Source organism: Ammospiza caudacuta, chromosome 38 (assembly GCF_027887145.1).
Source record: "Ammospiza caudacuta isolate bAmmCau1 chromosome 38, bAmmCau1.pri, whole genome shotgun sequence".
In the NCBI taxonomy this organism is placed as follows: Eukaryota; Metazoa; Chordata; class Aves; order Passeriformes; family Passerellidae; genus Ammospiza; species Ammospiza caudacuta.
The window spans coordinates 343938-460258 of record NC_080630.1 but is presented as its reverse complement, the minus strand read 5'-3'; the positions used below and the strand labels follow the sequence as shown (position 1 = coordinate 460258).

At 49.8% G+C, this 116321-nt stretch overlaps 7 protein-coding genes across 9 annotated transcripts in view; 4 read left to right on the top strand and 3 right to left on the bottom strand.

Moving 5' to 3' along the window:
* Nucleotides 1-9276, top strand: part of TOMM40 (translocase of outer mitochondrial membrane 40) — a 22033-nt gene extending 12757 nt beyond the window's left edge. Inside the window, exons 8-10 of the mRNA XM_058823107.1 lie at nt 4633-4709; nt 6686-6788; nt 9040-9276. Coding sequence (XP_058679090.1) covers nt 4633-4709; nt 6686-6788; nt 9040-9179 — 320 coding nt within the window. The 3' untranslated portion in view covers nt 9180-9276. The remainder of the gene's footprint in view (nt 1-4632; nt 4710-6685; nt 6789-9039) is intronic.
* A 22198-nt stretch (nt 9277-31474) lies between these two features.
* LIPE (lipase E, hormone sensitive type) lies at nt 31475-60857 on the bottom strand. The gene is made up of 14 exons (XM_058823105.1): nt 60775-60857; nt 56284-56698; nt 54257-54804; nt 53817-54153; nt 53685-53768; nt 50291-50381; nt 49309-49454; nt 45354-45539; nt 42418-42721; nt 39465-39692; nt 36111-36245; nt 35144-35370; nt 33061-33385; nt 31475-31479 (listed from the first exon to the last, which is right to left on the bottom strand). Exons 1-14 carry the CDS (start codon nt 60855-60857, stop codon nt 31475-31477), a joined length of 3114 nt encoding a protein of 1037 aa, XP_058679088.1.
* Nucleotides 60858-61558: 701 nt separating this feature from the next.
* Nucleotides 61559-76134, bottom strand: PSMC4 (proteasome 26S subunit, ATPase 4). Of its 2 annotated transcripts, XM_058823145.1 has the most exons (11): nt 76091-76134; nt 74247-74345; nt 72793-72979; nt 71197-71343; nt 69897-70006; nt 67807-67900; nt 66158-66325; nt 65062-65138; nt 63969-64137; nt 63226-63281; nt 61559-61750 (listed from the first exon to the last, which is right to left on the bottom strand). In XM_058823145.1, exons 1-11 carry the CDS (start codon nt 76124-76126, stop codon nt 61637-61639), a joined length of 1257 nt encoding a protein of 418 aa, XP_058679128.1. In that variant the 5' UTR covers nt 76127-76134; the 3' UTR covers nt 61559-61636. The 2 variants fall into 2 exon arrangements, with proteins under 2 accessions (XP_058679128.1, XP_058679129.1); XM_058823146.1 differs by lacking the exons at nt 72793-72979; nt 74247-74345; nt 76091-76134 and adding an exon at nt 72489-72562.
* A 999-nt stretch (nt 76135-77133) lies between these two features.
* On the bottom strand, nt 77134-89327 carry BCL3 (BCL3 transcription coactivator). Its single transcript, XM_058823144.1, has 9 exons — nt 89061-89327; nt 87657-87816; nt 84297-84405; nt 82174-82411; nt 81281-81369; nt 80198-80275; nt 78929-79096; nt 78067-78142; nt 77134-77438 (listed from the first exon to the last, which is right to left on the bottom strand). The coding sequence occupies exons 1-9, from the start codon at nt 89272-89274 to the stop codon at nt 77200-77202; spliced, it is 1371 nt and encodes a 456-aa protein (XP_058679127.1). The 5' UTR covers nt 89275-89327; the 3' UTR covers nt 77134-77199.
* Nucleotides 89328-92076: 2749 nt separating this feature from the next.
* Nucleotides 92077-101463, top strand: SCN1B (sodium voltage-gated channel beta subunit 1). Its single transcript, XM_058823150.1, has 5 exons — nt 92077-92624; nt 94858-95024; nt 95740-95980; nt 97015-97150; nt 99747-101463. Exons 1-5 carry the CDS (start codon nt 92531-92533, stop codon nt 99811-99813), a joined length of 705 nt encoding a protein of 234 aa, XP_058679133.1. The 5' UTR covers nt 92077-92530; the 3' UTR covers nt 99814-101463.
* A 1621-nt stretch (nt 101464-103084) lies between these two features.
* Nucleotides 103085-106816, top strand: LOC131570760 (uncharacterized). The gene is made up of 3 exons (XM_058823155.1): nt 103085-103264; nt 104624-104798; nt 105639-106816. The coding sequence occupies exons 2-3, from the start codon at nt 104634-104636 to the stop codon at nt 105789-105791; spliced, it is 318 nt and encodes a 105-aa protein (XP_058679138.1). The 5' UTR covers nt 103085-103264; nt 104624-104633; the 3' UTR covers nt 105792-106816.
* A 1013-nt stretch (nt 106817-107829) lies between these two features.
* On the top strand, nt 107830-113237 carry LOC131570759 (uncharacterized). Of its 2 annotated transcripts, none has more exons than XM_058823154.1 (6): nt 107830-108096; nt 109037-109150; nt 110059-110115; nt 110841-110963; nt 112883-112996; nt 113137-113237. In XM_058823154.1, exons 1-6 carry the CDS (start codon nt 107953-107955, stop codon nt 113212-113214), a joined length of 630 nt encoding a protein of 209 aa, XP_058679137.1. In that variant the 5' UTR covers nt 107830-107952; the 3' UTR covers nt 113215-113237. The 2 variants fall into 2 exon arrangements, with proteins under 2 accessions (XP_058679137.1, XP_058679136.1); XM_058823153.1 differs by having other exon boundaries at nt 107830-108117.
* The last annotated feature ends 3084 nt before the right edge of the window (nt 113238-116321 follow it).

Here is a 116321-nt window from a genome sequence, read left to right as displayed (position 1 = left end):
GGATTTTTTGGGAGGATTTTTGGTGATTTTTAGGGGATTTTTGGCTGATTTTAGGGTATTTTTGGGGGGATTTTAGGGGATTTTTGGGTGATTTTAGGGGATTTTCGGGGGAAATTTTGGTGATTTTTGGGTGATTTTACGGGATGTTTCAGGGGATTTTTTGGGAGGATTTTTGGGTGATTTTAGGGGATTTTTTGGGGACTTACATGGACAGCAGCAGCAGCCTGAAGGCGCAGGTGCTGCACCAGCTCAGCGCTCCAAGCTCGCATTCCAGGTACCGCGGGCCTGCATCTGCAAAATTCTGGGAATTTCGGGGATTCCGGGGATTTTTGGGGATTTTTTGGGGGGATTTTTGGGGGGAACTTTCAGTGATTTTAGGGGATTGTTGGTGATTTTAGGGGATTTTTTGGGGGATTTTTGGTGATTTTTAGGGGATTTTTTGGCTGATTTTAGGGGATTAAGGGGATTTTAGGGGATTTTTTGGGAGATTTTTTGGGGATTTTTTTGGGGCATTTTTGGCTGATTTTAGGGGATTTTTTGGGGCATTTTTGGGGGGATTTTTGGAGGATTTTTAGGGGATTTTTGGGGGGATTTTTGGTGATTTTTAGGGGATTTTTGTGGGATTTTTGGGGGGGATTTTTGGCTGATTTTGGGGGGGATTTTCAGTGATTTTTAGGGGATTTTTGGTGATTTTTGGGTGATTTTAGGGGATTTTTTTGGTGATTTTTGGCTGACTTCAGGGGATTTTTTTTGCCCAAACTGAGGATATTTTTCCCAAACGCCCGGATTTCTCCCCAGACGCAGCAGTCCAAGTTTGTGAACTGGCAGGTGGATGGGGAATATCGGGGCGGCGACTTCACGGCAGCGCTGACCCTGGGCAACCCCGACATCCTCATGGGCTCAGGTGAGACCCCAGAAAGCCCCAAAATCACCCCAAAAATGGCCCGAAAAATCCCCCTCAAAATATCCAAAAAATGGCCCCAAAAATCCCAAAACATCTCCCCAAAAATGGCCCCAAAATCCCAAAAAATCTCACCAAAAATGGCCCAAAAATCCCCCAAAAAATCACCCCAAAAATGGCCCAAAAATCCCCCCCAAAAACCCCCCCAAAAATGGCCCAAAAATCCCCAAAAATCTCCCCAAAAATGGCCCCAAAATCCCAAAAAATCACCCCAAAAATGGCCCAAAAATCCCCCCAAAAATGGCCCAAAAATCCCCCCAAAAAATCACCCCATAAATGGCCCCAAATCCAATGAAATCCACCCAAAAATGGCCCTAAAAAACACCCCAAAAATGGCCCCAAAATCCAATGAAATCCCCCTGAAGAATCTCCCCAGAAAATCCCCAAAATGGCCCCAAAATCCCAAAAAATCACCCCAAGAAATGGCCCCAAAATCCCCCCAAAAATGCCCAAAAAATCAAGTTTTCCCTAATTTTCGGAAATTTTTTCCCAAATTTCCCCATTTTTTCCCGATTTCTTCCCAATTTTTCCCCTGAATTTCCTCCACAATTTCCCCAGGTTTTTTTGCCCAAGTTTTTCTGCTTTTCTCCTGATTTTCCCATATTTTTCCCCCTCAAATCCCCCCAACTTTTTTCCCTGATATCTCCCAAAACTTCCTGATTTCCCCCTGATTTTTTCCTTATTTTCCCCCCAATTTCTCAGGGTTTTCCCTGAAATTTCCTCAGCTATTTTTCCCCAAATTCCCCAATTTTTACCCCCTTTTTTTTTTATTGTTTTCTCCCCAAATTTTGCCATTTTTTCCCCCACTTTTTTTAAAATTTTTTAAAAATTTTTTTTAAATTTTTTTTAATTTTTTTTTTTTTTTTTTTTTTTTTTTTTTTAATTTCCCGGACTTTCCGGAACGTTCCAGGGATCGTGGTGTGCCACTACCTGCAGTCGGTGACGCCGCGGGTGGCGCTGGGCGCGGAGCTCGTTTACCACCGGCGCCCCGGCGAGGAGGGGGCCGTGCTCTCCTTGGCCGGCCGCTACTCAGGTGAGGGCCAAAAACCGTCCCGGGGCACCCCAAATCCCGAGAGAGAACCCCAAAAATCCCAAAATGGGAACCGCGAAATCCTGAGAAAAAACCTCAAAAAATTCTGAGAGAGAACCCCAAAAAATCCCAAAATGGGAAGCCCAGAATCCTCAGAGAGAACCCCAAAAATCCCAAAATGGGAAGCCCAAAAAATTCTGAGAGAGAACCCCAAAAAATCCCAAAATGGGAACCGCGAAATCCTGAGAGAGAAACCCAAAAAATCCTGAGAGAGAACCCCAAAAAATCCCAAAATGGGAACCGCGAAATCCTGAGAAAAAACCTCAAAAAATCCTGAGAGAGAACCCCAAAATCCTGAGAGAGAAACCCCAAAATCCTGAGAGAGAAAGCCCAAAAAATCCCCAAATTGAGAACCCAAATAATCCTGAGAAATATCCTCAAAATCCTGAGAGAGAACCCCAAAAAATCCCCAAAATGAGAACCCCAAAATCCCTGAGAAAGCCCAAAAATCCCCAAAATGAGAACCCCAAAATCCTGAGAGAGAAACCCCAAAATCCTGAGAGAGAACCACAAAAAATCCCCAAATGAGAACCCCAAAAATCCTGAGAGAAACCCCGAAAAATCTCCAAATGAGAACCCCAAAATCCTGAGAGAGAAACCCAAAAAATCCTGAGAGAGAACCACAAAAAATCCCCAAATGAGAACCCCAAAAATCCTGAGAGAAACCCCGAAAAATCTCCAAATGAGAACCCCAAAATCCTGAGAGAGAAACCCAAAAAATCCTGAGAGAGAAACCCCGAAAAATCCCCAAATGAGAACCCCAAAAATCCTGAAACGACACCCCAAAATCCTGAGAGAGAAAGCCCAAAATCCTGAGAGAGAAACCCAAAAAATCCCAAAATGGGAACCACAAAATCCTGAGAGAGAAACCCAAAAATCCCAAAATGAGAACCCCAAAATCCTGAGAGAGAAACCCCAAAAAATCCTGAGAGAGAACCCCAAAATGAGAACCCCAAAATCCTGAGAGAGAACCCCAAAAAATTCTGAGAGAGAAAGCCCAAAATCCTGAGAAAAAAACCCAGAAAATCCCAAAATGAGAGCCCCGAAATCCTGAGGGAGAACCCCCAAAATCCTGACAGAGCCCCAAAAATCCTGAAACGACACCCCAAAATCCTGAGAGAGAACCCCAAAGTCCTGAGAGAGAACCCCAAAAAATCCCAAAAGCAGAACCCCAAAAATCCTGCGAGAGAAACCCCAAAATCCTGAGAAAGTCCAAAAAAATCCTGAGGGAGGAACCCCAAAATCCTGAGAGAGAACCCCAAAAAATCCTGAGAGAGAAAGCCCAAAAAATCCCAAAATCAGAACCCCAAAATCCTGAGAGAGAACCCCAAAAAATCCTGAAAGCCCAGAAATCCTGAAATGACACCCCAAAATCCTGCAGGTGAGACCCCAAAAATCACAGGTGAGACCCCAAAATCCCTGGGAGAGAACCCCAAAACCACAGGTGGGACCCCAAAAATCACAGGTGGGACCCCAAACCTTCAGGTGGGACCCCAAAACCACAGGTGGGACCCCAAACCTTCAGGTGGGACCCCACAAACCACAGGTGGGACCCCAAAACCCCAGGGAGATACCCCACAAATCACAGGTGGGACCCCCAAACCTTCAGGTGAGACCCCAAGAACCCCAGGTGGGACCCCAAGAACCACAGGTGGGACCCCCAAACCTTCAGGTGAGACCCCAAGAACCACAGGTGGGACCCCAAAAATCACAGGTGGGACCCCAAAATCCCAGGGAGATACCCCACAAACCACAGGTGGGACCCCAAACCTTCAGGTGGGACCCCAAACCTTCAGGTGGGACCCCAAGAACCACAGGTGGGACCCCAAAAATCACAGGTGGGACCCCAAGAACCACAGGTGGGACCCCAAACCCTTCAGGTGGGACCCCAAGAACCACAGGTGGGACCCCAAAATCCCAGGGAGATACCCCACAAACCACAGGTGGGACCCCCAAACCTTCAGGTGGGACCCCACAAACCACAGGTGGGACCCCAAAATCCCTGGGAGAGAACCCCAAAACCACAGGTGGGACCCCAAACCTTCAGGTGGGACCCCACAAACCACAGGTGGGACCCCAAAATCCCAGGGAGATACCCCACAAACCACAGGTGGGACCCCCAAACCTTCAGGTGGGACCCCAAGAACCCCAGGTGGGACCCCAAGAACCACAGGTGGGACCCCCAAACCTTCAGGTGGGACCCCAAAAATCACAGGTGGGACCCCAAAACCTTCTGGTGGGACCCCAAGAACCACAGGTGAGACCCCAAACTTTCAGGTGGGACCCCACAAACCACAGGTGGGACCCCAAAACCCCAGGGAGATACCCCACAAACCACAGGTGGGACCCCACAAACCACAGGTGGGACCCCAAAATCCCAGGGAGATACCCCACAAACCACAGGTGGGACCCCACAAACCACAGGTGGGACCCCAAACCTTCAGGTGGGACCCCAAGAACCACAGGTGGGACCCCAAAAATCACAGGTGGGACCCCAAGAACCACAGGTGGGACCCCAAGAACCACAGGTGAGACCCCAAAACCCCAGACCCGGCTGGGTGACCCCGAGTTCCGCCCGCAGCTCCGGCGTGGATCGGGACGGTGACGCTGGGCCAGGCCGGGGCTCACCTGACCTATTACCACAGAGCCAGCGAGCAGGTACCCCCAAATGCACCTGGGGCACCCCAAATTCACCCGGGGGACCACAAATACACCTGGGGAACCCCAAATCCACCTGGGACACCCCAAATCCACCTGGGGAACCCCAAATCCACCTGGGACACCCCAAATCCACCTGGGGAACCCCAAATCCACCTGGGACACCCCAAATCCACCTGGGGGACCCCAAATACACCCGGGGAACACCCGGGCAACCCCAAATCCACCTGGGGAACCCCAAATCCACCTGGGGAACACCAAATACACCTGGGGGACCCCAAAATGTACCTGGGGCACCCCAAAATCCACCCGGGGAACCCCAAAATGCACCTGGGGAACACCTGGGGAACCCCAAAATGCACCTGGGGGACAGTTGGGGAACCCCAAAATCCACCTAGGACACCCCAAATACACCTGGGAGGGGCCTTGAAACACCTGGGGAGCCCCAAACACACCTGGGGGGGGTCTTGAAACACCTGGGGGGGGGGGGTCTTGAAACACCTGGGGGGGGGTCTTGAAACACCTGGGGAGCCCCAAACACACCTGGGGGGGAGCCTTGAAACTCTTGGGGGGGATCTTGAAACACCTGGGGGCTTTCTGGAAACACCTGGGGGGGGGGCCTTGAAACACCTGGGGGGGCCTTGAAACACCTGGGGAGCCCCAAACACACCTGGGGGGGGAGCCTTGAAACTCTTGGGGGGGTCTTGAAACACCTGGGGGGGGGGAGCCTGAAACATCTGGAGGGGGGCCTTGAAACATCTGGGGAGCCTCAAATACACCTGGGGGGGGCCTTGAAACATCTGGAGGGGGGGGGGCCTTGAAACACACCTGGGGGGGGGGTCTTGAAACACTTGGGGGGGGGTTCTGGAAATACCTGGGGGGAGCCTTGAAACATCTGGGGAGACCCAAACGCACCTGGGGGGGGGAGCCTTGAAACTCTTGGGGGGGTCTTGAAACAATTGGGGGGGCCTTGAAACATCTGGGGGGGGTCTTGAAACACCTGGGGGAGTCTTGAAACATCTGGGGGAGTCTTGAAACATCTGGGGAGCCCCAAACACACCTGGGGGGGGCCTTGAAACACCTGGGGGGGCCTTGAAACATCTGGAGGGGGGGGGCCTTGAAACACACCTGGGGGGGGGGTCTTGAAACACTTGGGGGGGGGGGTTCTGGAAATACCTGGGGGGAGCCTTGAAACATCTGGGGAGACCCAAACACACCTGGGGGGGGAGCCTTGAAACTCTTGGGGGGGGGGGGTCTTGAAACAATTGGGGGGGCCTTGAAACATCTGGGGGGGGTCTTGAAACACCTGGGGGAGTCTTGAAACATCTGGGGGAGTCTTGAAACATCTGGGGAGCCCCAAACACACCTGGGGGGGGCCTTGAAACACCTGGGGGGGCCTTGAAACATCTGGAGGGGGGGGGCCTTGAAACACACCTGGGGGGGGGGTCTTGAAACACTTGGGGGGGGGGTTCTGGAAATACCTGGGGGGGGAGCCTTGAAACTCTTGGGGGGGGGGGGGGTCTTGAAACAATTGGGGGGGCCTTGAAACAATTGGGGGGGGGGTCTTGAAACATCTGGGGAGCCCCAAACACCTGGGGGGGGGCCTTGAAACAATTGGGGGGGGGCCTTGAAACACTTGGGGGGGGGGCCTTGAAACACCTGGGGGGGGGGCCTTGAAACACTTGGGGGGGGCCCAAAATGGGGAGTCCCAAAATGGCAGAAAAAAGCCCCAAATTCGGGGGTGGTGGAAAACTGGGGAGGGGTCTCGGGGCAGGTGAGACCCCCCAGGTGTGTCCAGGTGTGTGTGGGTGTGGGGGGGGGGGTGTTCCAAAATGGGGGAAAAAAAACCCCAAAAAATAGGAAAAGTGGTGGGAAAAGAGGGAAAACTAGGGAAATGTGGTGCAAAATGCCCCAATGGGGGCCGTGGGGATTTGGGGAGGGGTCTCGGGGCAGGTGAGACCCCCGGCTGCGCTCAGCTGCAGGTGGGGGTGGAGTTTGAGGCCAGCACGAGGCTGCAGGACTCGAGCGTCGCCTTCGGGTACCAGCTGGAGCTGCCCCGCGGGAACCTCCTGTTCCGAGGTGAGGAAGGGCCAAAATGGCCCCAAACGGAGCCAGAAACGGGCCAGAAATGGGGAAAGAGCCCTGGAAGTGGGGGGAAAAAGGGGGGAAATAATGGGGGAAAAATCCCGGAAAAGGGGGGAAATAATGGCGGAAAAATCCCTGAAAATGGGGGAAATGATGGGGAAAAAATCCCCAAAAAAGGGGGGAAAAGGGGGAAAAAATCCCTGGAAAAGGGGGGAAATAATGGGGAAAAATCCCAAAAAATGGGGGAAATAATGGGGGAAAGATCCCTGAAAATGGGGGGAAAAAGGGGGAAATAATGGGGAAAAAATCCCTGAAAAGGGGGGAAATAATGGGGAAAAGATCCCCAAAAATTTGGGGAAAAGGGGGGAAATAATGGGAAAAAAATCCCCAAAAATGGGGGGAAAAGGGGGAAATAATGGGGAAAAGAGCCCTGAAAATGGGGGGAAAAGGGCGGAAATAATGGGGGAAAAATCCCTGAAAAGGGGGGAAATAATGGGGAAAAGATCCCTGAAAATGGGGGGAAATAATGGGGGAAAAATCCCTGAAAATGGGGGGAAAAGGGGGGAAATAATGGGGGAAAAATCCCTGAAAATGGGGACAAAAAAGGGGAAAATAATGGGGGAAGATCCCTGAAAAAGGGGGGAAATAATGGAGAAAGAATGGGGAAAAGATCCCTGAAAATGGGGGGGGAAAGGGGGAAATAATGGGGGAAAAATCCCCAAAAATGGGGGCAAAAAGGGGGGAAATAATGGAGGAAAAATCCCCGAAAATGGGGGAAATAATGGGGAAAAAAATCCCTGAAAATGGGGGGAAAAGGGGGAAATAATGGGGAAAAGAGCCCTGAAAATGGGGGGAAAAGGGGGGAAATAATGGGGGAAAAAATCCCCGAAAAGGGGGGAAATAATGGGGAAAAAAATCCCTGAAAATGGGGGGAAATAATGGGGAAAAATCCCTGAAAATGGGGGGAAAAGGGGGGAAATAATGGGGGAAAAATCCCCAAAAATGGGGGGGAAAAGGGGGGAAATAATGGGGGAAAAATCCCTGAAAATGGGGGGAAAAGGGGGGAAATAATGGCGGAAAAATCCCCAAAAATGGGGGGGAAAAGGGGGGAAATAATGGGGGAAAAATCCCTGAAAATGGGGGGAAAAGGGGGGAAATAATGGCGGAAAAATCCCCAAAAATGGGGGGGAAAAGGGGGGAAATAATGGGGGAAAAATCCCTGAAAATGGGGGGAAAAGGGGGGAAATAATGGGGAAAAGATCCCCAAAAATGAGGAAGACATAGGGGGGAGAATTGCGCAAAAATGGGGGAATGGGGAAAATAATTGCCAGAAATTTGGGAAATAAATGCCAAAAATTTGGGGAAAAAATGCCAAAAATTTGGGAAAAAAATCTGTAAAATTTGGGCAAAAAATCACAAAAAATTTGGGGAAAATTTGGGAAAATCCCCAGAAAATTGGGGAAAATGCCCAAAAATTTGGAAAAAACCCCCACAAAATTTGGGAAAAAATAATCCGTAAAATTTGGGAAAAAAAATCCCCCAAATTTGGGGGAAAAAAATCCACAAGATTTGGGAAAAAAATCACCAAAATTTGGGGAAAATTTGGGAAAAGTCCCAGAAAAATTGGGAAAAATCCCAAAAATTTGGAAAAAAACCCCACAAAATTTGGGGAAAAAAATCCGTAAAATTTGGGAAAAAATCCCCAAAATTTGGTAAAAATAATCCGTAAAATTTGGGAAAAAAATCACCAAAATTTTGGGAAAATTCACAGAAAAATTGGGAAAAACCCCAAAATTTGGGGAAAAAAAACCCTTTAAAATTGGGGAAAAAAATCCCCAAAGTTTGGGGATAAAAAAATCCACAAAATTTGGGAAAAAATCCCCAAAATTTGGGGAAAAAATCCCCAAAATTTATGAAAATTCCTGGAAAAATTGGGAAAAATCCCAAAAATTTGGGAAAAAAATCCTTTAAAATTTGGGAAAAAAAATCCCCAAAAATTTGGGAAACAAAATCCACAAAATTTAGGGAAAAAAATCCCCAGAATTTATGAAAATTCCTGGAAAAATTGGGGAAAAATGCCCAAAAATTTTGAAAAAAAAAAAAGCCAAAAAATTGGGGAAAAAATCCCCATAATTTGGGAAAATTTTTGGGAAAATTTTTGGGAAAATTTTTGGGAAAATTTTTGGGAAAATTGGGGCAGATGTGGGAATTGTGGGGTTGTTGTCCAACGCTGCGTCCCCTGCAGGCTCCCTGGACAGCTCGTGGCAGGTGGGGGCGGTGCTGGAGAAGAAGCTGCCGCCCCTCCCCCTCACGCTGGCCCTGGGAGCCTTCATCAACCACAGGAAGGAGAAATTCCACTGCGGCTTCGGCCTCACCATCGGCTGAGCATCATCATCCTCATCGTCATCGTCGTCATCGTCCCCACCTTCATCTTCATCGTCCTCGTTATCCTCATCTTCATCCTGGGCTTCGTTATTGTCATGGATATCCCGACCATCATCATCCTCATCGACCACAGGAAGGAGAAATTCCACTGCGGCTTCGGCCTCACCATCGGCTGAGCTTCATCATCCTCATCGTCATCATCCTCACCTTCATCATCGTCATCTTCGCCATCCTCGTTATCCTCATCTTCATCCTGGGCTTCGTTATTGTCATGGATATCCCGACCATCATCATCCTCATCAACCACAGGAAGGAGAAATTCCACTGCGGCTTCGGCCTCACCATCGGCTGAGCATCATCATCCTCATCATCATCCCGACCTTCATCTTCATCATCCTGACCATCCTCATCATCATCCCGAGCTTCATCTTCCTCCCGGGCTTCATAATCCTCGTTATTGTCATGGATATCCCGACCATCATCATCCTCATCGAGCACAGGAAGGAGAAATTCCACTGCGGCTTCGGCCTCACCATCGGCTGAGCATCATCATCCTCATCGTCATCGTCCTCACCTTCATCATCATCATCCTCATCATCATCCTGAGCTTCATCTTCATCCCGGGCTTCGTAATCCTCGTTATTGTCATGGATATCCCGACCATCATCATCCTCATCAAGCACAGGAAGGGGAAATTCCGCTGAGCCTTCGGCCTCACCATCGGCTGAGCATCATCATCCTCATCGTCATCATCCTCACCTTCATCTTCATCATCCTCGTTATCCTCATCTTCATCCTGGGCTTCGTTATTGTCATGGATATCCCGACCATCATCATCCTCATCAACCACAGGAAGGAGAAATTCCACTGAGCCTTCGGCCTCACCATCGGCTGAGCTTCATCTTCATCATCGTCATCGTCCTCACCTTCATCTTCATCATCTTCATCATCGTCCTGGGCTTCATCTTCATCCTGGGCTTCGTTCTTGTCGTCCACCATCATCATCCTCATCCTCACCTTCGTCATCTTCATCACCCTCGTCATCGTCCTGAGCCTTCATCACCCTCGTCATCGTCCTGAGCCTTCATCATCCTCGTCGTCGTCCTGACCTTCATCATCCTCATCGTCCTCATCATCGTCATCCATCACCATCATCATCCTCGTCATCCTGAGCCTTCATCATCCTCATCGTCGTCCTGACCTTCATCCTCATCATCCTGGCCTTCATCTTCATCATCCTCGTCGTCCCGTCCTTCATCACCTTCATCTTCATCAGCCACAGGAAGGGAGTTCACCGTCATCTTCATCACCGTCATCTTCATCATCCTCGCCTTCATTCACCTTCACCTTCATCGTCGTCTTCATCTTCATCATCCTCGCCGCGCAACGAGAGCGAGAGGCCTTCGTCGTCATCGTCATCATCGTCGTCATCGTCGTCATCGTCCTCATCGTCCTCATCGTCGTCATCGTCATCCTCCTCTTCCCGAGCCTTCGGCCTCGTCGGGTTGGGTTTCCTCCCTGGGGGGGGGGGAGAGGGACCCTCATCATCCTCGCTGTGAAATGAGGGGCCTTCATCCTCCTCCTCCTCCTCCTCCTCCTCCTCGTGAGCCTTCGGCCTCATCGGATTCGGGTTTTTCCCCCCCCTCCTCCTCCTCCTCCTGAGCCTTCAGCCTCACCACATTTGGGTTTTTCTCCCTCCTCCTCCTCTTCCTCCTCGTGAGCCTTCAGCCTCATTGGGTTCAGATTTTTCCTCCTCCTCCTCCTCGTGAGCCTTCGGCCTCATCGGATTCGGGTTTTTCCCCCTCCTCCTCCTCCTCCTCCTCCTCTTCTTCCTCCTGAGCCTTCGGCCTCACTGGGTTTGGACTTTTCCCCCTCCTCCTCCTCCTCGTGAGCCTTCGGCCTCATCGGATTCGGGTTTTTCCCCCTCCTCCTCCTCCTCCTCCTCCTGCTCCTCCTCCTCCCCCTCGTGAGCCTTCGGCCTCATCAAGTTTGGATTTTTCCTCCTCTTCCTCCTCGTGAGCCTTCGGCCTCATTGGGTTCAGATTTTTCCTCCTCCTCCTCCTCCTGAGCCTTCGGCCTCATGGGGTTCGATTTTTTTTTTCCCTCCTCCTCCTCCTCCTCCCCTCCCCCCCAGCTGCCGGCAGCCCCTCCCCCACCCCCCAAAATCCCCCAAACGGCCCCAAAATCGCCGCCCCTCCCCCCTCCCCCCCCAACCCCCCCGATCCGCCCCGGGGTGGGGGAGGGGCGCCCCCAGACCCCTCCCCCACCCCCCAAATCCCGGAAGGACCCCCCAAAAAAAACCCCAAAATTTGGGGGGGGTTTGACCCCAAAAAGCCCCAAAATTTCAAAATTTTGCCTCCAAAAAAAAAAAAATCCCAAAATTTGGAATTTTCTGTCCCGAAAATCCCCAAATTTTTCAGGGTTTGGCCCCAAAAATTTGGGGAAAATTTGAAAAAAAAAAAACCCAAAAGTTGGGAAAATTTGGGGATTTTCGGCCCCCAAAAAAATCCCAAAATTTGGAGGTTTTGCCCCAAAAATTTGGGGAAATAAAACCTCAAAATTTTGGGGATTCTGCCTCCAAAAAATCCCAAATTTGGGGGTTTTGCGCCTAAAAAAATCCCTAAAATTGCGAAAATTTGAGAGTTCCTCCTAAGAAATCCCCAAGTTTGAAGATTTTGCCCCCAAAAAACGGAAAATTTGGGAAAATTTGGAGATTGTGCTGCCAAAAATTGGGGAAAATTTGGGGTTCCTGCACTAAAAAACCCCAAAAATTGGGAAAATTTGGGGGTTCCTCCTGAAAAAAATCCCCAAATTTGAGGATTTTGGCCTAAAAAATCCCCAAATTTGGGGAAATTGGTGGAAATTTGGGGGTTTTGGCCCAAAAAGCCCCAAAATCGGGGAAATTCGGGGCCCCTCCCCCAATAAAGGAAATGCTCCGGAATTTTGGGGTTTGGTGCCTTTTTTGGGGGAAAAATGGGAAATTTGGGAAAAATGGGAAATTTTGGGGTGAAAAATGGGAATTTTGGGAAAAATGGGAAATTTTGGGGTGAAAAATGGGAAATTTTTTGAGGAAAACGGAAATTTTGGGGGGGAAAAAGGAATTTGGGGGAAAAAGTTGGAAATTTTGGGGTGAAAAAATTGGAAATTTTGGGGGGGAAAAGGGAATTTGGGGGAAAATGGGAAATTTTGTGGGGAAAAATTGGAATTTTGGGAGGAAAATGGGAAATTTTGGCGGGAAATTGGGGAAAAATGGGAAATTTTGGGGGGAAAAAATTGGAAATTTTGGGGTGAAAATGGGAATTGGGGGAAAAAATGGGAAATTTTGGGGTGAAAAAATGGAAGATTTTGGGGTAAAAAAGGGAAATTTTGGGGGAAAAAATTGGAAATTTTGGGGTGAAAATGGGAATTGGGGGGAAAAATGGGAAATTTTGGGGTGAAAAATGGGAATTTTGGGGTGAAAAATGGGAAATTTTTTGGGGAAAATGGGAAATTTTGGCAGAAATTGGGAAATTTTTTGGGGGAAAATGGGAAATTTTGGGGGGGAAAATGGGAAATTTTTTGGGGAAAATGGGAATTTGGGGGGAAAATGGCAAATTTTGGTGGGGTAAAAAAAGGGAAATTTTGGGGGGGGAAAATGGGAAATTTTGGTGGGAAAATGGGAATTTGGGGGAAAAATGGGAAATTTTGGGGTGAAAGTGGGAAATTTTGTGGGGAAAAAATTGGAATTTTTGGGGTTAAAAATGGGAATTTGGGGAAAAAATGGGAAACTTTGGGGTGAAAAATGGGAATGTTGGGAAAAAATGGGAAATTTTGGGGGGGAAAAATGGGAATTTTGGGGTAAAAAAAGGGAAATTTTTTGGGGAAAAATGGGACATTTTGGCGGAAAAATGTGAATTTTGGCGGAAAATGGGAAATTTTGGTGGGAAAATGGGAATTGGGGGGAAAATTGGAAATTTTAGGGGGTAAAAAAAGGGAAATTTTGGGGGGAAAATGGGAAATTTTGGGGTGAAAAATGGGAAATTTTGGGGTAAAAAAAGGGAAATTTTTGGGGGGGAAAATGGGAAAATTTGTGGGGAAAAATGGGAAATTTTGGGGTGAAAAATGGGAATTTGGGGAAAAAATGGCAAATTTTGGTGGGAAAATGGGAAATTTTGGGGGGCAAAATGGGAAATTTTGGGGTGAAAAAATGGGAGATTTTGGGGTAAAAAAAGGGAAATTTTGGGGTGAAAAATGGGAATTGGGGGGGAAATTTTTCCCCATTTTTTTTTTCTTTTTTTTTTTTCCCATTTTTTTTTTTTACTTTTTCCCCCGCAATTTTTAATTTTTTTTTTTTTTTTTTTTAATTTTTACCCCAATTTTTTTTTTTTTTTTCGTTTTTTCCCTGAATTTTTCCCTCCCCCCCCCGCCCGCCCCTCCCCCCCTTTGGGCCTTTGCCCCTCCCCCACCCTCGGCCACGTCGGGTCCCAAGTCCGGGGGGGGGAGGGGGAGGGGCAAAGGTCCCAAAGGGGGGGGAGGGGCGGGGCGGGCGCGGCCCCTCCCCCACCCCCTTAACCCCCAAAAGCCGGGGGAGATTTGGGCAAAATTTGGGGAAAATTGGTGAAAATTTGGGGAAAAATTGGGGAAAATTTGGTGGAAAATCGGCGAAAAATTGGAGAAAAATTTTTAAAAATGGGGGGGAAAAATTGGGGAAAAATTTTAAAAAATTGGGGGAAAAATTTTTTAAAATGGGGTGGAAAATTGGGGAAAAATTTTTAAAAGTTGGGGGGAAAAATTTTTAAAAATGGGGTGAAAAATTGGGGAAAAATTAAAAAAAAAATAAGGTGAAAAATTGGAGAAAATTTTTTTTAAAATTGGGGTGAAAAATTGGGGAAAAATTTTAAAAAATTGGGGTGAAAATTGGGGTAAAAATTGGAGAAAAATTTTAAAAATGGGGTTAAAAATTGGGGTGAGAAATTGGGGAAATTTTTTTAAAAATTGGGGTGAAAAGTTGGAGAAAAGTTTTTAAAAAGTGGGGGAAAAATTGGGGAAAAATTTTTAAAAATGGGGTGAAAAATTTTCAATAATTTGGGGGGAAATTTCCAATAATTTTTGGGGGAAATTTCCAATAATTTTGGGGGGAATTTCCAATAATTTTGAGGGGAATTTTCAATCATTTTTGGGGAAATTTCCAATCATTTTAGGGGGAAATTTTCAATAATTTTGGGTGGAATTTTCAATCATTTTGAGGGTAATTTTCAATTATTTTGGGGAAAATTTTCAATAATTTTGAGGGGAATTTTCAATCATTTTGGGGAAATTTCCAATCATTTTAGGGGGAAGTTTTCAATAATTTTGAGGAAAATTTTCAATACTTTTTGGGGAAATTTTCAATTATTTAGAGGAAATTTTTCAATCATTTTTGGGGAAATTTTTCAATAATTTTGGGAGGAATTTCCAATAATTTTTAGGGGGGAACTTCCAATCATTTTGGGGGGAAATTTTCAATCATTTTGAGGAAAATTTCCAATATTTTTGGGGAAATTTCCAATCATTTTAGGGGGGAATTTTTCAATAATTTTGAGGGAAAATTTTCAATAATTTTGGGGGAAATTTCCAATCATTTTGAGGAAAATTTCCAATATTTTTGGGGAAATTTCCAATCATTTTGGGAAAATTTCCAATCATTTTTTGGGGGGAATTTTTCAATAATTTTGAGGGAAAATTTTCAATAATTTTGGGGGAAATTTCCAATCATTTTGAGGAAAATTTCCAATATTTTTGGGGAAATTTCCAATCATTTTGGGAAAATTTCCAATCATTTTTGGGGGGAATTTTTCAATAATTTTGAGGGAAAATTTTCAATAATTTTGGGGGAAATTTCCAATCATTTTGAGGAAAATTTCCAATATTTTTGGGGAAATTTCCAATCATTTTTGGGGGGAATTTCCAATCATTTTGAGGGAAAATTTCCAATCATTTTGAGGCAAATTTCCAATCATTTTGGGGGAAATTTTGGGGTTTTTTTTTGGAGTTTCCCCTCCCCCTCCCCCCCCCCGGTTTTGGCGGGAAGGGGTGGGGGAGGGGCGGGGTGGGGGCGGGGCCGGGTGGGGGAGGGGCGGCTCGAAGGTCGCGCTGGCCCCGCCCCCGCCCCGCCCCCACCCGGGGCTACTTAGGGGGGTCCCCGAGGGGGGGGAGGGGAAGGGACCGAGGGGAGCCCGAAGGTGAGGGGGGAGGGGAGGGGAGGGGGGGGGAGGGGAGGCCTCGGCCACGTCTGGGGACAATTTCAGCGTTTGGGGACAATTCGGGGACAATTCGGGGACGTCGGGGGCGGTTCTGGGGACATTTGGGGGGATTGGGACAATTTTGGGACAATTTGGGACAATTTCAGCGTTTTGGGACAATTCGGGGACGTCGGGGGCGATTTTTGGGGACAATTCTGGGAACAATTTTGGAATTTTGGGGACGATTTGGGGACATTTGGGGCGGTTCTGGGGACATTTGGGGGGGATTGGGACAATTTTGGGGACATTTTGGGACAATTTGGGGCCAATCCTGGGAGTTTGGGGACGATTTGGAGACATTTGGGGCGGTTTTGGGGACATTTGGGGGGATTGGGACAATTTTGGGGACATTTTAGGGACATTTGGGGAGGATTGGGACAATTTTGGGACAATTTGGGACAATTTCAGCGTTTTGGGGACAATTCGGGGACGTCGGGGGCGATTTTTGGGGACAATTCTGGGAACAATTTTGGAATTTTGGGGACGATTTGGGGACATTTGGGGCGGTTTTGGGGACATTTGGGGGGGATTGGGACAATTTTGGGACAATTTGGGGCCAATTCTGGGAGTTTGGGGACATTTGGGGACATTTGGGGCGGTTTTGGGGACATTTGGGGGGGATTGGGACAATTTTGGGACAATTTGGGACAATTTCAGCGTTTTGGGGACAATTCGGGGACGTCGGGGGCGATTTCTGGGGACAATTCTGGGAACAATTTTGGAATTTTGGGTACATTTGGGGCGGATTTGGGGACATTTGGGGGGGATTGGGACAATTTTGGGGACATTTTGGGACAATTTGGGGCCAATCCTGGGAGTTTGGGGACGATTTGGGGACATTTGGGGCGGTTTTGGGGACATTTGGGGGGGATTGGGACAATTTTGGGACAATTTGGGACAATTTCAGAGTTTTGGGACAATTCGGGGACGTCGGGGGCGATTTTTGGGGACAATTCTGGGAACAATTTTGGAATTTTGGGGACGATTTGGGGACATTTGGGGCGGTTCTGGGGACATTTGGGGGGGATTGGGACAATTTTGGGACAATTTGGGGCCAATTCTGGGAGTTTGGGGACATTTGGGGACATTTGGGGCGGTTTTGGGGACATTTGGGGGGGATTGGGACAATTTTGGGACAATTTGGGACAATTTCAGCGTTTTGGGGACAATTCGGGGACGTCGGGGGCGATTTCTGGGGACAATTCTGGGAACAATTTTGGAATTTTGGGTACATTTGGGGCGGATTTGGGGACATTTGGGGGGGATTGGGACAATTTTGGGGTCATTTTGGGACAATTTGGGGCCAATCCTGGGAGTTTGGGGACGATTTGGAGACATTTGGGGCGGTTTTGGGGACATTTGGGGGGGATTGGGACAATTTTGGGACAATTTGGGACAATTTCAGCGTTTTGGGACAATTCGGGGACGTCGGGGGCGATTTTTGGGGACAATTCTGGGAACAATTTTGGAATTTTGGGGACGATTTGGGGACATTTGGGGCGGTTTTGGGGACATTTGGGGGGGATTGGGACAATTTTGGGACAATTTGGGACAATTTCAGCGTTTTGGGACAATTCGGGGACGTCGGGGGCGATTTTTGGGGACAATTCTGGGAACAATTTTGGAATTTTGGGGACGATTTGGGGACATTTGGGGCGGTTCTGGGGACATTTGGGGGGGATTGGGACAATTTTGGGACAATTTGGGGCCAATCCTGGGAGTTTGGGGACATTTGGGGACATTTGGGGCGGTTTTGGGGACATTTGGGGGGGATTGGGACAATTTTGGGGACATTTTAGGGACATTTGAGGGGGATCGGGACAATTTGGGGTCATTTGGAGACAATTTTGGGAAAATTTCGGGACAATTTGGGGCCAATCCTGGGAGTTTGGGGATGATTGGGGACATTTGGGGCCTTTTTGGGGACATTTTGGGGGGATTGGGACAATTTTGGGGACATTTTGGGACAATTTGGGGGGATCGGAACAATTTGGGGCCAATCCTGGGAGTTTGGGGACAATTTGGGGACATTTGGGGGGGATTGGGACAATTTTGGGGTCATTTGGGGACAATTTTGGGGCATTGGGACAATTTTGGGGACATTTTAGGGACATTTGGGGGGGATTGGGACAATTTTGGGGACAATTTTGGGACAATTTCAGAATTTTGGGACAATTTGGGGCCAATCCTGGGAGTTTGGGGACATTTGGGGCGTTTTTGGGGACATTTTTGGGGGATTGGGACAATTTTGGGGACATTTGGGGCGGTTTTGGGAGTTTGGGGACATTTGGCGACAATTTCGGGACAATTTTGGGGACAATTTCACAATTTTGGGGACAATTCCACAATTTTGGGGACAATTTCACAATTTTGGGGACAATTCCACAATTTTGGGGACAATTCCACAATTTTGGGCCGCCTTTGGGGACATTTTGGGGAAAATTTTGGGACTTTTTGGGGGGGATTGGGACAATTTTGGGCACATTTGGGGACAATTTGGGGACATTTGGGGGACATTTTGGGACAATTCCAGAATTTTGGGACATTTGGGGACATTTTAGAGCTTTTTGGGTGAATTTGGGGACATTTTCGAGTGTTTGGGGTTAATTTGGGTTAATTTGGGGCCATTTTGGAGGTTTTTGGTGCCAATTTTGGGGATTTTAGGTCCATTTGGGGCCATTTGAGAGGGTTTTGGTGACAATTTTGGACATTTTGGGGTCATTGGGGCCATTTTGGGGCCATTTTCAAGGGTTTGGGGTTAATTTGGGGCCATTTGAGAGGTTTTGGTGCCAATTTTGATGATTTTGGTGCCATTTGGGGCCATTTGAGAGGGTTTTGCTGCCATTTGGGGCCATTTTCGAGGATTTTTTTGGCCACCTGGGGCCATTTTCGAGGCTTTTCTGCCCATTTTCGAGGGTTTGGTGCCCATTTCCGAGGGTTTTTTGCCCATTTTTGGGGGTTTTGTGCCCATTTCCGAGGGTTTTGTGCCCATTTTCGAGGGTTTTGTGCCCATTTTCGAGGGTTTGGTGCCCATTTTTGGGGGTTTTCTGCCCATTTTCGAGGGTTTTGTGCCCATTTTCGAGGGTTTTGTGCCCATTTTCGAGGGTTTTTCTGCCCATTTTTGGGGGTTTTGTGCCCATTTTTGGGGGTTTTGTGCCCATTTCTGATGGTTTTCTGCCCATTTTCGAGGGTTTTGTGCCCATTTCGAGGGTTTTGTGCCCATTTTTGGGGTTTGGTGCCCATTTTCGAGGGTTTTCTGCCCATTTTCGAGGGTTTTGTGCCCACTTTCGAGGGTTTTGTGCCCATTTTCGAGGGTTTTCTGCCCATTTTCGAGGGTTTTGTGCCCATTTTCGAGGGTTTTTCTGCCCATTTTCGAGGGTTTTTCTGCCCATTTTCGAGGGTTTTGTGCCCATTTTGGGGGTTTTGTGCCCATTTCTGACGGTTTTCTGCCCATTTTCGAGGGTTTTGTGCCCACTTTCGAGGGTTTTGTGCCCATTTTCGAGGGTTTGGTGCCCATTTCCGAGGGTTTTTTGCCCATTTTTGGGGGTTTTGTGCCCATTTCGAGGGTTTTGTGCCCATTTCTGACGGTTTTCTGCCCATTTTCGTGGGTTTTGTGCCCATTTTCGTGGGTTTTGTGCCCACTTTCGAGGGTTTTGTGCCCATTTTCGAGGGTTTGGTGCCCATTTCCGAGGGTTTTTTGCCCATTTTTGGGGGTTTTGTGCCCATTTCGAGGGTTTTGTGCCCATTTCTGACGGTTTTCTGCCCATTTTCGTGGGTTTTGTGCCCATTTCGAGGGTTTTGTGCCCATTTTCGAGGGTTTTGTGCCCATTTCCGAGGGTTTTGTGCCCATTTTTGCGGTTTGGGGCGAGTTTGGGGCCGTTCCGGGTGCGTTTGGTGACTTTTCGGTGCCGTTTGTCCCCGCAGGTGTCACCATGAAGTTCTGGGTGGCGCTGGCGGCGCTGACGCTGCTGGCGGCGGGTGAGCGGCGAATTCGGGGCAAAATTCCGAATTTTGGGGAAATTTCCATGGAAATTTTGGGAAATTCTTCCCGCAAAAGCTTTTAAAAATTTTATGGGGTTCATGAGAAATTTTGGGATTTTTTCAAAGGAACTTTTTAGGCATTTTCTGGAGGGATTTGGAGGAATTTCCGACGCGTTTTGGTGGCATTTTCGGGAGTTTTTTAAGGATTTTTCTGAGGGGTTTTTGAGGAATTTTTTTGAGGATTTTTGAGGAATTTTTAAGGAATTTTGAGAGAATTCTTTAGCGAGAATTTAAAGGAATTGGGGAGGATTTTGAAATCAATTTTTGAAGGATTTTTTGAGGCGTCTTGGGAGGGAATTGAAAGAATTTTGAGGGATTTTTGATGAATTCCCCACAAGTTCTTTTTTACGCGTTTTGACCGAATTTCGACAGAGTTCGAGGCTGATTTTTGGGGTGAATTTTTTAATTTATTTGCCGCTATTTTTTAACATATTTCAGTACAATTGTGGCCTAATTTGATGCCGATTTTTGGGACAATTTTTAAATTAATTTGTGGTCATTTTTTAACATATTTCAGCCGAATTTGAGGTCAATTTTGGGGCAATTTTTAACGAGTTTTTTGGTGATTTTTGAACATATTTCAGCCGAATTTTGGCCTAATTTGATGCCAATTTTTGGGACTTTTTAAAATGAATTTGTGGCAATTTTTTTACATATTTCAGCTGAATTTGAGGTCAATTTTGGGGCAATTTTTAACAAGTTTTTGGTGATTTTTGAACATATTTCAGTCCAATTTTGGCCTAATTTGGAGTAGTTTTTTGGGACAATTTTTAAATGAATTTGTGGTAATTTTTTTACATATTTCAGCCGAATTTGAGGTCAATTTTGGGCAATTTTTAACGAGTTTTTGGTGATTTTTGAACATATTTCAGTCCAATTTTGGCCTACTTTGATGCCAATTTTTGGGACAATTTTTTAATGAATTTGTGGTAAGTTTTTTACATATTTCAGCCAAATTTGAAGTCAATTTTGCGGCAATTTTTAACGAGTTTTTGGTGATTTTTGAACATATTTCAGCCGAATTTTGACCAAATTTGGAGCAGATTTTGGGGACAATTTTTAAAATGAATTTGTGGTAATTTTTTAATGGATTTCACCCCAATTTGGACCAAACTCGAAGCCGATTTTTGGGGTAATTTTTCATGAATTTGTGGCAATTTTTCCACATATCTCAGTCCAATTTCGGCCTAATTTGAAGCAGATTTTTGGGACAATTTTTTATGAATTTACGGCCGTTTTTTAACGCATTTCAGGCGAATTTTGACTGATTTTTATGTGGATTTTTGGGACAGTTCTTAACAAATTTATGGTGATTTTTAAAACGTATTTCAGCCAAATTTGGACCAAACTCGAAGCCGATTTTTGGGGTAATTTTTAATGAATTTGTGGCAATTTTTCCACATATCTCAGTCCAATTTTGGCCTAATTTGGAGCAGATTTTTGGGACGATTTTTTAATGAATTTACGGCCGTTTTTTTAACTCATTTCAGGCGAATTTTGACTGATTTTCGAAGCTGATTTTTGGGGTAATTTTTCATGAATTTGTGGCAATTTTTCCACATATCTCAGTCCAATTTCGGCCTAATTTGAAGCAGATTTTTGGGACGATTTTTTAAATGAATTTTTGCCATTTTTTAACGTATTTCAGCCAAATTTGGACCAAACTCGAAGCCGATTTTTGGGGCAATTTTTCATGAATTTGTGGCAATTTTTCCACATATCTCAGTCCAATTTTGGCCTAATTTGGAGCAGATTTTTGGGACGATTTTTTAATGAATTTACGGCCGTTTTTTTAACTCATTTCAGGCGAATTTTGACTGATTTTCGAAGCTGATTTTTGGGGTAATTTTTCATGAATTTGTGGCAATTTTTCCACATATCTCAGTCCAATTTCGGCCTTTGAAGCAGATTTTTGGGACGATTTTTTAAATGAATTTTTGCCATTTTTTAACGTATTTCAGCCAAATTTGGACCAAAACTCGAAGCCGATTTTTGGGGCAATTTTTCATGAATTTGTGGCAATTTTTCCGTATATTTCTGTCCAATTTCGGCCTAATTTGAAGCAGATTTTTGGGACAATTTTTAATGAATTTACGGCCGTTTTTTAACGCATTTCAGCCGAACTGTGACCGATTTTGAGGCGGATTTTGGGGTTAAATTGCGGATTTTTTGCTCTCCAGGCTGCGGGGCCGAGCTGGGCGCCCCCACCCCCGCCCCCAGCCCCGCCCCCAGCGCGAGGATTTGGGGGGCTCCTGGGGGCTCTGGGGGAGGCGGCCGAGAACGCGACCGAGCGGCTGCGCCGCAGCGCCCTCGCCCTCCGAGTGCAGTGAGTAACGGCCCGAAACGGGCAAAGAATAAAAATAAAAACTGCGAATTCCATAAAAAATAAATAATGATGATAGGGAGAAAACGAAAATAAAAACAGGGAATTCCAAAAAAAAAAATTAATAACAATAATAGGGAGAAAACCCCCTCGAAACTTGGGAGGGAAACGGTGGAAATTTGGGGAAGAAATATCAAAAAATAGGGGGGAAAAATATCAAAAAATAGGGAATTAAAAAAATAAAAGTAATAGGGAGAAAAGCCCCTCGAAAATTGGGAAGGAAACGGTGAAAATTTGGGGAAAAGAAATCAAAAATAGGGAATTAAAAAATAAAAATAACAGGGAGAAAAGCCCTCGAAAATTGGGAGGGAAACGGTGAAAATTTGGGGGAAAAAATATCAAAAATTAGTGGGAAAAATATCAAAAAATAGAGGGGAAAATTATCCAAAAATAGGGAATTAAAAGAAAATAACAGGGAGGAAAAAGCCCTTGAAAATTGGGAGGGAAACGGTGAAAATTTGGGGAAGAAATATCGAAAAATAGGGAATTAAAAAATACAAATAATAGGGAAAAAACCCCTCAAAAATTGGGGGGGGAAGGGGGAAACTCGGCGAAAATTTGGGGAAAAAAAATCAAAAAATAGGGGGAAAAATATCAAAAAATAGGGAATTAAAAAAAAATAATAATAGGGAGAAAAGCTCTCAAAAACTGGGGGGAAACTGTGAAAATTTGGGGAAGAAATATCAAAAAATAGGGAATTAAAAAATACAAATAATAGGGGGAAAAAAACCTCGAAAATTGGGGGGAAAACAGCCAAAAATGGGGCAAAAAAATGAAGAAAAAATAGGGAATTAAAAAATAAAAATAATAGGGAGAAAACCCCCTCGAAAATTGGGGGGGGAGGGGGGAAAACCTGGCAAAAATTTGGGGGAAAAAATATCAAAAAATTGGGAATTAAAAGAAAATAACAGGGAGGAAAAGCCCTCGAAAATTGGGAGGGAAACGGTGAAAATTTGGGGAAGAAATATCAAAAATTAGTGGGAAAAATATCAAAAAATAGGGGGAAAAAATATCAAAAAATAGGGAATTAAAAAATAAAAATAACAGGGAGGAAAAGCCCTCAAAAATTGGGGAGGGAAACGGTGAAAATTTGGGGAACAAAAATCAAAAAATAGGGGGGAAAAATATCAAAAAATAGGGAATTAAAAAATAAAAATAATAGGGAGGAAACCCCCTCGAAAACTGGGGGGAAACGGTGAAAATTTGGGGAAGAAATATCAAAAATTAGGGAGAAAATTTTTTAAAAAGTGGGGGGAAAAAAACCCTGAAAAATGGGGAAAAACGGTGAAAATTTAGAGGAGAAATATCAATTTTTTTTCCCCAAATGAACCAAAATCTCCATTTTTCCCCCCAGAAATGTCCCGAAGGAGCTGCAGGATGAGAAAAATGACCCAAAAAATCCCATTTTTTCCCCCCAAAAAATCCCATTTTTTTCCCCAAAAAACGAGCAAAAATTCCCTTTTTTTTTTTTACAACAACCCAAACATTCAGGGCTTCTTCCCTCCCAAAATCTCTCTTTCTTTTCCCCCTAAAACCACCGAAAAAATCCCATTTTTTCTCCCAAAATTCGGGGGTTTTTCCCTCCAAAAATCCCAGGTTTTTCCCCCCTAAAAATGACCCAAAATTCAGGGGTTTTTTCTCTCCAAAAATTCCAATTTTTCTCCCCAAAATATCCCGTTTTTACCCCTAAAATTCAGGGTTTTTTCCCCAAAAAAATGAAATTTTCCCCAAATGAATTCAGGTTTTTTTTCCCCTCAAAAATCCCAATTTTCCTGCTGGGTTCCCATTTCCCCTCCTACAAACAACCCAAAACTTCAGGGCTTCTTCCCTCCCAAAATCTCTCTTTCTTTTCCCCCTAAAACCACCGAAAAAATCCCATTTTTTCTCCCAAAATTCGGGGGTTTTTCCCCGAAAAAATCCCATTTTTCTCCCTAAAATTCAGGGTTTTCTCCCCCCAGAAATGAAATTTTCCCCAAATGAATTCAGGGTTTTTTCTCTCTGAAAATCCCAGGATTTTTTTCCTCTCAAAAATCCCATTTTTTCTCCCAAAATTCTGGGGGTTTTTCCCTCCTAAAAATGACCCAAAATTCAGGCTTTTTTCCCCTCAAAAATCCCAATTTTTCTCCCAAAGTATCCCATTTTTCCCCCTAGAACTCAGGGGTTTTTCCCCGAAAAAATCCCATTTTTTCTCCCAAAATTCAGGGGTTTTTTCCCCTCAAAAATTCCAATTTTCCTCCCAAAAAAATCCAATTTTTCTCCCAAAAAAATCCCATTTTTCCCCCTAAAATCCCAGGTTTTTTCCCCTCAAAAATTCCAATTTTTCTCCCAAAAAAATCCCATTTTTCCCCCTAAAATCCCAGGTTTTTTTCCCCTATAAAATCCCAATTTTCCTCCCAAAAAATCCCATTTTTCCTCCTAAAATTCAGGATTTTTCCCCCCAAAAAATGAAATTTTCCCCATTTTTTCTGGACTGACCCCAATATTTGTGTTTTCCCGCAGGGCGGTGCTGCAGGAGCTGCTGGGCTCCCATTTCCCCTCCTAGAAACAACCCAAAAATTCAATTTTCCTCCCAAAAAAGTCCCATTTTTTCCCCCTAAAATTCATGGTTTTCTCCCCCAACAAATGAAATTTTCCCCAAATGAATTCAGGGTTTTTTCTCTCTGAAAATCCCAGGGTTTTTTTCCCCTCAAAAAGTCCCAATTTTTCCTCCCAAAAAGATCCCGATTTTCCCCTTAAAATTCAGGTTTATTTCCACCAAAATTCAGCTTTTTTTCGCCAAAATATTCGGGATTTTTTTCCAAAAAATTCAGGGTTTTTTCTCTCCAAAAATCCCAGGTTTTTTCCCCCTAAAATGACCCAAAATTCAGGGCTTTCTTCCCCTCAAAAATCCCATGTTTTCTCCCAAAATATCCTGGTTTTCCCCCTAAAATTCAGGGCTTTTTCCCCTCAAAAATCCCAATTTTTCTCCCAAAAAAATCCAATTTTTCTCCCAAAAAAATCCCATTTTTCCCCCTAAAATCCCAGGTTTTTTCCCCCTATAAAATCCCAATTTTCCTCCCAAAATGTCCCATTTTTCCCCCCAAAAAATTCCATTTTTTCTGGACTGACCCCAATGTTTGTGTTTTCCGGCAGGGCGGTGCTGCAGGAGCTGCTGGGCTCCCATTTCCCCTCCTAGAAACAACCCAAAACTTCAGGGCTTCTTCCCCCCCAAAATCTCTCTTTCTTTTCCCATAAAACCACCGAAAAAATCCCATTTTTTCTCCCAAAAATTCAGGGTTTTCTCCCCCCAAAAAAAATGAAATTTTCCCCAAATGAATTTGGGTTTTTTTTCCCCTCAGAAATCCCAATTTTTCTGCCAAAAAAATCCAGTTTTTCTCCCAAAAAATCCCAATTTTCCTCCCAAAAAATCCCATTTTTCCCCCTGAAATTCAGTGTTTTTTCTCCCCAAAAATGAAATTTTCCCCAAATTTCAAAGTCTGTGTTTTTCCGGCAGGGCGGTGCTGCAGGAGCTGCTGGGCTCCCATTTCCCCTCCTAGAAACAACCCAAAAATTCCAATTTTCCTCCCAAAAAATCCCATTTTTCCCCCTGAAATTCATTTTTTTTTCTCCCCAGAAAATGAAATTTTCCCCAAATTCCAAAGTCTGTGTTTTTGGCAGGGCGGTGCTGCAGGAGCTGCTGGGCTCCCATTTCCCCTCCTAGAAAACAACCCAAAACTTCAGGGCTTCTTCCCTCCCAAAATCTCTCTTTCTTTTCCCATAAAACCACCGAAAAAATCCCATTTTTTCTCCCAAAAATTCAGGGTTTTCTCCCCCCAAAAAAAATGAAATTTTCCCCAAATGAATTTGGGTTTTTTTTTCCCCTCAGAAATCCCAATTTTTCTGCCAAAAAATTCCAATTTTTCTCCCAAAAAATTCCAATTTTCCTCCCCCCCAAAAAATCCCATTTTTCCCCCTAAAATTCCGTTTTTTTTCTCCCCAAAAAATGAAATTTTCCCCAAATTCCAAAGTCTGTGTTTTTGGCAGGGCGGTGCTGCAGGAGCTGCTGGGCTCCCATTTCCCTCCTAGAAACAACCCAAAAATTCCAATTTTCCTCCCAAAAAATCCCATTTTTCCCCCTAAAATTCCGTTTTTTTCTCCCCAAAAAATGAAATTTTCCCCAAATTTGAAAGTCTGTGTTTTTCCGGCAGGGCGGTGCTGCAGGAGCTGCTGGGCTCCCATTTCCCCTCTTAGAAACAACCCAAAAATTCAATTTTCCTCCCAAAAAATCCCATTTTTCCCCCTAAAATTCCGTTTTTTTCTCCCCAAAAAATGAAATTTTCCCCAAATTTCAAAGTCTGTGTTTTTCCGGCAGGGCGGTGCTGCAGGAGCTGCTGGGCTCCCATTTCCCCTCCTAGAAACAACCCAAAAATTCCAATTTTCCTCCCAAAAAATCCCATTTTTCCCCCTGAAATTCATTTTTTTTCTCCCCAGAAAATGAAATTTTCCCCAAATTTCAAAGTCTGTGTTTTTGGCAGGGCGGTGCTGCAGGAGCTGCTGGGCTCCCATTTCCCCTCCTAGAAACAACCCAAAAATTCAATTTTCCTCCCAAAAAATCCCATTTTTCCCCCTGAAATTCCGTTTTTTTCTCCCCAAAAAATGAAATTTTCCCCAAATTTGAAAGTCTGTGTTTTTCCGGCAGGGCGGGTGCTGCAGGAGCTGCTGGGCTCCCATTTCCCCTCTTAGAAACAACCCTAAAATTCAATTTTCCTCCCAAAAACTCCCATTTTTCCCCCTGAAATTCATTTTTTTTCTCCCCAGAAAATGAAATTTTCCCCAAATTCCAAAGTCTGTGTTTTTCCGGCAGGGCGGTGCTGCAGGAGCTGCTGGGCTCCCATTTCCCCTCCTAGAAACAACCCAAAAATTCCAATTTTCCTCCCAAAAAATCCCATTTTTCCCCCCTGAAATTCAGTGTTTTTTCTCCCCAGAAAATGAAATTTCCCCCAAATTTGAAAGTCTGTGTTTTTGGCAGGGCGGTGCTGCAGGAGCTGCGCGCTCTCCGCGCCGATCTGGGCGCGCGCGTGGCCGAGTACGGGGGCGGAGGCCAAGGCCGTGCTGGAGCTCGGGGCCGCCGACCTGCGCGCCCGCGGCGCCGCCTTCGCCAGAAAGTTCCGGAAACGCCTCGGCCGCGACCACGAGGAGCTGAGGCGGCGCTGGGAGGGGGGGATGGGCAGGGTCAGGGAGCTCTGGGGGGGACCCCAGACCCACGAGAGCCCCGCGAGTGGGGAGGAGACCCCCTGAGATGGGCGGGGGAAAAAACGGGGAAACAACGGTGAAAAAACGAGAAAAAACGGTGAAAAACCGGTGAAAAAATGTGGAAATTTGTGGTGAAAAACTTGGTGGGAAAATGGGGAAAGAATGGTGGAAAATGGTCGAAAAATGGGCAAAAATGGGGGGAAAATGGTGGGAAAATGGGGAAAAAATGGTGGGAAAAAAAGGTGGGAAAATGGTGGAAAAATGGGAAAAAATGGGGAAAAAATTGTGGGAAAATGGGGAAAAAATGGTGGAAAAATGGGGAAAAAATGGGGGAAAAATGGTGAAAAAATGTGGAAATTTATTGGAAGAGTGACGTAAAAACGGATGGAAATGGCCCCCAAAATGGGCGGAATTGGCCGGAATTGGCCCAAATGGGCGGAATTGGCCCAAAGGAGCCGCGAGCACGAGGAGCTGAGGCGGCGCTGGGAGGGGGGGATGGGGCAGGGTCAGGGAGCTCTGGGGGGGACCCCAGACCCACGAGAGCCCCGCGAGTGGGGAGGAGACCCCCTGAGATGGGCGGGGGAAAAGCGGGGAAAAAATGAGAAAAAACGGTGAAAAAATGTGGAAATTTGTGGTGAAAAACTTGGTGGGAAAATGGGGAAAGAATGGTGGGAAAATGGTCGAAAAATGGGCAAAAATGGGGGGAAAATGGTGGGAAAATGGGGAAAAAATGGTGGGAAAAAAAGGTGGGAAAATGGTGGAAAAATGGGAAAAAATGGGGAAAAAATTGTGGGAAAATGGGGAAAAAATGGTGGAAAAATGGGGAAAAAATGGGGGAAAAATGGTGAAAAATGTGGAAATTTATTGGAAGAGTGATGTAAAAACGGATGGAAATGGCCCCAAAATGGGCGGAATTGGCCGGAATTGGCCAAAATGGGCGGAATTGGCCCAAATGGGCGGAATTGGCCCAAAGGAGCCGCGAGCACGAGGAGCTGAGGCGGCGCTGGGAGGGGGGGGATGGGCAGGGTCAGGGAGCTCTGGGGGGGACCCCAGACCCACGAGAGCCCCGCGAGTGGGGAGGAGACCCCCTGAGATGGGCGGGGGAAAAGCGGGGAAAAAATGAGAAAAAACGGTGAAAAAACGGTGAAAAACCGGTGAAAAAATGTGGAAATTTGTGGTGAAAAACTTGGTGGGAAAATGGGGAAAGAATGGTGGGAAAATGGTCGAAAAATGGGCAAAAATGGGGGAAAAATGGTGGGAAAATGGGGGAAAAAATGGTGGGAAAAAAAGGTGGGAAAATGGTGGGAAAATGGGGAAAAAATGGTGGAAAAATGGTGGAAAAATGGTGAAAAAATGTGGAAATTTATTGGAAGAGTGACGTAAAAACGGATGGAAATGGCCCCAAAATGGATGGAAATGGGCGGAATTGGCCCAAATGGGCGGAATTGGCCCAAAGGAGCCGCGAGCACGAGGAGCTGAGGCGGCGCTGGGAGGGGGGGATGGGCAGGGTCAGGGAGCTCTGGGGAGACCCCAGACCCACGAGAGGCCCCGCGAGTGGGGAGGAGACCCCCTGAGATGGGCGGGGGAAAAGCGGGGAAAAAATGAGAAAAAACGGTGAAAAAACGGTGAAAAAATGTGGAAATTTGTGGTGAAAAACTTGGTGGGAAAATGGGGGAAAAAATGGTGAAGAAATGGGGAAAAATTGTGGGGGAAATGGGCAAAAAGTGGTGGGGAAATGGTGGGAAATGGGGGAAAAATGGTGAAAAAATGGGGAAAAAATGGTGGGAAAATGGGGAGAATGGGGGAAAATGGGGAAAAAATGGTGGGAAAATGGGGGGAAAATGGGGGGAAAATGGTGGGAAAAATGGGGGGAAATGGGGGAAAAATGGTGGGAAAATGGTGGAAAAATGGGGGAAAACGGGGAAAATGGTGGGAAAATGGGGAAAAATGCGGAAATATAGTGGGAAAATGGGGAAAATTTGGTGGGAAAATGGGGAAAAATGGTGGAATATAGTGGGAAAATGGGGAAAATCTGGTGGGAAAATGGTGGGAAAATGGGGAAAAAATGGGGAAAAATTGTGGGGGAAATGGGCAAAAAGTGGTGGGGAAATGGTGGGAAAATGGGGAAAAAATGGGGAAGAAATGGTGGGAGAATTGGGAAAATGGGGGAAAATGGTGGGGAAAAAATGGTGGGAAAATGGGGAAAAATGGGGGGAAAATGGTGGGAAATGGGGGGAAAATGGAGAAAAATTTGGTGGGAAAATGGAGAAAAAATGGGGAAAAATTGTGGGGGAAATGGGCAAAAAGTGGTGGGGAAATGGTGGGAAATGGGGAAAAATGGGGAAATATGGTGGGAAAATGGGGAAAAATTGGTGGGAAAATGGTGGGAAATGGGGAAAAAATGGGGGAAAAATGGTGAAAAAATATGGAAATTTATGGTGAAAAACTTGGTGAAAAAATGGGGAAAAAATGGTGGGAAAGTGGTGGAAAAAGGGGAAAAAGGGGAAAATGGTGGGAAAATGGGTAAAAAATGGGGAAAATTGTGGGGGAAATGGGCAAAAAGTGGTGGGAAAATGGTGGAAAATGGGGAAATATAGTGGGAAAATGGGGAAAAACCGGTGAAAATTGGAGAAAAAATGGGGGAAAATAGTGAAGAAATGGTGAAAAAATGGGGAAATTTATGGGGGAAAAATGGGAAAAGTGTGGGGAAAAAAGAGCTAAAAATGGATGGAAATGGCCCCAAAATGGGATCGGAAAAGGCAAAATGGGACAAAATTGCCCCAAACTGGGGAGGAAATTGGGAATTTCGGGGAGAATTTAGGGGGAATTTGGGGAATTTTTTGGGGGAATTTGGAGAGAATTTTTGGGGAATTTTGGAGGGAATTTGGGGAGCGTTTTGGGGGAATTTTGGGGAATTTTTTTGGAAATTTTGTGAGAATTTTTGGGGGAATTTTTGGGAATTTTTTAAGGAAATTTTGGGGGAATTTTTGGAGGAATTTTGAGGGCAATTTCGGGGAGAATTTTGGGGCATTTTGGGGAGAATTTTTGGGGATTTTTTTTGGAAATTTTGTGAGAATTTTTGGGAGCTTTGGGGGAATTTTCGGGAGAATCTTTGGGGGAATTTTGGGGAATTTTTTTAGGAAATTTTGGTGAATTTTTGGAGGAATTTTGAGGGAAATTTCGGGAGAATTTTTGGGGAATTCTTTGAGGAAATTTTGGGGAAAGTTCTGAGGAAAAATTTGGGGAATTGCGACGCCAAAAAACCACCACGAGCACTCAATGAACGAATGAATTAATTAGATCTTTATTAATTAATTATTGGGGGGTCCCGGCTCCTTCCCCTCCCCCACCCCCCCTCGCTTTTGGGGTTAATTAATGGAGGGGGTTAATTAGGGGAGGTTAATTAGGGGGAGGGGTCTTAATATGGGGTTTAATTAAGGGGATTAATTAGGGGAGGGGGGTTAATTACGGGAGTGGGTCTTAATTAGGGGGTTAATTAAGGGACGGGGTTAATTAGGGGGGTTAATTAGGGGAAGGCTTTTAATTAGGGTGGTAATTAAGGGGAGGGGCTTAATTAGGGAGGGGAATAATTAGGGGGGTTAATTAAGGGAGGGGGTTTAATTAAGGAGGGGTTAATTAAGAAGGTTTTAATTAGAGATGGTAATTGGGGGAGGGGTCTTAATTAGGGGACTTAATTAGAGAAGGGGTCTTAATTAGGGGAGGTTAATTAAAGGAGGGGCCTTAATTAGAGCCATTATTAAAAGGACGAGTCTTAATTACAGCCATTAATTACAGAAAAGGGGCCACTAATTATGGAGAGGAGACTTAATTAGAGCCATTAATTATGGGGAGGGGATTTAATTAGAGCCATTAATTAGAGGAAAGCACTTAAATAGGTTTAGTTAATTAGGGAGAGGTCTTAATTAGAGCCATTAATTAGCGGAGGGGACTTAATTAGAGCCATTAATTAGCAGAGAGGAATTATTAGAGCCATTAATTAGACGAAGGGGCTTAATTAGGATGGGCTGATTAGGGAGGAGACTTAATTAAAACCATTAATTATGGGGAGGAGCCTTAATTAAAGCCATTAATTATGGGAATTATTAATAATTACATTAATTATGTAATTAGAACCGTTAATTACAGGAAGGGATTTAATTAGATTGGGTTAATTACGGAGGGGACTTAATTAGAGCCCTTAATTATGGGGAGGGGACTTAATTAGGCTGGGTTAATTAGGGAAGGGACTTAATTAAAGCCATTAATTAAAGAAAGAACATTAATTAAATCCATTAATATGGAAATTTGGGGGGGGTTAATTAAGGGAAAAACCATTAATTACTAGGAGGGGGGGTTGATTAATATGCAAATTAAGAGCATTAGACTTAATTCAAGCGAATTAACGCTTAATTAACGCCATCAATTAACGCTTAATTAGGAACCGACCCCGCTGGGGCGGCGGGGGGGGGGAGGGGAGCGGGGGGGGGGAGGGGACCCCCAAATTTTGGGGTCTGGGGGTTCCCAAATTTGGGGTCTGGGACCCCCCAAAATCCCCCAAATTTTGGGGTCTGGGGTCCTCCAAATTTTCATTTTTTGGCACCCCCAAATTTTCACCCCCAGACCCCAAATTTGCGCCCCCAGACCCCAAATTTTCACCCCCAGACCCCAAATTTTCCTTCCTGGAGACCCCAGACCCAAAATTCGCCAAATTTTCCCTCCTGGGACCCCCCAAAACCCCCAAATTTGAAGCCCCGAACCCCAAATCTTCCCTCCTGGAGCCCCCAGCCCCAAAATTGGCCAAATTTTCCCTTCTAGAACCACCTGAGACCCCCAAATTTCCCCCAAATCCCCCCAAACTTTCCCTCCTGGAGACCCCAGACCCAAAATTGGCCGAACTTTCCCTCCGGGACCCCCCTGGGACCCCCAAATTGGAGCCCCCAGCCCCAAAATTCCCCAAACTTTCCCTTCCAGAGCCGCCCAAAACCCCCAAATTTGAACTTCCCAACCCCAAACTTTCCCTCCTGGACCCCCCCGGGACCCCCAAATTTGAACCCCCAAACCCCAAACTTTCTCTCCTGGAGCCCCCAGACTCAAAACCCCCCAAATTTTCCCTCCTGGACCCCCCAGGGACCCCCAAATTGGAGCCCCCAGCCCCAAAATTCACCCAACTTTCCCTTCTGGACACCCCCAAATTGGAGCCCCCAGCCCCAAAACTGGCCGAGCTTTCCCTCCGGGACCCCCCTGAGAGCCCCAAATTCGAGCCCACAACCGCCAGACTTTCTCTCCTGGAGACCCCAGCCCCAAAATTCGCCAAACTCTCCCTTCTAGACCCCCCCGAGCCCCCCAAACCGGAGCCCCCAGCCCCAAAATTGACCAAACTCTCCCTTCTGGGACCCCCCAAATTCCCCCCGAAATTCGCCAAACTCTCCCTCCGGGACCCCCCGAAACCCCCCAGACTCTCCCTCCTGAAGCCCCCAGCCTCAAAACCGGCCGAACTCTCCCTCCTGGACACCCCCAAACCGGAGCCCCCAGCCCCAAAACCCACCCAACTCTCCCTCCTGGAACCCCCCGAATCCCCCCCAAAATTCGCCAAACTCTCCCTGCGGGACCCCCCGAAACCCCCCAAACTTTCCCTCCTGGAGCCCCCAGCCTCAAAACCCGCCAAACTCTCCCTCCTGAAGCCCCCAGCCCCAAAACCGGCCGAACTCTCCCTCCTGGACACCCCCAAACCGGAGCCCCCAGCCCCAAAACCCACCCAACTCTCCCTCCTGGAACCCCCCGAATCCCCCCCAAAATTCGCCAAACTCTCCCTGCGGGACCCCCCGAAACCCCCCAAACTTTCCCTCCTGGAGCCCCCAGCCTCAAAACCCGCCAAACTCTCCCTCCTGAAGCCCCCAGCCCCAAAACCGGCCGAACTCTCCCTCCTGGACACCCCCAAACCGGAGCCCCCAGCCCCAAAACCCACCCAACTCTCCCTCCTGGAACCGCCCGAATCCCCCCCCGAAATTGGCCAAACTCTCCCTGCGGGACCCCCCGAAAGCCCCCAGGCTCTCCCTCCGGCAGCCCCCCAGGCCGGGCCGGGGCGGGATTTGGGGAGGGGGCTCGAGGGCGTCGCGCAGGATCTGCGAGCAGAGCCCCCCGGCGCGGCGGCACTCGGGGCTCAGCGGGGCCAGGCTGAGGAAGCCGTGCGGGACCCCCGGCAGCACCCGCAGCGTCACCGCCCGGCCCAGCGCCCGCAGCCGCCGCGCCAGCGCCACCGAATCGTCCAGCATCGGGTCCAGGGCGCAGGCCTGAAAAAAAAAAACGCGGATTTTGGGGTGAATTTTGGCGATTTTGGGCAATTTTTTCGCGTTTTTTGGCTGTTTCTAGCGCGACTTTTAGCTGTTCTACGGGCCATTTTGGACCATTTTAGCAGAGTTTAAGAGGGGTTTTCAGACGGTTTTGGAGTCGTTGAAGTCGATTTTGGGGCGAATTTGGGGGATTTTTGGGCCATTTTTAGAGGTTTCGGGGCTGTTCTAGGGGCGGCTTTAGCGGCGTTTTGGACGATTTCAGGGCGGTTTTGGAGCGATTTTGGACCATTTTGGGAGGATTTTGGGGCAGTTTAGGTATCGGTGAGGTCGATTTTGGAAGGATTTCGGGTTGAATTTTGGGGAATTTGGGGGATTTTGGGCCATTTTTAGGGGTTTTTAAGGCGATTTTTGGGGGTTTTAGGGCTGTTCTAGGGGCGGCTTTAGCGGCGTTTTGGACGATTTTAGGGCGGTTTTGGAGCTATTTTGGACCATTTTAAGGGGGGTTTTGAGGGTGGTTTTGAGGCGGTTTAGAGATCGTTGGAGTCCGTTTTGGTTGGAATTTGGTGGATTTTGGGCAATTTTTGGCAGTTTTAGGGGTGATTTTGGGGCATTTTAGGGTGATTTTGTTGCTGTTTTAGGCGGCTCTAAGGGCGATTTCGGGGCTGTTTTGGAGCAGATTTGGGGCAGATTGAGGCGGATTTTGGGGGGGTTTTGGTGCCACTGGACCCGAGGCCGCGCCAGCGCCACCGAATCGTCCAGCATCGGGTCCAGGGCGCAGGCCTGAAAAAACGGGAAAAAATCCCGTGATTTTGGGCAATTTTGGGCGTTTTTTCAGCGATTTTTGGACGTTTTTTGGCTGTTTCAGGGGCTGGTTTTAATCGATTTTGGACCGTTTTAAGGGGGGTTTTGAGGGTTTGAGGGTGGTTTTGAGGCGGTTTAGAGATCGTTGAAGTCGATTTTGGGGTGAATTTGGGGGATTTTGGGCAATTTATGGGCCATTTTTAGAGGTTTCGGGGCTGTTCTAGGGGCGGCTTTAGCGGCGTTTTGGACGATTTCAGGGCGGTTTTGGACGGATTTTGGGGTATTTTAGGGAGGTTTTTGGGGGTTTGAGGGGGGATTTGGCATCACTGGAGTAGATTTTGGAATGATTTCGGTGTGAATTTACGGGATTTTGGGCCATTTTAGGGCGATTTTGGGGATTTGAGGGTGGTTTAGGAGGGATTTTGGGAGATTTTTGGGGTGAATTTGGTCGATTTTGGGCAATTTTGGGGAGATTTTGGGGGTTTTCAGGGCGAATTTTGGAGGATTTAAGGGACTTTTTTGGCCACATTCTGGATATTTTTGGAACCACAATTTAAGATTGATTTGAGCCAATCCAGGCCTGATTTGGGTCAATTTTTACCTCTTTTGGGTCCGTTTTAAGTCCCTGTTTTCAGGTCAATTTTGACGTTTTCAGGCCACAATTTCAACATGCTTTGGGAGGAAATTTTGGAATTCTTTGGCCAAATTTTGCTATTTTTAAAGACGGATCCTGGTGCTATTTTGAGTTGAATTTGGGCGGGGAAATTTTGAATTTTTAACGTGATTTTTTTTTTTTTGCTTTTTTTGCACCAAATTTCACTTTTTTTTTTCCCCCTAAATTCCGGATTTTTTCGGGGTATTTTTTTTTTTTTTTTTTAATTTTGGGATTTTTTTCCCATCTTTTTTTTGGGGGGAAATTTTGGGGTTTTTTTTTTTTGGGGGGGAGGGGTCTCTCACCACCAGGTGCACGGGGGGGAGCCCCCCGAGCAGCGAATCCGGGGCCAACAGGGGGGACATGAAGGGGTCCCGGGGGGGTTTTGGGGGAATTTCCCCAAAAATCGCTGGGGGTCCCCCGGTCCGGAGGGGCCGAAATCCTTCAGGGTACCCCAAAAATTTGGGGGGGTCCTCGAGGGGATCTTCAGGGGGGTCCTCGGCTCCGTCCCCGTCCGAGTTTGGGGCTGGTTCTGCAAAAAAATTAAAAAAAAAAAAAAAAGGGGGAAGGGGGAGAAAAAATGTAAGGTTTGGGTGAAAATTGCAGAAAAAATGGTCAAAAAGTGACAAAAAATTAAAAAAAAAAAAATTTCCCCAAATTGACCCCAACGCTGCTCCAAAAATCGCAGAAATTCACCTCGAAATTCCACAAAAAATACCCCCCAAAATGCCACAGAAAAAAATCCCAAAATTCCACCCAAAAATCCCTCAGAAAATCGCTCAAAAATCCCAAAATTCCACCCAAAAATCCCTCAGAAAATCCCCCAAAAATCCCAAAATTCCCCCCAAAAATCCCCCAAGAAAATCCCCCAAAAAATCCCAAAATTCCACCCAAAAATCCCTCAGAAAATCGCCCCAAAAAAAAACCCAAAATATTTTCCCAAAAACCCCAAAATTCCTCCATAAATTTTCTTCCAAAATCCCCAAATAATCCCCAAAAAAATCTCCAAAAAATCCAAAAAATTCCCCCCAAAATTCCCCCATTTTTTGGGACCCCTCCAAATTTGGGACCCCTCCCCATTTTTGGACCCCCTCCCCATTTTTTGGGACCCCTCCCCGTTTTCTGGGACCCCTCCCCATTTTTGGACCCCTCCCCATTTTTTGGGACCCCTCCCCGTTTTTTGGGACCCCTCCCCGTTTTTCGGACCCCTCCCCGTTTTCTGGGACCCCTCCCCAATTTGGGGACCCCTCCCCATTTTTTGGGTCCCCTCACCTGTTTTGGGGGGGGGTCTCCCCCTGAGGAGCCCCCCCAGCCAGGCCGCCCCCCCCCGCAGCCCCCTCAGGATCAGCCCCTCCCCCACCGCGGGCCGGGAGGGGGGAGGGGAGCGCGGCCCCTCCCCCAACGTGCCTGCCAAAGGGAAAAAAAAAATTAAAAAATCACCGAAATTGAGCAAAACTGGCGCAAAAATCTGAATAAAATTATCCCAGAATGAGCCCCAGGAATATCCTCAAATTTATCCCAAAATTATCCCAGAATTGTCCCAAAATCAGCCTGAAATATCCCAAAATTGTCCCAGAATTAGCCCAAAATTAGCCCAAATTTAGCCCAAAACTATCCCAGAATTATCCCAAAATCAGACCCAAAATTACCAAAAAATTGACCGAAAACCACACCAAAACTGTCCCAGAATTATCCCTAAATAAGCCCCAAAATTACGCAAAATCAGCTCAAAATCGGTCCCAAAATCATCCCAGAATTATCCCCAAATTACCCCAGAATTACCCCAAAATCAGACCCAAAATTACCAAAAAATTGACCGAAAACCGCCCCAAAATTGTCCCAGAATTATCCCTAAATAAGCCCCAAAATTACGCAAAATCAGCTCAAAATCGGCCCCAAAATCACCCCAGAATTATCCCCAAATTACCCCAGAATTACCCTAAAATTAGACCCAAAATTACCAAAAAATTGACTGAAAACCGCCCCAAAATTGTCCCAGAATTATCCCTAAATAAGCCCCAAAATTACGCAAAATCAGCTCAAAATCGGCCCCAAAATCATCCCAGAATTATCCCCAAATTACCCCAGAATTATCCCAAAATCAGACCCAAAATTACCAAAAAATTGACTGAAAACCGCCCAAAAATTATCCCAGAATTACCCCAAAAATCAGACCCCAAATCAGCCCCAAATTTATCCCCAAATTATCTCAAAATCAGCCCCAAAATCACCCCAGAATTATCCCAAAATCAGGCCCAAGGTCAGCCCAAAATTATCCCAGAATTATCCCAAAATCACCCAAAAATCCGACCTAAATTAAGCCCCAAAATCACCCCAAAATTATCCCAGAATTCTCCCAAAATTATCCCATAATTGTCCCAAAATCAGCCTGAAATGATCCCAAAATTGTCCCAGAATTAGCTCAAATTTAGTCCAAAATTAGCCCAAATTTAGCCCAAAACTATCCCAGAATTATCCCTAAATCAGCCCCAAAATTATCCCAAAATCAGACCCAAAATTACCAAAAAATTGACCGAAAACCACCCCAAAACTGTCCCAGAATTATCCCAAAATCAGACCCAAAATTACGGAAAATCAGCTCAAAATCAGCCCCAAAATCACCCCAGAATTATCCCAGAATTACCCCAGAATTACCCCAAAATCAGACCCAAAATTACCAAAAATTTCCCATTTTTCCCCCATTTTTTCCTCAATGTCCCCGATGTCCCCAATCCCATTTTTCCCATTTTTTTCCCATTTTTCCCCCAGTTTTTCCTCACTGTCCCCAACCCCATTTTCCCTCCATATTTTCCCCATTTTTTCTCCATTTTCCACCCAATTTTTTCCCAATTTTTTCCCAATTTTTCCCAGTGTCCCCAATGCCCCCAATGTCCCCAAAATCCCCCAATGTCCTCAATCCCATTTTTTCCCAATTTTTCCCCATTTTTCCCCAATGTCCCCAATCCCATTTCCCCCCCCATTTTTCCTCCATATTTTCCCCCATTTTCCCTCCATATTTCCCCAATTTTTCCCCAATTTTTTCCCAATTTTTTCTCAATGTCCCCAATGTCCCCAATCCCATTTTTCCCCCATTTTTCCCCCAATGTCCCCAATCCCATTTCCCCCCCCCCATTTTCCCTCCATATTTTCCCCCATTTTTTCTCCATTTTCTACCCCATTTTTTTCAATTATTTGTCATTGTCCCCAATGTCCCCAATGGCCCCAACGTCCCCAAATCCCCCAATGTCCCCAATCCCATTTCCCCCCCATTTTTCCCCCCAATTTTTCCCCATTTTTCCTCCATATTTCCCCCAATTTTTCCCCAATTTTCCACCCAATTTTTTCCCCATTTTTCCCCAATGTCCCCAATCCCATTTCCCCCCCATTTTTCCTCCATATTTTCCCCCATTTTCCCTCCATATTTCCCCAATTTTTCCCCAATTTTTTCCCAATTTTTTCTCAATGTCCCCAATGTCCCCAATCCCATTTTTCCCCCATTTTTCCCCCAATGTCCCCAATCCCATTTCCCCCCCCCCATTTTCCCTCCATATTTTCCCCCATTTTTTCTCCATTTTCTACCCCATTTTTTTCAATTATTTGTCATTGTCCCCAATGTCCCCAATGCCCCCAACGTCCCCAAATCCCCCAATGTCCCCAATCCCATTTCCCCCCCATTTTTCCCCCCAATTTTTCCCCATTTTTCCTCCATATTTCCCCCAATTTTTCCCCAATTTTCCACCCAATTTTTTCCCCATTTTTCCCCAATGTCCCCAATCCCATTTCCCCCCCATTTTTCCTCCATATTTTCCCCCATTTTCCCTCCATATTTCCCCAATTTTTCCCCAATTTTTTCCCAATTTTTTCTCAATGTCCCCAATGTCCCCAATCCCATTTTTCCCCCATTTTTCCCCCAATGTCCCCAATCCCATTTCCCCCCCCCATTTTCCCTCCATATTTTCCCCCATTTTTTCTCCATTTTCTACCCCATTTTTTTCAATTATTTGTCATTGTCCCCAATGTCCCCAATGGCCCCAACGTCCCCAAATCCCCCAATGTCCCCAATCCCATTTCCCCCCCATTTTTCCCCCCAATTTTTCCCCATTTTTCCTCCATATTTCCCCCAATTTTTCCCCAATTTTCCACCCAATTTTTTCCCCATTTTTCCCCAATGTCCCCAATCCCATTTCCCCCCCATTTTTCCTCCATATTTTCCCCCATTTTCCCTCCATATTTCCCCAATTTTTCCCCAATTTTTTCCCAATTTTTTCTCAATGTCCCCAATGTCCCCAATCCCATTTTTCCCCCATTTTTCCCCCAATGTCCCCAATCCCATTTCCCCCCCCCATTTTCCCTCCATATTTTCCCCCATTTTTTCTCCATTTTCTACCCCATTTTTTTCAATTATTTGTCATTGTCCCCAATGTCCCCAATGGCCCCAACGTCCCCAAATCCCCCAATGTCCCCAATCCCATTTCCCCCCCATTTTTCCCCCCCATTTTTCCCCCCAATTTTTCCTCCATATTTCCCCCAATTTTTCCCCAATTTTTCCCCAATTTTCCACCCAATTTTTTCCCACTTTTTTCTCAATGTCCCCAAGTGTCCCCAACGTCCCCAATGCCCCCAGACCTGCGTAGGCGCCCAGGCACTGGCACAGCACGCCCAGGGGCAGCAGGGGGTCCATGAGCGTCAGCAGCCGCGACGGCGACGCCGCCGCCCGCACCAGCGTCACCGGGTAGGCGGCCACCACGGCCTGGGGCACGCGGACGCCCAGCGCCACCGCCCGCAGGGACACGCCCAGGCACAGGTTGCCGCCGGCGCTGTCCCCGGCCACGCACACGCGCTCCGCCGTCGAGCCTGGGGACGGCCAAAAGGCGTTGGGGACGTTGAGAGAAAATTGGGCGAAAATCGGGGGGGGAAAAATGGGGGGAAAAAATGGGGTAAGTGGGATTGGGGGCATTGGGGACATTGGGGAGCTTGGGGACATCGGGGACATTGGGGACATTGGGGACAAAATGGCGGAAATTGGAAGAAAATTGGGAAAAAATGGGATTGGGGACATTGGGGACATTGGGGACATTGAGGAGCTTGGGGACATTGGGGACATTGGGGACATTGAGAACACTGAGGAGCTTGGGGACATCGGGGACATTGGGGGCATTGGGGACATTGGGACAAAATGGCGGAAATTGGGCGAAAATTGGGCAAAAATGGGATTGGGGACATTGGGGACATTGGGAAAATTGGGGACATTGAGGTATCGGGGACATTGGGGACATTGGGACAAAATGACAGAAATTGGAAGAAAATTGGGAAAAAATGGGATTGGGGACATTGGAGACATTGGGGACATTGAAGGGACTGGGGACATTGGGGACATTGAGGGGATTGGGGACATCGGGGACATTGGGGACATTGGGACAAAATGGCGGAAATTGGACGAAAATTGGGCAAAAATGGGATTGGGGACATTGGGGACATTGGGGACATTGAGGAGCTTGGGGACATTGGGGACATTTGGGGACATCGGGGACATTGGGGACATTGGGGACATTGAGAACACTGAGGAGCTTGGGGACATCGGGGACATTGGGGGGCATTGGGGACATTGGGACAAAATGGCGGAAATTGGGCGAAAATTGGGCAAAAATGGGATTGGGGACATTGGGGACATTGGGAAAATTGGGGACATTGAGGTATCGGGGACATTGGGGACATTGGGACAAAATGACAGAAATTGGAAGAAAATTGGGAAAAAATGGGATTGGGGACATTGGAGACATTGGGGACATTGAAGGGACTGGGGACATTGGGGACATTGAGGGGATTGGGGACATCGGGGACATTGGGGACATTGGGACAAAATGGCGGAAATTGGACGAAAATTGGGCAAAAATGGGATTGGGGGACATTGGGGACATTGGGGACATTGAGGAGCTTGGGGACATTGGGGACATTCGGGGACATCGGGGACATTGGGGACATTGGGGACATTGAGAACACTGAGGAGCCTGGGGACATCGGGGACATTGGGGGGCATTGGGGACATCGGGACAAAATGGCGGAAATTGGGCGAAAATTGGGCAAAAATGGGATTGGGGACATTGGGGACATTGGGAAAATTGGGATTGGGGGACATTGGGGACATTGGGGACATTTGGGGGACATCGGGGACATTGGGGACATTGGGGACGTCGGGGACATTGGGACATTGGGACAAAATGGCGGAAATTGGAAGAAAATGGGGAAAAAATGGGATTGGGGACATTGGGGACATTGGGGACATTGAGGGGATTTGGGGACATTGAAACAAAATGGCGGAAATTGGGGGAAAATTTGGGAAAATTGGGAAAAACTGGGATTGGGGACATTGGGGACGTTGGGGACATTAATGTGATTTGGGGACATTGGGGGAAAAATGGGAGGAAAAAGGGAAAAAGGGAAAAAGGGGAAAATTTCATCCCCTAAAAGCCCCCCAACCCCCTCCCAACACCCCAAATTTTCCCAAAATCCCCCAAATTTTCCCAAAACTCGCCCAAATTTTCCCCAAACCCCCCGAATTTCCCCCAAATCACGCACCCAGCATGCGGCAGTGCCTCAGTGCCCAGCAGTAGGCGTAGAAGCACTCCCAAAAATCCATTGAAATCCAAATTTAACCCATTTCACCCCCCAAAAACCCCTAAAACTCCCCCAAATTTCCCCAAAAATCCCCAAATTTTCCCAAAATCCCCCGAATTTCCCCCAAATCACACACCCAGCATACGGCAGTGCCTCAGTGCCCAGCAGTAGGCGTAGAAGCATTCCCAAAAATCCATTGAAATCCAAATTTAACCCCATTTCACCCCCCAAAACCCCTCCCAAGTGGCCCAAAAACCCCAAAAATCCCCGAATTTTCCAAAACTCCCCAAATTTCACCCACCCAGCATGCGGCAGTGTCTGAGTGCCCAGCAGTAGGCGTAGAAGCATTCCAAAAATCCATTGAAATCCAAATTTAACCCCATTTCACCCCCCAAAACCCCCATAATTCCCCCAAATTTTCCCAAAATCCCCGGAATTTCCCCCAAATCACCCACCCAGCATGCGGCAGTGCCTGAGGGCCCAGCAGTAGGCGTAGAAGCACTCCCAAAAATCCATTGAAATCCAAATTTAACCCCATTTCACCCCCCAAAACCCCTCCCAAGTGGCCCAAAATTCCCCAAATTCCCCCAAATTTTCCCAAAATCCCCGGAATTTCCCCCAAATCACGCACCCAGCATGCGGCAGTGCCTCAGTGCCCAGCAGTAGGCGTAGAAGCACTCCCAAAAATCCATTGAAATCCAAATTTAACCCCCATTTCACCCCCCAAAACCCCTCCCAAGTGGCCCAAAATTCCCCAAATTCCCCCAAATTTTCCCAAAATCCCCGGAATTTCCCCCAAATCACGCACCCAGCATGCGGCAGTGCCTCAGTGCCCAGCAGTAGGCGTAGAAGCACTCCCAAAAATCCATTGAAATCCAAATTTAACCCCATTTCACCCCCCAAAGCCCCCCATAATTCCCCCAAATTTTCCCAAAATCCCCGGAATTTCCCCCAAATCACGCACCCAGCATGCGGCAGTGCCTCAGGGCCCAGCAGTAGGCGTAGAAGCACTCCTCCAGGGCGCGGGGGAACGGCGCCTCGGGGGCCAGCGCGTAATCCACCGAGAGGATGGGGGCGCCCAGGTCGCGCGCCCAGCGCCGCAGGTACGGCTCGTGCGAGCGCGACGTCTGCGCCACGAAGCCGCCGCCGTGGAAGTGCAGCAGCAGCCCCGGGCTGGGCGGCAGGGGCGGCCCCCGGCGCCAGGGAAATCCGGAGGGGGCCCAGGGACCCCCGTCCTGCCGGGTCAGGGCGCTCAGGGCGGCCGAGTCCTGGAAAAATGGGAAAAAAAAAGCAAAAAAATTGGTGAAAAAATGGTTCAAATCGGCCCAGAAACGGCGTTAAATTGAGCCAAAATCCGCCCGGAGTTCGGCAAAAATTGACCCCAAAATTTGCATGAAATTCGCTCAAAATACGCCCAGAGTTTGGCGAAAATTGACCCAAAATTTGCATGAAATTCACTCAAAATCCGCCCAGAATTCGGCGAAAATTGACCCAAAATTTGCATGAAATTCGCTCAAAATACACCCAGAATTCAGCAAAAATTGACCCAAAATTTGCATGAAATTCGCTCAAAACCGACCCAGAATACAGCAAAAATTGACCCAAAATTTACATGAAATTCACTCAAAATACGCCCAGAGTTCGGCAGGAATTGACCCAAAATTTGCATGAAATTCACTCAAAATACACCCAGAATTCAGCAGAAATTGACCCAAAATTTGCATGAAATTCGCTCAAAATGCACCCAGAATTCACCCAAACTTAGCTCAAAAATTGCACAAAATTTGGCAAAAATTCGCTCAATATCCACCTAAAATTCACATAAATTTGCCTAAATTCGCCCAAAATTCATTGAAAATTCACTCAGAAGTCTCCCAAAATCCACCTGAAATTCGCACAAATTTACTCATAATTTGCACAAAATTCACCCAAGATTCACCCCAAATCCACCGAAAATTCACAGAAAATTCACCCAAAAATTCATCAAAAATTCAATGAAAATTCATCCCAAAATTCACCCCAATCTACCCAAATTCTCTCATGATTTGCATCAATTTTGGCAGAATTTTGGGTGAATTTTGGGTGAATTTTGGGTGAATTTTGGGGTGACTTTGGGTGAATTTTGACCCCAGGTCCTGCCGGGTCAGGGCGCTCAGGGCGGCCGAGTCCTGGAAAAATGGGAAAAAAGCAAAAAAAAATTGGTGAAGAAATGGTTGAAATTGGCCCAGAAATGGCGTTAAATTGATGCCACAGGAGAGCAGTCAAATGTCAAAAAAATTCAATTTATAACCCCAAAAATGCCATTTTTAACCCCCAAAACCCCCTCAAACCTGCTCCAAACTTCCCGAAATTTTCCCAAATTTTCCCGAATTTCCGGAATTTTCCGGAATTTTCTGGAACTCTCACCTGTCCCTCCCTGATGTGACAGGAGAGCAGTCTCAGGTTGAGGGGAGCGGAACCCAAACATCCCAAAGAAACCCCAAAAAGTCCCCAAATAAATCTGAATAAATCCCCAAAAATCACCAAAAATAATCCTGAAAAAATCCTGAAAAATTCCCCAAAACTTCCCCGGAAAATCCTGAAAAAATCCCCAAAAAATCTTGAAAAAAATCCCCCAAAAATTCTGAAAAAATTCTGAAAAAAATCTGAAAAAAAATCTGAAAAAAAATTCTGAAAAAAATCTGAAAAAATCCCCAAAAAATCCCCCAAAAATCCCGAACATCTGACTGCAAAATAGTGGGGAAATCTGCCCCAAAATAGGCAGAAAATTCAATTTATAACCCAAAAAATGCCATTTTTAACCCCCTAAACCCCCTCAAACCTGCTCCAAACTTCCCGAAATTTTGCAGAATTTTGCAGAATTTTCCCAGAACGTTCCAGAAGGTTCCAGACCCACCTGTCCCTCCCGGATGTGATAGGAAAGGAGTCTGAGGTTGAGGTTTGTGGGTCCCAGGTGCGCCGGGAGGGCCCAAAAACCCCAAATAAATCCCAAATAAATCCCAAATAAATCCCAAATAAATCCCCAAAAGTCACCAAAAATGATCCTGAAAAAATCCCGAAAAAATTCTGAAAAATTCCTCAAAACTTCCCCGGAAAATCCTGAAAAAATCCCCCAAAAAATCTTGAAAAAAATCCCCCAAAAATTCAAAAAATTCTGAAAAAATTACAAAAAAATTACAAAAAAATTCTGAAAAAATTCTGAAAAAATTCTGAAAAAATTCTGAAAAAATCCCCGAAAAATCCTGAACATCTGACTGCAAAATAGTGGGAAAATCTGCCCCAAAATAGGCAGAAAATTCAATTTACAACCCAAAAAATGCCACTTTTAAGCCCCTAAACCCCCTCAAACCTGCTCCAAACTTCCCGAAATTTTGCAGAATTTTGCAGAATTTTCCCAGAACGTTCCAGAAGGTTCCAGACCCACCTGTCCCTCCCGGATGTGATAGGAAAGGAGTCTGAGGTTGAGGTTTGTGGGTCCCAGGTGCGCCGGGAGGGCCCAAAAACCCCAAATAAATCCCAAATAAATCCCAAATAAATCCCCAAAAGTCACCAAAAATAATCCTGAAAAAATCCTGAAAAATTCCCCAAAATCCTGAAAAAATCCCCAAAAAATCTTGACAAAAATCCCAAAAATTTCCAAAAAAATTCTGAAAAAATCCCCAAAAAATCCCCCAAAAAAATCCCCAAAAAAATCCCCAAAAATCCTGAACATCTGACTGTACAATACTGAAAGAACCACCCCAAAAGGGGGCAAAAAATGCCAAAAAAATTCAATTTATAACCCCAAAAAAATCGCGTTTTGAAGCAGAAAAATCCCATGTAACCCCCCCAAACCCCCCTCAAATTTCCCCGAATTTCCGGAATTTTCTGGAATTTTCCGGAATTTTCCGGAGCTCTCACCTGTCCCTCCCGGATGTGATAGGAGAGCAGTCTGAGGTTGAGGTTGGCGGGCCCCAGGTGCGCCCGGGGGGGGGCGATGCTGACGCTCCGCGTGGGGTCCTTGGCCAGGGGCAGCTCCAGGGGCTCGGGGGGCACGGCCAGGGCCCGGCACAGCCCCACCTGCACCGACGCCAGCGACGCCACCGACTGCAGAAACAGCAAAAAATAAAATAAACTGCAAAATCTTAAAATATCCCCCCAAAAACCCCCAAGGTTCTGCGAGAAACGGTGAGAAAATGGCGAAAAAAGGTGAAAAAACGGCCAAAAACCGTGGGGAAATGGGCTCAAAATGCATCAAAAATTGAAAAAGAAAAGGGATTTGGGAACCCGAAAATCCTGAAAAAATCCCCCCCAAAAATTCCCAATTTTTCCCCAAAAAGAATCCAAAAAAATCCCAAAATTCACCCAAAAAATCCCAAAATTCCCAGGGCCCGGCACAGCCCCACCTGCACCGACACCAGCGACGCCACCGACTGCAGAAACAGCAAAAAATAAAATAAACTGCAAAATCTTAAAATATCCCCCCAAAAACCCCCAAGGTTCTGCGAGAAACGGTGAGAAAATGGCGAAAAAGGTGAAAAAACGGCCAAAAACCGTGGGGAAATGGGCTCAAAATGCATCAAAAATTGAAAAAGAAAAGGGATTTGGGAACCCGAAAATCCTGAAAAAATCCCCCCCAAAAATTCCCAATTTTTCCCCAAAAAGAATCCAAAAAAATCCCAAAATTCACCCAAAAATTCCCAAAATTCCCAGGGCCCGGCACAGCCCCACCTGCACCGACACCAGCGACGCCACCGACTGCAGAAACAGCAAAAAATAAAATAAACTGCAAAATCTTAAAATATCCCCCCAAAAACCCCCAAGGTTCTGCGAGAAACGGTGAGAAAATGGCGAAAAAAGGTGAAAAAACGGCCAAAAACCGTGGGGAAATGGGCTCAAAATGCATCAAAAATTGAAAAAGAAAAGGGATTTGGGAACCCGAAAATCCTGAAAAAATCCCCCCAAAAATTCCCAATTTTTCCCCAAAAAGAATCCAAAAAAATCCCAAAATTCACCCAAAAATTCCCAAAATTCACCCAAAAAATCCCAAAATTCCCAGGGCCCGGCACAGCCCCACCTGCACCGACGTCAGCGACGCCACCGACTGCAGAAACAGCAAAAAATAAAATAAACTGCAAAATCTTAAAATATCCCCCCAAAAACCCCCAAGGTTCTGCGAAAAACGGTGAGAAAATGGCGAAAAAAGGTGAAAAAATGAGGAAAAAAGGTGAAAAAACGGCCAAAAACCGTGGGGAAATGGGCTCAAAATGCATCAAAAATTGAAAAAGAAAAGGATTTAGGAAGCCAAAAATCCTGAAAAATCCCCCCAAAAATTCCCAATTTTTCCCCAAAAAGAGTCCAAACAAATCCCAAAATTCACCCAAAAAAATCCCAAAATTCACCAAAAAATTCCCCAAATTCCCAGGGCCCGGCACAGCCCCACCTGCACCGACGTCAGCGACGCCACCGACTGCAAAAACGCCAAAAAATAAAATAAACTGCAAAATCCAAAATATTCCCCCAAAAACCCCCAAGGTTCTGCGAGAAACGGTGAAAAAATGGCGAAAAAAGGTGAAAAAATGAGGAAAGAAGGTGAAAAAACGGCCAAAAACCGTGGGGAAATGGGCTCAAAATGCATCAAAAATTGAAAAAGAAAAGGGATTTGGGAACCCGAAAATCCTGAAAAAATCCCCCCCAAAAATTCCCAATTTTTCCCCAAAAAGAGTCCAAACAAATCCCAACATTCACCCAAAAAAATCCCAAAATTCACCCAAAAAATCCCAAAATTCCCAGGGCCCGGCACAGCCCCACCTGCACCGACGCCAGCGACGCCACCGACTGCAGAAACAGCAAAAAATAAAATAAACTGCAAAATCCAAAATATTCCCCCAAAAACCCCCAAGGTTCTGCGAGAAACGGTGAGAAAATGGCGAAAAAAGGTGAAAAAACGGCCAAAAACCGTGGGGAAATGGGCTCAAAATGCATCAAAAATTGAAAAAGAAAAGGGATTTGGGAACCCGAAAATCCTGAAAAAATCCCCCCAAAAATTCCCAATTTTTCCCCAAAAAGAATCCAAAAAAATCCCAAAATTCACCCAAAAAAATCCCAAAATTCACCAAAAAATTCCCCAAATTCCCAGGGCCCGGCACAGCCCCACCTGCACCGAGGTCAGCGACGCCACCGACTGCAAAAACAGCAAAAAATAAAATAAACTGCAAAATCCAAAATATTCCCCCAAAAACCCCCAAGGTTCTGCGAGAAACGGTGAAAAAATGAGGAAAAACGGCCAAAAACTGTGGAAAAATGGGCTCAAAATGCATCAAAAATTGAAAAAAAAAAGGATTTAGGAAGCCAAAAATCCTGAAAAAATCCCCCCAAAAATTCCCAATTTTTCCCCAAAAAGAATCCAAAAAAATCCCAAAATTCACCCAAAAAATCCCAAAATTCACCCAAGAATTCCCCAAATTCCCAGGGCTCGGCACCGAGGTCAGCGACGCCACCGACTGCAAAAGGGGCAAAATTCAAATAAATTCAAAATTCCAAAATATTCCCCAAAAATCCCCAAGGTTCTGCGAGAAATGGTGAACAAATGAGGAAAAAAAGTGAAAAAACGGTGAAAAAATGAGTAAAACACGTGAGAAAATGGGCTCAAAATGCATCAAAAATTGACAAAAAATGGGATTTAGGAACCCGAAAATCCTGAAAAAATTCCCCCAAAAATTCCCAATTTTTCCCCAAAAAAAGTCCAAAAAAATCCCAAAATTCACCCAAAAATTCCCAAAATTTGGGGGAATTTTGGGGATTTTGGGGGGGATTTTTTGGGGATTTTTTTGGGTTTTTTTGGGGGATTTTTTTGGGTTTATTTGGGGATTTTTTGGGATTTTTGGGGATGTTTTGGGGATTTTTTGGGGATTTTCAGGTGTAGATTTTGGGGTTTTTTGGGGTTTTCATGTGGGGTTTTTGGGTTTTTTGGGGGATTTTCAAGTGACATTTTCGGGGGATTTTTGGGATCCAATCATTTTTGGGGGTTGGGATTTTTTTGGGTTTTTTTGGGGGATTTTTGAGGGATTTTTTGGTTTTTTGGGGGGGATTTTTTGGGGATTTTTGGGGGATTTTTTGGGGTTTTTTGGGATTTTTTGGGGGATTTTTTTTTGCTTTTTTGGGGGTTTTTTTGGGGGGTTTTTCATGTGGGATTTTTGGGTTTTTTTTGGGGGGTTTCATGTCGGGATTTTGGGATTTTTGTGGGTTTTTTGGGGGGCTTTTTTGGGGCTTTCAGCTGGGATTTTGGGTTTTTTTTGGGGTTTTCATGTGGAATTTTCAGGATTTTGGGGGCTTTTGGGGGGAATTTTGGGGGAATTTTTTGGGCTTTTTTGGGGGTTTTTTAAAGGGGTTTTTCATGTGGGATTTTTGGTTTTTTTCAGGGTTTTCAAGTGAGATTTTTGGGGGATTTTTGGGATCCAAACATTTTTGGAGGTTGGGGTTTTTTTCGGGGGATTTTTTGGGGATTTTTTTGGGGGGATTTTCAGGTGTGGATTTTGGGGTTTTTTGGGGGGTTTTTCATGTGGGATTTTTGGTTTTTTGGGGGGTTTTATATCGGGTTTTTGGGATTTTTGTGGGGTTTTTTTTTGTTTTTTTGGGGCTTTCAGCTGGGATTTTGGGTTTTTTTGGGGTTTCCAAGTGGAATTTTCAGGATTTTTTTATTTTTTGGGGTTTCCAAGTGGAATTTTCAGGATTTTGGGGCTTTTTGGGATTTCCATGTGGAATTTTCAGGATTTTGGGGTTTTTTCGGGTTTCCAAGTGGAATTTTCAGGATTTTTTTATTTTTTGGGGTTTCCAAGTGGGATTTTCAGGATTTTTGGATTTTGGGGGTTCTTACGGCCAGCAGCTCGGTCTCGGTGAGGTTCCAGAAGCTCTTCCAGAAATGCACGTCCAAGTTCTGGGTCAGGCGCTCGAACTCGGCCCCGCGCAGCTCCGGGTCCAGCGCGAATTTCCCGCTGGTGAAAAGCGACCCCGCCGCCACCCCTGGCCCCCAAAAGCGACAAAAGCACCCCAAAATCAGCTCCGGGATACGAAAAACATCAAATTCACAAAAAAATCCCCAAAATTTTACACAAAAAACCCCCAAAATTCACCCCAAAAACCCCCAAAACCATCACAAAATCCACCCAGAGACGCCCAAAATACCCCAAAATCCACCCCAAAGTCCCCCAAATTACCCCAAAATCCACCCCAAAAGCCCCAAAATCGGACCCCAGAAAACCCAAAATAAGAAAAAAAAAATCCCAAAATTTCACCCCAAAAAACCCCAAAATTCGTCCAAGAAAAAACCCAAAAAAATCGACCCCAAAATCCACCCCAAAAAAATCCCCCAAATCACCCCAAAATCAGCTCCGAGATATGAAAAACATCAAATCCACAAAAAAATCCATGAGAAAACTCCCCAAAGAACCCCAAAATTCACCCAAAACCCCCCAAAAATTCACCCAAAAACCCCCGAAATTCCAACCAAAACAAAAACCTCCAAAAATTCACAAATTCCTCCAAAAGATCACAAAACCTCCCCAAATTTCCCCCAAAATCGAACCAAAAATCTGCATAAAACCCCCAAAATCGACCCAAAATCGACCCAAAATTCCCCAAAATCGACCCAAAATTCCCCAAAATCGACCCAAAATTCCCCAAAATTGACCCAAAATCCCCCAAAATCGACCCAAAATCCCCCAAAATTGGCCCAAAAACCCTCAAAAAAAACCCCCCAAAATCCACCTAAAATTCCCTCAAAATTGCGCGAGAATCGCTCAAAATTTGCCCAAATTTGCCCAAATTTTCCCAAATTTGCCCCATTTTTGGTGTCTCACCGAGGCCGGGCTCGCGGCTGCCGTAATTCTCGCCGAAGGACACGAGGCCGATGGCCAACGTCTGCAGGAACGGCCGCAGCGACGGCACGAACTGCGGACAGTGGACAGCGGTGGTCATCGATGGTCATCAATGGTCAGTGATGGTCAGTGATGGTCATCAGTGGTCATCAGTGGTCAGTGATGGTCATCAATGGTCATCAATGGTCAGTGATGGTCATCAATGGTCATCAATGGTCATCAATGGTCAGTGATGGTCATCAATGGTCATCAATGGTCAGTGATGGTCATCAATGGTCATCAATGGTCATCAATGGTCATCAATGGTCAGTGATGGTCATCAGTGGTCATCAGTGGTCAGTGATGGTCATCAATGGTCATCAATGGTCATCAATGGTCATCAATGGTCATCAATGCTCAGTGATGGTCATCAGTGGTCAGTGATGGTCATCAATGGTCATCAATGGTCAGTGGTGGTCAGTGATGGTCATCAATGGTCATCAATGGTCATCAGTGGTCAGCGATGGTCAGTGATGGTCATCAATGGTCAGTGATGGTCATCAATGGTCATCAGGGGTCAATGGTGGTCATCAATGGTCAGTGATGGTCATCAGTGGTCATCAGTGGTCAGCGATGGTCAGTGATGGTCATTGATGGCCAACGTCTGCAGGAACGGCTGCAGCGACGGCACAAACTGCGGACAGTGGACAGTGATGGTCAGTGATGGTCAGTGATGGTCAGTGATGGTCAGTGATGGTCATCAATGGTCATCAATGGTCAGTGATGGTCAGTGGTGGTCATCCATGGTCATCAATGGTCAGTGATGGTCAGTGATGGTCAGTGGTGGTCATCAATGGTCATCAATGGTCATCAATGGTCATCAATGGTCAGTGATGGTCATCAGTGGTCATCAGTGGTCAGTGATGGTCATCAATGGTCATCAATGGTCATCAATGGTCATCAATGGTCATCAATGCTCAGTGATGGTCATCAGTGGTCAGTGATGGTCATCAATGGTCATCAATGGTCAGTGGTGGTCAGTGATGGTCATCAATGGTCATCAATGGTCATCAGTGGTCAGCGATGGTCAGTGATGGTCATCAATGGTCATCAATGGTCATCAATGGTCATCAGGGGTCAATGGTGGTCATCAATGGTCAGTGATGGTCATCAGTGGTCATCAGTGGTCAGCGATGGTCAGTGATGGTCATTGATGGCCAACGTCTGCAGGAACGGCCGCAGCGACGGCACAAACTGCGGACAGTGGACAGTGATGGTCATCAATGGTCATCAATGGTCATCAATGGTCATCAATGGTCATCAATGGTCAGTGATGGTCATCAATGGTCATCAGGTGTCAATGGTGGTCATCAATGGTCATCAATGGTCATCAATGGTCAGTGATGGTCATCAATGGTCATCAGGTGTCAATGGTGGTCATCAATGGTCATCAATGGTCAGCGATGGTCAGTGATGGTCATCAATGGTCATCAGGTGTCAATGGTGGTCATCAATGGTCATCAATGGTCAGTGATGGTCAGTGGTGGTCATTAATGGTCATCGGTGGTCATCAATGGTCATCCATGGTCAGCGATGGTCATCAATGGTCAGTGATGGTCATCAATGGTCATCAATGGTCATCAATGGTCATCCATGGTCAGCGATGGTCAGTGATGGTCATTGATGGCCAACGTCTGCAGGAACGGCCGCAGCGACGGCACAAACTGCGGAACGCGACAACGTCACGGCGAGGGTCAACCCATGGTCAACCCAACCCGTGGTCAACCCAACCCGTGGTCAACCAAGACCAACCAATGGTCAACGAGGCCAAGATTGGTCAACCATTGGTCAACCAAGCCAAGACTGACCAACCAACGGTCAATAAAGTCGAGATGGGCCAACCAACGGTGAACAAAGACCAACCAATGGCCAGTGAGGTCAAGGTCAAGCCAATGGTCAAGGCAAAACCAAGCAATGGTCAACCAAACCAAGACTGGCCAAACGATGGTCAACCAAGCCAAGACCAAGCAACCAATGGTCAATGAGACCAAGACCAACCAACCAATGGTCAATGAAGACCAACCAAGCCATCAATGGTCAATGAAGATCAATTAAGCCAAGACCAACCAACCAATGGTCAACCATGGAAAGACCAAGCCATCAATGGTCAACGGAACCAAGACCAACCAACCCAACCATCCCAAACCTTCTAAGAACGTCCAGAAACTCCATAAAACCTCCAAAAATCCCCAAAAATCCCAAAAAAAAACCCCAAAAAAATCCCAAAGTTCCTCCAAGGTTCCTCAAAAGAGCCCAAAAGAACCAATGGTCAATGGAGCGAAGAGCAACCAACCAATGGGCAATGGAGACCAACCAAGGCATGACCAACCAACCCAACCATCCCAAACCTTCCGAGAACTTCCACAAACTCCATCAAACCTCCAGAAAACCTCTAAAAAGCATTAAAAAAATTCCAGAAGAACCCAAAAAACCCCAAAGTTCCTCCAAGGTTCCTCACCTGGAAGCCCAAGCACCTCCCGTAGAAGCAGCCGTTGGGCATCGTCACCACCAATGGTCAACCAAGAAAAGAGCAACCAACCAATGGCGACCAACCAAGGCATGACCAACCAACCCAACCATCCCAAACCTTCCGAGAACCTCCAGAAACTCCATAAAACCTCAAAAAATCCCAGAAAAATCCCAAAAAATGTCAAAAGAACCGAGAAGAACCCAAAACTTGGGATGTTCCTCGCCTGGAAGCCCAAGCACCTCCCGTAGAAGCAGCCGTTGGGCATCGTGGGCAATGGAGACCAACCAAGTCAAGATCAACCAACCAATGGTCAACTCAACCCATGGTCAACACCAAACCAACTAAACCAAGACCAATGGTCAACAAAGACCAACCAAGCCAAGAGCAACCAACCAATGCTCAATGGAGTCAAGAACGACCAACCAATGGTCAACCAAGAAAAGAGCAACCAACCAATGAAGACCAACCAAAGCATGACCAACCAACCCAACGATCCCAAACCTTCCGAGAACTTCCCGAAACTCCACAAAACCTCCAAAAACTCCAAAAAACACCCGAGAAGAACCCGAGAAAAGTTGACGTTCCTCACCTGGAAGCCCAAGCACCTCCCGTAGAAGCAGCCGTTGGGCATCGTGGGCAATGGAGCCAAGAGCGACCAACCAATGGCCAATGAAGGTCAACCAATGACCATCAATGGGCAATGAAGGTCAACCAAGCCAAGAGCAACCAACCAATGGAGACCAACCAAACCAAGACCAACCAACCCAACCATCCCAAACCTTCCGAGAACCTCCCGAAACTCCATAAAACCTCCAAAGAACCCAAAAAAACCCCAAAAAACCCCAAAGTTCCTCCAAGGTTCCTCACCTGGAAGCCCAAGCACCTCCCGTAGAAGCAGCCGTTGTGCATCGTGCTGAACTCCCGCAGCACCACCTCGCTGATCCCTTCCTCCTCCTCCTCCTCCTCCTCCTCCTCCTCACCCTCCTGGTCCCTCCTGACCTTCTGGCCGTCGGGGAACAGGCGCCCGTCCCGGGACACCTCGGCCATCCTGACGGCCAGCACGGCCAGGGCCCGCAGCTGCGCCAGCGCCGCGGCCACGGCCTCCAGCTCGGCGGCGCTGGCGCCGGCGCGGAAGAAGAGGCTGCGGCGCCGCGCGGCCACGAGGCGGCAGCGCTCCACGGCGCGCTCCAGGCACAGCCGCGCCACCTCCGCCAGGCTCCGGTAGCCGTTGCCCGGCGTCGACGCGTCCAGGTCGAAGCTCGGGGCGATCTGGGCCAGGCGGGACAGGGCGGGGCCCAGGTGGCGGCCGTGGTGCAGGAGGGAGGAGAAGGCGGCGGCGAGGCGGCGGCAGGGGGCGGAAACCGGGGCGGGAACGGGGGCGGGAACGGCAACGCCGGGAATGGAGGAGATGGAGGAAACGGCGCCGGAAATGGCGGAACCGGAAACGCCGGGAATGGAGGAGATGGAGGAAACGGCGGAACCGGAAACGGAACCGGAAACGCCGGGAATGGAGGAAACGGCGCCGGAAATGGCGGAACCGGAAACGCCGGGAATGGAGGAAACGGCGGAACCGGAAACGGAACCGGAAGCGCCGGGAATGGAGGAAATGGCGGAACCGGAAACGCCGGGAGTGGAGGAAATGGCGGAACCGGAGACACCGGAAATGGCGGAACCGGAAATGCCGGGAGTTGAGGAAATGGCGGAAACGGCACCGGAAATGGCGGAACCGGAAGCGCCGGGAATGGAGGAAATGGCGGAACCGGAAACGCCGGGAGTGGAGGAAATGGCGGAACCGGAGACACCGGAAATGGCGGAACCGGAAATGCCGGGAGTTGAGGAAATGGCGGAAACGGCACCGGAAATGGCGGAACCGGAAGCGCCGGGAATGGAGGAAATGGCGGAACCGGAAACGTCGGGAATGGAGGAACCGGAAACGCCGGGAATGGAGGAAACGGCGGAACCGGAAATGGAACCGGAAACGCCGGGACTGGCAGGGAGGGAACCGGAAGTGGCGGAATTGGGGTCTGGGGGACTTTGGGGCTGTTTGGGGCTGGCGGGGGGAGGGGAGAAGAAGTTGAGGTTGTCCCTGGCCAAGAGCTGGAGGGACTGGAGGAGGTCCATGGTCGGGGATGGGGTTACTGGTTTGTACTGGTTTGTACTGGGAGGGCACTGGGAGGGGCTAAAAGGGGATTTGGGGGGGACTGGTTTGTACTGGTTTGTACTGGGAGGGCACTGGGAGGGGGTTTGGGGTTACTGGGATGGACTGGGAGGGGTTAAAGAGGGAATTGGGGTTACTGGTTCGTACTGGGAGGGACTGGGAGGGGATTGGGAGGGACTGGGAGGGGGTTTGGGGTTACTGGTTTATACTGGTTTGTACTGGGATGGACTGGGATGGAGTGGTTTGTACTGGGAGGGACTGGGAGGGAACTGGGAGGGGTTAAAGAGGGAATTGGGGTTACTGGTTTATACTGGGAGGGCACTGGGATATACTGGGAGCAAACTGGGAGGGACTGGGATGGACTGGGATATACTGGGAGGGGGTTTGGGGTTACTGGTTTATACTGGTTTGTACTGGGAGGGACTGGGATAAACTGGGAGGGACTGGGAGGGGTTAAAGAGGGAATTGGGGTTACTGGTTTGTACTGGGAGGGCACTGGGAGGGGGTTTGGGGTTACTGGGAGGGACTGGGATGGACTGGGAAAGGGTTAAAGGGGGATTTGGGGGTTACTGGTTTGTACTGGTTTGTACTGGGAGGGACTGGGAGGGACTGGGAAGAGGTTTGATGTTACTGGTTTGTACTGGGATAAACTGGGAGGGACTGGGAGAGGAACAGGAGGGAACTGGGAGGGGGTTTGGGGTTACTGGGATGGACTGGGAGGGACTGGGATAAACTGGGAGGGAACTGGGAGGAGTTAAAGAGGGAATTGGGGTTACTGGTTTATACTGGGAGCGACTGGGAGGGACTGGTTTATACTGGGAGGGACTGGGATATACTGGGACAAACTGGGAGGGACTGGGAGGGGATTGGGGGGAACTGGGAGGGAGTTTGGGGTTACTGGTTTGTACTGGGATGGACTGGGATGGACCGGGAAGGGTTAAAAGGGGGTTTGGGGGTTACTGGTTTGTACTGGTTTATACTGGGAGGGACTGGGAGGGGTTAAAAGGGGGTTTGGGGGTTACTGGTTTATACTGGTTTGTACTGGGAGGGGGTTCGGGGTTACTGGGAGGGGATTGGGATAAACTGGGAGGGTCCTGGGGGGTCCCGGAAGGTCCAAACTGGTCCAAACTGGTCCAAACTGGGATCCACTGGGAGGGTCCCCGGAGGTCACTGGAGGTCACCGGGCTGAACTGGTCCAAACTGGGATGAACTGGGAGGGTCCTGGAAGGTCCAAACTGGTCCAAACTGGTCCTGGGGAGGTTCCAAACTGGTTCAAGCTGGTCCAAACTGGTTCAAACTGGTCCAAACTGGTCCGAACTGGTCCGAACTGGTCCAAACTGGTTCAAACTGGTCCGAACTGGTCCAAACTGGTTCAAACTGGTCCTGGGGAGGTTCCAAACTGGTTGGAACTGGTCCGAACTGGTCCTGGGGGGGTCCTGGAAGGTCCAAACTGGTCCTGGAGAGGTTCCAAACTGGTCCAAACTGGTCCAAACTGGTCCGAACTGGTCCGAACTGGTTCAAACTGGTCCGGGGGGGGTTCCAAACTGGGATGAACTGGTCCTGGAAGGTCCAAACTGGTCCAAACTGGTCCTGGGGGGGTCCTGGAAGGTCCTGGAAGGTCCAAACTGGTTCAAACTGGTTTAAACTGGTCCTGGGAGGTCCTGTAAGGTCCAAACTGATCCTGGAGAGGTTCCAAACTGGGATGAACTGGTCCAAACTGGTCCTGGGGGGTTTCAAACCGGTCCAAACTGGTTGGAACTGGTCCGAACTGGTTCAAACTGGTCCTGGCGGGGTTCCAAACTGGTCCAAACTGGTCCTGGAAGGTCCAAACTGGTTCAAACTGGTCCTGGGTGGGTCCTGGGGGGTTCCAAACTGGTCCAAACTGGTTTAAACTGGTCCTGAGGGGTCCTGGAAGGTCCAAACTGGTCCTGGAGAGGTTCCAAACTGGGATGAACTGTTCCAAACTGGTCCAAACTGGTCCAAACTGGTCCTGGGGGGTTCCAAACTGGGATGAACTGGTCCTGGAAGGTCCAAACTGGTCCAAACTGGTCCAAACTGGTCCAAACTGGTCCTGGGGGGGGTCCTGGAAGGTCCAAACTGGTCCAAACTGGTCCAAACTGGTCCTGGGGGGTTCCAAACTGGGATGAACTGGTCCTGGAAGGTCCAAACTGGTCCAAACTGGTCGGGACTGGGAGCTCCGGGTCCCTCCGGGTCCCTCCGGTCCCGAGCGGGGGGTGGGGGAGGGGCGGGGGGAGGGGCGTGGCCTGGGGCCCCTCCCCCACCCTGGGGAACAGCCCGGGGGGGGGGGGGGGGGGAGGGAACTCAAAATGTGCCAAAAACGTTTTCAAAAGCCCCCAAAAAATCACAAAAAAACTCCAAATTCACCCCAAAAATCCCGAAAAATCCTCCAGATATTCGTCCCGAATTCACCCCAAAATATCCCCCCCCAAAAAATCACAAAATCTCCCCAAAATCCCCCCCAAAAACCCCCCAAAACATCCCCCAAAAATCCCCTCGAAAATCCCCTAAAAATCCCCCAAAATCCCCTAAAAATCCCCCCAAAAATCCCCCCAAAATTCTCAAAAAAAATCCCCAAATCCCCCATTAAAATTCCCCCAAAAATCCCCGAAAAATCCCCCCAAAATTCTCAAAAAATCCCCCAAAAATTCTCAAAAAAATCCCAAAATCCCCCATTAAAATTCCCCAAAAATCCCCCAAAAATTCTCAAAAAAATCCCAAAATCCCCCCAAAAATCCACCAAAAATCCCCTCGAAAATCCCCTAAAAATCCCCCAAAATCCCCTAAAAATCCCCCCAAAAATCCCCCCAAAATTCTCAAAAAAAAATCCCAAAATCCCCCATTAAAATTCCCCCAAAAAATCCCCCCAAAATCCCCTCAAAAATCCCCCAAAAATTCTCAAAGAATCCCAAAATCCCCCATTAAAATCCCGCCAAAAAATCCCCCAAAAATCCCCTCAAAAATCCCCCCAAAATCCCCCCAAAAATTCTCCAAAAAATCCCAAAATCCCCCATTAAAATCCCCCCCAAAATCCCCTAAAAAATCCCCCAAAATCCCCTAAAAATTCCCAAAAATTCCCCCAAAAATTCTCAAAAAATCCCCCCAAAAAATCCCCCAAAAATCCCCTAAAAATCCCCCAAAGTCCCCTAAAAATCCCCCCAAAATTGCCCCCAAAATTCTCCAAAAAATCCCAAAATCCCCCCAAAAAATCCCCCAAAAATCCCCTGAAAATCCCCCGAAATCCTCTAAAAATCCCCAAAAAATTCTCAAAAAATCCCAAAATCCCCCATTAAAATTCCCCAAAAATCCCCCAAAAATTCTCAAAAAAATCCCAAAATCCCCCCAAAAATCCACCAAAAATCCCCTAAAAATTCCCCCAAAAATTCTCAAAAATTCCCTCCAAAAATCCCCCAAAAATTCTCAAAAAAATCCCAAAATCCCCTAAAAATTCCCAAAAATTCTCAAAAAATCCCCCCAAAAACCCCCCCCAAAAATCCCCTAAAAATCCCCCCAAAAATTCTCCAAAAAATCCCAAAATCCCCCCAAAAAGTCCCCCAAAAATTAAAAAAAAAACCAAAAAATCCCAACCCCCCCCCCCCCCCCCCAATTCCCCTCCCCCCCCCCCATTTTTTCGGGGCTGGGTGGGGGAGGGGCCGGGGGTGGGGGAGGGGCCGGGGGTGGGGGAGGGGTTTGGGCCCAGTTTGGGATTTTTGGGGTCCCGGGGCAGCGAAAGTTGGGAAAGAGGCAAAAATAAAAAAAAAATTGGCGGGAAATTGGGGGCAGAGGGGAGGGGGGAGGGGCGGGGGTGGGGGAGGGGCGGGGGGGGCAAAGGGAACCGCGACGGGGGGGGAGGGGAGGGGAGGGGAGGGGGGGGAGGGGAAATTTGGGGGCTTTTGGGGGCAGCTTTGGGGATTTTTGAGGGAATTTTTGGGGATTTTTGGGGGAATTTTTGGGGATTTTTGGGGGAATTTTTGGGGATTTTTTTGGGGTTTTTGGGGGGGTTTAGGGGATTTTTGAGGGAATTTTTGGGGATTTTTGGGGGGGTTTAGGGGATTTTTGAGGGAATTTTTGGGGATTTTTTGGGGGTTTTTGGGGATTTTTGGGGGAATTTTTGGGGATTTTTGTGGGAATTTTTGGGGATTTTTGAGGGAATTTTTGGGGATTTTTGGGGGAATTTTTGGGGATTTTTTTGGGGTTTTTGGGGATTTTTGAGGGAATTTTTGGGGATTTTTGAGGGAATTTTTGGGGATTTTTTTGGGGTTTAGGGGATTTTTGAGGGAATTTTTGGGGATTTTTTGGGGTTTTTGGGGATTTTTGAGGGAATTTTTGGGGATTTTTTTGGGGTTTTTGGGGATTTTTGAGGGAACTTTTGGGGATTTTTGAGGGAATTTTTGGGGATTTTTTGGGGGGTTTTTGGGGATTTTTGAGGGAATTTTTGGGGATTTTTTTGGGGTTTTTGGGGATTTTTGAGGGAATTTTTGGGGGGGTTTAGGGGATTTTTGAGGGAATTTTTGGGGATTTTTGAGGGAATTTTTGGGGATTTTTGGGGGAATTTTTGGGGATTTTTGGGGGAATTTTTGGGGATTTTTTTGGGGTTTAGGGGATTTTTGAGGGAATTTTTGGGGATTTTTGAGGGAATTTTTGGGGATTTTTTGGGGGGGTTTAGGGGATTTTTGAGGGAATTTTTGGGGATTTTTGAGGGAATTTTTGGGGATTTTTTGGGGGGTTTAGGGGATTTTTGAGGGAATTTTTGGCTTTATTTTTTTTTGGAGTTTTGGGGGGGATTTTGAGGGGGGTTTGGGGGATTTTTTGAGGGTTTGTTTGGGGATTTTTGGGGGAAATTTTTTGGGATTTTTGGGGGTTTTTTGGGGATTTTTGAGGGAATTTTTTGGGATTTTTTTGTGTTTTGGGGGGATTTTTTCGGGGGGGCATTTTTTGGGGGATTTTTTGGGATTTTTTGGGAATTTTTTTGAGTTTTGGGGGGGGATTTTGAGGGGGTTTTGGGAGAATTTTTGGGGGATTTTTTTAGATTTTTGGGGGGAATTTTTGGGGATTTTTTGGGGTTTTTTGGGGGGGAATTTTTGGGGATTTTTTTGTGTTTTGGGGGAATTTTTCGGGGGGATTTTTTAGGGGGATTTTTGGGGATTTTTTGGCTTTTTTTTTTTTGGAGTTTTGGGGGAGGATTTTGAGGGGGGGTTGGAGGATTTTTTGAGGGATTTTTTGTTTTTTTGGGGGGAATTTTTTGGGATTTTTTTTGGGTTTTATGGGGATTTGTGGGGGGGATTTTTGGGAATTTGGGGGATTTTTGAGGGAGATTTTGGGGAATTCAGGGAATTTCAGAAAATCTTCCCTCCCTTTTCTCCATTTTTCCCTTCTGACCTCATTTCCCCCCAATTTTGTAACTTTTTGTTCCATTTCTTATCATTTTATAACTTTCCCTCACTTTTTATCAATTTTAATTCAATTTTTTGCCACTTTTAAATAATTTCTTCTCATTTCCCTCCAGATTTGGCCAAATTTGAGTCAATTTTCCTCGATTTTAATCAATTTTAATCAACTTTAATCAATTTTTATCAATTTTGGGTCGATTTTAGTCAATTTTGGGTCGATTTTGATCAAATTTTCGCCAATTTTCGGGGAATTTTTTCCTTTTCCGCCCCCTCCGCCTTCTCTCCCCCTCCCCTCCCCCCCCCCGACCCCTTTCCCCCTCCCCCACCCCAATTTTGGGGCCCCTCCCCCCCAAATTTTGGGCCCCCCCCCCCCCCCCCCCGGCGCTCCCACCTGTGGCTCCCCCGCCCCGCCACTTCCGCACACGTGACCCAGGAGCGACCAATCAGCGCTCTCCTCCGCAAGTGTGACTCCATTCGACCAATCAGCACGCAGGGATTCCCGGTTCACGTGATAGGAATAGACCAATCAGATGAGGGACTCGCTGGCGCGTCGCCATGGCAACGCGGCCTGCAAGGCTTCAAAATCGAGGCTGAAAATGTCGCCAAAATGTCCCAAAAATGACAAAAAACGCCTCAAAAGTCCCCGAAATTTCCCCGAACTGACCCAAAACTGCTCCTAAGTCCCAAAAATCGCCGCGAACCGCTGAAAAATCGCCTAAAAATGCCCCAAAATGCTGCAAAATGACCCAAAATGGACCAAAATGGTGGCAGACGACCCCAAATGTCCCCAAGCTGTTGCCAGAGATGGTCTGCGGTTTCCTGGTGTCCCCAGGGGTGTCTCAGTGTCCCCATGGTGTCCCCATGTCACCAAAGTGTCCCCAAATCCATCCCCAGGTCGTCCCCATGTCCCCAGCTCAGTCCCTGTGTCCCCAAAGTGTCCCCAGGTCCCTCCTGGTGTCCCCAAAGTGTCCCCATGTCCATCCCAGTCTCCCCAAAGTGTCCCCGAGGCCATCCCAGTGTCCCCAAGCGTGTCCCAGTGTCCCCAGAGTGTCCCCAAAGTGTCCCCAAGGCCATCTCCAGGAGATGTCCCCAGGTCCCTCACGGTGTCCCCAAAAAGGCTCCAAGGCTCTCGCTCCGGTCTCAGCTTTATTTGAACGTCCCCAGGGGTGTCTCCAGGTGTCCCCAGGTGTCTCCAGGTGTCCCCAGGGTGTCCCCAGGGTGTCCCCGAGGTGTCCCCAGGTGTCCCCGAGGTGTCACTTGTAGAACTCGTGCTCCTGCTCGTCCTTCTTGATGACGGTTTTGTACGCCTTCTCAAAGTCCTTGGCCAGCACGATGTAGCGGTTCTCGCGCACGGCCAGCATGCCGCCCTGGGGACAATGTCACCTCAGTGTCACCTGTGTCACCTGGGACACCTCAGCGTCACCTGTGTGTCACCCGTGTGTCACCTGTGTCACCTGTGCCACCCACAGCCACCCCTGTGCCAGCACCGTGTAGCGGTTCTCACGCACGGCCAGCACGGCACCCTGGGGACAGTGTCACCTCAGCGTCACCTGTGTCACCCGTGTCACCTGTGTGTCACCCACAGCCACCCCTGTGCCACCTGCACTGAGCCACAGCCACCCCTGTGCCACCTGTGCCACCCACAGCCACCCCTGTGCCAGCACCATGTAGCGGTTCTCGCGCACGGCCAGCGCGGCACCCTGGGGACAATGTCACCTGTGTGTCACCTCAGTGTCACCTGGGACACCTCAGCGTCACCTGTGTGTCACCCGTGTGTCACCCGTGTGTCACCTGTGCCACCCACAGCCACCCCTGTGCCAGCACCGTGTACCTGTTCTCACGCACGGCCAGCACGGCACCCTGGGGACAGGGACACCTGAGTGTCACCTCAGTGTCACCTGAGTGTCACCTGGGACACCTCAGCATCACCTGCACCGAGTTACAGCCACCCCTGTGTCACCTGCACTGAGCCACAGCCACCCCTGTGCCACCTGTGCCACCCACAGCCACCCCTGTGCCAGCACCGTGTACCTGTTCTCGTGCACGGCCAGCGTGCCACCCTGGGGACAGCGTCACCTGTGTGTCACCTCAGTGTCACCTGGGACACCTGAGTGTCACCTGTGTCACCTGTGTCACCTGTGCCACCCACAGCCACCCCTGTGCCAGCACCATGTAGCGGTTCTCACGCACGGCCAGCGTGCCGCCCTGGGGACAGTGTCACCTCAGCGTCACCTGTGTCACCTGAGTGTCACCTGTGCCACCCACAGCCACCCCTGTGCCACCTGCACTGAGCCACAGCCACCCCTGTGCCACCTGTGCCACCCACAGCCACCCCTGTGCCAGCACCGTGTACCTGTTCTCACGCACGGCCAGCGTGCCGCCCTGGGGACAGGGACACCTCGGTGTCACCTGTGTGTCACCTGTGTCACCTGGGACACCTGCACCGAGCCGCAGCCACACCTGTGCCACCTCTGCTCAGCCACCTGTGCCACCCAGCCACAGGTGTCACACTCGTGCCCGGGTGTCCCCGGGTGTCCCCAGTCTCCCCTTCCACCTGTCGCAGGTGTCTCTCAGCTGTACCAGCTGTGCCCAGGTGTGCCCAGGCGTATCCCAGGTGCGCCCAGGTGTGCTCAGCTGTGCCCAGGTGCCCCCAGGTGTGCCCAGGTGTGTGCCCAGGTGTGTCTTTTGGTATTCCCAGGTGTGCCCAGGTGTGCTCAGCTGTGCCCAGCTGTGCCCAGGTGTGTGCCCAGGTGTGTCTGTGGATATTCCCAGGTGTGTGCCCAGGTGTGTGCCCAGGTGTGTCTGTGGATATTCCCAGGTGTGTGCCCAGGTGTGCCCTCACCTCCTGGCAGATGGAGTTGATGTCGGCCCCCGAGATCTTGTCCGGCCGCGCCACGTCTGGGTCAGGGGTCAAGGAAACGGCCCAGGTGTGCCCAGGTGTGTGCAGAGCATGTCCAGGTGTGCCCAGGTGTGCCCAGGTGTGTGCAGAGCATGTCCAGGTGTGCCCAGGTGTGTGCAGAGCATGTCCAGGTGTGCCCAGGTGTGCCCAGGTGTGTCCAGAGCATGTCCAGGTGTGCCCAGGTGTGCCCAGGTGTGTCCAGAGCATGTCCAGGTGTGCCCAGGTGTGCCCAGGTGTGCGGATACAATCCTCCAGGTCCACCTCCTCGGACAGGTGAGTGCCCAGGTGTGCCCAGGTGTGCCCAGGTGTGTTTCTAACCCCCCAGGTGTGCCAGGTGTGCCCAGGTGTGCCCAGGTGTGCGGATACAATCCTCCAGGTCCACCTCCTCGGACAGGTGAGTGCCCAGGTGTGCCCAGGTGTATTCCCATCCCCCCCAGGTGTGTGCCCAGGTGTCCCCAGGTGTGCCCAGGTGTGCGGATACAATCCTCCAGGTGCCCCCAGGTGTGTTTCTAACCCCCAGGTGTGCCAGGTGTGCCCAGGTGTGCCAGGTGTGCGGATACAATCCTCCAGGTCCACCTCCTCGGACAGGTGAGTGCCCAGGTGTGCCCAGGTGTGTTTCTAACCCCCCAGGTGTGTGCCCAGGTGCCCCCAGGTGTGCCCAGGTGTGTGCCCAGGTGTGCGGATACAATCCTCCAGGTCCACCTCCTCGGACAGGTTCATCTTGCCGGTGATGGTGGAGAAGATGAGGCGCTTCTGCCGCCGGTCGGGCAGCGGGAACTCGATCTTGCGGTCCAGGCGGCCGGGCCGGAGCAGCGCCGGGTCCAGCGTGTCCGCGCGGTTGGTGGCCATGATCACCTGCGGACAGGTGAGGGGTCAGGACACCTGAGATCTCCAAAACCCCACAGAACCTCATAAGAATCCACACAGACTCCATAAAACCTCATAAACCCCCATAGGTCCTGACCCAGGTGTCCTCATGGTTGGTGGCCATGATCACCTGCGGACAGGTGAGGGGTCAGGACACCTGAGATCTCCAAACCCCCACAGAACCTCATAAGAATCCACACAGACTCCATAAAACCTCACAAAACCCTAAAAAACCCCCATAGTTCATGGTCCAGGTGTTCTCATGGTTGGTGGCCATGATCTCCTGCGGACAAGTGAGGGGTCAGGACACCTGAGATCTCCAAAACCCCACAGAACCTCATAAGAATCCACACAGACTCCATAAAACCTCGCAAAACCCTAAAAAACCCCCATAGTTCATGGTCCAGGTGTGCCCATGGTTGGTGGCCATGATCTCCTGCGGACAGGTGACATGTGAGGACACCTGAGATCTCCAAAACCCCATAAAATCCCATAAAAATCCACACAGACTCCATAAAACCTCACAAAACCCTGAAATTGCTGGTCCAGGTGTGCCCATGGTTGGTGGCCATGATCTCCTGCGGACAGGTGAAGGGTGAGGACACCTGAGATCTCCAAAACCCCATAAAAATCCATAAAAACTCCATAAAACCTCATAAAACCCCATAAAACCCCCACAGTTCATGCTCCAGGTGTCCTCATGATTGGTGGCCATGATCTCCTGCGGACAGGTGACACGTGAGGACATCTGAGATCCTCAAAACCTCATAGGACCTCATAAAGATCCACACAGACTCCATAAAACCTCGTAAAACCCCAAAATTCTGGATCCAGGTGTCTCCAGGTTGGTGGCCGCGGTCACCTGGAGATACCTGAGGACACCTGGGGCCACCTGAGGACACCTGGTCCCACCTTGACGTTGACGTTCTGGTCGAAGCCGTCCATCTGGTTCAGGAGCTCCAGGAGGATCCGCTGGACCTCGCGGTCGGCTTGGGGAGAAAAACGGAGATTTTGGGACCTCTGGGTTGCAGGGACCACCCAAAACCCCCAAAACTCCACCCAAAATCCAAAATTCCCTCCAGGTGACCCCAAAATTTCGTCCAGGTGTTCCTGAGGTTCTCCAGAAGGTTCCTCACCCCCAAATTCCACCCAAAATCCAAAATTCCCTCCAGGTGACCCCAAAATTTCATCCAGGTGACCCCAAATTCCACCCAGGTGTCCCCAGACCCCACCTTGGTCTCCATCCTGAAGTTCTCCAGAAGGTTCCTCACCCCCAGAATCCCTCAAAACCCCACCCAGGACCTCCCAGCCCCCACCCCATGGAGTCCCCTGGCCAGGCCGGAGGTCCAGATCCTGAAACCCCACCTTGAGGTTGTCCTGACCCTCACCCAGAAGGTCTCCAGAAGGTTCCTCAAGCCCAAATCCCACCAAAATCCCTCAAAATCCCACCCAGGACCTCCCAAACTCCACCCCAATGGAGACCCCTCCCCAATCTGAGGGTCTGAGGTCTTCAAGCCCCACCTTGAGGTTCTCCTGACCTTCACCCAGAAGTTCTCCAGAACGTTCCTCACCCCCAGAATTCCTCAAAACCCCACCCAGGACCTCCCAGCCCCGACCCCATGGGGACCCCTGGCCAGGTTGGAGGTCCAGGTCCTCAAACCCCACCTTGATGTTCTCCTGACCCTCATCCAGAAGTTCTCCAGAAGGTTCCTCACCCAAAGACCCACCAAAACCCACCCAAACCCACCCAAACTCCACCCAGGACCACCAGGGGTCCACCCAGGACCTCCCAGCCCCCACCCCATGGAGACCCCTCTCCAATCTGAGGGTCTGAGGTCTTCAAGCCCCACCTTGAGGTTCTCCTGACCCTCACTCAGAAGCTCTCCAGAAGGTTCCTCACCCCAAAGACCCACCTAAACCCACCTAAACCCACCCAAACCCCACCCAGGACCACCAGGGGTCCACCCAGGACCTCCCAGCCCCAGCCCACGGAGGTGCAGGTCCTCACCGCCGGTCTGGGCGTCGAAGCGCTTGGTGGCGATGGCGTCGATCTCGTCGATGAAGATGATGGCCGGCGCGTTCTCCTTGGCCAGGCGGAAGACGTCGCGCACCATGCGCGGGCCCTCGCCCAGGTACTTCTGCACGAACTCCGAGCCCACCACGCGGATGAAGGCCGCTGGAGAGGACACCACCAGAAAGCCAAAGTTGGGCACGTCCAGAGTCACAAAAATGCCACCGGGAATCCACGGAGACCACCAGGAACCCATGGAGACCACCAGAAACCCCATGGAGACCACCAGGAATCCAAAACACCTCCAGAAACACCATGGAGACCACCAGGAACCCAAAACACCTCCAGAAACACCATGGAGACCACCAGGAACCCATGGAGACCACCAGGAACCCAAAACATCTCCAGAAACACCATGGAGACCACCAGAAACCCCATGGAGACCACCAGGAATCCAAAACACCTCCAGAAACACCATGGAGACCACCAGGAACCCAAAACACCTCCAGAAACACCATGGAGACCACCAGGAACCCATGGAGACCACCAGGAACCCAAAACATCTCCAGAAACACCATGGAGACCACCAGAAACCCCATGGAGACCACCAGGAATCCAAAACACCTCCAGAAACACCATGGAGACCACCAGGAACCCAAAACACCTCCAGAAACACCATGGAGACCACCAGGAACCCAAAACACCTCCAGAAACACCATGGAGACCACCAGGAACCCATGGAGACCACCAGGAACCCAAAACATCTCCAGAAACACCATGGAGACCACCAGGAACCCATGGAGACCACCAGGAACCCAAAACATCTCCAGAAACACCATGGAGACCACCAGAAACCCCATGGAGACCACCAGGAATCCAAAACACCTCCAGAAACACCATGGAGACCACCAGGAACCCAAAACACCTCCAGAAACACCATGGAGACCACCAGGAACCCATGGAGACCACCAGGAACCCAAAACATCTCCAGAAACACCATGGAGACCACCAGGAACCCATGGAGACCACCAGGAACCCAAAACATCTCCAGAAACACCATGGAGACCACCAGGAACCCAAAACACCTCTAGAAAGCCCATGGAGACCACCAGGAACCCATGGAGACCACCAGGAACCCAGAACATCTCCAGAAATCCCATGGAGACCACCAGGAACCCGAAACATCTTCAGAAATCTCAAAAACCCCACCAGGAATCCATGGAGACCACCAGGAATCCAAAACACCTCCAGGAACCCCAGGGAGACCACCAGGAACCCAAAACATCTCCAGAAATCTCAAAAATCCCACCGGGAACCCATGGAGATCATCAAGAACCCAAAAAACATCTCCAGAAACCCCACGGAGACCACCAGGAATCCATGGAGACCACCAAGAACCCATGGAAGCCACCAGGAACCCAACACATCTCCAGAAACCCAGGTGACCCCAAATCCTACCCCAGACGTTCCTGAGCTTCATCCTGAAGTTCTCCAGGAGGTTCCTCACTCCCAAGAACCTCCTCAAACCCCACCCAGATGTCCCCAGACCCCTCTCAGATGTCTCCAAACTTCTCGAGATGGCCCCAAACCCCACCCAGGACCTCTCAGACGTCCCCAAAGGCCTCTCAGATGTCCCCAGCACTCACCGGTGGTGTGGTGGGCCACCGCCTTGGCCAGCATGGTCTTCCCGCAGCCGGGGGGGCCGTACATGAGCACCCCCCGCGGGGGGTCAATGCCGATCTGCAGGGAGAGGACACCGCGGTCACCACAGCCGGGACCTCGAGTGACCTGGAGCTCCTCAAGGGCACCTGAGGGTCCTCAAGGTGCTTTGGAGCTCCTCAAGGTCACCTGGAGATCACCTGAGGGTCCTCAAGGTGCCCTGGAGCTCCTCAAGGTGACCTGAGGGTCCTCAAGGTGCCCTGGAGCTCCTCAAGGTCACCCAGAGCTCCTCAAGGTCACCTGGAGATCACCTGAGGGTCCTCAAGGTGACCTGGAGATGACCTGGAGGTCCCCAAGTTGCCCTGGAGCTCCTCGAGGTCACCTGGAGATCACCTGAGGGTCTCCAAGGTGACCTGAAGGTCCTCAAGGTGCCCTGGAGCTCCTCAAGGTCACCTGGAGATCACCTGAGGGTCCTCAAGGTGACCCGGAGCTCCTAAAGGTCACCCGGAGCTCCTCAAAGTGACCTGAGGGTCCTCAAGGTGACCTGAAGATCTTCAAGGTGACCTGGAGCTCCTCAAGGTGACCTGGAGATCACCTGAGGGTCCTCAAGGTGACCCGGAGCTCCTCAAGGTCACCTGAGGCTCCTCAAGGTCACCTGGAGCTCCTCAAGGTCACCTGGAGATCACCTGAGGGTCCTCAAGGTGCCCTGGAGCTCCTCAAGGTCACCTGAGGCTCCTCAAGGTGCCCTGGAGCTCCTCAAGGTCACCCAGAGCTCCTCAAGGTCACCTGGAGATCACCTGAGGGTCCTCAAGGTGACCTGGAGATGACCTGGAGCTCCTCAAGGTGCCCTGGAGCTCCTCAAGGTCACCTGGAGATCACCTGAGGGTCCTCAAGGTACCCTGGAGGTCCTCAAGGTGACCTGGAGGTGACCTGAGATCCTCAAAGTGACCTGGAGATCACCTGAAGGTCCTCAAGGTGACCTGAGGTCCCCAAGGGGCCCTGGAGCTCCTCAAGGTGCCCTGAAGGTCCTCAAGGTGACCTGAGGGGCCTCAAGGTGACCGGGAGATCACCTGAGGTTCCTCAAGGTGATCTGAAGGCCCTCAAGGTCACCTGAAGATGACCTGGAGATCACCATGATGACCTGGAGCTCCCCAAGGTGACCTGGAGATCATCTGAGAGTCCTCAAAGTGACCTGGAGCTCCTCAAGGTGACCTTCAGGTCCTCAAGGTGACCTGGAGCTCCTCAAGGTGCCCTGGAGATCACCTGAGGGTTCCCAAGGTCACCTGAGGAGCCCCCAGGCCACCTGGAGATGACCTGGACATCACCTGAGACCATCTGGAGATCACCTGAGGGTCTCCAAGGTCACCTGGAGGTCACCTGAAGATCCTCAAGGTCACCTGGAGATCACCTGAGGGTCTCCAAGGTCACCTGGAGCTCCTCAAGGTGCCCTGGAGGTGACCTGAGGGTCCTCGAGGTGCCCTGGAGCTCCTCCAGGTGTCCTGGACATCACCTGAGGGTCTCCGAGGTGACCTGGAGGTGACCTGAGATCCTAAAGGTGCCCTGGAGGTCACCTGAAGGTCTCCAAAGTGCCCTGGAGATCACTTGAGGATCCTCAAGGTCACCTGGAGATGATCTGGAGGTCCCCAGGAGGTCCCCAGAAGGTCCAGAAGGTCCCCAGGACACCCCAGAAGGTCTCAGAAGGTCCCCAGGAGACCCCAGAAGGTCCAGGAGGCCCCAGAAGATCCCAGAAGGTCCCCAGAAGGTCCAGGAGGTCTCCAGGAGACCCCAGAAGGTCCCAGAAGGTCCCCAGGAGGTCCCCAGAACACCCCAGAAGGTCCAGGAGGTCCCCAGGACGCCCCAGAAGGTCCCAGAAGGTCCCCAGGACACCCCAGAAGGTCCCAGGAGGTCCCCAGAAGGTCCCCAGGAGGTCCAGGAGGTCTCCAGGAGACCCCAGAAGGTCCCAGAAGGTCCCCAGAAGGTCCCCAGGACACCCCAGAAGGTCCAGGAGGTCCCCAGGACACCCCAGAAGGTCCCAGGAGGTCCCCAGAAGGTCCCCAGGAGGTCCAGGAGGTCCCACCTGTTTGTAGAGCTCGAAGTGGGTCAGCGGCAGCTCCACGGCCTCGCGCACCTCCTGCTTCTGGATGTCCATGCCACCGATGTCGGCGTAGACCACGTCCGGCTTCTGGTCTGGGGGGACAGGGGACAACCGGGATGGACTGGGACCAACTGGGATGGTCTGGGGCCACCAAGAACTTCTGCAAGGTCAACCGGAGACACCAAGGGGTGACCAAGGAGTGACCAAGAGGTGACCAAGGAGTGACCACCACGTCCGGCTTCTGGTCTGGGGGGACAGGGGACAACCGGGATGGACTGGGGACAACTGGGACAAACTGGGGTCACCAAGAACTTCTGCAAGGTCAACCGGAGACACCAAGAGATGACCAAGGAGTGACCAAGGAGTGACCAAGGAGTGACCAAGGGGTGACCACCACGTCCGGCCTCTGGTCTGGGGGGACAGGGGACAACTGGGACCAGTTTGGGTCAACTGGGATGGACTGGGATGCTCTGGGGTCACCAAGAACTTCTCCAAGGTCAACCGGAGACACCAAGAGGTGACCAAGGAGTGACCAAGAGGTGACCAAGGAGTGACCACCACGTCCGGCTTCTGGTCTGGGGGGACACAGGGGACAACTCGGACCAAACTGGGACAAACTGGGACAAACTGGGATGGTCTGGGGCCACCAAGAACTTCTCCAAGGTCAACTGGAGACACCAAGGGGTGACCAAGGAGTGACCAAGGAGTGACCACCACGTCCGGCCTCTGGTCTGGGGGGCAACTGGGATGGACTGGGACAAACTGGGATGGACTGGAAACAAGCCCAGGTGTGCCCAGGTGTGCCCGGGTGACCTCAAGATGGTTCCACTGAACATCTCATGAACTTCAGGTGACCCCAAACCCCATTTTTCCACCCCAAACCCCCAGCTTTTCCCCCCAAACCGACGTTTTACGGAGCCCAGGTGTGCCCAGGTGTGCCCGGGTGTGCCCAGGTGAAACCTGACGCTCTCAAGATGGTTCCTCAGAACATCTCATGAACTTCAGGTGACCCCAAACCCCATTTTTCCACCCCAAACCCCCAGCTTTTCCCCCCAAAACGACGTTTTACGGAGCCCAGGTGTGCCCAGGTGTGCCCAGGTGTGCCCGGGTGTGCCCAGGTGAAACCTCAAGCTCTCAAGATGGTTCCTCAGAACATCTCATGAACTTCAGGTGACCCCAAACCCCATTTTTCCACCCCAAACCCCCAGCTTTTCCCCCCAAACCGACGTTTTACGGAGCCCAGGTGTGCCCAGGTGTGCCCGGGTGTGCCCGGGTGCCCCACCTGAGGTGAGCATCATGATGCTGCTGTCGGCCTCGGGCGGCAGGACGTCCACCAGGGCGTTGCTGTGCTTGTGCAGCGCCACCGAGGCGTTGGGCTTGAGCAGCTCGCGGTCGATGGTGCTCAGGATGCGCACGTAGTAGTTGGAACCTGCGGGGACACACCTGGAGCTCACCTGGGGCTCACCTGGAGCTCACCAGGAGCTCACCAGAAAATCACCTGGGGATCACCTGGAGATCACCTGGACCTCACCAGAACATCGATCACCAGGAGATTGATCACCAGGAGCTCACCAGGAGATCACCAGAAGATTGATCACCTGGAGATCACCTGAAGACCACCAGGAGATCACCTGGAGCTCACCAGGAGATCACCTGGAGATCACTAGGACATCGATCACCAGGAGATCACCAGGAGCTCACCTGGAGATCACCTGGAGATCACTAGGAGATCGATTACCAGGAGATCACCAGGAGCTCATCTGGAGATCACCTGGAGACCACCAGGAGAACACCTGGAGATCACCAGAAGATTGATCACCTGGAGATCACCTGAAGACCACCAGGAGATCACCTGGGGATCACCTGGAGATCACCAGGACATCGATCACCAGGAGATCACTTGGAGCTCATCTGGAGCTCACCTGGACATCACCTGGACCTCACCAGGACATCGATCACCAGGAGATCGATCACCAGGAGATGATCACCTGGAGATCACCACGGTCTGCTCCACCCTCTGTGGTGGCCAACGGGGACCTTCCCCACCCATCCCAGGTATCTCAGGTGTGTCCCCAGCTGTGCCCAGGTGTGGCCTCAGGTGTGTCCCTCACCTGTGGTGGTCCCCGCAACGACCACGGTCAGCTCCACCCTCTGTGGTGGCCAATGGGGACCTTCTCAAGCCACGTCCCCACCTGCCCCAGGTATCTCTTACCCATCCCAGGTGCGCCCAGGTGTGCCCAGGTGTGGCCAGGTGTGTGCCCAGGTGTGTCTCACCTGTGGTGGAGCCCACAGTGACCACAGTCTGGCCCATGTCCACCAGTGACCAACCGGACACTCCAAACCCATTCCAGGTATCTCTTACCCATCCCAGGTGCGCCCAGGTGTGCCCAGGTGTGCCCAGGTGTGCCCAGGTGTGTCACTCACCTGTGGTGGAGCCCACCATGGCCGTGTTCTGGTCCATGTCCACCAGTGACCAATGGGACACTCCAAACCCATTCCAGGTATCTCCCACCCGCCCCAGGTGTCTCTAACTGTGCCCAGGTGTGTGCCCAGGTGTGCCCAGGTGCGTCTCACCTGTGGTGGAGCCCACGATGGCCGTGTTCTGGTCCACGGCCTCCAGGAACTGCCCCATGACCAGCGGGACATGGCCCCACCCACCCCAGGTGTATTTACCTGTGCCCAGGTGTATGGAGCTGTGCCCAGGTGTGCCCAGGTGTGTCACTCACCTGTGGTGGAGCCCACGATGGCCGTGTTCTGGTCCATGTCCACCAGTGACCAATGGGACACTCCAAACACATTCCAGGTATCTCCCACCCGCCCCAGGTGTGCCCAGGTGTGCCCAGGTGTGCCCAGGTGTGTGCCCAGGTGTGTCACTCACCTGTGGTGGAGCCCACGATGGCCGTGTTCTGGTCCACGGCCTCCAGGAACTGCCCGATGACCAGCGGGATGCTCTGGATGCGCTTCACCTCCTCCTGCGCGTGCAGGAACTCCTTCTTGAGGTTGCGCTGCTCGTCCTTGATGTACTCCTCCTGCACCTCCAGGAACTCCAGCTCCTGCTGCAGCTTCTACAGGTGAGAAACACACCTGAGATACACCTGAGATACACCTGAGCCAGCTGGGATACACCTGAGTTATGTGAGACACACCCGGGATACACCTGAGTTACACCTGAGTTACACCTGGGGCAGGGCCCAGCTCCTCCTGCACCTCCAGGAACTCCAGCTCCTGCTGCAGCTTCTACAGGTGAGACAGGTGAGATACACCTGAGACACTCCTGAGTTACACCTGAGTTACACCTGGGGCAGGGCCCAGCTCCTCCTGCACCTCCAGGAACTCCAGCTCCTGCTGCAGCTTCTACAGGTGAGAAACACACCTGAGTTACACCTGAGATACACCTGAGTTACACCTGAGTTACACCTGGGATACAGCTAAAACACCTGGGATACACCTGAGTTACACCTGGGGCAGGGGCTGAGCTCCTCCTGCACCTCCAGGAACTCCAGCTCCTGCTGCAGCTTCTGCACGTGAGAAACACACCTGAGATACACCTGAGATACACCTGAGCCAGCTGGGATACACCTGAGTTATGTGAGACACACCCGGGATACACCTGGGATACACCTGGGGCAGGGCCCAGCTCCTCCTGCACCTCCAGGAACTCCAGCTCCTGCTGCAGCTTCTAAAGGTGAGACAGGTGAGATACACCTGAGATACACCTGAGATACACCTGAGCCAGCTGGGATACACCTGAGATACACCTGAGTTACACCTGAGTTACACCTGGGGCAGGGCCCAGCTCCTCCTGCACCTCCAGGAACTCCAGCTCCTGCTGCAGCTTCTACACGTGGGACACAGGTGAGACGCACCTGAGATACACCTGAGATACACCTGAGATACACCTGGGATACACCTGGGATACACCGGGAGCAGAGGACACTGTCACACGGGTGTGTCACTCACCTTGTACCTGCTGTACAGGTCCTCCAGGTCCTGTAACCCCTCACACCTGTCCCAGGTGTGTCCCAGGTGTGTCCCAGGTGTGTCCCAGGTGTGTCTCTCACCTTGTACCTGCTGTACAGGTCCTGTAACCCCTCACACCTGTCCCAGGTGTGTCACACCTGTCCAGGTGTGTCCCAGGTGTGTCCCAGGTGTGTCACTCACCTTGTACCTGCTGTACAGGTCCTGTAACCCCTCACACCTGTCACACACGTGTGTCACATGTCCCCAGGTGTGTCCCAGGTGTGTCTCTCACCTTGTACCTGCTGTACAGGTCCCGTAACCCCTCACACCTGTCCCCAGGTGTGTCACACAGGTGTGCACACCTGTTCTCACCTTGTACCTGCTGTACAGGTCCTCCAGGTCCTCGGGCTCGGGCACCAGGAAGGAGAGGCCGGGCAGGGGCCGGGGGGCGGCCGAGGCCGGGACATCGTCCTGGACAGGTGAGATATGGACAGGTGAGATAAGGACAGGTGGGACAGGTGAGATATGGACAGGTGAGATATGGACAGGTGAGATAAGGACAAGTGAGATAAGGACAGGTGAGATATGGACAGGTGAGATCAGACAGGTGAGATGGGACAGGTGAGATATGGACAGGTGAGATAAGGACAGGTGAGATATGGACAGGTGAGATCAGACAGGTGAGATAAGGACAGGTGAAATATGGACAGGTGAGATAAGGACAGGTGGGACAGGTGAGATATGGACAGGTGAGACACAGACAGGTGAGATGGGACAGGTGAGATAAGGACAGGTGAGATAAGGACAGGTGAGATATGGACAGGTGAGACACGGACAGGTGGGACAGGTGAGATATGGACAGGTGGGACAGGCGAGATAAGGACAGGTGAGATGGGACAGGTGAGATATGGACAGGTGAGATAAGGACAGGTGAGATACGGACAGGTGGGACAGGTGAGACACGGACAGGTGGGACAGGTGAGATACGGACAGGTGGGACAGGTGAGATAAGGACAGGTGAGATGGGACAGGTGAGATAAGGACAGGTGAGATAAGGACAGGTGAGATGGGACAGGTGAGATGGGACAGGTGAGACATGGACAGGTGAGATATAGACAGGTGAGATGGGACAGGTGAGATGGGACAGGTGAGATGGGACAGGTGAGATGGGACAGGTGAGATAAGGACAGGTGAGACATGGACAGGTGAGATATGGACAGGTGAGACACGGACAGGTGGCACAGGTGAGATATGGACAGGTGACACAGGTGAGATAAGGACAGGTGGCACAGGTGAGACACGGCCAGGTGGCACAGGTGTGGGAAAAAATCCCCAAATTTCGGGGCATTTCGGGTAAAAATTACCAAACTTTTGGCGAAATGTGGGGGAGAAATTCACAAATTTTGAGGAAAAAGTCCCAAATTTTGGGGTCCCTAGGAAGAAATTCCCAAATTTTGGGGGGCCCGGGGGAAAATTCCCAAATTTAGGGGGATTCTGGGTGAGAATTGCCAAATTTTGGAGGGAAAACTCCCAAATTTTGGGGGAATCTTGGGGGGAAAAAAATCCCAAATTTTGGGGGAAATCTGGGGTGAGAATTCCCAAATTTTAAGGTCCCGGGGAGGATATTCCAAAATTTTGGGGAAATGTGGGTGGAAAATCCCAAATTCTGGGGGGAAATTCCCAAATTTTGGGGTTCTGGGGCGGAGAATTCCCAAATATCGGGGTCCCTTGGGGGATTTTTGGGAGATCCTGGGGGAAAATTCCCGAAATTTTGGGGGGAAAAACCCCAAATTTCGGGGGTCCATGAGGGGATTTTGGGCGAGAATTCCCAAATTTCGGGGGGGAAAACTCCCAAATTTTGGGGGAAAAATTCCCAAATTTCGGGGGGGGAAAACTCCCAAATTTTGGGGGAAAAATTCCCAAATTTCGGGGTTTCCTGAGGCGTTTTCGGGGCGTCCCGGGGCTCCCCCCCCCTCAAGTGGTATCACCCGAAGAGGGGGCGTGGCCAAGCCTGGAAGTGGGCGGGGCCCAACAAAGCGGGGACCGCTCAAACGCCCCCTGCGGCCCCTCCCCCCCCCTCCCGCGCGCCGATTTTTGGGGTTTTTGGGTTTTTTTGGGCGCTCCCCCGCCCGCCCCTCCCCCCCCCCGAGGTTTTGGGGTCCCCTCGAGGTTTTGGGGACCCCCCCGGGCCCCTCCCCCCCCCGTGCCCCCCTCACCTGCGGCTTCTCCCCGAGCAGCCCCAGCTCCTCCATCGTGACGGGGCGCTGCGGAAGTGACGTCAGCGCGCCGGCGCCTGCGCGACGGAGGGCGGGGGCGAGGGCGGGCGGCGGAGCGGTGACGTCAGGGAGTGAGTCCGCGCATGCGCGGATGGGGCTGGAGCTGTCGGTGCCTCCCAGTTCAATCCCAGTTCATCCCAGTTCATCCCAGTTCATCCCAGTTCATCCCAGTTCGTCCCAGTCACTCCCAGTTCATCCCAGTTCAATCCCAGTTCAATCCCAGTTCATCCCAGTTCGTCCCAGTTCGTCCCAGTCACTCCCAGTTCATCCCAGTTCAATCCCAGTTCGTCCCAGTCACTCCCAGTTCATCCCAGTTCATCCCAGTTCGTCCCAGTCACTCCCAGTTCGTCCCAGTTCGTCCCAGTCACTCCCAGTCCCCCCCAGTGCCTCCCAGTTCAATCCCAGTCCCTCCCAGTTCGTCCCAGTTCAATCCCAGTTCATCCCAGTGACTCCCAGTTTGTCCCAACTCATCCCAGTCCCTCCCAGTTCCCTCCCAGTTCATCCCAGCAGCTCCCAGCCCATCCCAGTTTGGCCCAGAGTCCTCCCAGTTCAATCCCAGTTCATCCAAGTCCCCCCCAAACCCCAAACCAGTACAAACCAGTAACCCCCAGTTCCCTCCCAGTTCAATCCCAGTTCATCCCGCTAATGCGAAACCCCAAACCAGTACAAACCAGTAACTCCAAATCCCCTCCCAGTTCATCCCAGTTCATCCCAGTTTGGCCCAGAGTCCTCCCAGTCCCTCCCAGTTCAATCCCAGCAACCCCAAACCCCAAACCAGTACAAACCAGTGACCCCCAGTTCCTTCCCAGTTTGTCCCAGTCCCTCCCAATCCTCTCCCAGTTCCCTCCCAGTACAAACCAGTAACCCCCAACCCCCTCCCGGTTCGTCCCAGTCCCCTCCCAGTCCAGTCCCCTTATTTTATTTTATTTTATTTTATTTTATTTTATTTTATTTTATTTTATTTTCTTTTGTTTTGTTTTCTTTTATTTTCTTTTGTTTTGTTTTCTTTTATTTTATTTTATATTTCATTTCATTTTATTTCATTTTCTCTATTCTCCGTTAATGCTGCTCTGGCCCCGCCCCTCCCGTGGGCGGAGCCTCTGAGGGCCAAAAGGGCGTGGCCTTGCCATGGCCGCATCTGATTGGTCCCTGCTCTGCTGGTGGGCGGGGCCTCCCTGCGCTCCCGCCAATCTGCCAGGAAGCTCCGCCCCTTCCACCCGATTGGCTGTTTGTGCGGGAGTGGGCGTGGCTCCTGATGTGGAAGTGGGCGTGGTTTCGGAGGCGGGGCCTGGAAAAGGGGGCGGGGCCAGAGGAGGCAAAATTGGGGATTTTTTCAGACTGGAGCCCCAAAATTGGGAAATTTCCCCCCAAAATTTGGGAACTTTCACCCAAAACTCTCCAAAATTTGGGAGTTTCCCCCAGGATCCCAAAATTTGGGAATTTCCCACCCCAGGACCCCCCAAAACTCGGGAATTCTCACCCAGGACCCCCCAAAATCCCTTCAGGGACTCCAAAATTCGGGACATTTCCCCCAAAATTTGGGAATTCTCACCCAGGACCCACAAAATTCCCCCAGGAACCCCAAATTTTGGGAATTTCCCACCCAGGACCACAAAATTTGGGAATTTTTCCCCCCCCAAATTTTGGAATTTCCCACCCAAGACCCCCCTTCCCCCCCCCACAAAAATCCACTCAGGCGCCCCCAAAATTTGGGATTTTTCACCCAAAAAAATTTGGGAATTTTCCCCCCAAAATTTGAAAATTTTCCCGCCCCCCCCCAAAAAAATTTGTGAATTTTGCCCCAAAAAAATTTGTGAATTTTGCCCCAAAATTTGTGAATTTTGCCCCAAAATTTGGGATTTTTCCCCCCAAAATTTGGAATTTCCCCCCCAGGACCCCCCAAATTCGCTCCTCACCGTGGGGGGGGTCCCGGGGGGATTTTGGGGGGTCCTGGGGGGGTCTCGAGGCTTTGCCCCGCAGGATGTCGATCACCTGGGCGGGGCAGAAACACCAAAATCACCAAAAATTTCACCCAAAATCCCCAAATTTCACCCAAAATTTCATCCAAAATGCCCCGAAATTCCTCCGAATTTATCCCAAGTTCATTTCAAATTTATCCCAGATTTTTTTCAAATTTATCCCAAATTTATTCAAATTTATTCCAAATTTTTTTTCCAACTTTATCCCAAAATCATCCCAAATTTATTCCAATTCATTCCCAATTTCTCGCCTGCCCCAGACTCACCTGTGGCTGCAGCTTTGGGACTCAAAATCCCCCAAAAGTTCCCATTTAAACCCCCCCCAATTTATGCAGATTTATGCAAATTTATGCAAATGTCCCACCTGCAGCCATGTCGTTGTGCAGGTTCCTGAGGCCGCAGTCGGCGCCCAAATACCCCAAACAATCCCATTCAAAACCCCTAAATGCATTCAAATTTATGCAAATTTATGCAGATTTCCGTTTTTCCCACCTGGGCGCTGGCGGCCACGCCCGGGGCCGAGTCGTTGTGCAGGTTCCTGAGGCCGCGGTCGGCGCCCAAACACCCCAAAAAATCCCATTTAAACCCCTTAAATATATTCTAATTCATGCAAATTTATGCAGATTTCTGTGTTTCCCACCTGGGCGCTGGCGGCCACGCCCGCGGCCGAGTCGTTGTGCAGGTTCCTGAGGCCGCGGTCGGCGCCCAAACACCCCAAAAAATCCCCAAAAAATCCCATTTAAACCCCCTAAATGCATTCCAATTCATGCAAATTTATGCAGATTTCCGTGTTTCCCACCTGGGCGCTGGCGGCCACGCCCGCGGCCGTGTCGTTGTGCAGGTTCCTGAGGCCGCAGTCGGCGCCGCAGCGCAGGAGCAGCCGCAGCAGCCGCAGCAGCCCCCGGCCCGCGGCCGCGTGCAGCGCGGTGCAGCCGGCGTACGACTGCGCGTTGACGCTGGCGCCGTGCTGCAACCGCCGAGAAACAACTTTACACCCCAAATCCCCAAATCCCCAAATCCCCAAATCCCAAAATCCCCCCTCAGACACCTCCGAAATCCAGAGCTATTCCAAAAACACCAAAATTGCCACAAACTCCCCCCAAAATTCTCCCTGAAACCCCCCAGAACGCCGGAAAATTCCCCAAATTCGCCAGAAAATTCGCCCGGAATTTCACACGAAAGTCTCCCAAAAATGCTTCCCCAAATCTCCCAAAAATGCTTCCCCAAATCGCCAAAAATTCCCAAAAAAGCCCCGTAAAATTCCCCTAAAAATACCCCAAAATTGCCACAAAGTTCCCTCAAAATTCTCCCTGAAACCCCCCAAAATGCCGGAAAAGTTCCCCAAATTCGCCAGAAAATTCGCCCGGAATTTCACCCAAAAATCTCCCAAAAATGCTTCCCCAAATCGCCAAAAATTCCCAAAAAAGCCCCGTAAAATTCCCCTAAAAATACCCCAAAATTGCCACAAACTTCCCTCAAAATTCTCCCTGAAACCCCCCAAAATGCCGGAAAAGTTCCCCAAATTCGCCAGAAAATTCGCCCGGAATTTCACCCAAAAATCTCCCAAAAATGCTTCCCCAAATCGCCAAAAATTCCCAAAAAAAGCCCCATAAAATTCCCCTAAAAATACCCCAGAATCCCACAAACTTCTCCCCAAAAATTCCCCCCGAAAATTCCCATAAAATACCAAAAAAATTACATTAAAAATTGCATGAAATCATTCCAAAAGTCACCCCAAAAAAATCCCATAAAATTCTGTAAAATCACCCCAAAGTCATCCCAAAACTCACCCCATATATTCCATAACATTTCCCAGAAAATCCCATGAAAATCCCCAAAAATACCTGAAAATCCAAAAAATAACCCCAAAATTCTGCAAAATCCCCCCAAAAAATCCCCCCAAAAATTCCCAATACTCCCCCCAAATCCACCTAAAATTCCCAAATTTTCTCCAATTTTCCCCAAATTTCCCCCGAAATTCCCCCCAAAACCCCCCAAAATTCCCAAATTCTCCCAAAACTTTCTGAAGATTCCCCAAATTTCCCCCAAATTTGCAATTTTTGCCCACCTGGAGCAGGAGCTCGGCCATCTCCAGGCTGTCGTTCTCCACCGCGTGCAGCAGCGGCGAGCGCCCGCTCTTGATGTCCTGCAAGGGCCCAAAAAATCCGAAAAACATTCCCCAAAATATTCCCCCAAAATCCCAAAAAACTCCCAAAAAATCCCTCCAAAAAATCCCAAAAAAATTTCCCAACACATTCCCCCAAAATCCAAAAAAAAATCCCAAAAAAATCCCCAAAAAAATCCCCAAAAAATGCCCCAAAATAAAAAAAAAATCCCAAAAAATCCTAAAAAAATCCCCCCAAAAATCCCCCAAAATATTCCCCCAAAATCCCAAAAAATCCCTCAAAAAAATCCCAAAAAATACCCCAAAACATTCCCCCAAAATCCAAAAAAAAACCCAAAAAATACCCCCAAAAAATCCCCCAAAAATGCCCCAAAATCCAAAAAAATTCCCAAAAACTCCCTTAAAATCCCAAAAAATTCCCAAAAAATCCCCTCAAATATCCCCAAAATATCCCCAAAACCCCAAAAAATCCCCTCAAAAATCCCCAAAATATTCCCCCAAAATCCCAAAACATTCCCCCAAAATCCCCCCAAAAAATCCCCCAAAAAAACCCCAAAAAATCCCAATTTCCCCCCAAAAATTCCCCCAAAATTCCTCAAAAATTAAGAAAAAACTTCTCCATATTTATCCAAAAATTGCCCCCCAAAAATTCCAAAAAATCCCAAAATAATCCCAAAAAATCCCAATTTCCCCCAAAAATCCCCCCAAATGCTAAAAAAATTCCCCCAAAAATCCTCCCCAACCTGGCCAAAATTCACAAACAATTCCTCAAAAATCCCCCCAAAAATCCCCAAAAATTCAAAAAAAATCCCTCCCACTTTCTCCAAAAATTCACCCCAAAAATCCTAAAAAAAAATCCCAAAAAATTCCAAAAATCGAAATAATTCCCCTCAATATTCCCCAAAAAATGTCCCAAAAATCCCAAAAAAACCAAAACAATTCCCCAAAACTCCCCTTTAAACCCCCTCAAAATTCCCAGAAAATCCCAAATTTCCGGAATTTCTGGAATTTTCCGGATTTTCTCACCCCGGCATCGACGTCGGCGCCGTGCTGCAGCAGCAGCAGGACGCTCTCGCGGGAGCCCGAGGCCACGGCCACGTGCAGGGGGGTCAGACCTGCGGAGAGAACGGCAGAAAATTCCCCAAAATAGTCCCAAAAATATCCCAAAATATTCCCTAAAAATCCCACAAAATATCCCAAAAATATCCCAAAAATTCCCCAAAAAATCCCACAAAAATTCCCAAAAATATCCCAAAATATTCCCAAAAATATCCCAAAATATTACCAAAAATTCCGCAAAATATTCCCAAAAATTCCGCAAAATATTCCCAAAAAAATTCCCAAAAATTCCCCCAAAATCCCTGAAAATTTCATGAGAAATTCCCAAAATATTCCCCAAAATATTCCCCCAAAATTTCCCCAAAAAATTCCCAAAAATATTTTTTTAAAAATTCCCCAAAAAATCCTGAAAATTTCCCCTTTCCCCCCCCCCAATTTTTCCCCAAATTCCGCCCATTTTTTTCCCCAATTTCCCCCAAACCCCCAAAACCCGAATTTTTTTCCCCAAAATCCCCCATTTTTCCCCAAAATCCCCCATTTTTTCCCCCAAATCCCCCATTTTTCCCCAAAATCCCCCATTTTTTTCCCAAAATTCCCATTTTTCCCCCATTTCTCCTCACCCTCACAATCCCCCGCCTGCAGATCCACGGGGCTCCCCCGGGGCTCCTCCCCCAATTTCCCCCTTTTTTTCCCCCCAATTTTTCCCCCAATTCCGCCCATTTTTTTCCCCCATTTCCCCCAAACCCCAAAATCCCCAAATTCCGATTTTTTCCCCAAAATCCCCCATTTTTCCCCAAAATCCCCCATTTTTTCCCCAAAATCCCCCATTTTTTCCCCGTTTTCCCCCCATTTCTCCTCACCCTCATAATCCCGCGCCTGCAGATCCACGGCCCCGCCCCCGGGGCCCCTCAGGAGCTCGCGCAGGACGCGGGGGCGTGGCCCGGCCGTGGCCCCGCCCCCCCCGGCCAGGTGCGAGCCGCAGGCGAGGTGTGCGCATGTGCGGCCCAGGCGGTCCGGGCACGTCGGCGACGCGCCGTGCGACACCAGGAGGCGGACGAGCGACACCTGGCCCGTGATCACCGCCAGGTGCAGGGGCGTCTGTGAGGGGACAATGTGACACAGGTGTGTGACACAGGTGAGCGACACCTGGCCCGTGATCACCGCCAGGTGCAGGGGCGTCTGTGGGGACAGGTGTGTGACACAGGTGTGACACAGGTGAGCGACACCTGGCCCGTGATCACCGCCAGGTGCAGCGGGGTCTGTGAGGGGACAGGTGTGTGACACAGGTGAGCGACACCTGGCCCGTGATCACCGCCAGGTGCAGCGGAGTCTGTGAGGGGACAATGTGACACAGGTGTGTGACACCTGGCCCGTGATCACCGCCAGGTGCAGGGGCGTCTGTGAGGGGACAATGTGACACAGGTGTGTGACACAGGTGAGCGACACCTGGCCCGTGATCACCGCCAGGTGCAGGGGCGTCTGTGGGGACAGGTGTGTGACACAGGTGTGACACAGGTGAGCGACACCTGGCCCGTGATCACCGCCAGGTGCAGGGGCGTCTGTGAGGGGACAATGTGACACAGGTGAGCGACACAGGTGAGCGACACCTGGCCCGTGATCACCGCCAGGTGCAGCGGGGTCTGTGAGGGGACAATGTGACACAGGTGAGCGACACCTGGCCCGTGATCACCGCCAGGTGCAGCGGGGTCTGTGAGGGGACAGGTGTGTGACACAGGTGTGTGACACAGGTGAGCGACACCTGGCCCGTGATCACCGCCAGGTGCAGGGGCGTCTGTGGGGACAGGTGTGTGACACAGGTGTGACACAGGTGAGCGACACCTGGCCCGTGATCACCGCCAGGTGCAGCGGGGTCTGTGAGGGGACAGGTGTGTGACACAGGTGAGCGACACCTGGCCCGTGATCACCGCCAGGTGCAGCGGAGTCTGTGAGGGGACAATGTGACACAGGTGTGTGACACCTGGCCCGTGATCACCGCCAGGTGCAGGGGCGTCTGTGAGGGGACAATGTGACACAGGTGTGTGACACAGGTGAGCGACACCTGGCCCGTGATCACCGCCAGGTGCAGGGGCGTCTGTGGGGACAGGTGTGTGACACAGGTGTGACACAGGTGAGCGACACCTGGCCCGTGATCACCGCCAGGTGCAGGGGCGTCTGTGAGGGGACAATGTGACACAGGTGAGCGACACAGGTGAGCGACACCTGGCCCGTGATCACCGCCAGGTGCAGCGGGGTCTGTGAGGGGACAATGTGACACAGGTGAGCGACACCTGGCCCGTGATCACCGCCAGGTGCAGCGGGGTCTGTGAGGGGACAGGTGTGTGACACAGGTGTGTGACACAGGTGAGCGACACCTGGCCCGTGATCACCGCCAGGTGCAGGGGCGTCTGTGAGGGGACAGGTGTGTGACACAGGTGAGCGACACCTGGCCCGTGATCACCGCCAGGTGCAGGGGGGTCTGTGGGGACAGGTGTGTGACACAGGTGTGTGACAGGTGAGCGACACCTGGCCCGTGATCACCGCCAGGTGCAGGGGCGTCTGTGGGGACAGGTGTGTGACACAGGTGTGTGAGTGACACAGGTGTGTGACACAGGTGTGTGACACAGGTGAGGGACACCCAGGGACAGATGACACAGTGACACAGGTGTGTGACACAGGTGTGTGAGTGACACAGGTGTGTGAGTGACACAGGTGTGTGACACAGGTGAGGGACACAGGTGAGGGACACCCGGGGACAGATGACACAGTGACACAGGTGTGACACAGGTGAGGGACACCCGGGCACAGGCGAGGGGGCGGGGCCAGGGGCGTGGTCAAGGTTGGAGAAAGGGGCGGGGCTAAGTGACCCCCCACAATGTCCCCAAAGCCCCTCAATGTCCTCAACCCCAAATCCCCCAATGCCCCCAATGTCCCCAATGTCCCCAAGCCCCCCATGTCCCCAGAGTGTCCCCAGGTGTCCCCTCACCTGTCTCAGGTGGTTGTACACGTCCAGGTCGCGCCCCCCCCGCAGGAACAGCGCCACCAAGCGGCGGGCGACGGGAACAGCGCCCTGCGCCACCGCGATGTGCAGCGGCCTGGGGACAGTGGGGACAGTGGGGACATTGGGGACAGCGAGGGGACATTGGGGACAATGGGGACAGTGAGGGGACATTGGGGACAATGGGGACAGTGAGGGGACATTGGGGACAGTGAGGGGACAATGGGGACAATGGGGACAATGGGGACAGTGGGGACATTGGGGACAGCGAGGGGACAATGGGGACACTGGGGACAGCGAGGGGACATTGGGGACAATGGGGACAGTGAGGGGACATTGGGGACAATGGGGACATTGAGGGGACAATGGGGACAGCGAGGGGACATTGGGGACAGTGAGGGGACATTGGGGACAATGGGGACAGTGAGGGGACATTGGGGACAGCGAGGGGACATTGGGGACAATGGGGACAATGGGGACACTGAGGGGACATTGGGGACAGTGAGGGGACATTGGGGACAGCGAGGGGACAATGGGGACAATGGGGACAGCGAGGGGACATTGGGGACAATGGGGACAATGGGGACATTGAGGGGACATTGGGGACAGTGAGGGGACATTGAGGGGACATTGGGGACAATGGATACATTGGGGGCAATGGGGACATTGAGGGGACATCGGGGACACTGAGGGGACACTGGGGACACTGAGGGGACATTGGGGACAGTGAGGGGACATTGGGGACATTGGGGACATCGGGGACACTGAGGGGACACTGGGGACACTGAGGGGACATTGGGGACAATGGGGACATTGGCCACACAGCGCCCTGCGCCACCGCGATGTGCAGCGGCCTGGGGACAGCGAGGGGACATCAATGGGGACACTGGGGACACTGAGGGGACATTGAGGTAAATTTGGGGCATTTGGGGACATTGGGGACATTGCGCAAAAATGGGGAAAAATGGGGAATAATGGGGTTGGGGACATTGGGGACACTTTGGGGACATTGGGGACACTTTGGGGACACTTTGGGGACAGTGGGGACAATGGGGATATTCAGGGGTTTAGGGACACTGAGGGGTTTTGGGGACATTGGGTGCGCTGAGAAAAAATGGGGGAAAATTGGGACAAAATGGGATTGGGGACATCGGGGACATCTTGGGGACATTTGGAGGATTTGGGGGATTGGGGACATTGGGGACGTCGAGGGCATTTGGGGACATTGGGGACAAAGCAGGAGCTGGGGACATTTGAAGGGTTGGGGACACTCAGGAAAAAATGGGGGGAAATTGGGGAAAATGGGATTGGGGACATTTGGGGACATTGGGGACATTTGGGGCCACTTGTGAGAAAAAAAGGGGGAAAATTTGGGGGGGGGCTTGGGGACATTGGGAGCTACCAAATGTCCCCAAATGTCCCCAAGTATCCCCAAAAGTCCCCAAAACGTCCCTAAAAATCCCAAAAATGTCCCCAAATGTCCTCAAAATGTCCCCAAATGTCCCCAAATGTCCTCAAAATGTCCCCAAATGTCCCCAAAAGTCCCCAAAAATCCCCAAACCCGCGGGGGGGGGGGGGGGGGGGGGGTGTGGGCGGCGCCGTTCCCGCCCCTCCCCCCGCGCTGTTCCCGTAAGGGGGCGTGGCCTCGCGCCGGTGGGCGTGGCCTCGCCTCCCCGGTGACGTCACCGCCGAGCGCTGGGGATTCCCCGCAGGGTGGGGGAGGGGAATTCCCACGGTCCCGGGGGGGGAGGGGGTCCCCGAAATTCGGGGGGGGGGGGGGGAGGGGACATTTGGGGACATTTGGGAACATTTGGGGACATTTGGGGACATTTCGGGGACATTTTTGGGGACATTTTTGGGACATTTTGGGAGATCCCAAAGGGGAAAATTTGGGGGAATCCCAAGCGGGGGGAGGGGGTGGGGTGGGGGAGGGGTCCCGTGGGGTTTTTGGGGGGGGGGGGGGTCCCACAAATTTTGGGGGGGTCCCACAAATTTGGGGGGTTCTGGAGGGGATTTGGGGGAGGTTTCATAAAATTTTGTCGCTTCCCGGGTGGATTTTTGGGGATTCCCGGGAGATTTTGGGGGATTTTTTGGGTTTCCCGGGTAATTTGGGGGTCCCCAGGCGGATTTTTGGGGGTTCCCCTGCTGGGTTTGGCGATTTTTGGGGTTCCCGGGCGGATTTTCCGGAATTCCCAAATGAATTTTTGGGATTTTTTTGGGTCCCCAAAGGGATTTTGGGGATTTTTTTTGGGGCTCCCCAGTGGATTTTAGGGATTTTTTTGGGGGTTTTCCAGGGGGATTTTTGGGACTCTCGGGTGATTTTTGGGGTTTCCCCGCTGGATTTTGGGGGGATTTGGGGATTTTTTTGGGGTCCCCAGGTGGATTTGTCGATTTTTGGGGTTCCCAGAGGGATTTTGGGGATTTTGGGGGGTTTCCCAGGCAGATTTTTGGGGTCCCCAGGTGATTTTGGGATTTTTGGGGGTTTTATGGACGATTTTTGGGGTGTTTGGAGGATTTTTGGGGGATTTTTTGGGGGTTTTTTTTTGGGGTGTTCCAGGTGGATTTTGGGGCTCCCAGGTGAATTTTTGGGAGTTTTGGGGTTCCCCACACAGATTTGGTTTTTATTTTGGGGTTCCCCGGGTGGATTTCGGGGCGATTTTGGGATTTTTAGAGGCATTTGGGGATTTTGGAGGGGATTTTTTGGGTAAAATTGGGGGGATTTGGGGATTTTTGGGGGGATTTTTTTGGTGGATTTTGGGGATCTTTGGGTGAATTTTTGGGGGGATTTTGGGGATTTTTGGGGGATTTTTGGGTGAATTTTTGGGGGGATTTTGGCTGATTTTTTGGGGGGATTTTTGGGGGCGGATTTTGGGATTTTTGGGAGAATTTTTGGGTGAATTTGGGGTGGATTTTGGGGTGAATTTTTGGTAATTTTGGGGTGGATTTTGGGCTGAATTTTGGTATTTTTCGGGGGAATTTTGGGGGAATTTTTGGTTGAATTTTTGGGTGAATTTTTTCGTGGATTTTTGGGTGAATTTTTGGGGGGATTTTGGGGGGTTTTTGGGTGAATTTTTTTGGGGATTTTGTGGGGATTTTGGGGTGAACTTTTGGTATTTTTGGGTGGATTTTTGGGGTGAATTTTTGGTATTTTTGGGTGGATTTGGGGGTGAATTTTGGGTATTTTTGGGGGGATTTTGGGGTGAATTACGTTATTTTTGAGGGGAATGTTGGGGTGATTTTTGGGTGATTTTTTGGGGGGATTTTGTGGGGATTTTGGGGTGAATTTTTGGTATTTTGGGGGGATTTTGGGGTGTACTTTGTTATTTTTGGGGTCCCCCGGGCACTCACGTGTCCCCGTCCTCGTCCTGCCGGGTGGCGGCGGCGATGGCGGCGGCCAAGGGGGGCTCGGGGGGGACCCCCAAATTTGGGGAGCCCAAAAGGGGCGGGGGGGGAACCCCCAAAACCCCCCCGGGCCCCAAAAACGGCAGCGGAGGCTCCGCCCGCGGACCTGGAAAATTGGGGAAAAATTGGGGAAAAGTTGGGAAAAAAATGGGGAAAAAATTGGGAAAAATTGGGGAAAATTTGGGGGGAAAGTTGGGGGAAAATGGGTGAAAAATGTGAGGGAAGTTCAGAAAAAAATTGGGGAAAAAAGTGGGAAAATTTGGAGGAGAAATTGGGAAAAAGTGGGGAAAATGGGGGAAAAAATGGGAGGAAATTAGGGAAAACTGGGGGAAAATTGGGGGAAAATTGGGAAAAAATTGGAGAAAATTTGGGTATTTCTGGTGGGAAAAGTGGGAAAAATTAGGAATAAAGTTGGGAGAAAAGTGTGGAAAAAAGTGGGAAAATTTTGGAGGAAAAATAGGGAAAATGGGAGAAAATCTCAGAAAATTGGGGAATTTTCGGGGGGAAAGTGAGAGAAGAATTGGGGGAAACAGGGGAAAATTGGGAAAAAATAGGGGGAAAATGGGAAAAAATTTGGAATAAAGTGGAAATAAAGTGGGGAAAATTGGAGGGAAATTAGGGAGAAAATTGGGAAATTTTCAGGGGGAAAGTGAGGAGTAATTTGGGAAAAAATGGAGGAAATTTAGGGGAATTTGGGAAAAAAGTGGGAAAAATTTGGAGGAAAAGTGAGAAAAAGTGGGGGGAAATTGGAGGAAATATAGGGGGGAAAAGTGGGAAAAAATAGGAGAAAAATTAGGAAAAAAGTGGGGAAAAATTCAGAGAAAAATTAGAGAAAACGGGGGAAAATGGGAAAAATTGGTGGGAAAGTTGGGAAAATTGGGGAATTTTGGGGGGGAAAAAGTGGGGGAAAATTTGGAGGAAAATTGGGGAAAAAGTAGGAAAATTTTTGAGGAAAATGGGGGAAAATTTGGAGGAAAATTTAGGGGGAAATAGGGGTAAAATTGGGAAAAAATTAGGAAAAAAAGTAGGGAAAATTTGGGGGAATAAAGTGGGACAAATTTGGAGGAAAATTGGGGGAAAAGTGGGGGGAAAAAGTGGGAAAAAATGTGGGAAAATTGTAAAAAATTGGGGAAAAAGTGGGAAAATTTTGGAGGGAAAATTAAGGAAAAATGGGGGAAAATTTGTAGGAAAATGGGGAAAATTGGTAAAAACGTAGGAAAAAAGTTGGGGGAAAAATTGGGAAATTTTTGGGGGGAAATTTGGAGGAAATTTGGGGGAAAATTTGGAGGAAATTTGGGGAAAAAATGGGGAAAAAAAGCGGGAATAAAGCGGGGAACAGCGGGGTCTCACCTGTTGCGGTGCCGGATTTTGGGGGCGGCCGGACCGGGGCGCTCGGGGGGGGCTCCCCCAGAGCCCGGGGGTCTCCCCCGCCCCCCAGCACCGAGCGGCGCTTCCGGAGCGGCAGCGACGCCTCGGGGGTGGGGGAGGGGCGGCGTTTTTGGGGGGCCCGGGGGGGGTTCGGGGCGCGGCGCGTGCGCAGATCCACCGGCAGCTCCTCGGCCATCGGGGGGTCCCGGGACGGGTTTTGGGGGGGATCCCCCCCGAAGGGACCTCGGGCTCCGGCGGAGGCGCCGCGGCGGCGGAAGCGAGCGGGGAATCCCCGCGGCGGGGGGGGCGGGGCCGCCCGGCCACGCCCTTTTCCCCGGTGGACACGCCCACTGCGTTTAGACCACGCCCGCTCCGCTGCCGTCCCGCCCCCGGTGTTGTTGGGAGCGCCCGTTGAGCGTTTAGGCCACGCCCAGTCCGTTTAGACCACGCCCGCTCCGCTGTGGGCGCGCCCCTGGCGTTGTTGGCCACGCCTATTCCCCGTTAGCCACGCCTCCTCTGTTTTAACCACGCCCGCTCCGCTGTGGGCGCGCCCCTGGCGTTGTTGGCCACGCCTATTCCCCGTTAGCCACGCCTACTCTGTTTTAACCACGCCCGCTCCGCTGTGGGCGCGCCCCTGGCGTTGTTGGCCACGCCTATTCCCCGTTAGCCACGCCTACTCTGTTTTAACCACGCCCGCTCCGCTGTGCGCGCGCCCCTGGCGTTGTTGGTAGCGCCCATTGAGGGTTTAGGCCACGCCCCCTCCGTTGTGGACACGCCCATTCCCCTATGGACACGCCCATATGTGTTGTGGTCACGCCCACATCGCGTTTAGGCCACGCCCATCGCAGGGACGGCGAAATTTGGGGGCGGGTTTGGGGAATCGGCGGGAAAAAATTAAATTTGCCGCGAAATTGAGGGGGAAAAAAGGCAAAATTTGGCGCAAAATTGTGAAAAATTGGCAAACAAATGGAATAAAATTTTTTAAAATCCACCAAAATGACCCCAAAAGTTGGCACAAATTTTTGGGTGGGGATTGGGAAAAAAGAAAGTCAAAACGGGCTCGAAATTCCACCCAAAAAAGTCTCCAAAAATCCTCAAAGTCCGCTTAAAAACGAAAAGAAGATCAGGTCAAAATTTCTCACAAATTAAAAAAAAAAAAAAAACACAAAAATTGGACTAAAATTCTAAAGAAAAAGCCTCCAAAATTCCACTACAAAAGGCCCAAAAAATCCAAAATTACCCCCCAAAATTAAACCAAATTTCTATAAAGCAAGTCCCAAATCAGCCGAAAATGCTGCAAAAACCAAAAATTAGCTCAGAATTCCTCAATATCCAATAAAAAAACCCAAAAATCCTCAAAATCCACAAAAAAACCCTCAAAATTCCCCAATTTTGATTCGAAATCCAATTTAAAAACACACAAATTCTTCAAAATCAGCTAAAACCCCCTGAAGTTCCCAAAATTCTTTAGAATCTAAAAAAAAATCCCAAAATTTCTTCCAAATAATTTTTAAAAATCCCAAAATCCGCTTGAAATTCCTCAAAATCGAATTTTAAAAACGCAACATGTCCCAAAATTTCTCAAAATCCACTCAAGAAATTCCCCCAAAATCCACAGAAAACCCCAATAAATCACCAAAATCCACCCAGAACATCCCAAAATTCCCCCCAAAATCCTTAAAATAATTTGAAAAAATAAAATCAAAATTTACAAAAAAAATCCCTAAAATTTCCCAAAATTAAAAAAAAAAAATTTCCTGAAAATCCTCGAGAAGTTCCCCAAAAATCCCCCCCCAAAAAAATCCCAAAATTGGCTCCAAATTCCCCCAAAATTCCTCGTGGGGACGGCGGGAGGGACCTGGGGACACTTTGGGGACACTGGGATGGACATGGGGACACCGGGAGGGACCTGGGGACACCCCTGGGGACACTGAGAGGGAGTTGGGGACACCAGGAGGGACACGGGGACACCCTTGGGGACACTGGGATGGACATGGGGACATTTTGGGGACACTGGGACATTCCTGGGGACACCAGGAGGGACACGGGGATGCCCTTGGGGACATCATTGGGGACACCAGGAGGCACCTGAGGACACCCTTGGGGACACCTTGGGGACAGCCTGGGGATGGCTTTGGGGACACTTTGGGGACGCAGGGACAGCGCGGGGGACACTGAGAGGGACACAGGGACAGCCTGAGGATGGCTTTGGGGACACCCCTGGGGACATGGGGACACCTTGGGGACACTGGGATGGCTTTGGGGACACCCCTGGGGACATGGGGACACTTTGGGGACACTGGGATGGCTTTGGGGACACCCCTGGGGACATGGGGACACTTTGGGGACACTGGGATGGCTTTGGGGACACTTTGGGGACATGGGGACACTTTGGGGACACTGGGATGGCTTTGGGGACACTTTGGGGACATGGGGACACTTTGGGGACACTGGGATGGCTTTGGGGACACTTTGGGGACATGGGGACACCTTGGGGACACTGGGATGGCTTTGGGGACACCCCTGGGGACATGGGGACACTTTGGGGACACTGGGATGGCTTTGGGGACACCCCTGGGGACATGGGGACACTTTGGGGACACTGGGATGGCTTTGGGGACACCCCTGGGGACATGGGGACACTTTGGGGACACTGGGATGGCTTTGGGGACACTTTGGGGACATGGGGACACTTTGGGGACACTGGGATGGCTTTGGGGACGCAGGGACGGCGCGGGGGACGCTGGGATGGCCTTGGGGACACAAGGACACCCCTGAGGACACTGGGACAACCTCGGGGACACCTCGGGGTGGCCTCGGGGACATCGCGACACGCTCGGGGACATGGGGGGGCGGGGCGGGGGCTGTGGCCACGCCCACTTTAATGACGTCAATCCCTCGGTCCCGCCCCCCCCCCGCGGGCGCCGCAGTGCGCCGGGGCCGAGCGGAGCCGAAAAGAGCCGGAAAGAGCCGAAGCGGGGCCGAGCGGCGGCGAAGCGAGAGGCGGAAAGAGCCGAAGGTCGGGGAGCGGAAAAAGCCGAAGCGGAGCCGAAGCGGACCCGCCGGAGGGTCCGGCCATGCCTTGAAGCGGCTCCTCCGACCCGTCCCGGGCTCTTCCTCCTCATCCTCCTCCTCCTCATCCTCCTCCTGCGGCAGGGGGAGGAGCCCATGGGCCGGGCAGGGGGCTGAGGGGGAGCGGAGCCGCTGGATTGGGCCCAAACTGGGCCCAACTGGGCTCAACTGGGCCCGACCGGGCCGGAGAAATCAGAGCCGGGCCGGAAAGAGGCGAAGTTGTCCGGAAAGAGCCGAAGAAAGAGCGGGATAAGCGAAGTGAGGACGGAGCTGCACGGAAAGAACCGAACCGGGCCGGAAAGAACCGAACCGGGCCGGAAGTAAGCGAAGCTGGGCCGGAAGTAAGCGAAGGGAGAGCGGGGAGGGTCGGAAAGAGCCGAATGGAGAACGAAGAGGGTCGGAAAGAGCCGAAGGTGTCCGGAAATTGCCGAAGTGCCGCCATGTTGCTGCCGCTGCTCCTCGGGCTCCTTGAGGGTGAGTTCGGGAGCCCCGAATGTCACCGGGACCCCAAAATGTCCCCAAATGTCCCCAGAATGTCACCTGGGAGCCCCCGAATGTCACCGGGACCCCAAAATGTCCCAAAGGGTCCCCAGATGTCGCCTTGGAGCCCCCAAATGTCACCGGGACCCCAAAATGTCACCAAATGTCCCCAGAATGTCACCTGGGAGGCCCCGAATGTCACCGGGACCCCAAAATGGCACCAAAAATGTCCCCAAAATGTCCCCAAATATCCCCAAAATGTCACCAAATGTCCCCAGAATGTCACCTGGGAGGCCCCGAATGTCACCGGGACCCCAAAATGGCACCAAATGTCCCCAAATATCCCCAAAATGTCAACTGGGACCCCCCAAATCTCAACTGGGACCCCAAAATGTCCCAAAGTGTCGCCAAAAATGTCACCAAATGTCTTAAAATGTCCCAAAATGTCACCTGGACCCCCCCCAAATGTCCCAAAGTGTCCCCAAAATGTCACCTGGGACCCCCAAAATGTCCCCAAATGTACCAAAGTGTCCCCAAAATGTCTTAAAATGTCCCAAAATGTCACCTGGGACCCCAAAATGTCCCAAAGTGTCCCCAAAATGTCACCAAATGTCCCCAAAAATGTCCCCAAATGTCACTAAAATGTCTTGAAATGTCCCAAAATGTCACCTGGGACCCCCAAAATGTCCCCAAAATGTCCCAAAATGTCACCTGGGAACCCAAAATGTCCCCAAATGTCCCAAAGTGTCCCCAAAATGTCTTAAAATGTCCCAAAATGTCACCTGGGACCCCAAAATGTCACCAAATGTCCCCAAAATGTCCTTAAATGTCACCCCAAAATGTCCCCAGATGTCACTTTGGACCCTAAAATGTCACCTGGGACCCCAAAAATGTCCCCAAAATGTCCCCAAAATGTCCCCTGATGTCACCTGGGACCCAAAGTGTCCAAATGAGCCAAATTTGGGACAATTTGGGGGCAAATTTGGGATTTTCGGGCGGAATTTTGACGAATTTTTGGCCAATTTTGGGGGGAATTTGGGGATTTTTTTGGGGAATTCTGAAACCCTTCGTCCCCCAATCCCAAATTTTGGGGTCCCGGGGATGAATTTTGGGGCCGTTTTGGGAGATTTTGGGTCCATTTTAGGCTGGATTTTATTGGAGCCAGTGGTGGTGAAATTTGGGCAAAATTTCTGGGATTTTGAAGGAGATTTTCAGGAAATTTTGGGATTTTTTTGGGGATTTTGGGGTTCCTTGTTCCCCTCGCCATTTTTGGGGTCCTGAGGGTGAATTTTGGGGGTTTTGGGGCCGTTTTGGGCTGGATTTTGGTGCCTTTTGGGGCAAATTTTGATGATTTTTGGATCAAATTTTGGGCAAATTTCAATGGAATATTTTGGGGGTTTTTTTTGGAATTTTTGGGGATTTTTTTGGGAATATTTTAGGAGAATTTGGGAATTCCTTCCTGACCTCCCTTTCTCCCCCTCCCTGAAATTTTGGGGTCCTGGGGGTGGATTTTGGGTCCATTTCGGGTCAATTTTAACCATTTTGGGGTGGATTTTTGACCAAAATTTGGTCAAATTTCAACGGAATTTCACCGATTTTTTGGGGGGAATTTCTGGAAAATTCCAGAATTCCCTCTTGACCCCCCCCCCCCATTTTCTCCCCCTCCCCATTTTTGGGATTTTGGATCTGGATTTTGGGTCCATTTTAGGTCAGTTTAATTGGTTTTGGGGTGGCTTTTAATGTTTTTTTTTGACCAAATTTTTGTCAAATTCCAACCGAATTTTGTGGGAATCTTTTTGGAGTTTCTCCCCTGCCTCCCCTTTCTCCCTCTCCCTCCAATTTTTGGGATCTCGGGGTTGGGTTTCGTGTCCGATTTGGGTCAATTTTCACCGTTTTGGAGCGGATTTTTCCCGTTGTTTGACCAAATTTTGGTCAAATTTTATCGGAATTTTACCGAATTTTTTTGGGGGGGGAATTTCTAGAAAATTCCGGGATTCTCTCCCGACCCCGCCATTTCCTCCCCCTCCCCATTTTTGGGATTTTGGATCTGGATTTTGGGTCCATTTTAGGTCAGTTTGATTGGTTTTGGGGTGGCTTTTAATGGTTTTTTGACCAAATTTCTGTCAAATTTCATCGGAATTTCGCCGGATTTTTTTTGGGGGGGGGGGGGGGGGGGAATTTCTGGAAAATTCCGGAACTCCCCGCCATTTCCTCCCCCTCGCCGCAGCTTCGGGGGCGCTGGGGGGCTGCGTGGAGGTGGCGTCGGGCACCGAGGCCGTGCTGGGGGCGCCGTTCCGGCTGCTCTGCATCGCCTGCAAGCGCCGCAGCGAGACCCCGGCCGAGGCCGAGAGCGAGTGGTTCTTCCGGCCCGAGGGCGCCCCCCACTTCCAGAAGGTCACTGGGAGCACTGGGAGGCACTGGGAGGGGACTGGGACAAACTGGGAGGGACTGGGAGGGACTGGGAATGTGTTGGGAGGGACTGGGACAAACTGGGAGGGACTGGGACAAACTGGGAGGGACTGGGAGGGGATTGGGACAAACTGGGATGGACTGGGATAAACTGGGAGGGACTGGGAGGGGATTGGGACAAACTGGGATGGACTGGGACAAACTGGGAGGGACTGGGAGGACGCTGCAGTTCCCAAAGCCGCCACCGGGGGGGAGCCAAGAGTTCATGGAAAGGGACTGGGAGGGAACGGGGATGAACTGGGAGGGGACTGGGAGGACTGGGATGGACTGGAAGGGGATTGGGACTAACTGGGATATACTGGGATGAACTGGGAGTTACTGGGAGGACGTTGCAGTTCTCAAAGCCACCAGCAGGGGAGATGGGAGTTCATTGAGAGGGACTGGGAGGGGACTGGGACAAACTGGGAGGGATTGGGACAAACTGGGAGGACCCTGGAGAGCCCCTGGGCCATACTGGGAATTACTGGGCTGAACTGGTCTAAACTGGGAGCTGCTGGGAGCGACTCGGCACCACAATTGGGCACAGTCGCAACACCAAACTCAACCACCAGAGGGCGCCACTGAGCCAACACAATTTATAATCCCTTGCCATTGAGCCTTACTGGTTCTTACTGGTTCTTACTGGTTTCTACTGGGGCAGATCCTGCACTACAGCCCCGAGGAGGGCGAGAGGGTGGCCCCGGGGCCGTTCCTCGGGGTGATCTCGTGGAACGGCTCGCGGGGCACGCGGGACCTGCAGGACCTGTCGGTGTGGCTGGCGGAGGTGAAGCACGCGCACGCCGGGCAGTACGTGTGCCGGCTGAAGCGCAACCTGACCTTCGAGGGCTACACCTACAGCCTGGCCAGGAACCAGACCCTGAAGCTGGCCGTGGTGGAGAAAGGTGCTGGGAGGGCGCTGGGATGGACTGGGATGGACTGGGATGGACTGGGGTAAGCTGGGAGTTGGTTGGAAGGGATTGGGAGGGGCTGGGACGGAGCTGGAGGGAGGAAAAATGGAGGTAGGAGGGGCTAAAGGGGAACTGGGATGGACTGGGATGAACTGGGAGGGACTGGGATGAACTGGGATGAACTGGGAGTTGCTGGGAGGACGCTGCAGTTCCCAAAGGCGCCACCAGGCGGAGGCAGTGAGACAGCGGGAGTTCATTGGGGGGACTGGGGGGAACTGGGAGGGACTGGGACAAACTGGGAGGGACTGGGAGGGACTGGGAGGGACTGGGATGGACTGGGAGGGGATTGGGCTGCACCTACAGCCTGGCCAGGAACCAGACCCTGAAGCTGGCCGTGGTGGAGAAGGGGGCTGGGAGGGCACTGGGATATACTGGGATGAACTGGGAGGGGATTGGGATTGACTGGGATGAACTGGGAGGGGACTGGGAGTTGGTTGGAAGGGACTGGGGTGGACTGGGATGGACTGGGATGGGATTGGGATCAACCTAGGATCAAACTGGGAGCGCTGGGATCAAACTGGGAGCGCTGGGATCAAACTGGGAGGGACTGGGAGGATAATGGGATCAAACTGGGAGGGACTGGGAGGGGACTGGGATCAAACTGGGAGGGACTGGGAGCACTGGGATCAAACTGGGAGGGACTGGGAGCGCTGGGATCAAACTGGGAGGGACTGGAAACACAGAGATCAAACTGGGAGCACTGGGAGGGCACTGGGATCAAACTGGGACCCACTGGCAAAGCTCCATGCCCATATAAGGCAGAAAGTGGGCGTGGCTTAGGAAAAAAAAGGGCGTGGCTTAGGGGCCCCCAAATGCACAAATTTGGCCCCAAAACCACACAAAATTTTCCCGGATTTTTTTAGGGATTTTTTTCTGGGGGGGGGGGGGGGGGTGGGATTTTTCGGGGGGGATTTTTTGGGGACATTTCCGGTGATTTCAGGGAATTTTTTGTGCCCCTCCCCACGCAGCGCGGCGGGACCTGGCGTCCATCGTGTCCGAGATCCTGATGTACGTGCTCATCGTGGTGCTGACGCTCTGGCTCGCCGCCGAGATGCTCTACTGCTACCGCAAGGTGGCGGCCGCGGCCCCGCCCCCCGACAGCGCGTGAGTGGGCGGGGCCTCCGCGGGCAGGGCTTAATGTTTGGGGGAAAAAAAATGCAAAAAACTGGGCGGGAAAAGGGCGGAAAATGAGGAAATTGGGGGGGTTAAAATGGCGGTGGGGGGCGTGGCTTAAAGGTTGGGGGTGTGGCTTTGGGAGTGGGTGTGGCCCAAAGGGGCGTGGTTTAGGTTTGGAGTGGTTTGGGTTGGAATTTGGGGGAGAAATGCAAGAAAATTGGGTGAAAATGGGGCGGGAAATGAAGGTTTAAAATGGTGGAGGGGCGTGGCTTAAAGAATGGGGCGTGGCTTTGGGAGTGGGTGTGGCTCAAAGGGGCGTGGTTTAATTTTGGAGTGGTTTGGGTTGGAATTTGGGGGAGAAATGCAAAAAAATTGGGTGAAAATGGGGCGGGAAATGAGGGAATTGGGAGGAAAATGGAAGGTTAAAATGGCGGTGGGGGGTGTGGCTTAAAGGTTGGGGGTGTGGCTTGGGAGTGGGTGTGGCCCAAAGGGGCGTGGTTTAGATTTGGAGTGGTTTGGGTTGGAATTTGGGGGAGAAATGCAAAAAAATTGGGTGAAAATGGGGTGAAAAATGAGGAATATGGGAGGAAAATGGAGGTTTAAAATGGCGGAGGGGCGTGGCTTAAAGAATGGGGGCGTGGCTTGGGAGTGGGTGTGGCCTTGGGGGCGTGGTTTAATTTCAGGGGAAGGAATTGGAAACTCGGGGTTAAAAATGTGAGAATTGGGGCAAAACTGGGGAAATTAGGGAAAAAAAGGGGTTTCAAAATGGCTGAGGGGGCGTGGCTTGAGGTTGTGGGCGTGGCTTCGGGAGTGGGTGTGGTCTAATGGGGCGTGGCCAAATTTTATGGGAGAAATGGGGAAATTTGGGCAAAAATGGGGAAATTTTGGGGTGGGATTTTCGGCATTTTTGGGTGGGATTTTTATTTTTGGTTTTGGGGCATTTTGAGGTGAAATTTTTGGAATTTTTCAAATTTTGTTGCGGAATTTTTTGGGTGGAATTTTTGGGGTAAAATCTTTGAAATTCGGGGCGGATTTTATTTTGAATTTTGGGGGATTTTTGCATGGGGTTTTTGAGGTTTTGGGATGGGATTTTGGAGATTTTGGGGCGGGATTTTGGGGCATTTTGGGGTGGATTTTTCGGGATGAAATTTTTGGGATTTTGGGGCATTTTGGGGTGAAATTTTTGAGGCACTTTGGGGCATTTTGGGGTGGAATTTTTGAGGCACTTTGGGGCATTTTGGTGTGGAATTTTTGGGCTTTTAGGGCATTGTTGGTGTAGAGATTTTAAGATTTTGGAGGCATTTTTGGGGTGGAATTTTGGAGATTTTAGGGTGGATTTTTTTCATTTTGGGGCATTTATGGTTGGGTTTTTGGGGAAGAATTTTGGGGTGGAATTTTTAGGGACTTTTGGGGTAAAATCTTTGAAATTTGGGGTGGATTTTTTTGAATTTTGAGGGATTTTTGCGTGGGATGTTTGAGATTTTGGGATGGAATTTTGGGGCATTTTTGGGTGAAATTATTTTGAATTTTGGGGCATTTTGGGGTAGAATTTGTGGAATTTTGGGGAACTTGGGGGGCATTCTGGGGCAATTTTGGGTTGGATTTTTTAGGGGCATTTTGGGGTGGAATTTTGGGGATTTTGGGGCATTTTTGGGGTGGATTTTTTTCATTTTGGGGCATTTCTGGGTGGGATTTTGGGGTGGATTTTTTGGGGAGATTTTGGAGTTTTTGGGGCAGAATTTTTGGATTTTGGGGCATTTTTGGGATGGGATTTTTGGGAGATTTTTGGGTGGATTTTTTTTTTCCGTTTTAGGGCATTTTTGGGGTGGATTTTTGAGGCATTTTTGGGTGAAATTTTTGGGATTTGGGGTGCAATTTTTTGTTATTTTTGGGGCACTTCGGGGTGGAATTTTTGAGATTTTGGGGCATTTTTGGGGTGGGGATTTTGGGAGTTTGGAGGCGATTTTGGGTTGGATTTTTTTTTTGTTTTGGGGCATTTTTGGGTGGGATTTTTGGGATTTTGGGGAAGAATTTTTGGGTCGAGCTTTTTGCGTTAAAATATTTGGAATTTGGGATGAATTTCCTTGGATTTTGAGGGATTTTTGGGTGGGATTTTTTGGATTTTGGGGTGGAATTTCTGGGGCATTTTTGGGGTGGAATTTTTGGGATTTTGCATTGGATTTTTTGGGGCATTTTTGGGGTGGATATTTTGGTAGTTTGGAGGCATTTTTGGGGTGCAATTTTTAGGATTTTCAGGGGGAATTTTGGGGATTTTGGGCATTTTTGGGGTGGAGATTTTGGGATTTTAGGGTGGAATTTTTAGGATTTTCAAGGGGGGATTTTTTGGGGGGATTTCTCAGTGTTTGAGGAGGAGCTATTTGGGTTTTTGGGTGGGATTTTTTTTTTAATTTTGGGCCGTTTCTGGGTGGAATTTTGGTGGATTTTTTTTTTTAATTTTGGGGCGTTTCTGGGTGGAATTTTGGGTGGATTTTTTTTTTTTTTTTGGTTTTGGACATTTTGGGGCGGGGTTTTTGGATTTCGGGGCCCCTCCCCCACCCCGAATTTCGCCCCTCCCCCCCCTCAGGTCGGAGTACCTGGCCATCACCTCGGAGAGCAAAGAGAACTGCGGCGGCGTCCAGGCGGCCGAGTGACCCCGAGTGACCCCGAGTGACCCCGAGTGACCTCTGACCCCCCCAGGCCCCCCCCCTGCAATAACCCCCCCGGGGGGGACCCCCCGACCCCTCCCCCACCCCTGACCCCGCATGGCCCCTCCCCCACCCAGACCCCAAAATTGGGGGGGAAAAAAAAAAAAAAACAAAAAATTTGGGGGAAAAAAATCCCAAAAATTGGGGGGAAAAGTCCCAAAATTTCGGAGAAAAATTCCCAGAAACTGGGGGGAAAAGTTCCGAAATTTCAGAGAAAAAATCCCAAAAAATTGGGGGAAAAAAAGTCTCAAAATTTCAGAGAAAAAATCCCAAAAATTTGTGGGAAAAAAGTCTCAAAATTTCAGAGAAAAATTCCCAGAAATTGGGGGGAAAAGTCACAAAATTTCAGAAAAAAAAATCCCAAAATTTCGGAGAAAAAAATCCCAAAAATTTGGGGGGGAAAAGTCCCAAAATTTCGGGGAAAAAAAACCCCAAAATTCAGCTGAGAAAAATATAAAAATTTTAAGGAAAAAAAATCTCAAAATTTGGCGGAAAAAAGTCCAAGAATTTGAGGGGAAAAGCCACAAAACTTAAGGGGAAAAGTGTCAGAATTAAGGAAAAGAATCACAAAATTTTGAGGAGAAAAGTGACAAAATCTGGGGGAAAAATCCCAAAAATTTGAGGGTAGAAGTGTCAAAGTTGGGAGACAAAGCCCCAGAAATTTGCAGGGAAAAGTCACAAATTTTGAGGAAAAAAATTCCCAAAATTTGAGGGAAAAAGTTCCCAAAGTTAAGGAAGAATTCTCAAGAATTTAAGGGGAAAAGTCATAAAATTTGAGGGCAAACAAAACCCAGAATTAAGGAAAATGATCCCAAAAATTTGAGCAGAAAAAATTGGAGGAAAAAAATCCTTCAAAATTCAGGGAAAAAAATTCAAAATTTGTTTAAAATAACCCCAAAATTTCGGTCAAATTTCTTCAAAGTTTGGGAGAAAATCCCCCCAAAATTTCACCCCCAAAATCCCAAAATTTTGAGTAAAATCTCCCAAATTCAGCACAAAAAAAATCCCCAAATTTTTGGGAAAATTCCCCAAATTTTGGGGTCAAATTCCCCAAATTTGGGGTCGATCCCCCCCCAGTGTGAGAGGAGTGCGCATGTAAATGAGCTGTATGCAAATGAGCTGTATGCAAATGAGAGATACTTAAAAGAGCAATATGTAAATGAGACAAGAGGACGAGACCTCAACAGCACTTTATGCAAATGAGGGGGGGTGTGGCAATACAAATGAGGGTGATATGCAAATGAGGGATGTGTAAATAGATGTAAATGAGGTGGTATGCAAATGAGATGGAGGTGAGAACTGTAACCGCGGGTTATTTATTATGTAAATGAGCTGTACATAAACAAAGCATTATGCAAATGAGCACTGACACAGCCGCACAAATGCACATCTCACTTAATTGCGATATGCAAATGAACCTGCAAACGAGGCGGGGCATGCAAATGAGCACCGAGCACCGTATGCAAATGAGCACCGCCGCGCAAACACATCGCTGTATGCAAATGAACGCCCGTATGCAAATGAGTGCCATAATTAACGGATTAATTGTGCCAAGCCCCGATATGTAAATGAACATGCAAATGAACATGCAAATGAGCTGGACTGCCGAGCCTCGAGTCCTTGGTGTGGGCGGGTCGCCGGTATGCAAATGAGATTTATGCTAATGAGGGATGCACAAATGGGGATACAATGGGAGGCGGTTTATGCAAAAGAGCTGTATGCAAATGAGGCGGTGACGTCATCGGGGTAGTTTGGGGTTTATGGGAGGTTGATGACGTCATCGGGGGGGAGTCGATGACGTCATCGGTGGAAGTCGATGACGTCATCGGGGTGGGAGGGGAAATTTGGGGCAAAATTCCCAAATTTGGGCATTGATGACGTCACCGGGGGCGGGCGGTCAGGGGGATTTTGGGGTGAAATTCCGGAATTTTGGGGTCCCTGGGATCATTTTGGGGTGAAATTCTGGAATTTTGGGGTCCCTGGGATCATTTTGGGGTGAAATTCCGGAATTTTGGGGTCCCTGGGATCATTTTGGGGTGAAATTCTGGAATTTTGGGGTCCCTGGGATCATTTCGGGGTTCAATCCCCAATTTTTGGTGTTAAAACCCCGAATTTTGGGGTCCATTCCCAAATTTTGGGGTTTCCGGGCTGATTTGGGGATTCAAATCCCCAAATTTTGGGTTTAATTCCGAATTTTTTGGGGTTCGATCCCCAAATTTTGGGTTCCCTTCCAAGATTTGGGGTTCAATTCTCAATTTTGGGGTTCCCGGGCTGAATTTGGGGTTCCATCCCCAAATTTCGGGGTTCAACCCCCAATTTTTGGGGTTCAACCCCCAAATTTCCTCTCCCCTTCTCACATTTTGGGGTTAAAATCCCAAATTTCGGGGTTCAATCCCAAATTTTGGGGTTCAATTCCCAATTTTGGGGTTCCCGAGCTGATTTTGGGCATCAAAATCCCAAATTTCGGGGTTCAAATCCCCAAATTTCAGCGTTAAATCCCCAAATTTCGGGTTCCCTTCCAGGATTTGGGGTTCAATTCTCAATTTTTGGGGTTCCTGGGCTGATTTTGGGGTTCCATCCCCAAATTTTGGGGTTCAATCCCCAATTTTTGGGGTTCCATCCAAAAATTTCGGGGTTCAAATCCCAATTTTTTGGGGTTCACTCCCCCAATTTCAGGTTCCCTTCCAGGATTTGGGGTTCAGTTCCCAATTTTGGGGTTCCCGGGCTGAATTTGGGGTTCCATCCCCAAATTTCGGGGTTCAATCCCCAATTTTTAGGGTTCAACCCCCAAATTTTCTCTCCCCTTCTCACATTTTGGGGTTAAAATCCCAAATTTCGGGGTTCACTCCCCAAATTTCGGGTTCCCTTCCAGGATTTGGGGTTCAATTCCCAATTTTGGGGTTCCCGGGCTGATTTTGGGGTTCAATCCCAAATTTCGGGGTTCCATCCCCAATTTTTGGGGTTCGCTCCCCAAATTTCCGCTCCCTCCCCAAGCCCCGCCCCCTTTCCCGCCTCCCGATGACGTCACCGCCTCCCTTCCCCCTTTTCCCTCCCCTCCCCCCCCCAAATTCGGGGTTTTTGGGGCGCCCGGAGCCATTTTGGGCTGCAGTGACCTCAATTAACGCCTCGATGACGTCATCACCACCCCAGCCGGTTTTTGGGGTGCCCGGACCGGTTTTGTTTTTTTTTTTTTTATTATTATTTTTGGGATCGACCTCGTTTTTTCAGGGCTTTAATTAAAGGTTTGGCGGGGTTTTAATGAATGCTTTTGGGGGCGCTGATGACGTCATAAAGGGGTTGCGGTGGTGACGTCATCGCAGCCCAAAAATGCGGCCCCGCCCCCCCCGAATCGCAGAGAGGCCGCGGCCGAATTTGGGGTGAGAGAGCTGCGGGCCAGGTGAGGGGAAAAGCGAATTTTGGGGGGAATTTGGGGGATTTGGGGCAAATCTGGGAATTTGGGGCGCGGGGGGGTGGGGGAGGGGTTTGGGGGAATTCTGGGGGAAATTCGGGGAATTTTCGGGATTTTTTGAGGGATTTTGGGGGGAATTTCGGGGATTTTTTGGAGGATTTTTGGGGGAAATTTGGGGGATTTCGGGGGGAATTTGGGTGAATTTTTGGGAATTTTTGGGGGGGGATTTTTGGCGGGTTTGGGAATTTTGTGGCGCGGGGAGGTTTGGGGAGGGGTTTGGGGGAAACTTTTGGGGAAATTCGGGGAATTTTCGGGATTTTTTGAGGGATTTTGGGGGGAATTTCGGGGATTTTTTGGAGGATTTTTGGGGATTTTTGGGGGGATTTTTGGGAATTTTGGGGGGGGGATTTTTGGCGGGTTTGGGAATTTTGGGGCGCGGGGAGGGTGGGGGAGGGGTTTGGGGGAAATTCTGGGGGATTTTTGGGGGAATTTGGGGGATTTTTGGGGATTTTTGGGGGGATTTCGGGGATTTTTTGAGGATTTTTGGGGGAATTTTGGGGATTTTTTGGAGGATTTTTGGGGGGATTTTTGGGAATTTTGGGGGGGGGATTTTTGGCAGGTTTGGGAATTTTGGGGCGCGGGGAGGGTGGGGGAGGGGTTTGGGGGAAATTCTGGGGGAAATTCGGGGAATTTTCGGGATTTTTTTGAGGGATTTTTTTGAGGATTTTTGGGGGAATTTTGGAGATTTTTTGGGGGATTTTTGGGGGAATTTTGGGGATTTTGGGGGGGGGATTTGGGGGAATATTTGGGGAGAATTTTGGAGTTTGAGGGGGAAATTCGGGGGGGATTTGGTTTTTTTTGTGGGGATTTTTGGGGGAATTTGGGATTTTTGGGGGAATTTGGGACTTTTGGGGTGCAGGGAGGGGTTGGGGGAATTTGGGGTTTTTTTTTTTAGGGAATTTTTTCGGGTTGATTTGGGGATTTTTGGGGTTTTCGGGGAAAATTCGGGAGGATTTGGGGTTTTTTGGAGGAAAAATTTTGGGGAAAATTTGGGCTGCGGGGAGGGGGGAAAGGATTTGGGAGGATTTCGGGGGAATTTTGGGGTAAAATTTGGATAATTTGGCTTTCCTGGCTTTTTTTTTTTGCTTTATTATCTGATGATTGGAAACATTTCAGTAATTTTTGGGCAATTTTTGGGCAATTTTGGGGCTACTTGGGATATTCTGGGCCGTTTTTGGGGGTTTATTTTGTGCTTATTTTAAACATTTTAAGATTTCCAATCTCATTTTTGCCAATTTTGATCGTTCCTGGCTGATTTTTTTCCCTTTTTTTCCCGTTTTTCCCCAGTTTTGGGGCCATGGGGCGCCTTTGCCGCTGCTGCCGCCGCCGGGGCCGCTCCAAGGCTCCCTCCCGGGGTCACCCCAAAAATCACAAAAACCTCCCCAAAAATCACAAAAATCTCCCCAAAAATCTCCCCAAGGGGCAGCGACACCCCCGGCCCTGCTCCCCTCCCCCGGCCCAGGTAAGTCCTGAAATTCCCAATTTTTAACCCAAAATTTCCATTTTTTTTAACCCCCAAAATCCCCTTTTTAACCCCCAAAATTTCAATTTTTTTTTACCCCCCAAAATCCCCAATTTTTAACCCCAAAAATCCACATTTTAACCCCAAAAATCCACATTTTAACCCCAAAAATCCACATTTTTAAACCCCAAAATCCCCAATTTTAACCCCCCCAAATCCCCAATTTTTAACCCCCAAAATCCCCAATTTTTAACCCCAAAAATCCCCAATTTTAACCCCAAAAATCCCCAATTTTAACCCCAAAAATCCCCAATTTTCAACCCAACAAAATCCCTTTTTAACCCCCAAAATTTCAATTTTTTAGCCCTCAAAAATACCCATTTTTAACCCCAAAACCCCCAAATTTTTACCCCCAAATCCCCAATTTTTAACGCCCAAAATCCGAATTTTTTACCCCAAAATCCCCAATTTTCAACCTCAAAAATCCCCAATTTTTAATCCCAAAATCCCCAATTTTCAACCTCAAAAATCCCCAATTTTTAACCCCAAAATCCCCAATTTTCAACCTCAAAAATCCCCAATTTTTAACCCCGAAATACCCAATTTTTAACGCCAAAATCCCCGATTTTTAACCCCTGAAATTTCAAATTTTAACCCCGAAATCCCCAATTTTTAACCCCAAAAATCCCCAATTTTTAACCCCCAAATCCCCAAATTTTAACCCGAAAATCCCCAAATTTTAACCCCGAAATCCCCAATTTTTAACCCCACAATCCCCGATTTTTAACCCCGAAATCCCCAATTTTTAACCCTTTTTTTCCCTCTCTCTCCCCTCCGCAGCCGCCCTGCCCGCCGATGACGTCACCGATGACGTCACCGATGACGTCACCCGTCCCCGCCTACGTCATTTGGCCGCCGCCGGCGCTGGTGACGCTCGGGGCCCCTCGGGTGGCGCTGCTGGGGGAGCCCCAGCCCCAAATCCGCTGCTTTTAACCCCAAAAATCAGAATTTCAACCCCAAAATTGACAATTTTTAAAGGAAAAATCGGGATTTAAAAAAAAAAAAATCGGGATTTTTTTCACTCAAAAAATTCGTGTTTTATAACCCAAAAATTAAGGGGTTTTAGCCCCAAAAAATCGGAATTTCAACCCCAAAATTGACAAATTTTAATGGAAAAAAATTGGGATTTAAAAAAAAAAAAAAATTGGGATTTAAAAAAAAAAAAATCGGGATTTTTTCACCCAAAATATTCGTGTTTTATAACCCAAAAATTGGTGGTTTTTAGCCCCAAAAAATCTGAATTTGAACCCCAAATTGACAATTTTTAAAGGAAAAAATTGGGATTTTATAAAAGCCAAAGCTGGGATTATTTTAGTCTAAAAATTCGGATTTCTTAAAGCAAAAAATTCGGAGTTTTTAGCCAGAAAATTGGGATTTTATAACTCAAAAATTGGGATTTTTGGAAGCACAAATTGGGAATTTTTAGCCCAAAAATTGAGTGTTTTTTTTTAACAAAGACATTTAGATGAAATAACCCAAAAATTGGGAATTTTTAAAGCAAAAAATTGGGATTTTATAAAGTAAAAATTGGAATTTTTTTTTACAGCAAGAAATTGGCATTTTAAAAAGTAAAAACTGGGATTTTTCAAAGTAAAATATTTGGATTTTTGACCCAGAATTGGGATGTTTTTATAGCTGAAACATTGGAACTTTTTAACCCAAAAGCTGTGATTTTTTAGCCCAAAAATTCGGATTTTATAACCAAAAATTGGGGGGTTTTAATGAAAAATTGAGATTTTTAAGGCCCAAAATTCGGATTTTTGACCAAAAATGTGGGATTTTTTAACCCAGAAATTCAGATTTTATAGCCCAAAAAAATCAGATTTTTGACCAAAAAAAATTGAGATTTCTTTAAAGCCTCCAATCAGGATTTTATGACCAAAAAGTCGGGATTTTAACCCCAAAAATTGTGATTGCTTTAAAACCAAAATTTGTAATTTTGACCCCAAAATAAAGATTTTGAACCCCAATTTCGTCTCCTGGGTGCTGAAAACAAAATCGGGATTTTTTTATGTTTTACCCAAATTTGGATTTTTTAGGCCCCAAAATTGGAAAATTTGGGGGGGGGGGGGGAGGGGCCGAATTTGGCGCCATTTTGGGGCGATTTTGGCGCCTTTTTTTTTTTCCTAAGGGGGCGTGGCCAAATTGTGGGGGCGGGGCTTGGTTTGGCCACGCCCCCTTTGCTCGGTCCCACAGCGCTCTAAAGGGGGGCGGTAACGGGTGACTGGTTTGTACTGGTTTGGACTGGTTTGGACTGGTTTGTACTGGTTTGGACTGGTTTGGACTGGTTTGGACTGGTTTGTACTGGGAGGGACTGGTTTGGACTGGTTTGGACTGGTTTGGACTGGTTTGTACTGGTTTGGACTGGTTTGGACTGGTTTGGACTGGTTTGTACTGGTTTGGACTGGTTTGGACTGGTTTGTACTGGTTTGTGGGACTGGTTTGGACTGGTTTGGACTGGTTTGGACTGGGAGGGACTGGTTTGGGGGACTGGGACAAACTGGGAGGGACTGGGAGGGGAGAAAAGGGGGTTTGGGGGGGGACTGGTTTGTACTGGTTTGTACTGGGAGGGGATTTGGGGTTACTGGGAGGGACTGGGAGGGGATTTGGGGTTACTGGTTTGTACTGGGAGGGACTGGGGGGGACTGGGAGGGGATTTGTGGTTACTGGTTTATACTGGTTTGGGGTTTAGGGGTTACTGGGAGGGAACTGGACTGAACTGGGAGAGACTGGGAGGGGATTGAGAGGGAACTGGGAGGGACTGGGATGGACTGGGATAAACTGGGACAAACTGGGATGGACTGGGATGAACTGGGATGGACTGGGATGGACTGGGAGGGACTGGGAGGGACTGAGAGCAAACTGGAACAAACTGGGCGGGAACTGGGACAAACTGGGAGGGACTGAGCGTGTCCGTACTGGTCTGTACTGGTTTATACTGGTTTATACCGGTCCATACTGGTTTATACCGGTCCATACTGGTTTATACCAGTTTATACCAGTTTATACTGGTTTATACCGGTCCATACTGGTTTATACCGGTCCATACCGGTTTATACCGGTCCATACTGGTTTATACTGGTCCATACTGGTGATGGCGGAGCTGCTGCTGCTGACGCGGGTGGTGCCCGCAGGGGGGGGAGGGGCGGAGGCCGCGGCCCCTCCCCCACCCCCCCCGGGACCCCTCCCCCACCCCAAGCGGGGGCAGCGGCTGTGGGGGGAGCCCCTGGCGCTGGGGGTGAGCGACTGGTTTGTACTGGTTTGTACTGGGAGCGACTGGGAAAGGGTTTGGGGGGACTGGGTTATACTGGTTTGTACTGGTTTGTACTGGGAGGGAGTTTGGGGTTACTGGTTTGTACTGGGAGCGACTGGGAGCGACTGGGAGGGGGTGAAAGGGGGAGCTTGGATTACTGGTTTGTACTGGTTTATATTGGTTTGTACTGGGTTATACTGGTTTTACTGGTTTATACTGGGAGGGCCTGGGAGGGGGTTTGGGGCTACTGGTTTGTACTGGTTTATACTGGTTTGTACTGGGAGGGGGGTTGTGGTTACTGGTTTGTACTGGTTTATACTGGTTTGTACTGGTTTGGGGTTGTGGTTACTGGTTTGTACTGGTTTATACTGGTTTGTACTGGTTTGGGGTTGTGGTTACTGGTTTGTACTGGTTTATACTGGTTTGTACTGGTTTGGGGTTGGGGTTACTGGTTTGTACTGGTTTATACTGGTTTGTACTGGGAGGGGGGTTGTGGTTACTGGTTTGTACTGGTTGGGGTTGCTGCTCTGTACTGGTTTGGGGTTTCTCTTGCCGGTTTGTGCTGCTCTGTGCTGCTTTCTGCCCTTACTGGTTTGTACTGGGATGAACTGGGAGGCCCCGGGGGTGGGGGAGGGGCGGCTCCGGGACTTTTTGGACTTTGGGATTCGGGAGCGTTTGGGGTGGGGGAGGGGCGGGGCCGGATCTAGGCCCTTTTTAGGGTGGGGGGAGGGGCAAATTTTAGATTGGGGGGGAGGGGCGATTTTGGCTCCCTTTTTTAGGGTGGGGGAGGGGCGATTTTCCCTCCTATTAAATTCGGATTTTTTTTTTCGTGGTTTTTTTTTTTTTTTTTTTTTTTTGGTGTCTTCCCCCTCCCCCCTCCCCCCCCCCCCCCACACCCGACCCGCCCCTCCCCCCCCCCCCCCAGGTGTCGCAGGTGCTGCTCGGGAGCCTCCAGGGGGCGCTCGGGGCGGCCCTGCTGGGCTCGCTCGGAGACCCCGTGGGGGCGCAGCTCGGAACGGCCCTGGGGAGCGGCCCCGTGGTGAGGGGGGAGGGGCGGGGGGGAGCGGGGGATACTGGGAGGGACTGGGAGGGACTGGGATAGACTGGGATAGACTGGGAGGGACTGGGATCAAACTGGGATAGACTGGGAGGGACTGGGATAGACTGGGATATACTGGGATAGACTGGGGTAGACTGGGAGGGACTGGGATCAAACTGGGATAGACTGGGAGGGACTGGGGTATACTGGGATAGACTGGGATATACTGGGATAGACTGGGAGGGACTGGGATCAAACTGGGATAGACTGGGAGGGACTGGGATGGGATTGGGATATACTGGGATATACTGGGAGGGACTGGGATCAAACTGGGATAGACTGGGAGGGACTGGGAGGGACTGGGATATACTGGGATATACTGGGGATATACTGGGATATACTGGGATATACTGGGAGGGACTGGGATCAAACTGGGATAGACTGGGAGGGACTGGGAGGGACTGGGATATACTGGGATATACTGGGATATACTGGGATATACTGGGAGGGACTGGGAGGGGACTGGGATATACTAGGTTATACTGGGAGGGACTGGGGGATACTGGGGTATACTGGGAGGGACTGGGAGGGACTGGGGGATACTGGGATATACTGGGATATACTGGGGTATACTGGGGTATACTGGGAGGGACTGGAATGGGATTGGGATGGGATTGGGATATACTGGGATATACTGGGAGGGACTGGGATAGACTGGGATAGACTGGGAGGGAGTGGGAGGGACTGGGATGGGATTGGGATGGGTGAAAAGGGGATTCGGGGTTACTGGTCCGTACTGGCCCATACCAGTCCATACTGGTCCATACTGGTTTACACTGGTCCGTACTGGTCCGTACTGGTCCATACCGGTCCATACTGGTCCATACTGGTCCATACTGGTCCCACAGCTGATGGTGGCGGGGGCGGCGCTGGCGGCCATGGCCAAGGGACCCTCGGCCGGACGGGTGAGAGCGGGGACAGTGGGGGACAGTGGGGGGTGGGCGGCTGCTGGTCACTCACTGGTCACTCAGTGGTCACTCACTGGTCACTCACTGGTCACTCACTGGTCACTCAGCAGTCACTCAGTGGTCATTCAGCGGTCACTCAGTGGTCACTCTGGTCACTCAGTGGTCTCTCACTGGTCACTCAGCGGTCACTCAGTGGTCACTCAGCGGTCACTCAGTGGTCACTCTGGTCACTCAGTGGTCTCTCACTGGTCACTCAGCGGTCACTCAGTGGTCACTCAGCGGTCACTCAGTGGTCACTCTGGTCACTCAGTGGTCACTCACTGGTCACTCAGCGGTCACTCAGTGGTCACTCAGTGGTCACTCAGTGGTCACTCAGCGGTCACTCAGCGGTCACTCAGTGCTCACTCAGCGGTCACTCAGTGGTCACTCAGCGGTCACTCAATGCTCACTCATTGGTCACTCAGTGGTCACTCATTGGTCACTGAGCGGTCACTCAGTGCTCACTCAGCGGTCACTCAGCGGTCACTCAGCGGTCACTCAATGCTCACTCATTGGTCACTCAGTGGTCACTCAGTGGTCACTCATTGGTCACTGAGCGGTCACTCAGCGGTCACTCATTGGTCACTCAGTGGTCACTCATTGGTCACTGAGCGGTCACTGAGCGGTCACTCAGTGGTCACTCATTGGTCACTGAGCGGTCACTCAGCGGTCACTCACCGCAGGCTCGGGCCGCGCTGGCGCTGGACATCGTGGCGTCCATCGTGTCCTTCCTGGCCCTGGGCGTGCAGGGGCTGCTCCTCCCCCACAGCTGCCCCTGGTGCTACAACCTGGGCCCGGCCGCACAGGTGAGCGCCCGCGGCCGCCTCCGGCCACTGACGGGCAGTGGCGGTCAGTGGTGGTCACTGATGGTCACCACCGGTCACTGACGGGCAGTGGCGGGCACCACCGGTCACTGATGGTCACCACCGGTCAGTGATGGTCACCACCGGTCACTGATGGTCACCACTGGGCAGGGATGGGCAGAGACGGTCACCACCGGTCACTGATGGGCAGTGATGGGCAGGGATGGTCAGGGATGGTCACCACTGGTCAGTGATGGGCAGTGGTGGTCAGTGATGGTCACCACTGGTCAGTGATGGGCAGTGATGGTCACCACCGGTCAGTGATGGTCACCACCGGTCAGTGATGGGCAGTGGTGGTCACCACCGGTCAGTGATGGGCAGTGATGGTCAGGGATGGTCAGTGATGGGCAGTGGTGGTCAGTGATGGGCAGTGGTGGTCAGTGATGGGCAGTGATGGTCAGGGATGGGCAGTGATGGGCAGTGATGGTCACCACCGGTCAGTGATGGTCAGTGATGGTCAGTGATGGTCACCACTGGTCAGGGATGGTCAGTGATGGGCAGTGATGGGCAGTGATGGTCACTCTGGGGCAGTTTGGGGCAGTTCGGGGCAGTTATCGGTCACTCTGGGGCAGTTATGGGTCACTCTGGGGCAATTTGGGTCAATTTGGGGCAGTGTATGGGACAGTTATTGGTCACTGCTGGTCACTCTGGGTCACCGTTGGTCACTCTGGGTCACTCTGGGTCAATTATGGGACAGTTATTGGTCACTCTGGGGCAGTTATTGGTCACAATGGGCAGTTATTGGTCACTCTGGGGCAGTTATGGGTCAGTTATTGGTCACTCTGGGGCAGTTATTGGTCACTTTGGGTCACTCTGGGGCAGTTATTGGTCACTATTGGTCAGTTATTGGTCACTCTGGGGCAGTTATGGGTCAGTTATTGGTCACTCTGGGGCAGTTATTGGTCACTATTGGTCAGTTATTGGTCACTCTGGGGCAGTTATGGGTCAGTTATTGGTCACTCTGGGGCAGTTATGGGTCAGTTATTGGTCACTCTGGGGCAGTTATTGGTCACTATTGGTCAGTTATTGGTCACTCTGGGGCAGTTATGGGTCAGTTATTGGTCACTCTGGGGCAGTTATTGGTCACTTTGGGTCACTCTGGGGCAGTTATTGGTCACTCTGGGGCAGTTATGGGTCAGTTATTGGTCACTTTGGGTCACTCTGGGGCAGTTATTGGTCACTCTGGGGCAGTTTCGGGTAGTTATTGGTCACTTTGGGTCACTCTGGGGCAGTTATGGGTCACTCTGGGGCAGTTATGGGTCAGTTATTGGTCACTTTGGGTCACTCTGGGGCAGTTATGGGTCACTCTGGGGCAGTTATGGGTCACTTTGGGTCACTCTGGGGCAGTTATGGGTCACTCTGGGGCAGTTATGGGTCACTTTGGGTCACTCTGGGGCAGTTACTGGTCATTTATTGGTCACTCACGGGTCAGTTTTTGGTCACTTATTGGTCACTCATGGGTCACTTTATGTGTCAATTTTGGGTCATTTCTGTGTCAATTAAGAGTAAAGTTTTAATTTTTGGTCAGTTTGGGATTAATTTCAGGTCAATTTTTAATCAATTTTTGGTCAGTTTGGGATTAATTTCAGGTCAGTTTTTGCTCAATTTTTGATCAACTTGGGAATAATTTCAGGTCAATTTTTAATCGATTTTTGATCAATTTGGAATTAATTTCAGGTCAGTTTTTAATCAATTTTTGGTCAATTTGGGATTAATTTCAGGTCAGTTCTGGATGAAATTTTGGGTCAGTTTAGGGCTGGATTTAGGCCCATTATGGGGTCATGGTCTGGTCAATTTTAGTGTCAATTTTCTGTCATTTTGAGCCGATTTTCCCCCTTTTTCCCCCATTTCCCGTCCACCAGGGGGTGCTGCTGGGCACCCACGTGCTGCTGCTGACGTCATCAGCGGCGGGGGCGGTGCTGGCTGTGATTGGCTGCGTGGCGGCCGCCAGGGCGCGCCCCAAGGCGACGCCAATGGTGAGTGACAGAAGGGGCGTGGCCACGGGGTGATTAATGAGGGGGGTGTGGTTTATAAGGGTCTTGCTTCATTATATGGACATTGGGGCGGGGTTGTGGGCGTGGCAAACACTGACCACGCCCCCTGTCCCCGCCCCCAGCCCGTGGTGATCTATCAGACAGCGATGCCTGCCCCAGGGGCGGGGCCAGCTGAGACCACGCCCCCTGTTCAACAATAAAGACCAATCACAGCTGAGAGTGCATCTGGCTCCGCCTCCTTTATTTGATTGGCTGGGGAGGGGGATGAGGTCATTGGTGGCGCTGGGGGCAGCCCAGAGCTGAACTGGGAGCCCTGGGAGCCAACTGGGAACCAACTGGGAGCCAGCTGGGAGCCTTTTCCCCTCAGGTTTTAGCCCTTTTTTGTCTTTAAATTTCCCACCCTTTTTGTCCTCAGATTTCCCACCCTTTTTGTCGTCAAATTTCCCGCCCTTTTCTCCTCCATTTTCCCCTCACACTTCCCTCCATTTTCCCCTCACGTTTCCCCCCATTTTCCCCTCATATTTCCATCCATTTCCCCCCTCACAGTTCCCACATTTTTTCCCCTCGTAGTTTCTGCTATTTTCCCGTTTCCTCTCCTTTTCCCCTCACGTTTCCCTCCATTTTCCCTCACATTTCCTGCCTTTTTTCCCCTGAAAGTCCCTGCCATTATCCCCTCACATTTCCCACCTTTTTTCCCCCTCACAGTTCTTGCCATTTTCCCCCTCACATTTCCCGCCTTTTTTCTCCTGAAAGTTCCTGCCATTATCCCCTCACATTTCCCACCTTTTCCCCCCTCACGTTTTCCCCTCACATTTCCCTCCATTTCCCCCCTCACGTTTCCCTCCATTTTCCCCTCACATTTCCCTCCATTTCCCCCCTCACAGTTGCCACCATTTTCCCCCTCACACTTCCCACTTTTTTTCCCTCACATTTACTTACATTTTCCCCCTCAGAGTTCCCACCTTTTTCTCTCATGCTTCCCTCAATTTTCCCCCTCATAGTTCCCGGCCCTTTCCCCTTCACACTTCTCACTTTTTTCCCCTCATGTTTTTCGCCATTTTCCCCTCTCATTTCCCGCCATTTTCCCTCCATTTTCTCCCTCATAGTTCCCGGCCTTTTCCCCTTCACACTTCCCATTTTTTTCCCTTCACATTTCCCCCCATTTTCCCTCACATTTTCCTCCATTTTCCCCCTCATGCTTCCCACTTTTTCCCTTCATGTTTGCCCCCATTTTCCCTCACATTTTCCTCCATTTTCCCCTCACGTTTCCCTCCATTTTCTCCTCACTTTTTTCCCCTCAAAGTTTCTCCCATTTTCCCATCACAGTTCCCGCCCTTTCCCCCCTCATGTTTCCCACTTTTTCCCCTCATGTTTTCCTCCATTTTTCCCTCACGTTTCCCTCCCTTTTCCCCCTCATGTTTTCCTCCATTTTCCCCTTCACAGTTCCTACCCTTTCCCCCTCATGTTTCCCACTTTTCCCCCTCACGTTTTTCTCCATTTCCCCTCATGTTTTCCTCCATTTCCCCCCTCACGTTTCCCAACATTTTCTCCTCATGTTTCCCTCATGTTTTCCCCATTTTTCCCTCATGTGTTCTTCAATTTCTCCCCTCACGTTTTCCTCCATTTTCTCCTCATGTTTATCACCTTTCTCCCTCGTGTTTCCTGCCTTTTCCCCCTCACAGTTCTCGCCCTTTTTCCCCCTCGTGCTTCCCACTTTTTTCCCCTCACGTTTCCCCTCGTTTTCACTCATGTTTTCCTCCATTTTCCCCTCACTTTTCCCCCCATTTTCACTCGTGTTTTCCTCCATTTTCCCTCATGGTTCCTACCATTTTTCCCCTCACAGTTCCCGCCCTTTTCCCCCTCATGTTTCCCACTTTTCCCCCTCACGTTTTTCTCCATTTCCCCTCATGTTTTCCTCCATTTCCCCCCTCACGTTTCCCAACATTTTCTCCTCATGTTTCCCTCCATGTTTCCCTCATGTTTTCCCCATTTTTCCCTCATGTGTTCTTCAATTTCTCCCCTCACGTTTTCCTCCATTTTCTCCTCATGTTTATCACCTTTCTCCCTCGTGTTTCCTGCCTTTTCCCCCTCACAGTTCTCGCCCTTTTTCCCCCTCGTGCTTCCCACTTTTTTCCCCTCACGTTTCCCCTCGTTTTCACTCATGTTTTCCTCCATTTTCCCCTCACTTTTCCCCCCATTTTCACTCGTGTTTTCCTCCATTTTCCCTCATGGTTCCTACCATTTTTCCCCTCACAGTTCCCGCCCTTTTCCCCCTCATGTTTCCCACTTTTCCCCCTCACGTTTTTCTCCATTTCCCCTCATGTTTTCCTCCATTTCCCCCCTCACGTTTCCCAACATTTTCTCCTCATGTTTCCCTCCATGTTTCCCTCATGTTTTCCCCATTTTTCCCTCATGTGTTCTTCAATTTCTCCCCTCACGTTTTCCTCCATTTTCTCCTCATGTTTATCACCTTTCTCCCTCATGTTTCCTGCCTTTTCCCCCTCACAGTTCTCGCCCTTTTTCCCCTTCGTGCTTCTCACTTTTTTCCCCTCACTTTTCCCCCCATTTTCACTCGTGTTTTCCTCCATTTTCCCTCATGCTTCCTACCATTTTTCCCCTCACAGTTCCCACCCTTTTCCCCCTCACGCTTTCCACTTTTTCCCCTCAAAGTTTCTGCCATTTTCCTATCACATTTCCTGCCCCTTTCCCCTCACGCTTCCCACCTTTTTTCCCCTCACATTTCTTGCCATTTCCCCCCTCACATTTCCCAATTTTTTCCCCTCACAGTTCCCACTTTTTTCCCCTCGTAGTTTCTGCTATTTTCCCCTCATGTTTCCTCTCCTTTTCCCCTCATGTTTTCCTCCATTTTCCCCTAACGATTTCCACCTTTTCCCCCTCACATTTCCCACTGTTTCCCCTCACATTTCCTGTCCTTTTTATCCTCAAATTTCCCTCCTTTTCCCTCCATTTTTCCACTGTTTCCCCCTCATGTTTCCCTCACAATTCCTGCCATATTCCCCCTTCACAATTCCTGCACTTTTCCCCTCACATTTCCCTTTTTCTCCTCAAATTTCCTGTCCTTTCCCCCCTTTTCCCCCCTCACATTTCCCATGTTTTCCTCCTCATTTTTCCAGCCCATTTTCCCTCATTTTCCTGATTTGTCTCCTTCAAATTTCCCACATTTTCCCTCTCATTTTCCTGCCCTATTGCCCCTGATATTTCCTGCCCCTTTTCCCCTCACATTTCCATCTTTTCCCCTCAAAATTTCTGCCTTTTTCCCCCTCACATTTTCCTCATTTTTTCATCC

What these genes read in the sequence shown, in the direction of transcription:
- LOC131570760 (XM_058823155.1), top strand. Translation starts at nt 104,634, where the DNA reads ATGGGGCGCCTTTGCCGCTGCTGCCGCCGCCGGGGCCGCTCCAAGGCT. An exon ending in GCTCCCCTCCCCCGGCCCAG is followed by an intron (nt 104,799 to 105,638) that starts GTAAGTCCTGAA and finishes TCCCCTCCGCAG; the next exon opens with CCGCCCTGCCCGCCGATGAC.
- PSMC4 (XM_058823145.1), bottom strand. Translation starts at nt 76,126, where the DNA reads ATGGAGGAGCTGGGGCTGCTCGGGGAGAAGCCGCAG. An exon ending in CATCGTGGGCTCCACCACAG is followed by an intron (nt 71,344 to 72,792) that starts GTGAGTGACACA and finishes GTGTCCCCGCAG; the next exon opens with GTTCCAACTACTACGTGCGC. An exon ending in CTTCGACGCCCAGACCGGCG is followed by an intron (nt 65,139 to 66,157) that starts GTGAGGACCTGC and finishes TTTCTCCCCAAG; the next exon opens with CCGACCGCGAGGTCCAGCGG.
- LOC131570759 (XM_058823153.1), top strand. Translation starts at nt 107,953, where the DNA reads ATGGCGGAGCTGCTGCTGCTGACGCGGGTGGTGCCCGCAGGGGGGGGA. An exon ending in CCCTGGGGAGCGGCCCCGTG is followed by an intron (nt 109,151 to 110,058) that starts GTGAGGGGGGAG and finishes CTGGTCCCACAG; the next exon opens with CTGATGGTGGCGGGGGCGGC. An exon ending in ACCTGGGCCCGGCCGCACAG is followed by an intron (nt 110,964 to 112,882) that starts GTGAGCGCCCGC and finishes CCCGTCCACCAG; the next exon opens with GGGGTGCTGCTGGGCACCCA.
- SCN1B (XM_058823150.1), top strand. Translation starts at nt 92,531, where the DNA reads ATGGAGAACGAAGAGGGTCGGAAAGAGCCGAAGGTGTCCGGAAATTGC. An exon ending in GCTCCTCGGGCTCCTTGAGG is followed by an intron (nt 92,625 to 94,857) that starts GTGAGTTCGGGA and finishes CCCTCGCCGCAG; the next exon opens with CTTCGGGGGCGCTGGGGGGC. An exon ending in GCCCCGCCCCCCGACAGCGC is followed by an intron (nt 97,151 to 99,746) that starts GTGAGTGGGCGG and finishes CCCCCCCCTCAG; the next exon opens with GTCGGAGTACCTGGCCATCA.
- LIPE (XM_058823105.1), bottom strand. Translation starts at nt 60,857, where the DNA reads ATGGAGTCACACTTGCGGAGGAGAGCGCTGATTGGTCGCTCCTGGGTC. An exon ending in CCGAGACCGAGCTGCTGGCC is followed by an intron (nt 45,540 to 49,308) that starts GTAAGAACCCCC and finishes CTGTTTCTGCAG; the next exon opens with TCGGTGGCGTCGCTGGCGTC. An exon ending in GTGCCTGGGCGCCTACGCAG is followed by an intron (nt 36,246 to 39,464) that starts GTCTGGGGGCAT and finishes TCCCTTTGGCAG; the next exon opens with GCACGTTGGGGGAGGGGCCG.
- BCL3 (XM_058823144.1), bottom strand. Translation starts at nt 89,274, where the DNA reads ATGGCCGAGGAGCTGCCGGTGGATCTGCGCACGCGCCGCGCCCCGAAC. An exon ending in CAGGACGAGGACGGGGACAC is followed by an intron (nt 84,406 to 87,656) that starts GTGAGTGCCCGG and finishes CACTGTCCCCAG; the next exon opens with GCCGCTGCACATCGCGGTGG. An exon ending in GCAGGCGCGGGATTATGAGG is followed by an intron (nt 81,370 to 82,173) that starts GTGAGGAGAAAT and finishes TTCTCTCCGCAG; the next exon opens with GTCTGACCCCCCTGCACGTG.